Genomic DNA, 144,179 nt, shown 5'->3' on the forward strand with positions numbered 1-144,179 from the left:
TTATCCTCAGGTAATTTGGGGAACTATGGCTGTAGTGGACTGTGCTAGCCCAGGCAGATTCCTCACCATCTATTTTCTGGTAACTAGACTCCATCTGCTTTGATCTGAATGTGGAGACACGAGCAAGAATTGACCACTTCTGGCCCTCGGTTGCCCTTGAGTCTTGAGCCCTTGAGAAACGGAATTTCTCAAGGCCTTAAGCCCTTGAGAAATGGAATTCATAATTGAGTCTTAGACTGGTCCACAGGAGGACACATGGCCTACACTGGTCAATCACAATCCTTCTCTGGGAATTTATACATGGAAGCCATGTTCTTCGCGCTGAGATTACTAGGCTAAGATGCAGCATCTGTCTGCCCTTGCTGGCAACCATGTTCTCTGACTCCATAGAGGAAGGCCATCTGCAGAGCAATGAGGATAATTAACAGAGGGGAGCAGAGTTAAAAGGTAGGAGAGAGGGGAAAACCCTGATATCCTTTGAGCTCTGGATTCAGTTGCATCTGATGCTGGTACCATCCTTGTTCTTTTGACTTACAAGAAATCAATAAATTGTTATTGTTTAGGCTTATTCAATTCGGGTTTAGTCCTCTGAAATATAGACTCCTATCATACTGGCATGTTATGCGACGTGGATCCTTTACACGGGCTTTCTCTTGACCTGTTTCTACGCCCAACATCAAATGCTTCATACTTGCCTATGCCAGTACATACTTGTCAGGTCAGACTTTATATGTTAACTGCATAGAGATTTTAGTCATTCTGTCTCTGCCATTCAAGCCAACTCCTTTACAGTATAAATACTCTCAACCACACAGAGGCAGTCCCCATCAGCTGGATGTTCAGGCTACTTCTTTTTCTACTTCTAATCCTACTCCCTCTCCTTTATGCAATGATAAACAGTTCTGGCAGTTCTGGGAGGGGGGCTCCCTTTCAGAGAAAACAAACTGCAAAATGCCCAGGATTGCTTTTACTCGAAGTTCCGTCCATAAAATACCTTCTGCAGCCACGTTACATCGTGTTTTATAGGCATCGTTAGCCTGAGGTGAGGAGCAAGAGATTGAGTGGTGACTAGAAGATTCTCCCCTATTATTCAAATTATTTAATCGATGATTGTTTTTGATCTTTCAATTCCAAAGTTTCTCAGTTCTAACCTGCCGTTAAACACTGTTACCTGTAACATTTGCCTGGCGGAAATCCTCATTGCCAGGGGGATGAGGCTACAGCATTTTCAAAATGAGACTGATCAAGGCGGGCCAGGGCTTTACTGAAGACTCACACACAGACCGCTGCTGGCAAGTACTGCCTGGTCCTTGGTAGAATCGGGCTGTAAAATCTGATGGAAGAAAGTGGGAGTTCCTAACTTTTTCCTCTGCCAGCGGAATGGAAAGGGCACTGGCTAGCAGTTAGGAAACCTGAGCATAGTCTCAGCTCTGCCATTTATTACCATTTAGTAAATTCTGGCAAGTCAGTTATCACCTCTTAATTCTAATTTCTTCATCTATGAAATGGAATTCATCATATTCCCCTACCTGCCGGCCTCACCAAGTGCTTGTAAGCATTAAACAAGGTATACAGATTAAGGTATTATTATGCACAGACAAATGTAAAGTTTAATTATGATGCCCTAGTCTCAGCCATCCTTATTCAAATCTGGGATTGTAAGATTGTGACTATTCTAACTACCAAGATTGAAAAATTGCTTCTCATAAATCAATTTATTTACTATCCATCTGTTATGACTTAGGAATCACCATATATAAAGTAGCATCAAATTTGGAACACCAGTTAGGATATTACTATATCCAAATGGTTGAAGATTCAAAGTGCAGATGCACATAACATGTAAATAGATGCTACAGATTTCTGCAAAACATGCCTAAAATGGTCTTCGGCAGATGCTTCTAAATTCTCTCGGGATTACAGCTTTTGAACAAAACAAAAACCCAATGGATTTGGACCAGAGATCTCTAAAACCTCCCCAACCCCCTACCCAAGTGTCTTTATTTAGTCCTAAATTTAGAGCAGATGGAGAAACCAGCAAGCAAGACAATGCCTGCATCTGCTAATAAATTAATACTGCTGAGCCAAGCAAGTAGAGAAAGCTTGAGCAGGCTCTACACTTAGCTGTAATGAAGGCAGGGGCCCTGTTTTTAAGGCATTTATAATCGATATAATTTAGACATGATACTGTTTCAATAGCATTTATTGAAGACTTACTATGTGCTGGGCACTATTCTAAGGGTTATACTCTTATCAACTCATTTAAACCAGCCAATGACCCTGTGAGATGGATCCTATTCTATCACCCAATGTAATGAGAGGACAATGAATCAGAGATTAAGGGACTTTGTACGACTAGTGATACAGCTGGAATTTAAAAGATCACTCTCTTACCACTGTGCTAAACAACTGTTCTAGAAAGACACAGATAGGAAGGAATAGACTGTCCTAGAACCTCATTTAATATTTACCATATTTTTTTTATTATTTTATATTATATGATTGGTGGTTGTCAGGGGCTAGAGGGAGGGGGTTAGGAAGGAAGGAAGGAAAGAAGGGAGGAAAGAAGGGAGGAAGGAAGGAAGGAAGGAAAATCCTGCTCCATCAACTGATGAATAGCCAAACAAAATATGGTTTGTCCCTACAAGGGAATATTTACTATTCAGTCACAGAAAGAAATGAAGTTCTGATACATAGATATAACATGTATGAACCTTGAAACATGCTAAGTGAAAGAAACCAAACACAAAAGATCATACACTGTATGATTCTATTTATCTGAAATATCCAGAATAGACAAATCCATGGAGACAGAAAGTAACTTGGTGGTTTCCTAGGGCTAGGGGGATGGGAAGCTAGGGGGTGATAGCTAAAGACGGAGGGGTTTCTTTTTGAGGTGATGAAAATGTTCTAAAACTGAATGTGGTGGTGGTTGTAGAACTCTATGAATATAGTGAGAGTCACTGAATTGTACACTTGGAGTGAATTGTGGTATGTGAATTATATCTCAATAAAACAAAAATATTTTTAAAATTACATAGCGGTTGTATTAGTTTTCTATTGCTGCATAACAAAATACCACAAAATTAACAGCTTAAAACAATACCCATTTATTATCTCACTATTTTGTAGAAGAGAAGTCCATGGTGGGTAGAGAGAGAGCTAGTGACTGAATTTTCTGCTTGGGTCTCCCAAGTCCAAAATTAAGGTATTAGTAGGGTTGAGTTCTTATCTGGAGGCTCCGGGGAAGAAAATGCTTCATTCACATCATTGGCAGAATTGAGATCCTTGTAGTTGTAAAGGACCGAAGTTCTGTTTTCCAGCTGGCTACTGGCCAGGGACCGCTCTCCAGTCTCTGAATGAGGCCCTTCCTATTTTCAAAGCCAGCTATGGACTCCCAAATCCTTCTCATGCTGCAGATTTCTCTGCTTTCAGATAGCACCCCCGATTGGATCAAATCTACACAGATAATTTCCGTATCGTAAGGTCACCTGGATTGGGACTTTAATCATATTTGCAAATTTCATGTAATACCTAGATAGGTGCTTGTATAACCAGGAAATAAGAATCTCTAGAATTCTGTCTAGAATTTTTTCTTTAAGAACGTTCCCCCATTTTTTTCAGCTTTGAGATATAATTGATATACAACTAAAAAATGTTCTTAAGTCCTCATTGGTATGTAATGCACATATAGAAAAATGTCTAAATCACAACTGAGCACCTTATTTTCACACTGTGAAAATTATTTTCACATCCATATAACTTCCACGTACACCAAGAAATGACAGATAAATTTAGAGATAAATGACATCTTTCCAATACTAAATATCCCAAATTTATGAACATGGTATACAGTTCCATGTATCTGAGTCTTCTGTAATGTATCTCAATAATCTTTTATAGTTTTCAATTAAGTCTTGCCTATCTTTCATTAGATCTATTTCTAGTTTTTTTTTAAGATTTTATTTATTTATTTGACAGAGAGAGATCACAAGTAGAAGGAGAGGCAGGCAGAGAGAGAGAGAGAGAGAGAGAAGCGAAGCAGGCTCCCCGCTGAGCAGAGAGCCGGATGGGCAACTCGATCCCAGGACCTTGAGATCATGACCTGAGCCGAAGGCAGTGGTCCAACACACTGAGCCACCCAGGTACCCCTATTTCTAGTTTTTTGATGTTCCTTTAAATGGTTTTATTTTAAAAATTTAAATCTGTTTATTGTTGGAATATAGAAATAAAATTGATTTTCCCATTCTGATTGAGTATCCAGACATCCTGCTAAATTCACTTATAATCCTAGCAAGATATCTGCTTATTCTTTTGGATTTTCCTATGTACACAATCATACCATCTAACAATGACAGTTTTATTTCCTCCTTTCTAATCCTTATACCTTTAATTCATTTTCCTTGCCTTACTACACTAAGACCCTCAAAGCAATGTTGTATAGAAGGGGTATTAAATGAGCATCCTTGTCTGTTTCTCATCCCAGGAGAACTTTCAATATTCTATTATTAAATGTGTGTAATATTTATTCTATTATTTTGTAGCCATTCATCAGATTATTCCTTCCTGTTCTTAATATGCTAAGAATTCTTATCATAGAGGTATTAAATTTTATCAGAGGGGATCCTGGGTGGCTCAGTTGGGCTGAGTGTCTGATCTTGGTTTCAGCTCAGGTCATGATCTCATGGGTCATGAGATGGATTCCCACATTGGGCTCTGAGCTCAGCAGGGAGTCTGCTTGAGATTCTCTCCCTCTCCCTCTCTCTCTGCTCCTTCCCCCACTCACATGCTTTCTCCCTCAAATAAATCAGTATTTTTAAAAAATATTATCAGAAAATCTTTTGTATTTATGGAGATCATCTTACCCCCTTTTCTCCATTTATTGTGTTAAAGTTATTAATATTTTGATTTTGAAATGTTACATAAATCTTTCGTTCCTTGAATAAATTCCCTTTGTCAAGATGTCTTATTCTTTTTATATATTACTGGGTTCAGTTAACTAATTCTTTTCTTTAGGGTTTTTATGAGAGAAATTGGACTGCAATTTTCCTTGAGAGCGAGCAAGCAAGAGAGTAGGGGTGCAGGGGAGGAGCAGGAGGAGAAGAGAGGGAGAAGCAGACTCCCCACCCAGCAGGGAGCCTGATGCTGGGCTCCATCCTGGGACTCCAGAATTGTGATCTCAGCTGAACGCAGACGCTTAACTGACGGAGCCATCAAGGCGCTGCGTGTGATTATTCTTTCTTTTAATGTCCTTAAGTTTTGGCATCAATGTTATGTTGACCACATAAAATACATTAGGAAGTATTCCTTCTTTTTCCATTTTTGGGAAGTATTTGTGAAAGAAAGGTATATTTCTTCCTTGTTTAGAGTGAAATGTCCAGAATAGGCAAATATGGAGAGACAGAAAGCAGATTAGCAGAAAGTAGATGAGTGGTAGAAGGTAGTTCAGGGCGATGAAGTTTGGGAGGAAGGTGGGAGGAAATCAATCGTGTCCCAGTATCCACTAGCTGTATGAAGATGTGTTCTACAGCAAGGCCTTTTGTTGGCCAATTAGGAACAGCATTTGGGTTGCTGACCCAGACATGGGTACTTCTACAAGGTCAGCTTTGGTCCAGGATGTTTGACAGAGATACGGTCTCATTTAGACAAACCTATCATCTCTGGAAGCCACAACAATGTAGAGAACGACCTAGACAAAATAACCTTGGTTTCACTTGGTGACACCAAACTAAATGTTGCTTAGCTCCACCTGAGTTTGCCCGAACAGTTTCTGGCAGTGACAGGGGGATTCATACAGCTGGGGAACTCGATCCCTTGCCTTTCCCCTTTTACTTTTTCATGGGCGAATTTAATCTTTGTACCTGCCATGTCTGCTGAGTGTATAATTAGCATGCTGACATCTGAACAACAGTGTTTCTCAGCTTTATTTAGGGGTGGGAATATTTTTTACATTGGGTAAACTTAGGCACCCCTCCCTCAACTTCCTTATTATCCTGAATATGACAGCTTTTTAATCCTTAGAATGTCTGTCAAGGGCACAGAAATATCTGTACCCAGCTGTTAAAGTTGCCCTGCCCTTTAAGATACACATGAAATTGGCTCAATACCTCTCCTCCTTCCCCATCCCATGGGTTACATAAAGGTCAATGCCCTCCTTACATTTTCTGAAAATTCCTGAGAGACATTTAGGCTCTGTGTTCACCCGACTCCAGCTCCTGTGAACATACTAGTTCAGGGTCGTCTCCCTCTCTCTCTTCTGCTCTGTCCCTTTTCTTTTCTCCCCCTGCCCCCATTTTTTTTTTTAATATTTTACTTATTTGAGAGAGAGAGAGAGAGAGACAGACAGACAGAAAGCACGAATGAACTGGAAGGAGAGGGAAAGGGAATCTGAAGCCAACTCTGGAGTCCAACATGGGGCTGGATCCCACAACCACAAGATCATGACCTGAGCTGAAACCAAGGGTCGGTCGCTTCGTGGACTGAGTCACCCAGATTCCCATGGCCCTCCCTTTTCCACCCAGGTCAACCCGGTCAGGGAATTGAGAACTTGTTCTCATTTGGAGAACAAGTGCAGGGTTGGGGAGAGACTCCTTAAATCTTATGTGTCTATCAAACTTCAAAGACATTTGGGGGTAACTGGAGGGACTTACTCCAAGCAACACAGCTACCATCACACTGAATGTCAGACTACCTGTGTTTTTAAGGTTCTCCCAGTTTCCTGCGTGGAGCTCCAGATTCCTGCATGGTGCTTGGCCTTCTCTTCTCATTCTTTTTTACCTTTTTCTGACTTGTCCATGCATAGCAAAAACCAACATCCCAATTTCTTAGGCACAGAAACTTCTTTTCTCAGCCCTTTCTCCGACGCTAGGTATCTGTCCACAGATATAGTACACAAAGTTAAAAACTTCGTAATTATTATTTATAAGGATCTGCCTCATTAGGGTCACAGACCACCATTCTTTTCCTCTCCGGTTTTAGTTCAGAGAGTAAGGGTGGGGATTTTTCTTTGCTTTTAATACTGATCCGGAAAAATCTCTAGAATGAGGTATTGTATCTTAATAGAACAGGATGGCAAGGAAAACTGAGCCGGTCGCAACTATTTACTGAGTGCCTGGTATGCTCCAGGCAATGAGCTAGGAGCTAGCGCACAAAAGGCAACAAAATCAGACGCAGTTCTGCTCTTGGAAAGCTTGTGGTGCCAGCGGGAAAGAGGAACATTAATCAAACAAACAGAACAAAAATTTGAGTGTCACACCAGGAAGGTGTGGTGCAGGTGCTGTTAGAATAATAAGCTACCGAGTGGGAAGTCTGGGAAGGGCTCTCTGAGGATGTGCCTGCACAGCTGGGATCTGAAGGCCTAGTAAGAGTTAACTTGTGGGAAGGAGAAAGAACATTCCAAGCAGAGGGAGAAGTTCCCAAAGACTGCAACAACAGAAACCTCTGACAAAGGACTAAAAGAAGGCCCATGTGGCTGCAGCTGCAAAAATGAATGGCACTGTGGAAAGCGATTAGGTTGCAAACGGTGGGTAAGGCAGATTTCAAGTAGGGGGATGCTAGGCTCACATTTGCATTTTGAAGTCTCTTTGCAATATAGAGAAAGGATTGGGATGTTCTCTTAAAAAAAAAAAAAAAGATTTTATTTATTTATTTATGAGTGGGAGGGGCAGAGGGACAGAGAATCCTCAAGCGGACGTCCTGCTGAACGTGGGGCCTGATGCAGAGCTCAATCCCACGACCCTGAGACCACAACCTGAGCCAAAATCAAGAGTTGGCTGCTTCCCAGACTGAGCCACCCAGGCGCCCCAGCCTGGAATGTAAAAGAGGCTTGAGGGGAACTGTCAAGTACCTGAAGCACCCATGTGGAAACCAGCAACTGACATGATTATTCTAAATATTTATTTATTTAGAATAATCGTATTGAGTTATGTTTTAATATAATTTTTTTTTTATAGTTCAAAGGTTGGTATCTTTTTTGGTTTCCTTTTTTGCATGTTTTAATATAATTTTTAAACTAAATGAATATATATATAAACCGTTCAAAATAGCAACTAGAACTGTTACTGTTAGGCTTGTATAAAAACAGTAGTCCTCTGACCATCCCTCCTCACACCCCGTACACCTTCCCCTTCCACTAAGGACCCCTTCCTCCACTCGTAACTTGTCATCTGGTATTTACTACAATCCCTTTTTTCTTTTTAACATGATTTGCTCAAAGTACTATTTATTTTCTAGTTTTAAGCATTGTTTACTTTCTACTAGGGAAGACAAGAATTTCTTGAGCTTACCCCACGTCCCACCATGCCCAAACTCTATTCTTATCCTGCCAAGAGTGAGCATTTGAAGCATTACTAGCATTTCATTTTTATTCTTCCCATGTAAGAAAAGATACTCTGAGTCATTCATTACCTGACAAATCCATCAATCAATAAGGACAGAACCGCTACATTTCACTATAAATTGGTATCTTTGTGAGGACAGAAGTACCTACCCTATACATCAGTCATAAACATAATTTGAAGCAGCAAAGACGTGTACCCCGTTAAGTAAAAACTGTTCAAATTTTGAAGTTGGCATAAGAATATTCAAGAAAATTACTGTTGAATTACATGTGCTGGTTAAAAGACATAATAAAGCTTTTTGCACAAGGAGGCCAAAGTAACCTTTATAAGACAAATGTCTTAGAAGAGAAGTGTTCGAAAGGTCATTAATTGATAAACTGTATCCTCCACCTGTAGAGAAGCGAAATAGGCCTCTCTCTCGCTGCTGCAGAATGTGAGCTAGAAAACAAGTGGGTGATTCCCATGCAGAGTCTCAAAGGACAATTCAGGTGTTTTGAGCTTCCAATAAATCAACCCCAAGGAAATATACAGAGATACAAAGCCCAGGAATATTCACAATAGTATTATTTATATATAATGGAAAACAATCTCAATGCCCCCAAAGTAGGAAAATTATGTTACATCTATAGAATGGAATACTATAAAATCATTAAATTCATGCTTTCAAAGAACAATTACCATTGTGGAAGAGGCTAATAATGTCAAATGAGAAAAACAGTTGAGGTCAACCTACATATAAAAGCATACACACATATATAAACATAGTATATTTAAATATATATAAAATATCTATGCACAATTTTTAAATTTTTATTTATTTATTTATTTTTTTAGTGCATAGAAAAAGACAGCTTTTTTCTCCCAGTGTGGTTTGCTACCCATATATCTCAGAACCACCCAGACGGAGGGTTTGCTAAAAATGCAGATCCTTGGTTTCCACCCCTGACCAACTGAATTAGAGGTTTTGGAATCACAGCCCAAGTATTTTTGCCTACCTACACACCCTTGTCCACCCACGTACTACCTTGTCCGCCTACGTACTACCTTGACTGATACTGACTCACACCTTCATTTGAACACCACTGAGCAAGAAGTAGCTGCTCTCAGGGTGGTGGAATGATGAGTAATCATCTTCTTTCTGGAATCCTTAAAAAAGATTATTTACCAAGCATATGCTGCTTTTTATAGATAAAAGCTCATTAGAAGTATATTAATGAAGCGTGAGTATTAGAAAAATAGAGCAGATCTGGGGTCTACTTGGGCAAGTCTAAACACCTTGAGAATTGGAAATCTAGAGTAAGCAGGTACTTCTAGATTCCTGACAACTGAAGAGCCAGTTTATGATAAGGAAAACACTAAGCACAGATATGGAATTCATTATCTCAATAAATTGTACAGGTAAAAAATGTAAATATAATAATTTTGAGAAGTTATTAGGTAATAATATTTCTCCGTGTTCTAAGATGTTCCTTGGCGAAAGAGGATTTGGTGATCAAGTGAGTTTGGCGTACAATACATTTTCTAATCCCCTTAGAGTCATACAACCATAAGCAGATTACAGGCTCTGGCAAGTCCAGTATAAGCTTCATTAATAATTCTAGCTCCACAAATTCTTAGAATGTGGCCTACCATTAAGAAAAAAATTCTAGGCCAGAAGAGAGCCCAAGAAGCAATTCTCAGCATGGATCTATAGCCTATGCTTGATCGATTCACTGTATCAATTTGTTCCCACATTCCCATGGTCTCTGAAGGCTTAGCCCATATAGTAGTAGGGCCTGACTCTAAGGGCAGCTTAAGTCAGCTACCAAAGAATGCTCAAGAAGAGCAAAAGTGAGTGCCAGCCTACAAGATTAGAGTACTTGAAGGACCCGTATATCTACTTTTACTATCTGTATCTACCACCTAGACAGTGAGCCTCAAATTTTTGTCTTATATTCACTTACGTAGTCCCAACACAGTAAAACCTGGCACTGGCACTTAGCTGGTACTCAGTTGAACAGAGCACCACCAAACAGGTGGTCAAAGTTTTTTGGACAAATGCAGTAATGAAATGGGCTAGGCACAAGTCCTAAACTTTAGGTCCTAAAGTTTATGCAGTCATATATCAGGCCTCATTTCATTCAATAAACATTTCTGAGGGCTTATTATGAGTCGGTAATTCCAAGAACGCAGAGGAGACTAAGATAGTCTTTACCCTTAAGAGCTCCATACAGTAGGACTACCAGCCAGCCATTCCCAGATGTATAGGTCTGGGCACACAGTAGGCGTCTAATAAATACTTTTTAAAATTGAGTTCAGAAACCAAGATACATTTTAAGCTAGTCAAACTTTGGTGGCCCAAGAGCCTAGAGTAGGGTAGAATCAGACCATTCTGGAAACTGCTTCAGAATGACTGAGATCTTGAGTAATGAGACCCATCTTGATTATCACTACTCTAGAGACTCTAGAACCACCCAGGAGTCAAAAGTTTTTATGAGAGAAGCCCCAGAACCCAAAAGAATTTAACAGTATATACCATGATAGAATTTCTAAATGTGTCTGTTATAAAACTCTCAAGGTTCCTGAAAGGTTAACCGATAGCATGTGGTGGAACAGTACTGAGAAAGGGGTTCAAAACAGTTGACAGGCCCATCTACAGCAGGACTTCTCAGCACCTGTAAGCCATATGTGATGTTCCTTTTATGCACTGTCTTAATCTTCACAGCGATCCTACACAGTCAGTTTTATTAGTTTTTCCATTTTAGAAACGAGCAAGCTAAAGGTCACAAACACGATGCAATCTGCACCAGACCACAAGGTACAGAACGGGACTCTGAAATCAAGTCTTTGTGGCACCAAAGACAGGTTTGTGATCATTCAAGCAGTACTGTTCTTATGATACTGATGGGCACGAGAACGCCTCCAGAGGGACACACAACGTAAAGCGTTTCCCAAACTGTGATAAGGAAATCCTTTTGAATGAATCTGTGCTTGAGACTAGCTTTCCATTTTGAGAAATACTGTGGGTCAAATGAGTCAGAGATAACCCACGGCAGACAGAGGGAGGTAGAAGGCAGCTCAGAAGGAAAAGCTAGGTTATTAAAACTGAGCTCAAAGAATTATTCATAGGGACACATAAATTAAATCTCAGCTTAAAAGATACAATTTCTTTACCTCCAGATTCCTAAGTTATAGTTCATGGCTCATTTCTGTCAAATATCTGACATGGTATTACAACCCCAACATCTCCTTAGCTAATTCTCTAATGTTTGTTTCAAGAATTTGACTTAACCAGTTCAATTCATGTAATTAATTTTGATAAAGCATATTCACACTGGGAGTATAATTTTTAACTTGCTGTGTATTTCAATAGGCCTGCAATTTGCATCTTGGGGTGAGATCATTTTTCATTGTACAAGACTGACCCCACCATTGTAGGATCTAGCACCCCTGGCCCCTTTGACTAAATTTTAATGATACTCTTCTCCAGCCCCCACTCCATCATTTTGACAAGAAACACCCCCATAATTTCTAGGGGAATGGTATCACCCCCTGCTGAGACCCACAGGTTTAGAACAAACCAGAAAGTTCCAAAAAAAACCATTAACTGAAGGATAAACACCTACCTTGACCCTGCATTCAGTATTCCAGCAAACAAATTGTGATTTAATACGCTAGCTTCAATCCTGCATGTATAATGTCTCATTACATTTTTCTCTATTCTGTTAATAACATGGACAGATTCAACAAACTGCTAAAACACCATTTTTAGCCAAGAGGGCTGAGCTCTCTGTACTTTGCCAACATCACCAATAAAACTGGGCAGAAGCAAGCCCAGAACTGCATGCGGGTACTGGCTTATATCTGAGGCAGCAACCACAAAACAAAAAGTATACCTGAATTTTGTCAAATTTGGTCTTTAAGAAAGGTGCTGTTTTTTTCTTTCTTTTTAAAATGATTTATTATCAAAAAGCTTGGTCTTTCTCGCTGCTGAGTCAGTTCAGCAATGCAGCTCTATCCTTTTTAGGATTATTAGGACCCAAATAATCTTAGACCAAAACACCAACCACAACCACCACCACCACAACAACCAACTTGACTGCTGGTTCAGTAACATATTCACAGACATGTCAGGATGCATTCTGGAATACCGGGTTCATTTCTTGATTGGAATGCCAATCACCATAAAGTCTTCAGCTAGAGTCACTTCTTGGAGATCTAACACTGATTCAGCTTGCTTTTTTAGTTCTATAATCCCATCTGTTTCTCCTTCTCTGGCCAAGGCAACTGGTTTGTACCTCTGACTGAAGTGAGTCAGAACTAGCCTCTTCGCCTGGCACAACTTTGCAAACGTGGCTGCCATCTGTGGTGTGCTGTGGCCGTGCTCCTTCGCTTTGTCCATCTGCGTGTCATCTAGGGTTGCTTCATGGATCAACAGGTCTGCCTCGAAGCACAGCTTCACTCCTCCATCACCCACAACCCCAGAACAGTCACCCAAAATGCAGATTTTTCTTCCAACAATAGGCTTTTTTAAGACATCTTGGGGAGAAATTGTAACTCCATTTTCCAGAACAACAGAAATTCCATTTTTCAGCTTCCCATAGGCAGGACCTGGTGGCACACCTAATGATGGAGGGAGATAACATCACATCATGGGAATGGAATTTATGACTTGTTAAAAGAGTCTGTTTTAACAGCACAGCAAACGGAAGAGGCATCCAATTCTTTTCATGATTGTTATAAATATTTTACTACTCGTGGAAAGCTGGAATATTTATACATTTTTAAAAGTTCGGTGTTGGCTGTTGATATTAGTGATGCCTTAGTACTTAAAACATCTCTCAAGCACACGTGTCAGATGAGCTTTGAGCTTTAAGTCCCACTAAGACCTTCTTACAATCAAGCTACCAGCTTTGATTCTCTGCTGTGAATGGAGTAACAGTTTCTGAGACTGCTTTATTGAACAAGCTCATGTTTGAGTAAATTTAATGAGTCCATTTAAATAATGACAAAGTACCTACAAACTGACTAACTTAATAAAAAAATGGTTTGAGAGGACCATTTGGATCACAACATCAAGGAACATTTTCTGACAATCATACATAATCAATCTTCTTTGTGGAGAGAGGTAGTTCCTCTTGTATTAATTATCTTATAGTCATCTAGAACAACATGTGACCATCACTTTGAGCAACGCCTAACAAACAAACAGAAAGTGTTCACTAATTCCAGCATGCACCCTGTTTAAAGTTTCCCAATACAATAGTATTTCCACAGGCTTTTAGATAAGAAAAAATACCTTTGGCATTAAGTCACTTCTCTTCATTATTTAGTATTTTGTTTTAGTTGGGGAAGAAGGAAGAGATTCTATAAAGAGACAAATATACAAAAGACACCATCATGCTTTTTAGGGGCTCTGCTGCGGCCATGAAAAGGAAGGCAGAGATGCTGCAGGTAGAAGGGACCTGGGCGCTGCTTTGAGAGGACTGAAGACCTCCTCATGCAAGAGAGCCTGGCCTAGAGGAGGTACAAAGCCTCAGAGGGGACCCAAGTCTGTCTCTGTGCGCTAGCTCCCACCTATGAGGAACCCAGGCATGTGAAACAGTTGAGGCACGGTGTTCTGAACACCAGATTAACTTAATCAAGGTTGAATGAGTAGGCAAGGTTGACAAAGCAGGAAAATCCTAAAAGTAGCTGGTTGCAGTTGCACAGCTACCAACTACAGTAAAAATACTTGGGCCAAAGAGGTCACCGAAAACATACTTTAGAAAGAAGACATGAAAACATAAAAGCCTAGACCTAAGACAACCACCACCACCCTGCCAACCAAGCTAGCTAGCTGAAGCTAAGACAGACTAAAATGTGGATCCAGGGAGGTGAAGAGAAAAGGATTCACGTATATATGTGGGTTTTGGTCTGAATAGCATCTTTGGGCCCCACATATTTCCCTTAATAAACAAACTTTGGGCAAAAGACCTAAGTGGAGAAAATGTCAGTTTTAGGCCTGGGAGACAGGATACGAAGGTTATTATGATACTTCTAGCAACTTCAGCTAACAACAGCTTAATTGATGAGGAGGAGGGGGAAATAAAACAAGACAAAAAAAACCCATCACTTACCGAGGTCTTTGAGTTTCTGTGCATTGAGTTTACCTGGGCGTTTCTTCTCCACAACTGAAAACCCAAAGGAGGGAATTCGGTGAAAGAGGCGAAATGCTTTTACAACAAACTGTTCGTCATCAACCAAAAGGTATGAGTTTTCTTCTGAGTCTAAAAGGATAGTTCTTCCTTGTCCCTCTTTGGGATGGCTGTCTGTTTTATTCACGTGCATAAATTCTTTTAGTTCTTCGGGAGGACACTGATCTGCTGTAGGCACCAGCTCGTGGACCACATAGGGGAAGACCAACTCTGTGTGAGAGAGTTCCATGGTTCTCCAGATAAAGTCTCGAAGCCCAGCAGGGCCATAGATTTCAATAGGCTGTTTGGTGACCACAGAGCCACTCTGCAAGCTGATTGTGCAAAGGAGGCCAGGAAGGCCAAAGAAATGGTCTCCATGAAGATGTGTGATGAAGATCTTGGTAATTCTCCCTTTTGATTGAGGCAGAGAAATAAAATTTGGAATTTTTCCAGAAGTAAAAACCCATGCAATGCTACTTAAAACACCAAAAGCAGAAAAATGAATTTGGAGTTCTATTTATCACCATAAACTTATTTCTTTATATTTTGCTACATGAGTCTAGAAGCAAGAAAGACAGCCTTTATGGTCTTAATAACATATAACTTTTTTAATGAAACATCTTCAAATTACATAGTACTGTAGTTTTAAGAGTATTTTCCTACATTATCTTCTTGCTAAAAGAAAGGAAAGAAGGGAAGAAGGCAGGCAGGCAAGCAGGCTGAAAGAAAAAAAAAAAGGAAAGGAAAGGAAAAGAAGGAAGGGGAGAGGCGGGGAGGGGAAGGGAGGAGAGGGTAGAGGAGAGGAGAAAAGAAGAGAAGAGAAAAGAATAGGAAGTAATAGAGAAAAACAAGGAAGTGTACTAAAATAGTTCACTTAAACTAGACAGGCCTCAAATGTCAAAAGCATCTGACAGGTACAATGCCCTCTACTGCCTCCTCTGAGAATAACACACACATACTTCCAGCAAAACAAACGCTCCCCTGGCTCCAAACTGACCAATGCTTGAACCCCAAACTACCATTTAAGGACTCGCCACACTGGACGAGAGATTCACTAACCAAGAAAAAGCCTGCCTGTCTGAGTGAGTCTGAAGAGGGAGGAGAAAAAGGAAGAGGATGAGGCAGGAGGGAGAGAGGAGGAGGTGGGAGAGGATAGGGGTGAAGAACCCAGAGGGGAGGTGGGCAACAGAAGCCAGAATGTAGATCAGAGGGCGGATCCCCTATGGTGGTATATAAAGGTATGTGGGCCCACAGTGTGAGCTAACACAATGTCTTTTTCAGGGCATACTGGCTTGGGTTGTAACTTGACTTAGCCAATGGTAAACTGAATTTACATTTGGTATATACAGGATGCCACATTAGCATTTTTCTGAGATGCACCAAGGCATTTTAAAATTAACAATCACAATTAACACAATTTTGGTATAACAGAGGCTTCTAGTCCTAGCTTCATGGGGCACCTATTTCAAACATTTGATACCATAAGAGAACAGGACCAGTATACTGATACCATAAAAGAATAGGAATAGTTTATTGCAAAGTGATTTGTCCAGCAACATCAAGGCAAAAGTGTTCTCCAGGTAAGCCTTCCAGAGTTAATACACCAAACCCAGGCCCTGGAGGCAGCAACAATAGATTGGGCAGAGGCTGATTTGATATCTAGAGAATCCTGACGTACTCTAGAACTTTCCTCAGTATGCTCCCTTTAGTTTTCTCTTTTAAGGCCTTGCTTTTACTGTCTTTAGACTTCTTGTAACCCTTTCATTTCCCCCTTCCTGCCGTCCGGCCTGCTGAAGCACCCGTAAGTGTGACCTGAGTCCTCTGCAGACAGAATTATGATGGTTACTGAGTCATGACCTCATGCTGACCTTACAACTGCAGAGTCCTCTCCCTATATAGCGCACAGCAAAGCCAACACTGAACACCAAAACAATCTGTGAGCCCAAAGTAAGTGAGACAAATTAAGTCAAAAATTTCTTCCCACAGTTATCACAGTTTCAGGGAAGACAAACATTTCTTTTCTCAAGAAACTAGATTTCAGAGGGAGAAGGAATGGCAATCGTAACAAAGTTAGAAGATGCTATCAAATGAAGAAAGCAGAGTACATGAATTCCCTTGAGGACGAGGAAGTTACAGTGGTATATGTCATCCACAGAGAAGTGGAATACTAAACATCCCTTAAGTGAGGACACGGCTATATTTACCGCCGTAGGAAAACGCCTGCAATATAATTGTTCAGTTGAAAAAAAAGCAGGTTACGCCTGGTATGGTACCATTTATGCAAACTGTACACACACACAAACATTCCTATACCATTAACATATCTACGTCTATAAAAAAAAATTTACCTGTAAGGGGAATTCAGGCTTATTTTATGTTTCTGCTTTGTTTGAATTTTTACAATGAGCATGTATACCTTTCCTTTTTAAGTTATTTATTTATTTATTTATTTAACCTCTCCACCTAACGTGGGGCTCAAACTCACCACCCTAAGATCAAGACTTATATTCGCCTCTGAGTGAGCCAGCCAGGTGCCTTTTTATAATCATTTCATTACACTTTTGTAATACTTTTAATAATCATTTTTAAGGGGAGAAAAAGGAAGGCTTAAGCTCACTCTTTAAAATTATGGAAGAGGGCACCTGGGTGGCTAAGTTGGTTGAGCAACTGCCTTCGGCTCAGGTCATGATCCTGGAGTCCCAGGATAGAGTCCCACAACAGGCTTCCTGCTCGGCGGGGAGTCTGCTTCTCCCTCTGACCTCTCCCCTCTCATGGTCTCTCTCTCTCTCTCAAATAAATAAATAAAATCTTAAAAAAATTAAAAAATGAAATAAAATAAAATAATGAAAGAAATAGACATGATAAACCCACACTTGTTGATCAGAGGCTTGCACATGAGGACCAAGGAAGCTTAAAAGAAGTATGTTTAGATAAATAAAAAGTAATCCCTTATGAAACTCCTAAAATATTATTACCCCAGGAGGACTACAAGCTGAAAGGGTTTCAACGGATCAAATAACGGTAGGTCCGTATTGCGTGAGAGTACCAGATGAACTGAGAGTACTCCATTCCAGTCTGAGAATGGGGGCTTTTGGAATGCTATAGAGTCATAGTTAAGATTCTGTGATTACCGTCTTACCCTCTTCTTTGAGGCCAGGAATTTTTTTAGCCAGTAAGAATTTAGTAAACTAAAGGTTCCCTTAGGCTTTATTTTATTTATTCTTTGTGAGGCTTAGCTTTGCAAAAACGTTTACTTAAGACATATATAGAGGTGCCTGGGTAGGCTCAGTGGGTTAAGCCTCTGCCTTTGGCTCAGGTCATGATCTCAGGGTCCTGGGATCGAGTCCCGCATCGGGCTCTCTGCTCGGCAGGGAGCCTGCTTCCCGCTCTCTCTCTGCCTGCCTCTCTGCCTACTTGTGATCTCTCTGTCAGATAAAGAAATAAAATCTTAAAAAAAATTTTTTTAAAAACCATATATAAAATATAAAACATTGGAGAAAGGTATTGTAGCAAATAAATGTGAGGTGGAGGTCCATAGCCCCTACCTCTTGATGTTCATGTCTCTCTACAATTCCTTCTTCTTCGGTGTGGGTGGGACCTGTGACTTTTCTAACCAGGCAAATACGGCACAGGGATACGGTGTGATTACATTAGAAGACTCCATCCTGCTAGCAGGCTTGCTCTTGAGTTTCTTTCACCCTGGCTGGCAGTAAGGGACCAAACTACCATGAAGCAAAACGAACATGATCAAGAACCAGAGGCCTCTAGGAGCTGTGCAAGTCTTGGTCCTACAACTGTACAGATTCTGCCAACAACTCTAGTGAGCTCTGAAGCAGATTCTCCCCCAGTGGAGCCTCTGATGAGATCTCAACCCTGGCCAAACATGGACTGCAAGCAGTGGGACCCTGAAGCAGAGAACCCAGCCAACCCAGGCCCAAACTCCCTGACCCACAGAAACTATGGATAATAAATGCAAATAAGACACTAACTTTGTAATCTGATATGCAGCACTGATAAGCGGTACAGGTATTAAATAAAAAGACTATCCCCACACCCAAACCTCTGGCACCCACACTTAACAGTTTCTTGTTTCTGTTTTCATCACCCCACCCCCTCAATCCCTATTGTCTAAAATGTGAACGATTACAGCCTCACTCTTATAGGTAAATTTTTTTGTAGATGTAGAGATGTTAATGGTATAGGTATATTTGCGCACGCATGTGTGTGTGTGTGTGTGTGTGTGTGTGTGTGTGTGTGTGTGTGTGTGTACAATGTGCATCCCTACTTTTCTCACCAGAGGAGACTTCTAATCATCAGTTAGATCCTAGCTCTACTATTACAATTTCTGGGATGCTTTCTCTGAACACATAGCTGATGCCCTCCTCCTTTGTGCTCCAACAGTATTTAGAATATAGTTCCACTGTTCTCTTTATCACATTACACTATGTCTATTCACATACCAATTTCCACCACTAGACTATGAGATCCTTAGATGTTAGAACTAACTTTATTTCAGTCATCAATGCCACACATTGTAATGAATCACAGGAATAATTTCAATAACTATCATTTATCAAGATCTAGTAAGTGAGAAGCACATACTAAGTGCTGAATACCTTACTCATGCATCTCCTGAAGAGTTGTTTATTAGACATCTACTAGGTATACACACAATCTTTGAGCTTACTCTATCATACAGGGGAATATACAATAAACACAGAAACAACTATTTAAATAACAATCTTAGATACTGATGCTAATAAATCAATAAAAATAGCACAAAGAAGTAGAATACCTGGGATGAATAAGCAATAACTTAACCCCAGAGGTTCAGGAGATGGCCTTTGAACTAAGATTTACTGATGAGAGACAAGCACACAGAGAAGGGATTATTAGATATAACTCTTACAATATCCCTTCTAAGTTGAGTTTTTACCTTCATTTTCAAGGTTAAGAAAATAAAGCTTAAGTTTGTTGATCTGCTAAGGCTATAAGCCAAGACACAGCTGGGACTGCAACCCAGGATGGTCTGACTCTGAGCCAAGGCTTTGTACCACTGCATTCCCTGGCCTGGTGGAGTACTCTGGTGGGCCCCTGCTCACACCATTGCCTCTGGCTAGCAAGCTCATCTTCTCCCCAGCCCAGCGAATCCCTTCTCCTCTGATAACTCAAGGGTCACCTTCTTTGAGATACCTACCCTCATAACCACAAATGAAAAAGAACATCTCACTCTCCTGAGCATCTACAGCTCTTTATACCCTCTTGTGATACTTAAAACTATCTCCTGGTGGAAATAAGTGTGTACACTGCTCCTTTGCTTCTGGAGTACCTTTGTAATATGCCTCATGTATCCCACTCCATCCTCCACCCCCAAGCTTATATAAATCCTTGCTCTCAACATTTACAGGAAGAACAAAAACTAAATAAAGTTCAATGGATGTGGCTGGTTGCCTGAGGGCCTTGCAAATCTGGCCAGGGCTCTAGCACTGAGGTGGGAATGCAACTCTTGGGGCTGTTTCTGAGCAAAAGGCCCAAGGAGAGCCAAGACAATGAATAACAAATAGTCTTAATGAGACAGCTGAAAGCACACTAACCTGCTTTAAGTTGGCTTTTCATAAGCTGTGTCTGTGTCCCCTCCCCACAGTCAAAGAGCCAGCACTCGCCCTCACACCGAAGGACCAGAGCAGAGGCACCCCGGGTTGGGGAAGGGTATGCTGCACCCGTACCCAGAAATGTCACATCCATAGACATCTTCCACCCTGCAATGAAAAGATCATCCAGGGATTATTATACATCACTGCTCAAAATCACCAAAAACATGTTCTTTTGAGATTTACTGTTATTTATGTTATCTGTATTATTTATAAATTATTCAGAAAAGACTGGATTCTTGCTCTCTTATAGTTTCCCAAAGAAACACCAAGTAAGATTCTAATAACTCTAAGTGAGTTAAAACCACAAGTTACCAAGCCTTATATGACTGCTCACACACACACACACACACACACACACGTTAAAAAACTGCCAAATCCAGTCAATTAAAAACTATAGTTGAACCACAACTATATAATATTCTGGAAAAGGTAAAACAACGGAGATAATAAGAACACCAATGGTTGACATGTGGTTTGGGGAGGAGGGAAGAATGAGTAGGTGAAGCACAGGTGAAAAGGTATTCTCGTATTACTAGTGGTGGAGGTATACACTTCTTTTGTGTTTTGAGAGAGTAAGCTGGCAATATACATTACCAAAAATAATGATGCTGCTAATAACAACACGTTTTAACCCACAACCTCATTTTTATACCCTACAGAACCCTATACAACCCCTTTACAACCCTATAAAACCCCTTTATACCCTACAGAAATAAAGGACCTATGTACAGTGATGTTTCTGGTGGTACTTTTAAGGTGGCTAAAATTTGGAAGCCAGCTGAATATATTTCAACAGGGAAATGACTGAATATTTTATTGTACATTCAGAACTATTTGTTCTGCACTTTAAGTCAGGTCTATAACTCTTGTCTTGGAGGGATGACAATGATAAAAGGTATAGATGGCTATGGCATTATCTCATTTTTAAAATGCCCTGAACCGCTGCATTTACATAAGGCAGAGAAGGTCTGTGTGGAAGGATATACACCATACTGTTAATATTGGTTATCTCAGGGGTGATTAAAATGGTGATGGTGGGAAGTGGTTAAGTTTTCTTTTAAATCTTTGGATTGGTTTTGGTTGCAATGAAAAGCATTTGATGTCTTTATTTTCAATGTATTTTATATTTAATTTATTTAATATTGATTATTCAAAAGAAACGTCATAAGGCTGAACATACTTTTCTAGCTACACATCACCTAATCTTTCTTACCATTTGGAGATACAATCAGCCCTCCTACCCCCTCGCCCCACACACACCTCACACATCAGAAGGTATATCTCTCCAACCCATACACAGGTTTTAGGTAATTGCCAGTGTCCCTTCCATGTGTTACTCCACACTTTCACTTCCAAGATCAAGCCTTCCTCTGATAATTAGGTAATTTAATTTGCAGAGGCTTTCCTGTTGGATTGCAGTTTTCAACAGAGGTGAGAATAACAGAATGTAGAAAGTTAAACATTTTAAAAGCTAATAAATGTGGAAGGAATAATAAAATATAATCACTTGCAATCCTTAACAAATAATGGATCTAGGCCACTGGTACAGAACCCTTGAGCGTATTAGAATTACCTGGAGAGTTTTTAAACCATATCAATAATTGGGTTCCATCCCAGAACAATTAAAAAGGAATTCTGCAAGTAAGACATGTGTTGTAGTATTAAAAAAAAAAAATTCTTCCCCTGTGATTCTAACGTGCAGTCAGGTTTGAGAATCACTAAGTGAAAGGCTAATGGAGAACTACAAAGAAGAGATCAGGCTGACCTAAATTCACTAGTTAAGTAGTCAATCTTAAAAAAAATTTTTTTTATTATTAAAAATTTCAAACACAAAAGTAGAGAGATTAGCGTAATGCATTCCCATAAAACCATCACCACGGTTCAACAATGACCAACTCATGGGGCACCTGGGTGGCTCAGTGGGTTAAAGCCTCTGCCTTCAGCTCAGGTCATGATCTCAGGGTACTTGGATAGAGGCCCCCCCCCACCCCCCCCCCCCCCCGCACTGGGCTCTCTGCTCCACAGGGAGCCTGCTTCCTCCTCTCTCTGCCTGCCTCTCTGCCTACTTGTGATCTCTGTCTCTCAAATACATAAAATCTTTAAAAAAAAAAAAAATTATCAACTCATGAGCAATCTTGTTTGGTCTACATCCCCCAGCAATTATCCAAGAATACCTGATTAAGTGGTATTTGGTACTTCCATTAGGAAGTTCATGCTGTCTGACGTTAACAGCCACTAACATTCATGGTCAGGATTCACTATTTCATTAGAGGCTGCCAAAAGATGATATTCTCTCATTCACCTCATTCATCTGAAGTTATTAGGGGCATCCTTCTGTAAATCCTGGGTAAATTATTTAGTTACCCTGCGGTGCAATCTGTACAGAAAAGGTCCAGTGACCAATATTAACACCACAAAGAAAAACAAGATCTTATCTAACTCCTGGTGTGCTGCAGTATGAGTACACAATAACCCGATGAGGTTTTCTTGCCAAAGAGTAGAACCTGAACCCGAAAAAAACTGTAATCCAAACACCAGTTTATTAAAGGACACCACAGGGATGGAAGAAGCAAAAACCAGCATGTAGGAAACGTCACAGAACAATGAATAGGTTTTTCTAGCAAGTAAAATATGGGGGGGGGGGGTAGAAAAGCCATAAGATTAAATGAAATTGAAAAGATGTCACCCAAACGTGGCATGGGTAGCTTGCCTGGACCTGGATTTGGACAAACTTAAAAAGAGAAAAATGGGGTAAAAAGAGAATTGGCAGAAAAAGAGACAAGCGGGTTAACGTAAACACTGGCTGGATAAATGATAACATGATATGCTTATTAAATCGAGAATGGCTTTGTTTTAAAAAGGAGTTATTCTGTTTTACACACATAAGCAAGTATTTCGCGAATAAAACGGTACACTCAGATCTGCTTTCAAATAATCCAGCGAGGTGAGGGTAACAGATGAAACAAGACTGATCTTATCTTCCTATGTTTGAAATTTTCCACAATAAAAAGTTTAAAAATTGAGCCAAATAATCAAAACCCTTCCACCAGGTCGGGAAGGAATCAGAAGTTAATTTGCTTCATCAGTGGTCCATGTTTTGTGACATGCACCATTCGAGGCACCAGGAATTAAAAGCAACCAGACCAGACTGGGTCCCTGTCTTCTTGAACATAAAAGCAGCCGCTTGCTCTCAGGGCTATGATCCGCCTTGGATCAAGTGCACATTCCGGCCGGCCCAGAAGAGAGCACACGTCCACAGCACTGTCACCTGACACTCCCCGGGCCAGTGCTTCTCGTCCCCGCTGCACACCACAATCACCTGGTGATTCTGGGGACTCAGCATCTGGAAGGCATCCCAAATGACTCTAAAGGTTGCCAAGCTGAGAACCAGTTTCCACACAGGCGGCGCCAACCCTGCAATCACCCTGTGGTACCGGGAGGGCGGATACTGCCTTCCTCCATTTTAGAGATGAAAGAACCGGGGGCCGGGGAGAGACAAATGGAGAGGCCAAGGCCGAGTCCGGGCCAGAGGCTAGGTCTCCGACCACGTCCGAGCCCAGGCTCTCCCCCAAGTCAATGTCAGTCTCCCGAAGGAGGGGTGGGCGGCAGCAGGGGCGCGGGGCGACTGGGGGCTCCCGCCTCGGGGTCGGGGGTAGACGAGGCGCGTCCTCGCTCCCCGGCGCTCCCCGGGCCTGGGTGGTCCACGCCGGGCCCGGCCCGGGAGTCCGGTGGAAGCGCGCCTGCCCGCGCGTATCGGCCCACTAGGCGGGCGCCGGGCTGACGGCAGCTCAGACCCTGGCCCGCCCCTCTCCGGCTCGCCCTGTCCCACTCACCCACTCCCCGAGGCCCGCGGCAGGAGCCGAGGGAGGCGCAGGCCCGCGGCAAGGCCCAGCCGTCCACGGGGCGGCGCCGGCGCGGGCGGAAGTGCGCCGCGGGCTTGGACCGCGAGTGGCCGCTCTAGGACGAGGCGGAGGTCTGCGCTCGGTGGTGCCCGGCCAGGCCGGCCAGTGCGGTTGGGCTCGGCGCCGATTGCGGACACAGTGTTGGTGCCCTCTGGCCCCCCGTCCGCCTTCACTCGTCCGCACAATTCTCTGAGTAAGGTGGTAGTGGTCACCTGTGAGGACCAGAGCCCTCAAAGGGGAAACGTTTACTATTTACTACTTTTGTTTTCCGTGTTATGTTTTCCAGCGTGCTCCTCGAAGAGTGTTGCCCCCGATACTTTGTTCCCGCATAGGTTTGTGTAATTTCTATTCTTTGGCTGGGATGAGTCTTTCTGTTTTTTAATCACTAAATCTAAACGTTTAAGCCCGCGATGCCTAAGAAAAAGCAATGTGCTTTTGTTTTGTTTTGTTTTAATTTTTAATTAAATTTATTTATTTTCAGCATAACAGTATTCATTATTTTTTCACCACACCCAGTGCTCCATGCAATCCGTGCAATGTGCCTTTGAATCAGGGTCCATGGCAGCATTACTGTAGACCCCGAACCTCCCTTCTGTTCCACTTTATTTAGGGATTCGCCGCCAAGCCTTGCAGGTGTGTTCTCCTTGGGCACAGCATAGCCTGCTGGACGCTCGAGTGAAAAGCCCGGGCTTGCTCTGTGCAGAAACTGAACGTCTTGATTATCAGTAGGACAAAAAACTCGGTTTAAATTCCAACTTAAAAAAAAAAAAAAAAAAAAAAAAAAAAGCTATTTCAAGCTCCTATGCAGTGCCAAATGGCACAGATTTTTGCTGGACATACTTGAGGTGGTCAAAGCATCCAGCAGCTTCATAACAGGAATAGAGGTGCTGTGCCTATGGAGTCTTTGAAACCCCCTCAGCTTTGCCCAATAGACCATTATGTATTTTACATTTTGGCCTCTTCAAAGCCTTCACTCAATTATTAATTGAGCTCTAGCTTTGTGGATCGTGTTGTTTTTGAGGCTGAAAGAGTTTTTTAAGTATGTCATAGTCCCTGGTTTTAGGAGTATACACTGAGGCTGGAAAAGTATGTACTGGGAAGCCACCAGCTAACAATATGAGGGAACAAATGAGAAGACAAAATGAATGATAAGAATAAAGGCAAAGGGAGCTTAGTGGATATGCAGTTAGTTAAGAAAAGGTGGGGCTTGCGCTAGGTCTGGTAGGGTGGGTTGAGATTTGGACTGGTGTTGCCAAAATGGAACAGTAAATTGGATTTGGTCACATGGGGTCTCACTTAGCCAGTATTAAACACCAGAACTGGAACTTTATTTATCCTGACACTTGCTTAGCTCAGAAGCACCCGGGAAGACACACATCATTCCACAGCTAGGTCCTGGTCACAACTGAGCTAGTGTAAGGGCTACCCACAGCAGTACTCGCCACAGACTCCTCTACTCCAGGGCTTTCTGCCTACCCATCAAGGCTTCCTACAGCTCCTCTCCTCAGGGCTGTTATATATTTATCACAGAACTTTTTGTTTATTTTTAAAACTTTCCATTATATGAGAAATTTTAAACATACATGAAACTTGAGAAAATGTCTAATGCACCTTTATGTGTAACAATCACTCACCTTCAATAGTTAATAAGATCTGGTTCATCTTGTTTCACCTGCAACCAAACCCTTCCCCTTCAAAGGCAACAAAAATGTGGATTATTTTAAAGCAAATTCCAGACACAATATCATTTTATCCATAAATACTTCTATAAGCATTTAAGACTCCTTTTTCTGGTAGTCTCAACACTGCATAATGATGGTGGGCAGTTTAGTATATAAATATAAATGATAAGATTATTTATTTATTTATTTTTATTTAAGTAGGCTCCATGCCCAGTGTAGACCCCACTGTGGGGCTTGAACTCGTGGCCCTGAGATCAAGGCCTGAGCTGAGATTAAGAGTCATTGCCCAACCTACTGAGCCACCCAGGCACCTCAAGATAAGTTTTTTGTTTTTTATTCTATGCTTTAAAGATATTGCTTATTTATTTGAGAGAGAGACAGAGAGAGCATGAGTGGGAAGAGAGGCAGAGGGAGAAGGAACAGGAACAGGAGAAGACACCCTGTTGAGTGGGGAGACAACAGGGGTTGGATCCCAGAACCCTGAGATCACCACCTGAGCTGAAGTCAGACTTTTAACTGACTGAGCCACCCAGGTGCCCCAAGGTAAGTATTTTTTTAAATACAACCATAATATTATCATAAAATGACAATAATTCCTTAACATCAAATATTCATTCATTGTTTAAATTTTCCTGATCACATCTCATAACTTTTTTTTTTTAAGATTTTATTATTTATTTGACACAGAGAGAGGCAGAGAGGCAGGCAGAGAGAGAGAGAGAGAGAGAGAGGAAGCAGACTCCCTGCTGAGCAGAGAGCCCGATGCGGGGCTCTATCCCAGGATCCTGGGATCATGACCTGAGCCGAAGGCAGAGGCTTTAACCCACTGAGCCACCCAGGCACCCCCATGCTGATTTTTTTCAACTCAAGTGTAAGATTATAGAGTTTTTACTTTTCTTTAATTGTATACTGATGTCACTTATATAAAAAAAATCTTGGTTCCTAATAACATTAATGTAATTTGATTTAGCTCCAGTAAAGTAGTTCCAGCAAATCATGGATATATGACACTAGGTATGTATGGTCAAAAAACTATTTTTAGGTTACTTAAGAATTTTTTTTCCTCTGTTGTTATGCCACCATCCTGGTACACAGGTAGATTCTTTTATTTATTTTACATTTTTAGGTTTTTTAGGTATTTTTAAAAAATTTTATTTAAATTATGTAAATTACTTACATGGGTTCCAAAGTCAAGATTATATTCAGGAAAGTATTACTTCCTTCCCTGCATGAATTACACTTGATTAAAAGTCAGTGTTAGAGGAACTTCGAATATGACAGCATGAAGTGCTCTATGGGCCCTCTCCCCAGAAAAACTGGTTAAAGTGATAAAAACAAAACAGAACAAAACAAAACCCACCACCAAAAAAACCCAAAAAACAAAAAACAAAACCAAAAAAACCAATCCCAAACCCTATAATCATTTAAAATCCCTGGAAATGGTCCTAAGGAAATTTAGCAATGAAGAAACTTTTTTTTGTCCCAAAAACTCTACCAAAATTTGGTAGGAACAGTGAGAGATAATAGTATTTGAACCGAGGTCTGCTTCCTCCCATTTCCCCTCTTAATCAGTGAGACCGAACCTCCACTCTAGGCTGGTGCAACTGACAACACAGTTCTCCCTGTCCTCCCAGCTCTCAGAGAGCTATCTTCTCGCAAGGGCTGGCACAGCAGTGTTTCTCCTGCTGCCCCCAGCTGCTGGTTGGTGAGGCTAAATTCCAGACAAGTGTTGCTAAGAGGTGGGATGGAGGCTTTAGTTTAGGCATGGCCTAGTGAGAATATAAGAGCCCTGATTACCTTGCCCTGGCTCATAAAATGGTGGTTCCATGCAGGGAGAGGCCAGCCAAAAAGACCCGAAGTCTCTACCCCACTTCTCAAGTGCCCAGCTCCTAAATTGGTGGTGTCACTAAATCAGTAGCATGCCATTGTCTCCAGCTCCACAGCATTAGCTCAGAGATTTTGCGTGGAGGGAGAAATGGACCGAAAATGTACCTTCCAAATGTACCTTCTCTTCCAAGATGTTGGCTTCACTTACAATAGACTGTGGAGACCTCAGGCTTAAGGGCACTCTTAAAATGAATGGAGGTGATGGTGAAAGGAAGATTGGTAGAATCATTAGACATTCAGGCTAAATTTACATATTCAATGCAATCCCTATCAAAATACCATCAACTCTTTTCACAGAGCTGGAACAAACAATTCTAAAATTTGTATAGAGCCAGAAAGACCCCGAATAGCCGAAGTGATGTTGAAAAAGAAAACCAAAGCTGGAGACATCACAATTCCAGACTTCAAGCTCTATTACAAAGCTGTAATCATCAAGACAGTACAGTACTGGCACAGAAACAGATACATAGATCAATGGGACAGAATAGAGAGCCCAGAAATGGACCCTCAGTTCTATCATCAACTCATCTTCGACAAAGCAGGAAAGAACATCCAATAGAAAAAAGACAGTCTTTTCAACAAATGGTGTTGGAAAAATTGGACATGCAGAAGAATGAAACTGGACCACTTTCTTCCACCATACACAAAAATAAACTCAAAATAGATGAGAGACCTAAATGAGAGACAGGAATTTATCCAAATCCTAGAGAAGAACACAGGCGCAACCTCTTTGACTACAGCCACAGCAACTTCTTGCTAGACATGTCTCCAAAGGCAAGGGAAACAAGGGTAAACATGAACTATTGGGACTTCATCATGATAAAAGCTTTTGCACAGCAAAGGAAACAGTCAACAAAACCAAAAGGCAACCTATGGAATGGGAGAAGATATTTGCAAATGTCTTATCAGATGGGCTAGTATCCAAAATCTATGAGGAATTTATAAAATTCAACACCCAAAAAATCTAGGCAAGAAGCGGGCAGAAGACATGAACAGACATTTCTCCAAAGAAGACGTACAAATGGCTAACAGACAAATGAAAAGCTGCTCTACATCATTAACCATCAGGGAAATACAAATCAAGACCACCATGAGATACCACCTCACATCAGTCAGAATAGCTAAAATTAACAAGTCAGGAAACAACAGATGTTGGTGAGGATGCGGAGAAAGGGGAACCCTCTTACACTGTTGGTGGGAATGCAAGCTGGTGCAGCCTCTCTGGAAAACAGTATGGAGGTTCCTCAAAAAGTTGAAAATAGAGCTAGGATATGACCCAGCAATTGCACTACTGGGTATTTGCTTCAAAGATACAAATGTAGTGATCTGAAGGGGCACGTGCACCCAAATGTTTATAGCAACAATGTCCACAATAGCCAAACTAAAAAAGAAAGAGTCCAGATGTCCATTGACAGATGAATGGATAAAGAAGATGTGAGATAGATGTGTGTGTGTGTGTGTGTGTGTGTGTATACACAGACACATACATACATACATACATACATGCAATGGAATATTACTCAGCCATCAAAAAGAATGAAATTTTGCCATTTGCAAAGATGTGGATGAAACTAGAGGGTATTATGCTAAGCAAAATAAGTCAGACAGAGAATGACAAATACCATATGATTTCACTCATGTGGAATTTAAGACTCAAAGCAGATGAACATAGGAAGGGAAGGAAAAATAAAATAAGATGAAAATTGAGAGGGAGACACACCATAAGAGACACTAAACTCTGGGAAACAAACAAGGTTGCTGGAGGGGAGGTGGGGGAGAGAACTGGCTGATGGGCATTAGGGAGAGCACTTGATGTAATGAGCCCTGGATGTTATTTCCAACTGACGAATCACTAAATTCTACTTCTGAAAGTAATAATAAAAAAAAAATCTTGAAATGATTAAAAAAGAAAGAAACAGTGGAAGCCAGAAGGCAGTGGTATCATATACTTAAAGTGCTCAAAGGAAAAACCTGTCAACCAAGAATCTTATTTCCATCAAAGCTATTTTTCAGTAATTAAGGTGAAATAAAAACATCCTCAAACGAGCAAAACTGAGAGAGTCTGTTGCTTATAGACTTGCTTTATAAGAAATATTAAAGGAAGTTCTTTAAGCTGAAAGCAAGTCATCTTCAGATGGTGATTTAAAAACACAAAAAGCCGAAAAGCATCAGTAAAGGTGCATTCCTTGCAGCAGGTTATTTTGGGAAGGAAGTTTCAAGCAGCACATGGTCTTGGCTACCATGACATGTATCTGTGTACAAATTTCTTCCTCCTTACTTTTCACAACTGTCTCATGCTGAATGACTATACCACAGTTTGTTTATTCTGTCAGTTCTCTGGGTTGCTTACAGTCTTTTGCTATCATAGTATGGTAACAAGTAACCTTCTGCACAAGTTATTTTTTATTTCTGCAAGTATATCTTTGGCATAGATTCCTACAAGTGGGATTGATGACTCAACTGATAAGTAAATATATAATTTTGCTGGATAATGCTTAAAGTACTGTTCTGGGGGTTATGTTATTTTTGCCTTTCTTTCTTTCTTTTTCTTTTTTTAAAGATTTTATTTATTTATTTGACAGAGAGAGAGCACAAGCAGGGGGAGCAGAAGGCAAATGGAGAGGGAAAAGCAGGTTCCCAGCTGACGTGGGAGCACGTCCATGTCCTGCCTTGATCGCAGGATTCTGGGATCATGACCTGAGCCAAAGGCAGACGCTTAACTGTCTGAGCCACCCAGGTGCCCCTCATTCTGTCTTATGTTAGCAACTTACCAGAGGACATTTTTCTTCGGAGCCTCACTACCACTAATGTTGTCAAACTCTGGGATTTTTTTTTTCTTTTGCCAATCTACCATCTTAGTGGAGTTCAAAGTGCATTTATCTTTCATAACTGAAATATGTTGAGTATCTGTTCATAAGTTTAAGGATCATTTGACTTTCTTTCTGTGCACTTTTTGTGCATAACTTTTGCCTAATTTTTCATTGTAATGGTGGTCTTTTCTTATGAATTCTTAGCTGCTTTATATATATTAGGGATAATAACTCTTTAACTATGATGGAAGGTGCAAATATTTTCCAGATTTGTCATTTTTCTTTTTACATTGCTTAACAACATAAACTTTTGAGCCAAAAGACTGTTTGAGTCCTGATTTTGCTCCTTTGTATTTGGGTGACCTTGGCCAGGTTATTTAACTTTCCTGAGCCCCTGTTTTTCCTTTGGTGAAATGAGGATAATAATTGCTCTTCTTGCCTCCAACTTTTGTTATAAAGACTAAATGGTGTTTGTTGAAAATGGTTTGTAAAGTGTTATTCAAATATGAGTCATTCCAGAGTGATACTTAGCACATCTAATAATATAATTTATACAGGTCTGAGAAAGCTGGCCTCTCTTTTCTCTCCCATTCTCATTTTAGATGTGACCTAGATTTAATACACTGGTGGTCTTCTCAAATCAGTAAATGAACCAACCTATCATTACATCTATAATAGTAACCAACCTGGAATTAAGAGAGAAGGATAATGGCTCTAATCACAAATTAGTAAAACCGGTGGGTAAATTTCAGACCCCAAAAAGCAATAACAGGGCAGACTCCATGACTTTATTTTTCTCATTCAAATTATACTCAGAAACTTTTTTGTTAATCATTCAATTATTTGGAATCAATCACTGCTTAAACCTATATAGAGAAAGAGTGCTGAATGGGGTGAGGAAGAGATTTTGAAACTATACAAAATAAAGAAAAAACATGACCCAGTCCTTGATTTGCTCAAAGTATTGTTGGACAGGCTAATATTTACATACTTATAAGTAACTGACATCTTAATTCAATATCAATCAGAATTCTTAGTTATAGCATAGAAATCAATTTTAGCTAATTTAAGTTGCAGATTGAAAGGAGATTAGAGAGCCCACAGAACTGACAGAAAACATGAACTAATGGAGGTAGCACAGCCGAGGTCTTGCCTCTGTATCTTCTTAGGGCACCATCTTTTTCAAACTACCACTTGATACTTGCCGCTGTTTAGGGCAGCCATGAAGTAGGGAGATAGAAGCTTTCCCCTCACTAGCTTTGGCTTCCACAAAGGAAAGGAGAACATTCTATTCCCTGCAACGCTCTACATAGAGGGGAGGTGATAAGTTCAATGAAGAAAAATAGGGAGGAGAGAGAATGCTGGGGACTCTGGGTTGCAGACTTGAAAAGGGTGAGTTAGAGAAAACCTCGCTGAGAAGTGACATCTGTGCTAAGACCTTAAAAGGTGAAGCAAGCAGCAGAGATACTAGGAATGTCCCTGCAGAGGGTACCACAAATGCCAAGTCAAATGCCAAATGCCAAATGCCAAGTCCTGTCTGGAGTTGCCTGGTGTGCTCAGGACAAGTAGGGCTGAAATAGAGCAAGAGAGCAGGGACAGCAGCAGAGGAAGGCAGAGAAGTAAGTGGTGGCAGTGGTGGCGGAGCATGTCAGGGCTTTTGTTGCCCTCTAAGGACATTGGCTCAGCTAGTTAGGGTTTTGAACAGAGGGACTTGTTCCGTTTTAGATTGAGAAGGATCGCTCTGGCTCCTCTGCTGAAAATAACCTGTAGGTGGCAGGGAAGGGGGGTGGGGGGAGACCAGGTGACCATGATCGTGGCTAGGTCTAGGGAGTCAGCAGGGGAGACGTTAGAAATAGTCCTGTTCTCAATATACTTGAAGGTAGAACCCACAAGAGTTGCGGATGGATTTGATATGAGGTGTCAGAGAAGACGGAGTCAAGGATACCTCCCCGGCTTTTGACTGGAGGTATTTCTTTATGTACACTGGGATCCTAAAAGAGAAGGCTTGGGGAAGGAGCACTGACGTTCAGAATGGCCCTGGTGGATGCTGGTGCTCTGCGAGATGGTTTCCATTCCACAGGAGAACACCAAGGCCGAGTGGCGAGTTCCTAGTCCCCGCGAGGCTGGCCGATGGTGTCAGGCCAGCTGCTCTAGTCGCTGCATCTCACGGAACCTGGGGGATGGGGCGAGGGGAGCTTGAAGACATCCTTTTCTGACTGTTCTATTTTCCTATGAAACAGGAAGCAGGACTGTCTGCCCAAAGTGGGGATGCAGGAGGATGTCCGAGGTCTGATGCAGGGAAGGCGTCAGAGTCCTGGGGGCCCGCAATGCCGGCAGCGTTACAGGTTTCCTGCAAGTTAGTGATTATGGCGAGTGAGATGGGCCGCAGCCACGCTCTGCTGCACAGGCTGTGCTCACTGTAGGGAGAGGGTAGTTTAAACAGCACCAGAGGCAAGAGGTCTGAATCCTCACTTTGCTGGTTTGGGTAGCTTCATGACTTTAAGGGCTCTGCACCTCACAATCTGCAAAATGGGGGAAATCTTAGCACGTACACCTTAGAAAGTCCTTGTGAAGGTGAAATGAGAAATGAGCAAACACTCACGGCCTTAAAACAGAGCCTGGCTTGAAGCAAGCACTCAGTAGGTATTAGCTGTTGTACCATTTTGTCTGTTTACCACAAACTCAACATACAGTCTCTCCTGACTTAGTGTTCTAGCATTCGGGTGGAATGTGTATGTGGTGAGGAGAGGTGAGGAATAGCTCCTTTACTGCTAGGATTAAACTAAATGAGAAGAGAAAGTAGGAAGTTGAACAAAAGGAAAGGAAAAGATGGGGAGCATGAGTAGTGCTCCACGGTGTTTCTCGGTCTAACCACAGAGCACTTCCAAGGGAGCAGGTGCTCTGGGTGGGGGTTGGGGACCGGGCTGTTTTAAGGATTGAGATAATATTGAATTTTAAAAGTGCCCTTTATACAGCAGCCTCTAAAAACAAGGTCATAACACATTTTTATATGCATGGGAAATTTTACTAAGAAAATATACACATCTCATTACAATTTATATATCACAAGAGAAAAAAACAATTCACATTATTATGGAGCATTTAGACAGATTTCTGGAACTATCTATGGTAAGTTGATCTAGTATAATACACTCTATGCAAGGCACTTCCCCTTATACTGGCATTCCCATAAGCAATGATCACAAGTCTGTTTATTCCATCCTTTAATCTTAAATGCACAAGTGAGAAAGGCTAAGCAGTGATTTTGCAATGTGTGGTTTCCTCGAAGTTAATAATTACTGCTGGGATATTATCAAAAGGAACACAATATCCATTGCAAAAATATGGTTTTCATTTCAGTTAATTTTAAAGGTCATTAGGCAGGAGTGCCTGGGTGGCTCAGTTGGTCTGCCTTTGACTGGGGTCATGATCTCAGGGTCCTGGGATGGTGCACTGCATCAGGCTTCCTGCTCAGCGGGGAGCCTGCTTCCCCCTCTCCCTCTTCCTGATGCTCCCCCTGCTTGTGCTTGCTCTCTGTCAAATAAAATCTTTTTTTTTTTAAAAGGTCATTAGACAAAGTATAATAAAACATTAAGCAAAAATATTTGTCAAATAGCTAAAATGTGTCTCAGAAATTCCTTATTCCACATATACATTTTGTATTTTTTAACTGTTCTCACCATTTTTTTTTTTTTTAAATAAGCTCCAGACTCAACTTGGGACTTGAACTCACAATTTGAGATCAAGAATTGCATGCTCTACCACCAAGCCAGTCAGGCACCCCAGCTCTTCTACTTTTTAATGGAAGAAGTTATATGCATGCACACAATACAAAAGCTATCATTGAATCAGAATATCATTGTATCAAGATAGGGAAATACATCTTACAATTCACATTGACATTGGCAGAGTCACAAAGTATACAAGCATTATTGAAACTGGTTTGGATAGAAGTGATAGCAGTTGGTAGTTCTGGAAAGATTACCAAATCTAAAGATGTTAGGCAGCTGGCTATTAAGAATCTTTGGTGTAATTTACCAAATTCAAAACCAAGTCTTTTATGTTTATATCCAGCACTTAAAATGCTGAAGACTAATGAATAAAATACATTGATATTCTATTTGAATTACAAATGGGAACAAAGTAAAAAAAAAAAAATCAAATAAACTGCTAAAACACATAAAAAGACCCAAGCCTTATAAGAATAGATGAAGACTTTTCATCTGAAAAAACCATTTTTTATTTAAGATCCAAGTAAAATCACCTGTCACCGAGGCCCTTCTTCCTCGAGAGGGGCTAAGATTAAGAACACTGGCTTTGCTACTCACCAGCTAAGATCTTGGGCAAGGCACCTAACCTCCCTGTGCCTGTGGTCTTCTGTAAAACAGGTGCAGTGACAGGAGGGGATCTGAGAATTAATTATGATGATGCATAAGAGGTGCTTAGAACAAGGCCTCGTGCTTGTCTATAAAGTTTACTTCAGCCTCATTTGCTAACTGTACATACCTAGTATATTAGTGACCATTCAGTGACTCTCTGGGAATCCATTTGCTAGAATATACACTTAAAATTGGGAGAGGGAAAATAATTTTTCTAGGGCATAAAAGGACATACTGAAAACTGGGGAATAGATATCCACAAATTTTCCCTAGTCATAAAACTTTAAAAAGTGTTCTGAAGTAAGGATGACTTCCCACAGAAGTGGCAAATAAGCTTTTATTTGGGGAAAAAAAACCCCCAAGATTAAATAGTCATATGAAAAAGTGTTTATTGGTAAAAACCAGTTACATATACAAACCATCCAAAGTCATCTGACTTAATTTGTATATTGTACACAACTAAACTATGAACATATTTCTATATTATAGCATATGTTGCTTTTCTCTTTGAGAGACACAATTTTACTTTTCCAAGAAAAGGGGGAAATTATTATTTTAAAATCTAATCACCAGTTTACCAGAGAAGTTCCTGGCAATAATTATGCAATAAGTAAGTGTCTTGTCCTAATTAGGCCCTGTTGAATTTATTCAAATTTGAAACAAAGCATTGAGCTTTTTCTCTGCTAATATTAAAACATCCTCATTTCAGATTGGGGGGGAAGGTGTCTGTAGTTAAATTATCTTGAATATTTTAAATATTAAATGTTACTTCATTCAGCTTGGTGTAGAGAATTCATTTCATTTTAACATTTAGATGTACATTAAAGTGCAAATCACACATCAGTTGAGAACCAAAATAGATAATGAATCTGTGTTTTCTATAAAGTCAGCAATATGCCTGCACATGAACATGTGTGGTCTTATTTTGAGTGGACATATGACATTGGTACTATTTCATTTTTTACGGTACTTTCTGTAAAGGGAATCCCAGTAAAGAGCTTTGTTACTTACACTAATGTTCTCAAGTGTCATTTGGGCTCAGCAGAGCTGATTCCATTTTGGTGAATCCAATAGAACCCTGGAAATGTTCAAGAATATAAATTTCTCTTTGAGGGACACTGAATGGGCTTGGGAAAAAAGCTACAGAACATCTGAGGAAGGCAAAACGTTTCCACTCCCCTCACCCCCTGGGCTCTCAGTTATCTGAGAGCAAGCAGTAAATAATGCTCCACACCCCTTAATAATTATGCTTTCATCTTAACTCATTAGCAACTCCTTCGCAAAGGAGAATGTAGAGTCATCTTTCTCCAGAAGCTGGTAATTTTAGAGAAAGAAAAGACAAAAGATAGGGTAAGTCATATTAAAAGACAACCAATAGAGAAGAAACAAGTATCCATTTGATAGCTAACCTTTTCAAAAATGAAAACTGGTTGCTAGGTTTTACTAATATGTGAATTTAAAAACAATACTTAAGAATTGAACAGTATTCTAGTTACATATTTTCAGAGAAATCTGTTTAAAAGCTCTGTATTTTTGTGCCTATGACCATCCCATAAAAACCAGACATAAAGGCAGATGAAACCAGTTCCATGTAAGAAGATACTTTCAGTTATCTTTTTCATATTAAAGTACATACTATATGAGCACGAGACAAGCTGCACACCACACTCAGTCCTCGGTGCCTTCTGTGTGCAAGCAACCTGCGCAAAACCCAGGAACGGGTAAGAAATACAGCCTCTGCGGCCCTACCCCAGACCCACTGCTCTCCAGAGGAGTAATCAGCTCTCGATGATTCGGATATCCACTTTAGGGCAGCCAGTGAGAGGCAGGGGAAGTGTGCGTCAGAATCCCCTGGGAACCTGCTGAAAACCAGCTGCCAGCGCTCTGCCCTGCAGGTCCAGGGGGCCTGGAAGGAGGAGGCAGAGGCATATGCATGTTAAAGAAGCTTCGGGGGATTCTGAAGCAACTTCCTGGTTAAGAAACCATCCTTTAAAACGATTTTAACCCAAATCTTTAACATGGTTGCCAAGTTAAAGTCAATAAACCTTACCCCACAATTCACCCAGTTTCTTTCACACCATGGGTGCTGGTGCCAGATTAGAACATGTGTTCTCACTTCTCCCTACTAAGCAATTTCTGACAGACCAAACCTACAGATTTTCTTCCCTATTCAAAAGAATGAAAATGACTCTCCATTCTGTCTTTAAAAATAATTACCTTCTTGCTCAGTAAAATTTCCATAGAGGATCTGAATGTTTCTTTTCCAGTCTGATACGGTCATGCCACAAACCTCTTCCCACCATGCTGGTAGCTCCTGCCTGTATTCCTGTTTTGTTTTGTTTTGTTTTTTCAATTTATATCCAACAGTCATTTCTTGTTTGGTGAAATACTGGTTGGTAAATAGCACACGAGAGCAGGTGGATTTCAATAAATACACATTATATATATATATATATATATTCTAATATATTTGTTATATATCTCATATAGTATGTGTAAATATATCTTACTTCTCCAGATAAATATGTGCTCATTAAAACCACCTATTCTCATGTGTTATTTACCAACCAGTACATTACTGGTTATATAAATAAGCAGGCTAAATGCCAGTTGGCTTTGTTTCTTTCTTTAAAATATAATTTCTATGAAGACTGTACTAGGCATATTTACTAAGCAAACATCTTAGTAAAATTACATTAACTCAGCATGTGATCCTGCCTTCAGTAGGCACAACGCAAAAAACAGGATTTGTAATTATTATACTTGTAATGTTAAACTAAAATCAAGAGAGTATTTTGGGGGCTATTTTTGTTTTGACAAAGGTAACATGAAAAACATAAAACATGCATTTTTAATTAAAAGAAACAAATAGTGACCCGATTGCTTATATTATACAACAGGTTTATATAACAGACTTCTGACTTTACTCATCTGTTAAATGGATTAATCAATTGCATTTTAAAATACTCAAAATGGCAGTGCCATTTCAAGAATTCTTAAAATGTTAAATTATATCCCAAATTAGTATGAATCAATCTCTAACTATACATAGAAGGACATATGAACATACAAATGATGTCCTTTTCCCCCTATAGAATATCACATCTAACATATCAAGGACTGTGGAGAGAAATATCAAACAATGTTACACCCTTACATGTAGCTAAGAATAACTTTTTGTAGTTGATCTTCTAGAAGGAGCACTTAAAATAAGTTTTTGTTCCTTCGAAGCAATTATGTTAGGCACATACAAAGGAATACTACTAACTCTCCAAAGGCTTTTGTGTTTTCCTTTAGAACCCTCCAATCCACAAGCCACATAAGAAAACCGGTTTTATTTGCCAATTGTTACCCATTTTACTGGTATTAAAAATGGCATTTCCTGGTCTGTATACCTACCTCACTCATCCCCCTTAGCCCTAAATTAATTTTAGTGGTTTCAAAAAATTAAATCCATCTTCAGTGGGAAGAGTTATCACTAATGGTATTCAAAGGAATAAAGACATTCCAAAATTATCCGAACAATAAAGAGCACCACTATTGGAATAAGGGGTATAGCATCTCTAGTTAAATATGCTTCATTCAAATGTGCAACAGGACTAATTGGTTAAAAGTCACATGATGTCAGTTATAATTTATGCATTATATCCCCTCCTTCGAATTATCTACAAATAAGTAAAACGAAAATAGGTGTTTTTCATAATAAGCAAACCTAAATTTCTACTTGGGCAATAAAATCACATTAATTGAAGCAATTAAATTTAAGATAATACCTTTATTAAATAAAAAAGTTACACTATGATTTTTATACACTGTTGAAACAATGACTATTTTGTTTATCTCTCTAAAGACAGCAGTACTTCCCATTTCTCTCTCCTGATGTTATAGTTGGGCCTCAATTTAGGTCCAGAAAATAAATAACAGGGTAGATTTTTCACATTTCTCTAGATTTATCAGCTGGAAAGGAATTTCAGAGCATGAAGATAAAATAAGGCTGAAATAAAAGAACTTTTAGACACTGACAGTTTGTCCTTATAATCTGGTTAAATTTGGCTTCTTAAAACTCTATACTCATATCCACAGAAGTAAATTTCTTAGTAGCCCTAAAAGAGCTGGGGAGAGAAGATGATTACTGTTAATAGTAAATAGCAAATACTCTGGCAAGCATGAACAACAGCACAAGTGAAGACATTTACAAATACATCTGTGACATCTCTTTGATGTGCTATGAGCTAGAATCAGAAGAAAAGCATCATGGTTATTTTGACTGCAGGGTGCTGGTGGGCATTCACAATTGTAGCCAACATGTTGATCCTCTAAGGAAGTACAGATTCATGGAAAAAAATAAAAAGTCAAGCAAAGCAGTGGGGGAGAATAAAACACATGAAAAAACTCATACATTTGAGATTATCTCTTTTTCTCTGGAAAAAAAAAATAAGGGGTGTTCCCTGAAGCACTGAAAGTATTTTTCAGTGGGTGTGCTTCTCTTCCGTTATCAAGGGAGGGCTTAGTGGGGATTCTGGCCAGTCATAGACATCTGGCAGCAGGGAATCGTATTCACTTCGCCAGATTCTTTCTCTAATGTATTTGGCCTTGTCTTCAGGTTCTGGGTATCGGAAGGCCATTTTGTTAGCGTACAGGTATTCTGTGACCTGAAAAATAAATAAGATTGCTGTGTAGAGTCTGATAGTAACCGGAGAGAAAAAGTACTATTAAAACACAGTGGAATGAATGTATGACGTTTTTCTTTCTTCAAAATAAAAAAAAATAACATTACTTTGACTCATTTCAAAACATTTGGAAGCTATTAAAAACTTGAAAGATGAAATAAAAATAATCTGCCATCTCAATGTGTGTTTTAAAGTTACCCCCCACCCATTATTGACATTTCCTTAATACTTCAAGCTAACAAACAATTTTAAGCTCTGCTTTGTGTCAGTCAGGCAGTCCTATTTGGGTGACCCGCCTAGCCCCTGTCCTTCTCCCACTTTCTTTTCTTTTTTTTTTTTTAACATTTTATTTATTTATTTGACAGACAGAGATCACAAGTAGGCAGAGAGGCAGGCAGAGAGACAGAGGAAGCAGGCTCCCCGCAGAGCAGAGAGCCCGATGCAGGGCTCGATCCCAGGACCCTGGGATCATGACCTGAGCCGAAGGCAGAGGCTTTAACTCACTGAGCCACCAAGGCTTCCCTTCCCCCACTTTCAAACAGCATGTAAGAGAGTCTACGTCCTATCCATAGCTGACTGGACTGGGGTGAAAACCTAACCTAAATGCGAGCCAGGTGTTTGTGCTCTAGAATTCAGATTAAGAGACAGAGAGATTACTATAAATCAGGTGTTGGACACAAGAACTCTAAGGTCGAGTAAAGTGAGGGCCAGGACCTACACATGGCAACTCACCACCACCATCATGGAGTGCCAGGCATGTTCCATGTGATTTACATGTACAGCTCATTTAATCCTCACAACAATCCTATGAGGTTAAGTATTGGTAGTATTATCCTCATTTTACGTATGAGGACACTAAAGTATGAGGAGTAAGTAAGTAACAAGTTACAAGTAAGTAACTTGCACAAGGTAGTTAAGTGAGAGCTGTGTCTCAAACCTAAAGCATTCAGACTACAGATCCCAGGCCCTACACAGTGAAGCCAGATTACTTCCCATCTCATTTGGCTTGAATGGATTTCTGATATTTGTAACCAAGCCACACACCATGACTGGTGATGAGGATAAGCCCTCTCTGAGTTTTGATGTGAAATGAGGTAGTAGGAAAAGTTTCCTCACAGGATAGCACAGTGCTTATTATATAGTAAATTCTCAAGTTATGGTTTCATTTTAACTTAAAAAATTTCAATTTTGTCTTTCTCCTCCTACTCTAATTCCCATTTAAACGGTGACCACTATTCAAATTTATTTCAGCTTTCTAAGAAAAAAATTTAACAAAGAAATGAAGGTTATTAAAAATAACACTCCATTCCAGGGGCTCAACCTTACTGTATTTTGTGATGAACATGTAATTCAATTATTTTCTAGCCTATTATAAGAAACATATTTGTACCCACAGAAAAGGCTGAGGCAAAGCAAGAGAGATCGGAGATGCTCAGTGGCTATGGGATGGGGTGAGGGACAGAAACAAAGCACTGCTAGTCTCCTGATCCCTTGCTCTTAAAAAGGCAGGTCTTAAGACAATAAAGGAGCAAATTCTCTACCCTGGGGAAGGGAGAAGAGGCATCAACCTGGGGCTACTCTCCTGTACCAGCCCATAAGCACAGGTCTCTCTTTCACATGACCTCTCAGCTTGACACACCGGTAATGTGACTGATAAGTTCCAAAATACGTCCCAAATATAGTATCATTCTATAAATTCCAAAACCGAGCACTGTTCATCCTAGTTCTGGGCTCTAAAATCCTTGGCTGTTTTGCAACAGTAAGGTATTTAGACTCCTTAGCCTGGCATTTGTGTATCTGGATAAGCTGGCCTCAAGAAAACTTGCAAATCCTCTCTTGTGCCTTTTCCTATTCATACTTTAGTCCAGCTCAAGTGGACTGGCTGTTATTTATTTTTTAAGATGTTATTTTAATTTTTTTTCAACTTTACTGAGATAGGATTGACAAATAATCCTGTACTTATGGAATACAATGAGATGTTCTGATGTATGTGTACACTGTGAAATAATTCCCCCAACCAAGCCCATTGGCCTCTACATCACTGCACATACTTACTTCTTGTGTGTGTGGCAAGAATATTTAAGATCTACTCTGTTAGCAAATTTCATTAAACCATGCTGTACATTGAGATTTCTAGAACTTAATCAACTTATTATAGAAAGTTTGCACCCTTTGATCAGCATTTCCCCTTTTCCTCTAGTCCCGGCAACCACCATTCTACTCTTTTTTTGAGTTTCTTTTTTAGATTCCACTTATAAGTGAGATCAGACAGTATTTGTCTTTCTCTGACTGATTTATTTCATTTAGTCTTCCACGTTCATCCTTGTACAAGTGGCAGGATTTCCTTCTTTTTTAAGGCTGAATAATATTAGTGTGTGTGTGTATGTACATGTATTTGTGTATATATGCCACTTTGAGTGTTGATGGACTTTGATTTGTTTCTGTGTCTTGGCTATTGTGGATAATGCTGCAGTGAACATGGGAGTGCTCTTCAAGATTATGATTTAATTTCTTTTGGATATATACCCAGAAATGGGGTTACTGGATTATGTGGTATTTCTAATTTTTGGGTTTTGAGGAACAGCCATACAGCTTTCCATAATGGCTGCACTAATTTATATTCCCACCAACCATGCATAAGGAGGAATCCATTTACGTTTAATAGCTTAGTATAGCCTGTAATCGAAAAACCAACTTTGGGGCATCTGGGTGGCTCAGTCATTAAGTGCCTGCCTTCGGCTCCCAGGGTCCTGGAATCGAGCCCCTCATCAGGCTCCTTCCTCGGCAGGAAGCCTGCTTTCCCTCTTCCACTCCCCCTGCTCATGTTTCTGCTCTCGCTGTTTCTCTGTCAAATAAATAAATAAAATCTTTAAAAAAAACAAAAACAAAAACAAAACCAATTTTGAAGCCAAAACTTAAAACTGAAGTAATCTCTACACTCATCATGGGGCTTGAACTCGTTACTCCAAGAGTCGTCACATCCTCCATTGACTGAGCCAGGCAGGTGCCCCTGGATTGGCTGTTCTTTATTTTTTTTTTTAAAGAATATTTTTAAAGATTATTTATGTGAGTGAGAGGGAGAGCACGTGAGAGCATGCAGGCGTAGGGGGAGGGACAGAGGGAGAGATCTCAAGCAGACGCCTCACCAAGTGTGGATTCTGATGTGGAGCTTGATCTCATGACTTGAGCTGAAATTAAGAGTCTTGGATGCTCAAATGACTGAGCCACGTAGGCACCTCTGGCTGTTATTTCTTAAACACATCACCCTCTAATTTCCCATCTTTAGTTTATGAGTGTTAAAATAATCCAATAACATTTATAGTCAGAGGAGTAAAAATTTTACGATCATCAGTATACAGTCGAAAATATTATTAATAAATTCTAAATCTAATCCTGATGTTTACTAAGAAAATCTTAGTAAACTAGGGATGAAGATTATTTCTTTAAAAAGATAAAAGAATATTTATTTCAGCCAAAAGCTAGTATCACATTTAGTATTAAAATACAAGGATGCCCTTATCTACTAAGTTGCTTAAAACTGGTCTTAAGGGGGAAAAAAAGTAATACATAAAAAATGAAGAAAAAGGGACACCTGGGTGGCTCAATTAGTTAAGCAGCTGCCTTCACCTCAGGTCATGATCCCAGCGTCCTGGGATCGAGTCTCACATCGGGCTCCTTGCTCCGCAGGGAGCCTGCTTCTCCCTCTGACTCTGCCTGCCACTCTGTCTGCCTGTGCTTGCTCTCACTCTCTCTCTTTCTGACAAATAAAATCTTTAAAAAAAAAATGAAGAAAAAAATTACTTGCAAATGATTTAGAACTCAAAATTCTCAAAGAGGTAATTTAAAGAGTTAAGATTACTCAACAAATTAGTTACCAAGTAAATTCACAAAAATTAATACCTTCCCTATATGCCAGAAATGACAAGCGAGGATATGGAAAGAAAAATCTTCACTTATTTAAAAGAACAAAAATTTTAAAATCTAGGAAAATAAGTATAAGTAACATACCATGTTTAAAGAAGAAAACAAAAAAATTATATTGAAAGACTTAAGAAAAAACCAGACAGCTGATTGGGAAGAGGTAGCTAGGGAGGGAAGAGCAAGTACCAAAGACTCATTTTCACTAATTTAATTTATAAGTCTGATAGCTTCATTCATAGATGCAGGGTTTTCTTTGAATTCAAAAAATTGATAGAAAAATTCATCCAAAACAATACACAGTTTGAACAGATAAGAAAATACTGAAAAACCATAGTAATGGGAAACATAGTATCAAATAATATACATTATATACACCACAATAATTATTATGTAAGATTTTACTTTTGAGTAATCTTTACACCCAACTCATAACTCCCAGATCAAATTGCACTCTCTGACTGAGCCAGCCAGGTACCCCCATACCACAATAATTTTAAAGGTACATGGGTGTCCCCAGGGGCACCTGGGTGGCTCAGTGGGTTAAGCCCCTGCCTTTCGCTCAGGTCATGATCTCAGAGTCCTGGGATCTAGCCCTACCTCAGCCTCCCTGCTCAGCAGGGGAGTCTGGCTGAGATTCTCTCCCTCCCCCTGCTCTCTTTCTCTCTCAAATAAATAAATCTTTAAAAAAATACAACGTGGGTTATATTCTGGTAGTAAGAAAATGTGTGATTTAAAGTTTCTTCTTTGCACCCTTGAAATGTTTCAAACTTTTCTCTAATAAACTTGTGCTACTTAAGAAAACATCATTAAGGGGCACCTGGATGGCTCAGTGGGTTAAAGCCTCTGCTTTCAGTGTAGGTCGTGTTCCCAGGGTCCTGGGATCTAGCCCCACGTTGGGCTCTCTGCTCAGCAGGAAGCCTGCTTCCCTTCCTCTCTCTCTGCCTGCCTCTCTACCTACGTGTGATCTCTGTCAAATAAATAAATAAAATCTTAAACGAAAAAAAAAGAAAACATCATTAAAATCTATGTGAAGAGATATATATTAATACTTACTTTAATAGCAATGTTAATAGAAACTTCCTGAATGTTAGCAAGTGGTGGGTAAAGTCTCCCTTGAGCTAGCTCTTTATCTGTCAGCTGATTTGTCAGAGCCTGAAGAGAAAAACAGCATTTTATTTTTAAGTAACACAGAATAAGGACCTAATAAAATGGAAAAGGAGTTTGGGGAGCAGAAAATAATATAGGTAAGATAATTCTCCTTATTTTTAGCAGGAATATGCACTGCAGAGATTAAAACTCTTCACCACTAAATAAGAAATAACCAGACTGAAAGGTTTATTGACATATTCTACTTAACACATACAAAGTGTGGCATAATTACATTAGTTACTATGAAAATAAGCATGAAAATCTGTATTAATGTGACTTCTTCAAAACTCATATTACAGTTTGGCACTCTAACAGACCAGCGCACTCCAAATAAACCAGTATTGGTCCATTAAAAAATGAAGGTGTTACATTTTATCTATGCCGTCACAATATAGTACCTTCAGATACAGATACACAACAGGTACAGTATGTGTTATAAATATGAAAGGATTCATAGCTTAACATTCAAACATTTGAAAAATCATGATATAAAATTAATCTTATGCAAAAGTAGAGAGCCAAATCAAAAAAGCAACAGATGAATAACTTCCTTTCCATTCATAAGGCAAATTTAACCCATTTTCTTTCTCTGCTTTTAATTAAGATCCATTCATCTTTATAATTCATCCTAATAAAAGAGCCAAACAATATTTAAAACATTTACCTTTGCAGCTTCTAGGAAAACATGATCACTGATATGCCGGGTGTTACAGAGAATAACAGCTAAAGCCACTCCTAAAAAACATTTTAAATAGTTTATTTAGTAAGGTCACTTTTCAAATTATGAAAGGAACCAAACAAATTCCAGACTTGAAGCAAGTTAATGGTGACGGCTAGCCCCAGATGGCCGCCGCCCCCCCCAAATTAGCAGCCAAGAGAAACAGAAACCTGAGAGTTAAAATCAAATGATCTTTGTTAACTGTTAGACTTTTTACCTCCTAGAATAACTTGAGAAATATCAAATGGCTTTTCTCAATTTAGTTTTTTACAATTAGCAAAATAACAATGCATACAATTCATCAACACTTGCTATAAGAAACATCAATTCCCAGCCCGCCTCTAACCCTGCCACTTCTTGCCCTATAAAGGCAGCTACTTTCAATTCTTTTAGCTGATTATTTTTATATTTCTTTCTCTCAAACAGCTTGCTTGTATTTCTCCTGACTGACTTCTGAGTTTTAAATATCACCCACCCCTTCCTGTAGGAATTAAGTACTTGGCTTTCCTTCCCATTTCCAGCCTTGTCCCTTTTGCCGGTATGGTTAGGGCACCATTTTGGTTGAGTCAATCAGTAGTCAATGTTTATATTATTATGACTTCATGAGTGTTACTTCCAGCAGAGCCATTGTTAACACCGTGTCATGTCGTGATTATTTCTCCTCTTCTGCAAAACTTTTGGTTTTCCCTGAAGTTACTATCCTATTCTCCTTATTTTACTTTTTCAGTACTTAAAATTATTTCACATTGGAACAGTCATTCGTTTGCCTGAATCATCCAGTAACTCAGTCACCTCATGTACTCTCTTCCTTCATCCTCTAGAAGAATCCTCTGCCGCTGCGACCATCTGCTTTCCACCCAGATCCTGCTGTCCGTCCCGGATCTGGAGCAGTCATCCTGCAAAATCCCTTATCTTCATAGGGATTCCCTTTCTTTCTTTCTGAGTTCACTTCCTAAATCCCACTTCTTCCTAGTTTTTTGTTACTCCCTCTTTTTGGTCAGACATGTTTTCCAAAGATGCCCCTCCCCCCATTTTTTTTTTTTTTTTAAACTACTGTCCACTTATTTTTGATAGTTTGTTTGGGTTTAGAATTCTAGTTTGGAAATAATTTCCCTTCAGAATTGTGAGTCATGACTTCAATCAATACCTTTTAGCTGTCGGCACTGTTGGTGAGAAACCAGTGCCAATTTGATTCCAGATCCTTTTTGGTGATTATCTTTTTACTGCATTTCTAGAAATATTAGGAACTTTTCTCGTCCCGAATGTTCTGCAGTTTCCCAGGGATGGGGTTTGAGGTGCATGACTTTCACACATCATATCACATACAGCACTCAGTGGGAGCCCCTTCCTATGTAGAAACTTGGGTCTTTCAGTTTGGGGAAATGTTCATGAAATCTTCGATAATATTCTTCCTTCCACTTACCTGTACTCTCTCTCTTCAGTTCTTTTTTCTGATATTGTACTTTCTGGACTAGTCTTCTAATTTTCTTTCTTTCTTTCTTTCTTTTTTTTTTTTTAAAAGATTTTATTTATTTATTTGAGAGAGAGACAGTGAGAGAGACTATGAGCAAGCAGAAGGTCAGAGGGAGAAGCAGACTCCGCATGGAGCTGGGAGCCCAATGCGGGACCCGATCCCAGGACTCTGGGATCATGACCTGAGCCGAAGGCAGTCGTCCAACCAACTGAGCTACCCAGGCGTCCCTCTTCTAATTTTCTTCTTTTGTTTTCCTTCCCTTGTTCTCTGCTTGTTTTTTAGGTGATTTCCTCAGCTTTTTTTTTTTTTTAATCCTTCTGCTATCAAACTTTTCATTTTCAAGAGCTCATTTTTGTTTTCTAATAAAAAAAAAAATTCTGTCCTGTTTCTGGAACATATTATTTTCATCTCCATGTGGTTACTGATAATTTTTAATCTTTCCTTTTCCCCACCTAATCAATCCCTGCTTCTTCCTAAACAACTTTTTTATTTCCTGTCTATTTTAGTCTCTCATGAGATAAATTGTTTATATAAGAAATTTCCTTAGTTAACAAGTAACATTTGAGTGTTTTTCATATAAGGGTTAGGAACCAAAAGAATGATTCGTAGCCATGAGGACGAGGATGGGGCTTGCCCACCCTGAACATCACTGTGGTGACTGGCTTTCAATGACCCTACTTTCTGACACCTCCTTCCTCAACTCTGTCTGGTGTCTTCCAGTCTAGAAATTCTGTTTTACAGTATTCAAAGAGTATCCCAATCGTCCTTGGCCAGAGTGGGGCACTACAGTTATCCAATTAATCAAGGATGAGAAGAAAAACAGAGGATTAATAGATTCCTTATTTTAATCTAGCCTAGATAATAGATACATTTCAGAAAGTAGAGCATTTATTTGTTCCATCTATAGTTAGTATAGTCGCTTAAATGATTGGAACAAAATCTACTGTCCTCTTATATTTGTCTTGTCTATTCCATGTTCCTTCCTTTCCTCTTCATTCTTGACTGTCGAATTTTTTTTTTTTTAAATCATTTCATTTCCTCCCTTAACAGTCTCTAACCATAGTTGGGAAGTTCTTCTAGCCTTCTAATGATTATCCTAAAATTTATAACCTGCACCCTATGAAAACTCCATGGCAATCTCTAATGTACTCTCCTGCCAGACAATCCATGTCCCTTTAACAGTTTCAATCTGCTTAACTGATAAACTATTATAGTTGCTCCTTTCAAGGAAATCCTTTTGCTCTGCCTGCATTCATAGTCTTCTGTTATTGTTTGCTGAAGGCTCACAACAATGTTCCTAGATGTGGCCTTTTATTTATCCCACAGAGGTTTCACTGGTTTCGTGTCAATACTGAGTACTGACTTCATCCATCAGGTTCTAAGACATTCTCAGCCATCGAGACACAAATATTGCCTCTGCTTCATTCTCATGTTCATCTTCTGGGACCATATAATAAAGTATATCAATTAAAGGTATATATCTGTTTTTCTATATTTTTCTTTTTTTTTGGTCTCTTGATCATTTCTTCTGACTTTACAGCTTAATTCTCTTTAGTCTAATCTGCCATAAGCCTCATTCACTGAATTCTTAAATTTATTTTATTTTTCAATTCTACAATTTAGTGTTACTTGGCTGAATCTTTCAAGCTTGGCTTTTATCTCCATAAACACAACAAGCATATTTGTTTCAGAGCACCTGTTTGATAGCCAGAATTCCAGTTTTCCTGTTGTTTCTGATACTTTTGGCTTCTGCTGTCTTGTCTCTGTACGTGTGTCTTTATCTTTAATTTTTTAACTGGAGGTTTATTTCAAAATTTGTGGAAGTAACCTGAAGAAAAGGATAGTGTTTATCTTGTTCCGTAGAAGATTTCTGTTTGCTTCTGCCAGTCACTTGTGGATGCTGGTAAGCCAGAACAAAGGCTTGAGGTTTTCTAGATCATCCACACAACAGTGCAAACTAGACCCATATTCCACGGTACAGCCTTTAGGGCTACAGCACGAGAGGTTCACAAAGAATCCCACTCTTGGCAGATGCCAGACTCTGACGTTTGTCCTCCTAACACCAAAAGCACTGTTGTTGGACTGCTCAGCCCCCTCTTGCTGATGAGAAAACACATCATGGCGAAAAGCCTTCACATACTAGTTTTTGAAGCTCAAGTTCTCCCCCTACTCTTGATCCAGAATTCCCGAGTATTTTATTAGTCAGTATCTTATTAGCCTTGTGACCCTGTTAAGATTTTACTTTTGTTGTTACTTCATCCAGTTATAACTGCTGGACCAGGTAATTCAAACATTATCAGAGCCTTACCTTTTTTTATCAACAGACTTTGGTCACCTGCTTTATTTTTATTTTTATTTTTTTTAAAGATTTTATTTATTTATTTGACAGAGAGAAATTACAAGTAGTCGGAGAGGCAGGCAGAGAGAGAGAGAGGGAAGCAGGCTCCCTGCTGAGCAGAGAGCCCGATGCGGGACTCGATCCCAGGACCCTGAGATCATGACCTGAGCCGAAGGCAGCAGCTTAACCCACTGAGCCACCCAGGCGCCCTGGTCACCTGCTTTAAAGTCCATTTTTACCTCTAGTACCAAGTCATTTTTACATCTGTATTTATAGTGCTGGTAATGGTTAATAATAAAGTTAGGATTTTGTGGTGTTGTATAAAAATAATCGATTGCCAAATTCCTTGTTAGTCAAATAAGATACAGAAGATGACTTTGTTAAAATGAGCAGAAAAGTATTCTTTTCCATACTCTTATGCCTTTATGCCACAGGAATACTGCTGGATAGAATGGATGGATGGATTCTGAACATTATCAAGTTCTAGAAAGAGATCATTGGTGATGAGAGAGTTTCTATTACAGACACTAGGTCTCAAGAGCCAAGCATGGTACAATTCTAGACATGAAACAGCTACATAGGAGGAAAAGGAGGAAAATTCACACACAAAAGCACTGGGGTATTCACAGGCTAGAAGTCGTCTTTACTTTGACAACAGTTAAAATGTGCTTGTTTGATGCTAACCTATGTACTCTAAAAATCTACCTGTCATGAAATCGTAGCGCCTACTGTCAGCTCCTCAGGAAGAGGCCCACAAGAAGACAAAGGAAATTCAGGTCAAATCTGACAGTCTTTCATTAAAATGAATGAACAATTAAGGATCACCAGAAATTAATAGAAAATGAACAGCAAAAAGGAAGAAATATTTAAAAGAATCTAAGTTCTCAGAAGAAATTCAAAAAGATCCTGCAACCTTTAAAAAAAAAGTGGCTATTAAAAAAAGTAATTTTAGGATAAGATAAAGGTATTGGGAATAAAAAAAAATATTTGAGCCTACTGAACTGATGATATGTGATATCAAACAAATGTTCATTTTGTGTGGTATGATACGAGTTTTACATTTAATTTAAAAAATTACTGAAAAAATAAAATTAAAAAAAATTTCTATCAACAGTAAAAAAAATTACTTTTTAAGAGATACATACTGTAGTAGTTATGAATGAAATTATATGATCGCTCTGATTTGCTTTAAAATAACCCAGTGAGGAAGGAATGGGTAGGGTTACATGTTAGTAACTGCTGAAATGCGGGAGACAGGAACATGGGCCTTCATTCTTTTCTCTGCTTTTGTGTATGTTTGAAAATTTTTATAATTAAAAAAAAAAAAGACTTTTTTTGTTGTTGTTTTAGGTTTTATTTTAAGTAGGCTCTACACCCACACATGCGGCTTGAATTCACAGCCCTGAAATCAAGAGTTACATGAACAGAACTCCCCCACATTACAGAATTTAAAAAGGCAGAGTTGAAAATGTAAAATAAAAATTACAAGTCAAGGACAACAGAAGTATTTGACCATGGTCTAATATAAGTTCTGTAAGAGAAAAACAAATAATGGAAGGAAGGAAATAAGAAAGAAAAAAAAAGTTAAAAAAATCATTTGGAAAAAGAATATATAGTGACCTGGCCCCCACACAGATAGGCATAATAAATGGAAATAAGCCCAAACGTGGATGCATCCCAGTAACCCTCAGAAACCTAAAGATAAAGATAAAATTTTAAGTATTTTTAGAGAGAAAAAGCTAGTATGGATAAAGAAATGAGAATCTCAATGACATCAGATTTCTCACAGCAACACTAAAAGTGGAGAAATATTTTCAAAGATCTGAGGGAATGGGCTTTCAATCTATAAACCTCTACCCCACCAAACTATCAAGTGAGAAGACAAAATAAAGACATTTTTAAGATATGTAAAAACTCAGGAGGTTTTCATCCATGCTTAATGAAAACATTTTTTCAAAAGATGTACTGTTGAAAAATGAGATCAAGATAGAGAGGAATAGTAGCAAGACAGAAATAGCACATGCATGAGAGGGAGAACAACACGGGTTACAAGAAGTAGTCTGCTGTGCGGGGCACCTGGGGGCTCAGTCGGTTGAGCATCTGATTCTTGGTTTCAGCTCAGGTCATGATCTCAGGGTTGTAAGATTGAGCCCCCCATCAGGCTCCCTGCTCAGAGGGGAGTCTGCCTGGGATCCTCTCCCTCTGCCCCTCCCCTGATGCACATGTACACTCTCCCTTTCAAATAAATAAATCTTAAAAAAAGAAAAAGAGAAAGTAGTCTGCTGTGGAGCAGGATCCAGAAGAAATGAAGAAAGCTGGCAGGAAATGAAAGATTGATTCATGATACTTGATACTTGAAAGACTTTTACTTTGAGTTTCAAAAATTTTCTAATATAGAGTTACATATATATTGTACTATATTTATCATATCATTCCGCTTAGACATAGTCACGTAATTTCAGAATCAATCCACAAAGCACAGAAAATAACAGAGCACAACCTACATGTCCCAAAACCCTCTCTACAATGTAGAATTTTTTTTTTTAAGATTTTATTTATTTATGACAGAGATAGCATGAGGGAACACAAGCATGGTGGAGTTGGAGAGGGAGAAGCAGGCTCCGCACTGACCAGGGAGCCCAATGCGGGGCTCGATCCCAGGACCCTGGGATCACGACCTGAGCCAAAGGCAGATGCTTAACCGACTGAGCCGCACAGGAGCCCTACAATGTAGAAACACTAACTAACCAAAATTGAGAGATGGAATAAGAACAGATACAGCTAAATACCAGATTTTTCAACAGTGGCAAACTAATAAAAACTGTCATAAGTTGCTAACAAAAGTTTTTTAGATGCGTTATATAAAAATAAAGGTAACTACTAGGAAAACTAAAAATAGTAACACAAATTGAAAGGTAGAGAAGCAAAGTATTAGGAGGTATGTGTACACTATTATATTTAACAGTGGGAAATTCACACATACAGTCCATGGCTAGAATCAAGGTAAGGGAAGACAAGGGTATTAGTCGTGATGGTAACCATCAGAAAAACTCAAAGTAAACCACTGACAGTGGTTATAGCTGAGAAGTACAATAAGGAGGTACCAAGGGGACACTTGGGCTGCTTACACACTTTGGCTATTGTAGATAATGCTGCTATAAACATCGGGGTGCATATATCCCTTTGCATTAAAATTTCTGTATTCTTTGGGTAAATACCTAGCAGTGCAATTGCTAGATCATAGGGTAGTTCTATTTTTAACATTTTGAGGACCCTCCATACTGTTCTCCAGACTGGCTGCACCAGCTTGCATTCTCACCAGCAGTGCAAGATGGTTCCCCTTTCTCTGCTTCCTCACTGACACCTGCTGTTTCTTGTGTTGTTGATTTTAGCCATTCTGATGGGTGTGAGGTGATTATCTCATTGTAGTTTTGACTTGTTTGTCCCTGATGACCAGTGAGGATGAGCATCTTTCCATGTATCTATTGGCCATCTGTATATCCTCTTTGGAAAAATGTCTATGCATGTCTTTTGCTAATATTTTAGTTGGATTATTTGGGTTTTGGGTGTTGAGTTTCTTTATATATTTTGGATACTAACACTCTATCAGGTATGTAATTTGCAAATATCTTCTCCCATTACATAGGCTGCCTATCAACTGGTGAATGGATAAAGAAGGTATAGGCCAAGGGCGCCTGGGTGGCTCCATGGTTAAGAGTCTGCCTTCAGCTTGGGTCATGATCCCAGTACCCTGAGATTCAGCCCCACATTGGGCTTCCTGCTCAGTGGAGAGCCTGTTTCTCCCTCTCTAGGTCCCCCGTGCTTGTGTTCCCTCTCTATCTCTGTCAAATAAATAAATAAAATCTTAAAAAAAAAAAAAAAGATGTGGTATATATATATATATATATATATATATATATATATATATACAATGTACTATTACTCAGCCCTTAAGAAAAAAAAAAAAAAAGGAATGAAACCTTGCCCGTTACAATAACATGGATGGAGCTAGAAAGTATTACCCTAAGCAACATAAGTCAGTCAGAGAAAGACAAAGATTATTTGATTTCACTCATATGTGGAATTTATGAAATAAAGCAAATGAGCAATAGGAAAAAAGAGAGGCAAACAAAGAAACGGACTCTTTCTATAGAGAACAAACTGATGGCTCCCAGAGGAGGGCTGGGGTGGGGGGTTAAACAGGCGGTGGGATTAAGGAGCACTTGTCCTGATGAGCACTGGGTGATGGATGGAAGTCCTGAATCACTATATTGTACACCTGAAACTAATACTGCACTATATAACTAACTGGAAATTATTTTTTGGAATTATTTTACTAACTGGAATTTAAATAAAAACTTGGGGAAAAAAGAGGTACTGAAGGCAGAGACTAAATAATTTTATAACATTCTGTTCTGTTTGCATTTTTATATACCATGTACTACATTATTTCTATAATAAGAACAAGCTTAATGGAAAAGATGAATAAATACATTTACAGGGAAAATAAAGCAAGCTGGATTTGCTGAATTCCTTGAGTTTCCCTGTACATACGTAGCAAGATTCTATAAATACTATCATTCTTTTAATCTTAAATTTTATGTAATTTTGTTAAGTATTTTAATTTAACATATTGCTCTTTAATATAAATCATGGTGGCACTTACCTGGGAAAATATACACATTGTTGCCTTGGCCTGGTGTAAAGACTTGCCCATCATTGAGTTTCACTGGCTCAAAAGGACTGCCACTGGCAAACAAACACCTTCCCTGGTAAGAAATGAAGTAACCTCAATTTGTAACTTAATGTGGACCAACACTGAGGTGAGTCAAAACACAATTAAATCCCGTACTAAAACAGACCAACGTATTACTTGCAAACAGTCATAATTTACAATATAATATCATCTTTCATTAAAATTCTTATCAGAATGAGTTTTTATGCAGAGCACACATTCAAATAAAATTGAAAATTGTCCATCAGTAAACTAAAAAAACTCACACTTCTACTTCCTTTATTTTATTTTTTTTAAAGATTTTTATTTATTTATTTGACAGAGATCACAAGTAGGCAGAGAGGCAGGCAGAGAGAGAGGAGGAAGCAGGCTCCCTGAGGAGCAGAGAGCCCAATGTGGGGCTTGATGTGGGCTTAATCCCAGAACCCCGGGATCATGACCTGAGCTGAAAGCAGAGGCTTTAACCCACTGACCCACCCAGGCGCCCCTTCTACTTCCTTTAAAAAGTTTAAAATGTAGATGGGCCAACAAATACCATCCTGAATAATAAAGATTGCTATAAACATCTGTGAATGAAGGGGAACATACCAAAGGTTAAACTGTGGTCACTGACCATACATCTATTAATTTTGGCTCTGTACCAGGTGTTTTGTATGTGTTCTCTCAGTTTAGCCTGCATAAAAAGCCTTATGAGATTATCATTATCTCCACCTCACTGATATAAAAAAAAAATCTCAAAAAACTAGAGCTTAGATTTCCAAGTACTTTGTAAAAAGTCACATGTTACAATTGTAGTAGTTAAACTTGAATCCAGATTTTTTTTTTTTTTTTGTAACTCCAAAGCCCATGGTCTTTCTATTATGCTAACAAAGCTCCTGTTGGACAGTTTACAAAACAGATGTATGGTATAACCACAGTATTACCCCAGAAAAATATAGCATGTTGCCTTGTTAAAGAAAAAAAAGTCTCCAAATTTGTTGTACCAATTTTAGTACTGTGCTCAACAATGGAATATAATGTTACTAGCATATGCATTATTTCCTTTTTTTTTTTTTTTTTTTTAGATTTTATTTATTTAGTTGAGAGAGAGCAAGCGAGTGCACATGAGCAGTGGAGGGGCAGAGGGAGAAGCAGACTCCCCTGCTGAGCATGACAATGCAGGGCTCATCCCAGGACCCTGAGATCATGACCTGAGCCAAAGGCAGATGCTTAACTGATTAAGCCACCCAGGAGTCCCCATGTTCAATATTTCTAGGAGAATTAGATACCTGTGAAATTGAAAAGTACCTGAAAGTAAATATTTGAATCTCTTCTTTTCTTTAAAGACTTTATTTGAGAGAGAAATAAAGAGAGAGAGAGTGAGAAAGAGAGAGCATAGCCCTGGGAGGCAGCAGAGGGTGAGGAAGGAGGCAGCTCCCAGCTAAGGAGGAACCTAGGGCTCAATCCCAGGACCCTGGGATCATGACCTGAGCCCTGAGCCCAAGACAGACGCTTAACCAACTGAGCCACCCAGGTGCCCCCATAAATCCTTTAAATATCATTTCCCCACCACAAATCCCATCTGCTCCACTCCTCTTTGGCAAAAAACCACAAAGAGCAAGAAAACAGTAGTTCCTAAACAGGATAATCTATCTTGGAATGCTTGAGGTAAGTCATGTTTATTTTTTTTATTTTTTAATTTTTATTTATTTTTTAAAGATTTATGTATTTTAGCAAAAAAAAATTTTTTTTAAGAATTTTATTTATTTATTTGACAGACAGAGATCACAAGTATGCAGAGCGGCTGGCAGGTAGAGAGAGAGGAAGAAGTAGGCTCCCCACGGAGCAGAGAGCCCGATGTGGGGTTCCATCCCAGGACCCTGGGATCATGACCTAAGCCAAAGGCAGAGGTTTTAACCCACTGAGCCATCCAGGCGCCCCAGATTTATGTATTTTAGAGAGAGAAAGAGAGTGAGCGAGCGCACAGCGGGGAAGGGCAGAGGGAGAGGGAAAGCCAACCCTAAGCGGACTCCATACTAAGTACAGAGCCTGACACCGGGCTCGATCCCACAACCCCAAGATCATGAGCCAAACTGAAATCAAGCTTAACCGACTGAGGCAAAAGTCAGGCATGTTTGAACAGCTACCTGGATTAAGTAAGAGATGGTTTACAGAAAACTGAACTATCTCCACACAGAAGATGGACAAACTGACATGGTACCTGAACACTGGACAGAATAATAAGTGTTTAGACATTATTTTGTCTTCTTTTCTCTAGATCTAAAAATGTGTATTCTATAAAGGCTGATTATTCTCTGAAGTATAGAGAATCCTTGGCATTGGTGGATTTAACACTCAACAGTTTGAACCTTTGGACCACCTGAAGGTCTACGATATATATTAATTTTTACTTTTACAAGACATACTTTCAGTTTCAAAATGACACAAAGTATAGAAGCTATCTAACTATGCTAGTGTTGGCCCCAGGTGACTACCCTGATGCTACAATGTCAGGCGGCTGGATCATTTTCTACAGAGAGCTATGATCATTCTCTACCTGTTCTAAGCACAGAGACAGTGATGAAATTGTGTTTCTTTGAAGATTAAAGTCAGTTCATGGTTAATGTCATCTAACATTACAATGATAATGCATATAATAATTACTTTTGTAATACCACTAATTTTAATAGCTTTATAAAATGGCCTATATGATATAAGCTCTTTATAGGAAAAATGTTACATTCTCATCATATTAGTAAATTTTTAGATTTAGAAAGATCTTGGGTATTTTCTCTAGAATGGCAAGATTCTACAGCAGTTCTTCTTCAGGATATTTTTTGTCTTTCACGATCAATCAAATATGGCTGGATCTTAATGATAACCAAGTTGTTCTCATTCTGAAGTTCAAGAATTAAAAAGAAGTATTTTTCTCACTAAGCAGCAGAGGGTGTTAGAGTAACACTAAGACTTCTCTCTACTGAAAACAAAAGGACACAAAAAATTTAAGAGGTGACTGCAAATATGTAATTTATGCCATTATTTTATGTAAGACTAAGAAGGAATTTATGTAAAATTAAACTATGACACAATGCTTTTTTATCATTTTTAGGAGGTAATACAATATTGAGAAAAAATTTGCATCTCAGAACTGATAGACAATATATCAAACTATTTTTATTCATTCTAGTAATACACAGCACTCATGACAGTATTTATTCAAAAAATAAAATTCTTAAATGTATGGGCCATCTTCCGGTGATATGCTACCACTGCCCAAAACATTGACGTATTTTGTATTTCTAAAATGCCAAAACCTACTGACAAATTGAGTATATTCTTCAGTCATTGTATCAGACTAAGACTTAATCTTGGGGGCAATAACCATTAATTTTAAGTAGTAAAGACTGGTAAATAGGATACCATACTTTGGTAAAAAGATAAGGCAGTACACTAAAAGAGACTGATTTTCATTTATTTATTATTTTGGTATCTGGAGGCTGATTTTGTGGATGATTTCAAAGAAAAAGATTTCAGTAACTATTAGAAGTTTCAGTGATTACTATAACTTGGAAACCAGTAGCCAGAATTCATTTTGACTAAACTGAGCGGCAATATGAAGCAAAAGAAATTTAGAGGGGATGTATGTATCAAAATAAATACTTCGGCAATGAGAAAAAAAGAATGCTGAAGACTTAAGGAGCATGAATATTAAGTCTGGAAAGTTCTGAGAAGGTTCTGCTTTGGCAATGATCTAGGCTGTTTCACATCCAGTCTCCCTCTGATAACAATGAGAGAAACTGGATAAAATACATTAAAAATATCCATTAAGAAAGCAGCAGTGCAGGGTCCCTGGGTGGCTTATCGGGTTAAGCCTCCGCCTTCAGCTCAGGTCATGATCCCCGGAGTCCTGGAATGGAGCCCTGCATCGGGCTCTCTGCTCAGCAGGGAGCCTGCTTCCCTTCCTCTCTCTCTGCCTGCCTCTCTGCCTACTTGTGATAAAATCTTAAAAAAAAAAAAAAAGAAAGAAAGAAAGCAGCAGTGCTATCGAAATCATGAGAGCTTGGGTGTGGGAGATGCAGAAGAGGAGGAAAACAAGATACATGTGATTCCAGCACTTGAAGCTTTCCCCCTTCATGAGGATTACGGATTTCAAAAGAAGCGGTATCTGTGGCTGAGAACCCGAGCAACAAAGCTATCAGGAGCCTCAAGATGACAGAGGGAGAAAAGTTCAGGGCCTGCTGGGGATGATGGCTGCTAATAAATAGCCCAGGACTTGAGATTCATGTGTGAAGGGGTACATGCTGGGAGAAAGGGTAAACCGTGGAAAGAGAGCAGGCACCCCATGGACCGCATCCTGATTAGATTAAGGTGAGCTGCTCCAGACCAACCCCCACCACAGGAAAAGGGAAGACCCCCTCCTCTAGAGCCTCAAATTACTGCTATAATAGTTTACCCACACCATCTAGCACTCAAGAAGGACACAAAAAACAAAAATAAAACGAGGCTTACAAAAATACAAGACTGCATAACCAAGAAAAAGAAAGAGGATAGAAATGGATTCACAGAGAGTAAGGTATTTCCTGCTATCAGACATTAACTTTCATCATTATTCATATATTTCAGAAATTAAATAACAAGATAGACTATTTTAGCAGAGAATTATAAGCTACATAGAAAGATGAAATAAGTATTTGAAAAATACTGTTAAAAATTGTGAGGTGTGGTAATGATCCCATGATTATATCTTTAAAAGAACTCTTAACTTTTGAGAGATTTACAGTGAAGCGATGCGATGTCTTGAGATCTGTTTAGGGTGGGAAGGACGTAGAAGAAACAAGATTGAGAAGGAGGTGGTATTTCCACAGCGGCATACTGGCATATGGGAGTTGACTAGACTATTCTACCTCTGTATATGTTTGAAATTTTCCGTAATAAAAGACTTTTTAATAGAGTGCAGAAAAAAGCATTCGTCACAGACGGTTACCTATTCTGAAGTATATGACCTAATAATTTCCTGTTGGGTGTCACTGTAAACAAGCCTTTAAATACTACTTCCTGGGGCGCCTGGGTGGCTCAGTGGGTTAAAGCCTCTGCTTCCCAGGGTCCTGGGATCGAGCCCCACATCAGGCTCTCTGCTCAGCAGGGAGCCTGCTTCCTCCCCCCTCTCTCTCTCTGCCTGCCTTTCTGCCTACTTGTGATCTCTCTCTCTCTGTCAAATAAATAAAATCTTTAAAAAATAAACAAACAAATAAATAAATAAATACTACTTCCTGGGGTCACTTAAAGACCACTTACAAGAACAATACAGAACGTGATTACATTGTGGAGATTAAAAATATATCACTACAGAACAGTGGGGAAAACCTAACTGTCCTAATGGTATATGAGCAGACACCTGTAACTGGGATATAGTCCTGCGGCAGTGTCTAAGAATTTAGAAGTACTAAACCTTAAATGATTTGGATGAAAGTAAAAACTTCCTGACGGCTGTCAGATGACTGAAAACAATGGCTTTCATGAAGACAAATACCAACAGTGAAGCTATGCTGGAAGAGTAAAAAGAATTGTTTTATTAAATGTGACGGCAAGGAAGTAGAATTTATTTATCAATTGATTATTTCTACAATATGCCATTGTAAGTCTGTTTCACTAATTAGAAAAACAGTCAAACTGAAATTCTACAAATGAAAAATACAATAAAATTAAGAGCCTAGCAATAGATTAGCATAGCTAAAAAGAGTGCATGCAACTGGAAGATACACCCAAAGAAAATACTAAAATACAGCATGCAGGGGTGCTGGTGTGGCTCAGTGGGTTAAGCATCTACCTCTTGATTTCAGCTCTGGTCATGATCTTAGAGTCATGGGATCAAGCCCTGCATTGGGCTCTGCACTCAGCACGGAGTCTGCTTATCCCTTTCCCTCTGCCCTTTTAAAAGATAAAAATCTTAAAAAAAAAAAAAAAAAAAAGAAAGAAAGAAAGAAAGAAAGAAAGACTACACAGTATGTCAACAGGATGGAATATGCAGAAAGCTGTATAAGAGATACCTGAGATAGGAGAACAAGTCTGACACTCTCCAACCGGAGACCCACAAGAGCAGACAGAGAATGCAGCCAACCCAGATATTTCCAACATGGGCCACAAAAGAGGGCATCAAGATACAGAGTTCTACAGTCCCAGCTGGAATAAATACAAACTCAACTACGTCCATTATAGCAAAACCCAAGACAAAATAATGTATCAAAAGGAAAACAGACGTCAGGAAATAATAGCATACTATCTCCACTGACTTTTACTTCTATACATAGTAAAAACTATCCTTCAAAATGAAGGCAAAATAAAGAGATTATTAAGAGAAATTCATCAGACCCATACTCAAGGGAAGTCCTTCTGGTAGAAGGAAAACGACCCAAGATAAAAGCACAGACATACACGTCAGACAGAATGGCAAGAGAAGACATTAAAATGTATCAAAATGTATCAAAATCAATTATTTTGTGTTTAGAACAAGACTGTCTTTGGGGATTTAAAATAAAATTAAAATGTACAACAGCCCACAAGACAGAAAGGTGTTAAAATGGAGATGTATGGTAATTATGTTCCAGAATTCATACACACAATAGTTTATACAGAACTTGATTCAAGGGTGCATACTGTAATCTCTACAGTTAACTATGAAAAGAATTATGCAAGAATGTATAACTAAGGCCAATGGAAGGAAAATAATGGACATAACCAATTCAGACAATTATGAGTAGTACCTCTGTAAGTGTATATGCTTCTTCAGCCGTGCACTCAGCCATTGCTGTAGGATTGCTTAATGCAAATATTACAGGCCTTTCATTGATTTCAGCCATGGCTTTGATTACACTAGGAGTGAAAAGTCGGCCAGCTCCTGCAACTCCTATAATACATAAGGGGGGGGAAAGCAACTTCCTTACATGTAACATAAAACAATTCTTATCAACAGCATTTCTGCAATAGGTTTAATACAACAAAACACATATTTTGTATTGCTGAGATAATGCCATAGGAACACAGTCTCGAATCCGAAAACAATAAAATGCTGAAAGTTTTTACTAAAATATTGTTTACCCCAAACATAGTAAATTCTAGGAAATTAAAAAAAAAAGAGTATGACTATCTCCATCACTGTCTAATTAAGATAAAACTTGCTACAACATGAATGAACCTTAAGGATATTATGCTAGGTAAAATAAGCCAGTCACAAAAGGGCAAATACTATGTGATTCCACTTATATGAGATACCTAGAGTAGTCAAATCCATAAACACAAAAAGTAGAAAGGTGGCAACAGGGGGCTAGGGAAAGTATTTGTTTAAGTGGTATGGAGTTTCAGTTTTGCAAAATGAGTTTTGGAAACCAGCTGCACAACAATGTGAACGCACTTAACACTACCTAATCATACACTTAAAAAGGGTTATGATATATACAATTCATGAATTACTGAACTCTACATATGAAACTAATGATGTACTTACTATATGTTGGCTATATGTTGAATTTAAATTTAAAAAATGGTTATGATGGGCGCCTGGGTGGCTCAGTGGGTTAAGCCGCTGCCTTCGGCTCAGGTCATGATCTTAGGGTCCTGGGATCGAGTCCCACATCGGGCTCTCTGCTCGGCAGGGAGCCTGCTTCCTCCTCTCTCTCTCTGCCTGCCTCTCTGCCTACTTGTGCTTTCTCTCTGTCAAATAAATAAATAAAATCTTTAAAAAAAAAATGGTTATGATGCAGGGCGCCTGGGTGGCTCAGTGAGTTAAGCCACTGCCTTCGGCTCAGGTCATGATCTCAGGGTCCAGGGATTGAACCTCGCATCGGGCTCTCTGCCTGCCTCTCTGCCTACTTGTGATCTTTCTCTCGGTCAAATAAATAAATAAAATCTTAAAAAAAAATGGTTATGATGGCAAATTTTATGTTATGTGTATTTTACCACAATTAAAAATGAATTTTAAAAAGTTAAAAACTTGCATTTCAAATGTTAAACTGTTAAACTCGGGTTTAATTAAACAAATAATAGGAATTCAGAAGGGATAAAAAATCATCTGACTAAAGCAATCTACTTTCTTGATGCAATTTAATGACCTTTTCTTTAGTCCTTAGAATGTCTCAGACACTGCATTAGGCCACTGGGATATAAACATGAACACAATGCAACTTACAGTGGAGAGAAAAACAAAGTAGGCAGAAAATGAGAAAACCTGTAACAGGTGCCAAGTATGCAGTGTTACAGAAGCATGAAGAGTACTCAGCCTATGATAGGAATCTGGCGATTACCAAGCAAAACCTCAGCTGAGTCCTTTTCCAGTTCATCTAGTAAGATGACTTATATTTAACAATCAAAATAGTTAATTTTCAATTCTACTTTAAAAACTGATATGTAACAAAGAATACTAGTCTGGAGACTAGAGTTCTGGTGTTCTCTGTCAGTCCTGGCTATATGAAATATTCACAAATCTTGGGCAAGTTGTTTAACATCTCAGCTTGTTTTTCTTATGTAAAAAAGGAATTTATAATCAGTGTTTCTCTATAGGGAAGTGTATGGACATATTTTTAGGAGTCTATGAGTTCTAAAGGAATTAAACTTTTTCAATTTTTGTTTCCTTGACCCTCCAGAGAGAAAACTGGTGGACAGATTCTTAGGTTTTCATATTGAATTTTGAGAGAAATTGGGTTATCTTCAAGATGTCCTCTTGCTCTAAGAAATTGTGTGTTCTAATCAATGAAGAAGCTAACCACCACAGAAACTTACGTTTGTGACTGTTTTCTATTTAACATTCAATAGGGGTTCTACAAGAAAGTGATAAAACTACTAAAAACTTATGGATTCAAATCTCACAGCTATATAGGAAATGAAATAGCTCCTCTTTTAAAGACTTTTACATTTTCCGGGGCACCTGGGTGGCTTAGTTGGTTAAGCATCTGACTCTTGGTTTCAGCTCAGGTCATGATCTCAGGGTCCTGGGATTGAGCCCTGTGTCGGGCTCTGTCCTAGGCACAGAGTCTGCTTGTCCTTCTGCTCTTCCCACCCCTCCTCCCTGCCCTACACCCTGCTCTCAACCTCTCTCTGTCTCTAAAATAAATAAATAAAATCTTTAAAAAAAATAAAGACTTTTTGATGGACTTTGGGGAGGGTATAAGCTATGGTGAGTGCTGTGAATTGTATAAGACTAATGAATTACAGACCTGTACCCATGAAACAAATAATACATTATATGTCAATAAAAAAATAAAAAACAAAATAGACTTTTACATTTTCAGGGGTGAACCCAATACCATTTTGGCATACTCTGAAGTCAGCTATGCAATGCTTTACTCTCAAAACATAACAATGCTTTCTGCTTTGTTGCCACTGCAAAGATTTGACCCTGCACAGGACTTCTTGGTTTAGTCTATCATATGACCTTGGTCTTTTTCAGGTTTTGAGCACAGCAGTCACACCAAGTCTAAAAGCAAAGCATGATCAACTGTACAGCTTCCCATACTTAAGATCACAGGCAACATCTGTTAACTGAACTTTACACATAAAGGCTATCACAGAAAAACACATTAGATGCTGAAAGTTAGATAAAATAGGTCATTTCATTTTTAGTACTCCTGCATGGTACTGATGACCAGCAACATATTGTAAAGTGATATGATGACATGTCAACAATTCTACTTACCAATTATAGCTGAAGGCCTGAGAATATTTACTGCATCTTCAAAAGTATCAGGTATATTCCCTGGGGCTGAGTGAGCAAATGGTTCCTGATGACTGTCTATTTTAGCTTTCCGCCCCTGAATTTTTGGGAAAAAATACAGTATTTTTTAGTAAATGCTTACTGAGGATTAAGGAAAAGACATCATTATGAGTCATATATATTTTTTCTACAATAGAAATGCCTTTTCATTCTCATTTACTTTCCTCTTTAGCTACTATCTTCCAGTGTCCACAAAACCCAGATATAAAACATAAATCCCACCTTAACCAGAGACTTTCTAGTCCCTGTCAAAAACTCATTTACTTAGTGAAGTGCTTCTAAATCCAATATGGCACAAAGGCTTAAAATCCCTTATCTAGGCTAGATGTAAAATATTTTCATACTTTAGAAATGTATTGTGGTAATATATCAAATATTAAAATCCCCCAACATGGCACCCTAAACTGAAGAAAATTTAGTATACTAAGTACAAAAGGTCAAGACTACAAATACCTCTCTGGTTTTGCTATCAGATAAGTCCAAGTCAATCAGATTTGTTATCAATTTCAAAAAAACTTTGAGATTTCAGAGCTCTTAGGATTTTAGAATTGCAGAGAGACATCATGGACTTGTACTAGCAAGAGTTCTGAAACAAGAGGAACAGGGAATTCTGGTCCAGGATAGCTGAATGGAGAAACATGCTTTCCTCCCTAAATCCCAAGCCAAAAACTATAAAAATTAAATCCTTAGTGGTGTTATAAGGCCAGAAGACATACCACTGACAAACTAGAACAATGGAGAATTTTTCAACAATTTAAAGCAGTCAAAAATATATCAAATGCAAAATCCAAGCAGGCTGAGAAATCCGTATCCTTATTTTGGCAAAAGAAGAGAACCCACTGCAGAGGTGAATTTTTCTATCAGAACTCCAGAATACCCCCAGATAAGAACTAGCAGGGTCTGGGAAAAGCAGCATGCCATAATCAGTTAGATGGGAAGTTAATTAAAGAACTGACATATAGCCTCAACAGATTCAGGTTCTCAGAACAGTGGCTTCTTATACTTGCCCCCTGAAGGACCACAGCTCTCCAATATGTAGGTTCAACAGGAAACTCTCAGAGTCTCAAAAAGGAGGGCAGAGTTTGGGTCAGCAGGGGAGTCCAGACGCCTAAAACCCATAAGTCAAGCTATTCACACACCCTAAAAGAAAAATATTCCCTGAACTAGCAGATATTCAGGGATTCACATTTATGCTAACCAACAGCATATTCATTCTAGACTTGACTTGCCACAAATATAAAAAAGAAACACAAAACATATGTGAAAACCAACACCACAAAAAGAAGCACCAAACTGTGTATGTATGTATGTATGTGTATAAATATGTATTCTGCCAATGGCCTTCTAAAAGTACAAAGTTTCGGGACGCCTGGGTGGCTCAGTTGGTTAAGCGGCTGCCTTCAGCTCAGGTCATGATTCCAGCGTCCTGGGATCGAGTCCCACATTAGGCTCCTTGCTCCGCAGGGAGCCTGCTTCTCCCTCTTCTACTCTGTCTGCCTGTGCGCTTGCTCATTCTCTCTCTCTCTGTCTCTGACAAATAAATAAATAAAATCTTAAAATAAATAAATAAATAAATGAATGAAAGTACAAAGTTTCTAATCCTTGTATCTTAGATACAAGCAAATACAGTGGTGACAGCTCACTTGGAAGGCAACACAGCTTCATGGTTAAGAGCACAGGCTTCATAGTCGGCCTGGATGTGTCTCTCACATCCACTACTTACGCTAATGGCCTTGGAAAAGTCACCTGCCCTTTTAAATCCTAAATTTCCTTATTTGTAAAACTTCACAGAAGATTAAACAAGATAATACCTGCAGAATCTTATCATAAGGTCTGGTACATTTTAAACTACTATTTTAAATTATGTATAATTTAAGCACTCAAGATTTTTCATTCAAACACTTTTTCATTTTATTTTCTGTGTCAACAGTTGTGAGTACTAGTTAAGAAAAGATTTCAGAACTGAAACAAAGTATGTTCAAATAAGCTGTGTCTGAAGAGGTATATTTCAAGTAATTGCTGTATGTCATTATATAGAGCAAAAATACAACAGCACTGTGTACTGTAGGTTCAACTGCGAAATGGTTTACCTAATGTGTTTGTTACACAGTGTAAGATATAATGCATTTCTTAAGCTACTAAAAATGGTAATCAGTGCTAGGAAAGCAGGCAGGTGCAAAGGATACGAAATTAATCTGGGTTGGAAGCTCTTCCTTATCCATGAACTGGCCTCAGGAAAGGATGCATGGATTGCTCTCAGACTGTTACAATGGACTATGATCTCTAAATGGCTAAGGAATTTCTGCTCAAATGTCAGATGTCCTGCTAACAATTTAATTAGGAACTTCTGAGTTCCAATAAAAAACCTAGTTTTAGAAAGGCCAAGTACAATCTTATTTGTATGGTTACTTGATTTCTTAAGAATCAGAGAACAAAGCAAGAAATAATATGTCTGGTGCCAACATGGAGATTATGACTTGAATATGAAGCAAGAGTCTTTATAAAAGACAGAAAGGAGACTGGAGGATTTCTGTTGAAAAGATACTGGAAGGTCCCCAGTGGTACAATCTGGACAGTCCAGTGCGATACAGTATTTGAGGAACTGATAATATTTTTAAGAAGTCAAACTAAAAGTATCATTTTAACAACATTCTTTTGCTTCTCCAAGATTTAAATACCTTACCTTAAATAACAAACCAAACTTGTCAAACATCCAAATTTTCTTTTGCGCCTCTTCTTCTGAGAGGCCATTTTCAACCATAGCCATAACTATGAGATTTGCAATTCCAAGAGCAGCCTGTCCAACAAAACATAAATTTAAAAAATAAAGACCAGGGTATAATACAATGCTTGAATTACTTTATATATGAGGATTATGCATTATGAGGAATATTTGGTTTATTCTCTAACAAATTACGTAAAAACTCTTTTTTTTTTTTTTTAAGATTTTACTTATTTATTTGACAGAGAAAGACACAGCAAGAGAGGGAACACAAGCAGAGGGAGTGGGAGAGGGAGAAGCAGGCCTCCTGCCAAGCAGGGAGCCCGATGCAGGGCCGGATCCCAGGACCCTGGGATCATGATCTGAGCCAAAGGCAAACCCTTAATGACTGAGCCACCTGGGCACCCCGCAAAAGTTGATTCTTTGTGATATTCTCTCTAAACATAGTATTTCTAAACATATGTTAAATTACCTACTTTACAACAGAGATCTCCTATTCATACAAGATCACAACAAAATTCGAAGCTCATTATGTCCCATTTTTCCAATTTTAAAGGAGAGTTTTAGTTTTAAATGCTCAAAGCGCACAAAAACATACCTCTCCTGCTCCAAGGAATAGGACTCTGTGATCTGAGAGTGGTTTACCTATAACTTTCTGTGCGGCGAGAAGACCCGCTAGGGCTACTGCAGCCGTCCCTGTAAGATGAATAAGGATGTTTTGTAAATGATTTATTTATTTTGGGGAGAGAGCGCTAGCGAACAGGGTAGGGGGCAAGGGCCGAGGGAAAGAATCTCCAGAAGACTTCCCACCGAGTGCAGAGCCCACGTGGGGCTCCATCTCACAGCCCAGAGACCATGATCTGGAGTCAAGAACAAGAGTCAGACGCTCAATTGACTATGCCTCCCAGGCGCCCCCCCAAATAAAGATTTTCTAAGATAACAAACGGGAAGATTAAACAGGTTTAAAGAAGGTAGGGCTCAAAACCCGAGGTTTTCTTTTTGCTTTACCTTGAATATCATCATTGAAGGTACAATACTTTTCTCGATATTTTCTCAAGAACCTGAATGCATTATGATTTCCAAAGTCTTCAAACTGAATAAGTGTGTTCTGTCCGTATCTAAAACAGCAAAATCCATAACGGTGGTATTGAAAATATCATTATTAAAAAGCTTTCCTGTCTAATATTCCTTATGATTCCATTTTGAAATAATGTCTCAAGTCAGTCCATTTAAGGCCACCGGGATATTTTCAGAGCCTCTGAAAACTGGAGTTGAAATGCAGAAATCTATTACTCATTCAGAAAAATCTGAGGGGGAATCTATGTGATATTAATCAGTATAAACTATTTCCAAGTGCCTACAAGGTTGCCCAGCACATAAAAGCATGAAGTAACTTCCTAAAAAGAAAGAGATTTTTATCTGAGTCTCATAAAGTATATATCTGATATGTGTATTCTCACCATATTAGCAGTTAAACAGCAACACAGGAAAGTATATATTAAATAAGAGGTTAAAAAGTAATTTTGTAAGAGTTCACTGGCATTCAAAAAAAGACCCTAATCACCCTGGTGAGCTGAGGTAAGGGAAGGCTTGAAAAGGAGGTAAGACCTTATTTGGGCCCTCAAAGAACAAAAAGTAAAGAGACAGGAAGAAAAACAAGGTATATTTTGGTGACCCTGAATTTTCAACAGTCAGGCTATATATTTCAGGGTTTATGTGAGAAGATAAGAAGTTGGTTATGGTAGGTTGGGGCCAGATAAGGGAGACTCTTGAATGCAAAAGTAGGGAATGGGGCCTTTATTTTGATCAGATGCTGCAGAAGTGGAGAGAGAAGAGGATCTATGGTCAGTGAATCTGAAACATGAAAGCTGCCCAAGAGTCCCAGGAACGGTGGACGTGAGCCCGGCCGCCAAGGGCGGGGAGAGCTGAGCAGTGAGGCTCTGGCAGGAGCGGGGAGTACAGACTTCGCGCAGCAGGTCAGACAACTGAGGAGAGCAAGGCAGAATGCGAAGGGTCTCGCCAGTATCAGCACACCTAAGCAGGCAGGACAGAACCCAAGCTCTCAGAAATGTATCTCCTTCCATGCATCTTTATCAGAGATCAAGAAAAAACTGTGGTCCCTTTCTTTTATTAATTAAAGATGTTTTCATTTATTCCAACTTAACAAAAAAATACCTGTCAGTAATGGCTTTCATAAACTCATCAATCAGGTCATCATAACGTTGCGATCGATCTCTTTTCTGATACAAGCCCATGTAAAATGGATCTTTTAAGAGTGCCTATAACATAGACCAAACGCAAAAATAAAATCATTTTGTTACACAACCAGCTTAACCATATTCTATAAAACAAAAACTGCAAAACAAAAAAAATTTACTAAGGTAACTTTTAAAACCTTACTACATTTTTTCAAGAAACTCTTAATAGATTTAATTTACTGTTATTTGTATAAATATTAAAAGCACAGTTTAAGAAAAGATTAACTTTAATCATGAAATTTTCCCATCTTATATTATCTTCAAGAGAAGAATGTTGTAAAGCTTTTGTTTTTTAAATATGGGAGGAAGATCAAAGGCAGAAAATGGTTTTACTCACTGGGTTATCAGTTCCTACATCAATACACACAGGCAGGCATCTATCAGGCCGTATTCCTGCACACGCTGTATACAAACAAAGTTTTCCTACTGGAATTCCCATTCCATAGACACCCAGATCTCCAAGACCCAGAATTCTCTCTCCATCAGTCACCACAACAGCCTTAATTACAAAAAATATATATAAATTAAAAGTTGTCAAAAGTGGGGGTACTAAAAAGCATTTGAAAAAAGATTCTCTTTGTGTATTTTCACTCTCACTTTTAAAAATAAAATTATTTCTTGACTAACTTCCAAAGTAAACCAACCAAGCGTATTTAAAATTGTAGGATTTCTAGAATCTAGGTGTGAAACAAAGATGAACTAGATCTGATTTCCCTTTGTCTTTGGTTTAGAACCAGAATGTTTCTGACTGGAGGCTCAGTGATGTATCTTCCCAAAAACTAAACGGGAGAGGCAGGCAGACTTCTGATCGAGAGTCACCAGAAGAGAAAAACAAGGTTAGAATGGAACGATATGCTATTCCCACATAATGACCTAGGCCAAACAAGAAACACCTTAACAACAGTGGGGGGAAGAAGACCTAAAATAAAAAATATACCTATCTACAAGGTCTAAAGATCATATTAACGGTTTAATTATCTGGCCAAAATTTTTCTAGATTATTAGAGCTCATGATTATTCATCGAAGATTATTTTGGTGAGGAAGACATTTATAAAGGCAAGTAAGATTACTGCCTATAACAAGCACTAAAGCCTGCCAAAAGACCTTAAGTAAATCACTGGATTTTATTTTATGAAAGACAGCCACATGGACCAAGATTTATATTTATTAAATTTGAAACTCTACAGAGTTTTATATTTGCTTAAGGATCTAAATCCATCTGAGATTTAGAAGAAAAAAGTGTCATAGATCCTCTCACCACCCACAAAAATGAAAGTTTTTATGGCATTTTAATGTGTTTTCTCTACCTAGAATAATATTAAAAAGGAATACAGAGTAGGCAAGAAATACCATGGTATCAACAGTGACAGGTTCACCTTGTGAACTAACTGCCATTTCGTTCCCAGAGTTGAGCTCTGTACTGGGGACCCATTTTGCAATTATTACTGTCATGATCTCCTCAGAGCACTAAATCTGCATGTATGCAAGTGCAAAATAAATCAGAGCAACAATGAAAACTATTCTTGGAAATTCAGAGGCAACTTACAAAGAAGGAAAAAAAGATTATGAAGAGGAAGGTTGTGCTATTAGTAGTACCTTAACATGATTTTCTGGCCAGTTATCCACAATTGATCTAACATGACCTCTGTCTGAGATTGAAATAAATAATCCCCTGCAACAGAACAAAAACACCTTTGCATTTCACAACAGTTTTTTCTTTTCTCCTAAGTTTTGTTCATAACTGGAATATTTAGGTATTTTAATAAAACATCAAGAGACAGTTATCATTTCCAAGCAGATTTAGCTATAAATCACACTGGATTATTTTCAAACATTTTCAACTACTCCAAACTAAACTGCATTGTGCACACAGTAGCTGCAACAAAGATCATTATTAAATGACATGACTGTTTTCCCAAGAAGAAACTCGATACACGTGCGGTAAAAAGCAGTATAAAAATAAACCACCAATGCAGGACAGCATAATAAAGCTATATAAACTACTATTAAAATTCACCAAAACTGAAAATGTGAAATTTGAAGGAGCAGGAAGGGAAAGAAGAAAAGTACAGTAACTTCGCACAAAAGAGGATGTCTCTGAAGCATTAGGAAAAAGTGAAAAGTTATTTTAAACATACTGCATATTGTTATCCAACTGAGATAAACCTAGATTTTTAAAAAGGAAAAGAGGAAGAAAGAAGGGGATGGGGTAGGGGAGAAACACAGGTTGTAGACATGTGTGTAGAAACACAGGGTTAGGTAGGGATGAAGGCCAACAGGTCCCCAGTGCCTTCAAACTGGCTCTTACACTTGACTTTCTCACTAGCGTCTTAGCTTTGGCACTGCTATCCTAACTCAAATCAGTTTGAACAGTTCCTCAGCTGTAGCTGCATAATAGTATCATCTGATGGGCTAAAAAATATATATATATATATGCCAGGGGTCCCAACCCCAGAGATTCTGATTAAACTGACCTGGAGTTGAGATCAAGATTTACTGACCATCTCCTATGCAAAAAACACAGTATCTGTGTCGCCCCAAAGCCCTGCTCTTTTTGCTTCATGTCGGTTCTGAGAGCGGGGTACACATCAGAATGACACAGGAACTTTCCTGGAACACCTACACGGGGGCCCAGCTCCAGACTGACTGAATCAGAACTTCTACAGGTGGGGCCCAAGCATAAATATATTTTTAGGTTTTTCCTTGTTCTTTAATATGGATTGAGAACCACTATTCTGAATGAAAAAGAAACTATAAGAGAACTAAACAGTCGGGTTAACTTAAGGAATGTTTAACACACATTAACTGATGGTAGCACACAGGACAGAGACTGCTCTCAAAGTGTCTTCCAGGGAACACCTGCCATACCGCGTTCATTACAATCCAGACCTCCAGATCTTTCTCTTCTTCATTAGAATCTTAGGAATGGGAAGGACAGGAAGGTTGGCTCGGATCAGCATTTTAAGTCCCATGGGTGTTTTGTACACACATTAACATCGGAAAGCCACGAGGCTGGATGAGGGGAGACTGGAGACCGATGCTATCATGCATTGCCTGAATGTCTCCACCATTTGCATCAGTACGTAAGCAGGACATGGGAAAGGGGTGAGGACTGTTGAAAATGCTAATAGGTTAGAGGAACACGACAAGAAAACACAAACTAATCGTAAAATTTACAAAGAACAATTCCCATCAGTTCTTCATCTGACCTTCTCTGCTGCTCTTTAACAGGCACTAGCATCCCTATTTTACGAGAAAACAGATTCAGAGGGAGAAAGTAACTTATGGAAAGACTTAAGTAGATGCCCATTCCCCTACTCTTTCTGTTTAAAATATTGAGGCACTAGAACTATTTGATATTAAAATTTGGAGAAGCTCATAAAAAAGAACAAACAATAGAAATTAAAGCCAACAAAAAAATGAGAATCTTTAAATTTGGGCAGATTGTCAAACTGTTATTAATGATAATTCTGGAGAACCTGCCACCAAAATCAAGAGTAACCCCCCCTTTTTTGTACAAAAATGCATGGCTTTTCTACTAATCATAATAACTTGCAGAAAGTTAGGAATGAACGTTGCCATTTCTACTACAACAAGATATGAACATGCTGGGTTTTTATTAACCCCTTCTTGTCCAAATTAAGCTTTGATGAGGAAGGAACAGTGATTGACATAAGACGGCAATATATAAAAGAGAAATGTAAGAGCTGTTAGGGAGTGCCATTCTTCCCATACGATAATCATTTACAAATTTATGTCTTTAAAATAAGCCTTACTTAGGTCTCCTAAAGATGTGTCCATATTGGGAGCAAGCAAGACCCACTGTTGGTGTGTATACAATTGGCATCAGACTTTCAATATCATCTTGCAGAATTCTATAAAACAACTTCTCATTTCTTTCTTGTATTCCCATTATATAGATGTATCTGAAATTAAGCACAGTAAATAATGTCTACATCAGTCAGCATTTACACTCAAAGTTTTGGCTTTTAGAATAAGAAGTTATATGTAAACATCTAAAACAGGACTCCCCTCCCTACCAGAAAACAAAACTCTAAATTATCATTATTTGACACCAAGGACAAAAATTAACAAAAATAAAAATGTACTTAAACGGTCGATGATGATAATGAAGAAGAGGGGAAGAGGAAAAAGAGCAGAAACAGCAGCTAACATTCACCGAGCCCTCACTGTGAGGCAGGCTCTATACCAGGCACCAGAAATGCAAAGACCACCATGACACCACCCTACTCTTAAGAAAATAACCTTTGGGTGCCTGGATGGCTCAGTGGGTTAAGCGACTGCCTTCGGCTCAGGTCATGATCCCGGGGTCCTGGGATCGAGCCCCACATCGGGCTGTCCCTGCTGCAGGGAGCCTGCTTTTCCTCTCCCTCTGCCTGCTTGTGCACGCTCTCTCTCTCCCTTCCTGTCAAATAAGTAAATAAAATCTTAAAAAAAAAAAAAAGAAAAGAACCTTCAAGGTTATTGACATGGAAATATGGAAGCAAAATAAAGTGGCATTCATTCAAATATTTACTAAATACTATATGCCAGGCACTATTTTGGGCTCCCAGGTTGTAAGAAGTGATCCCTGTCCTTGTGGAGTCAGAATCCAGTAGGTTTGAGGCATTAGAGGGTCTATACAGAGTGCAGAGGTACCACAAAGGCAATGGTCAATTAACACACATATATAAATAACGCCTTTTTAAGAATAAAGTTTAGAAAACTGGGAAATGTTCACTCGAAAAAAACAGTGACTGGGTACCTGGCTGGCTCAGTCAGAAAAGTGTGTGACTCTTGATCTGGGGGGTTTAAGTATGATGTTGGGTAGAGAGATAACTAAAATAAATAAATAAATAAAATAAATCAACTTAAAAAAATAAAAAGTTGTAAGGGGCACCTGGGTGGCTCAGTCTGCTAAGTGCCTGCCTTCAGCTCAGGTCACGATCCCAGGGTCCTGGGATCGAGTTCCACATCAGGCTCCCTGCTCAGTGGGAAGCCTGCTTCTCCCACTGCCTGCCACTCCCCCTGCTTCTGCTCATGCAATCTCTCTCTGACAAATAAATAAAGTCTTTTAAAAAATAAATAAAAATCCGTAGATGATTCTCCTATTAGAAAACAAAGAAAAAGAAAAAAAGCCACCAATCATCTTGAATTAAATATGTGTAAAACAGACTTACAACTTTTTACTCAAACTTGTCTGTCCTCCTGTTATCATCTGACCGAATTCGAATCTGAGATCCCATTCCTGATTTCTTGCTCGCCCACTCGTCTTACCCTAGTCTAATAAATCAACAAGACCTACAGTGTCCATCAGCTAAATAGTTTTCAAATATATCTATATCCCCCTTCTGCCCTCACCCTGTCCAAGCCAGCATCATTTCTCACCTGGGCTACCTCAAGAACTTTCTTTTTTTTTCTTTAGAGGTGGGGGCAGAGGGAGGAGAGAGGATCTTAAGCAGGCTCCACGCCAGCACGGAGTCCAACTCAGGGCTCAATTTCACAACCCTGAGATCATGATCTGAGGTGAAATCAAGAGTCGGACACTTTACTGACTGAGCCATGTAGGTGCCCCACCTCAAGAACTTTCTAACTAGTTTTTATACACACAATTTTGCACCCCCCTGCTCAAATTTATTCTTCTCTTAAAAAATTAATGCTAACCATTTCTATTCTCCTTGAATGTCTTCCAAACATCCATTAAATAGGCTTCTGCTTCTAAAATAGTTACCAAGATCTCTGCCTACTTCCTAGCTTCATCCTCCTACTGAACTTAACATCAGTTTCTCAAACGCCCCACATCTCTTACCTTGGTGTCACTGTACACAAGACACCCTTTGCCTGGCTCACCCTCGACCCATGCACAGTCCCATACTTACATCCCCTGAGTGCAACACAGGTGGCATGCTCTCCCTCTCTGCCCGTTTCGGTCCCCCACCACACATACATACACAGATTTTCCTGTTTTCAGGTCCCTCAACACCCTAGTCCTATTTCTGCAATTCTCAGTCCACTTTCTGACTTTGTCTTCCCCTCAGCCTGGATGAGATTATGAGCTAGGGACTATTGCCTTATATAAATCTATTATTTCCAGTAACTACCAAAGTAAGTGCAATGTAAGTGGTGTGCAAATATTGGCGAATAAATAGGGAGAAGTGATTCCATTCATAAAAGGAATAATATTTTCTATGTAGCTAGTGCAGGCAGAACTAACAGCAGTAGGTAGCAGACGGAAGGAGACGGCTCCGCAGACTAGGGAAGAAAACAATGACGACGGACTAGCTTTATGACACAGCAGAGACGTCAAGAACAGATGACTTATCAGGCACATGTGATTCACTTTCACCTTCCTTTCACTTTGGTCACTCCTCTGCATGCTTCCCACTGGATCTTGTCCTCACTGAGGACTGTTACAGCTCAGCAATCCTGAACGCCGCGGACGCAGTCCTCTGATCGCAACCCTCCCCTCTTCAGCTAGCTCTACGATGCCGTGCCTCACAGTTCTGACGGAGAGCCCTGGCTCCTGGATCGCTTCATTTTCTCCCGTTCTATTAGGCTCCCTGCTGGCATCTCTTCTTTCCCCACTCTGGATCCTGATCAAGCCTCTCCCCCCCAAAAAACCCTGACCGTCGTGGAACACCCCCGCACCTTTATCACGGCACCACCCTGCCACGAACTTTTCCAGCCATGAACTCTCTGAAGGCAAGGGCTGGAATTTCTCATTTCTGTAGTTCTAGAGCTTAAAACAATGCCTGGCACATAGGAGCCCTGAATGAATATGAGCTGAATGAGTTAATGTAGCATTGTTGCCAGCCCAGCAAACCCCAGACCTGAACTACCATTACATTTCATCTTTTCTGAGGAAAAAATAACATTGCTGGGCAGGGTAGCATCAATAAAAATAAGATTATGCTATTAGGCCTTCTGGGCCTACCCAGGCCTTTACTCTGTCCTTGTTCAGCTTCACTTTTGGCTAAATGGCTATTCTAAACATTTATCACGGTCCTCACCAATTCTGTTGAACCTTGACCCTTACAACTCTTAGCCAAGACCTTCATATTCTACATCATCGAAAATCCAGGTCCTCAGGAGGGATGGAATCTCACAGGCTCTGCCGCACCACCTGCAGGGTTTACCCCTCCCTCTGCCTGTATTTTATCTCTGCTCTTGCCTCAGAGAATGAGCTTTTCTTTTTTCTTGTTCAAGGCCACCCTCTACCTCTGCACTTGACCCTACGCCCTCTATCTTTGCCTTTGACCCTATGAGCTCTACTTTGCATTGTCCCTCTGTCCCTTTCCATTCTCTCGGATCTTGTTCTATCAGTTACCCTTTCTTCTGGGCTCATTCCTCACAGCGTGAGCACTTTAAACCTCCTTCTGGCCCGAAATATACACCCCCAAATATAGTCCCCAAGCAGGACTAGAAACCCAAGTCTTTCTTGCTTTACTTAGTGCTCAGTGTCCTTCCTATCCCCTTATCTAACTTCTTGAAACAGTCTGGATTTCCTTTCGTCTCAATCATTTCTCAGTCTACTGTTCTCTTCCTTTTGCCCCATCAGATCAAAGAAACTACTCTTACTTTTCATCAAAAAATAATCTCCTGTATTTAACAAACCCAAAAGATATATTTTTCAAAGACTTTATTTATTTATCTAACAGAGAGAGAGAGAGAGGGAAAATAAGCAGGGATGATGGGAAAGGGAGAAGCAGGCTCCCCACTGAGCAGGGAGCCATTGCAGGGGGCTCAATCCCAGGACCCTGGGGTCATGACCCGAGCGGAAGGCAGACACCTAACAACTGAGCCACCCAGGTGCTGACCTGGATTTTTTTTTAGGATTTTATTTATTTATTTATTTATTTGACAGAGAGAGAGAGATCACAAGTAGGCAGAGAGGCAGGCAGAGAGAGAGGGGGAAGCAAGCTTCCCACTGAGCAGAGAGCCCAATGTGGGACTTGATCCCAGGACCCTGAGATCATGACCTGAGCTGAAGGCAGAGGCTTAACCCACTGAGGCACCCAGGCATTCCCCAAAAGATATTATAAACTCTGCCTTCAGCTGGTCTCTCTACACAGAATACCCTGCCCTTCTTTCTCATGTTACCTATCTCTTGTAACGTACTGTTTAAAACTCAGCTCAGGCATCACTTCTCTAGGAAGCTTTAATGTACTCTTTAAACTCGGTTAGTTACTCTTTAAGTTCAGAATATCCTCTGCATGTACCTTTTCTCTGCTGCACACTGCAGTATAGGGTATGATGATGATCACAGTATAACTACTGATGAGCTCCTAGAATGCAGGGCTGTGTGCTATGGGGTGGCATACACTCTGTTTCACCTGGGGCAGTTTCAGTTACTTCTCTTTTTTACTCCCCTGGATTGGATGACATATTAACTGATCACCTATCTTTTAACTTACTTTACAACCTCAGTGACTAGTATAGTGACACACACAAAGTAGAGGATTAATAAAAGTTGTTGAAGAGAAAGGGTACAAACCAGATGACAGCTTTTGCTTCTAATATTCCAATCAAGGCTGAAATGTCCTGTGATTTTAGGCTTAAAAAAATAGATTTCTGGGGCGCCTGGGTGGCTCGGTGAGTTAAGCCTCTGTCTTTGGCTCAGGTCATGATTTCAGGGTCCTGGGATTGAGCCCTTGCATGGAATAGGCCGGGGGGGGGGGGTTCTCTGCTCAGCGGGGAGCCTGCTCCCTGCCCCCCCACCCCCAGCCGGCTGCCTCTCTGCCTACTTGTGATTTCTGTCAAATAAATAAATAAATAAATAGATTTCTGCTAGATTTTACAATAGTGAACACAAATATTCAGTGAAATAAAGAAAACATAATCATTGTAAAAATAACAGTTAACTGCCTAAAACACAAACTTCATTATAAGACTGCATGTTTCTTATACACAATAACCATAATGTTCCCAATTTTACTGATCAGAGCATCAATAGAGAACTAAACATTTAATTGATTCTTACTTTTCCAAAGGGCCATTCAATTTTTTTAAGTTTCTATGAAATCGTAAAGCTTGAATATCTTGTGTCTCTATTTTGGGAGGTAGAAGTCCTTGAAGACCAAGCATTTGTCGTTCTTGTAATGTAAATGCCATTCCCTAAAAAGGAGAAAAGGATGAAAAATTATTGCTTACTGAGACTGCAAGGGTGCTATCCTACAAAATGTAATTTAAATGTAAAAAAATCAGTATGATATCATTTTGCCCACACTGTCAAAAATCTGTAAGACTGGTCATGTCTAACAATGGTAAGGGTGTGGTAAAAGAGTTACTCTTACATATCATTGCTGGAAATGTAAACAGATTTAAGTTTTTAAAAAGACAACTTAAAAATATTTTTAAAATCTAATGCACATACAGTATACCTAGACAGCCTTCTTAGAGAAATATTCATACATAAAATAAAGACAAGTATACAAAAAGATTATAGTACTGTTTCTAGTTTTCTTGACTATTACAAACTACCTAAAAACCGTTATGGAACGGTTAAGGAACCTATGGTATTTCCATACCATGAAATACCATACACTTAAACACAGATCTCCAGTTATGTACAATTACCTCCCAGACATATAGTTAAGGAGAAAAAGCAAGTTGCAAATCAAACACACTCACTGTTGACTGTGATGTTCAGAAAACCCACATAAAGTACATATACACAGATATGTCCATATGTTAGAAATGAAATTAACAGAATACAGCTTGAAAGAACATAGTCCAAACTGATGATAGAGTTACCCTCACTAGAAAGAGAGGCTGAGTTAAAGAGGGCAAAGGAAGCAATGGTACTTAGGAAGAAATTCATAAGAAAATTCATAAGAAAATCTATGTCATAAGAAAATCTTTTCCAATTTCTGATATTCAATTGTATGTTAAATTCTTTTCATCAAAGTGATGTCAGTGAAAATGCCAGAGTAAGGATTTCCCAAATCTTTTACTCTATAAAAACGGTAAGAACATTGGCCAAGTGATCAGAATAAACTTCTTTGGAATTCTGTAAACTAATCAAAGGCTTCAGCAATCAGGGAACATTTTACTCAAGAAAAATAGCTGAATTCTCATAAGAACAGCAAGCTTCTTGACATTTTTATTTGTCTTATTCCTATGCTTCCCTCCCCAGCTCCACAGTAGCCTAGAAAACAGCAATCATTATGAAACAATAAGCTTTGAAAAACAGAGCCTGGCAGCTACTAAAGAGAGGTTGGAGATAATTCTACAGTCCCATACTCAGGAAATTTGTCATTATTTGGCCTGTCTGGTGATTTAGTGGACGACCCCACTTGCAAGGCTTTATTAAATATGATCTAGAGTTCACCCAGTGTGAACAGGTTTTTCTCCAGAAGAGCTTGTTGAAAACAATCAGAAGTAATTATATAACATGACAGCTGTGGCAGTGGATAACAGCTGAGGCAAACAATAGGCTAACCAAAAAGCTGAAAAGGAAAAGCCGAGGAACAAAATGTCCACAGGGTGGGTGGGAATTTGAAAAGCTTCAAATATTCCCAAGAATCTAGATGATCACTGGGTGTCGGTGCCCGAGCGGCTTGTAGCGCATGCGCGGTGATGCTTTTGGGCTCCGCCATGCCCGCTTGTTGCCTCGGCCGCCGCTGCCTCAAGCCGTCGCCGCCGCCAGGTGGCGACGGTGCGGAGCTGCTCCGGCTGGGCCCGTGGGGGGCCCCCGGGCGCCGCATGACTTTTTCGGTGCCCGAAAGTAAACACGCCATTAAGATGGCGGCTGGATGCAAGCCAGTAGGCGGAACTTAAGATTTTGTATCTATGTGGCTGCGAGTGATTGGTTGTGCAACCTTGGTATACATAGACATGCACGGACGGGGGAGAGGGGGATCCCAACAGCTACCCAGAAATAAAGCTTGCTTCGCTGAGGTCTCCTGGTCGTTCTTGCTGGCGAGAGCGACAAGTGGTGCCGAAACCCGGGAAACCTGAAACCTACACCGAGGAGTGCTCAGTGAACGCAACGATCCGGTAAGTGTGCACAAAATTTCAGATAAGAAAGTTCCTAAGTATAGGACGAGAAGTGAGAAAGTTCCTAAGTATAGGACGAGAAGTGAGAAAGTTCCTAAGTATAGGACGAGAAGTAAAAGGGTTCCTAGGCATAGGACAAGAAATAATGGGATCAAAGTTTACTAAGATGGGAGGATTACTGACGGAGGTGCTTAAGGCTGACGGCACTCCGCTAGACTCTAACCATAAAACAGTTAAAAATGTTATCGAGGAGCAGGTCAGAGAAGCCTCTAAGGCAGGATCTAGCAGAGGGGGAGAAAATTCAGAGGAGAGCTCCTCTGAAGATGAGCTTGGCGAAGCCATGACACACTTAAAATTAAAAGAGGAAGTCCCTAATGAACCTTTAAAGGGAAAGACATACAAAGAAGCCAGGAAAAAATATGACTCCCTAGCGCCCTCTGTCAGAAGGTCAAGAATTCCTACCCCTGAATGTAGGCCTATAGCGCCACCTGCAGAATGGCCACCACCATATAACACTTCATGCTCCCGAGGGGCATGCGGTTGTCCAGAATGTAGAAATGCAGGATGGAGGGACATTACGGACTTTACTAAACCCTCCCCTCTTGCATACCCAGTGTTAGAAGATCAAAATCAACAGAGGTTTCATCAACCACTAGACTTCAAACTTATTAAACAGTTTAAGGAAGCAGTCACTACTTATGGGCCACAGGCTGCTTATACACTTTCACTTTTGGAAGCAGTCGGTAGCATGAACCTTACCCCAGACGATTGGACTAACATGGCAAAAGCAACTCTGTCTGGTGGACAATACTTGATATGGAAAACTGCTTGGCAAGAGTGTAGCTCAGAAACTGCCCGGCGTAACGCCGCGTCAGGGAATCCCCACTGGAATATTGACATGCTCATGGGAGGAGGTCAATTTGTGGGACAAAACAATCAGATTGGGTACCCCCCAGGGGTGTATGTACAGATAGCAGCTGCAGCCACTAGGGCTTGGAAGACCATACAGGGTTCTGGCGATTTGCAGGGACAACTTTCCAAGGTGTTGCAGGGGCCTAATGAACCCTATGCTGACTTTGTAGATCGTCTGCTCCAAGTAGCAAGGCGCATATTTGGGGATGTGGACCAAGCAATGCCCCTTGTTAAACAATTAGCCTATGAACAAGCAAATAAATGGTGTAAAGAGGCTATCCGCCCTTGGAAGTCTAAGGACCTGATTACATATATCAAAGTGTGTCGAGACATCACTGATACAGTTGTTCAGGGCCAAGTTGTGGCAGCAGCAGTAGCCCAAGGGATAAGAAGTTTCAATGGAGGAACCAGGAGTTCTTCCAAGGCTTGTTTCCTTTGTGGAAGGGACGGTCATCTTAAGAGGGATTGTCCAAAGGGTAAAGGACCTCCTAGACCAGTCAAGCCCGCACCTGGGTTGTGCCCTCATTGCCGTAAAGGGAATCATTGGGCTAATGAATGTAGGTCCCAGAGAGATATTCAAGGAAATCCCCTGCCACCGAATAACTGGATTCAATCCAATTACTCAAAAAACGGGAAACAGGGCCCTGCGCCCCGGAGCCCAACACAAATTTATGGGGCACTAACGCAAATGCCCAGGACATGGTATCCTCCCTCGGAGAAAGGCGCGCAACCTCTGGATCAGCAAGTCTCGATATCAGAGCAGCCGCCCGAATGGTCCTAACTCCGGAGATGGGCATTCAAGCATTGGCCTCCGATCTAAGAGGGGGCCCCCCTCATGGTACTGTAGGTTTATTACTTGGCCGAAGCTCCACTTATCTCAAAGGTCTGATAGTTCACCCTGGGGTAATAGATTCAGATTATGAGGGAGAGATCAAGATACTGGTGTCTTCACCAAGGGGAGTTACTGCAATTAGCCCAGGAGATCAGATAGCTCAACTTCTCATACTCCCTAGCCATCATGAAGCCTTTCCCAGTAAAGGAAAAGAAAAAGGTACGAGAGGTTTGGGGTCTACGGGAGTTGACCTAACATGCCTGACCCTGGATATGACTGATAGGCCCATAATTACCCTCAAAGTGCAAGGAAGGAAATTTTTAGGGTTACTGGATACGGGCGCCGATAAGAGCATCATCAGCCAACAAGAGTGGCCTCCGAGATGGCCCCTAACACAAGCAAAACAAACACTCAGGGGTTTAGGAATCTCTCAAAGTCCTCATCAAAGCGCAGCTACCCTTGAGTGGGAGGATGACGAAGGCCATAGGGGAACTTTTCAGCCCTATGTCTGCAATATTCCTATTTCCCTCTGGGGACGAGACGTTTTGGAACAGATGAGCGTCCGCCTGACAACTGAAACAGCCCCCGATCAACAGCTATAATGCAAAAAATGGGATACATACCAGGAAAAGGGTTAGGGAAACAGGAGCAAGGTAAAATAGACACCATCCCTTTCACCTCAGAATATAAGGGGCAAGGCCTGGGTTTTCGGTAAGGGCCACTGAGGCAATGAAAATAATGTGGAAGACAGATACGCCCTGCTGGGTGCCTCAGTGGCCCCTTACTAATGAAAAACTATCAGCTGCTAAAGCCCTGGTACAGGAACAGTTAGAGGCGGGCCATATGAAACCTTCTACCTCACCTTGGAATACACCTATCTTTGTTATTAAAAAGAAATCTGGTAAATGGAGACTTTTACATGATCTTAGAGAAATTAATAGGCAAATGCAGAACATGGGACCAATACAGCTGGGATTACCCATGATAACCGCCTTACCGAGAAACTGGCCATCAATAGTGGTTGACATAAAAGATTGCTTTTTCTCTATCCCTCTGCATCCTGAGGATACAATTAAATTTGCCTTTACCCTACCTTCTATTAATCATGCAGAGCCTAACCAAAGATATGACTGGACTGTCCTCCCTCAGGGCATGGCTAATAGCCCCACTATGTGTCAATTATATGTTTCTAAAGCCATACAGCCTATTAGAGAGACTTACCCTGATTTAATGTGTTACCATTACATGGATGACATATTGTTGTGTGGATCTGACTCTACTACAGTTTCGGAAGCCTTAGTAATGTTACAAAAGGAGCTAAATTCATGGGGGTTAATTATAGCCCCCGAAAAGATACAGGCTTCCAACATCAAAGACTATTTAGGCATGAAACTATACAATACCATGGTAAAACCTTCAAAAGCCTCCATTAGAACTGACAAATTACAAACACTCAATGATTTCCAAAAGTTATTGGGGGACATAAATTGGATCCGACCCTACCTGAAAATAACTACAGGAGAATTACAACCATTGTTTGATATTCTGAAGGGTGATGCCCGTCTAGACTCTCCTAGGAGCCTTACTCTGGAGGCGAAACAGGCTTTGAAAATTGTGGAGGACAGGCTTGCCTTGACTTCAGCAGATAGATGTGATCCTAACCAGATAGTCCAAGCCATAGTGATTCCATCCCCTTCTTCACCTACTGGAGTGCTATGGCAAGGTGGGCCCTTACAATGGCTGTACCTCCCAAACACTCTTCCTCGGATAATCACAACATATCCAGTTGCAGTAGCCATGCTAGCTATCAAATTGATCACTGTTTGTATTTCTACTCTTGGAATCATACCTGACAATTGCATCGTGCCGTATACTAAGGAACAGATTCGCCTACTATGTGCTACCCTAGATGATTGGGCGATACTGACCACCTCTTACTCAATAGAATTTGATAATCATTATCCTTCACACCCACTTATAGAATTCACAAAGGGTATTGAATTCATACTACCAAAAATTAGTAGATCGACACCACTAAAAGAAGCCTCTACTGTCTTTACAGATGGAAGTAAAGAGGGCACAGGAGCTTATATCATAAATGGAATCGTGAACCCAGTCATAGTTCCTGCCAGGTCGGCTCAACAAGTAGAGCTACTAGTAGTGCTCCCAGTGCTCCAAAGATTTTCAGACACTCCCCTAAACATTATTTCTGATAGTCAATATGTGGTAAATGCAACAAAAAATATTGAAACAGCCATCCTCTCCTTAAGTGATTCACCTATTCCATGGATCTTAAGGCAACTACAAGAGGTTGTGCAACTGCACACTGCACCATTTTTTATAGATCACATCAGAGCCCATATGAGCCTACCAGGACCATTATCCGAGGGCAATGCTCTAGCAGACCACAATAGTCGTTTCCAACTCATTTGCCCTACCTTAGAACAGGCGAAGCTGTTCCATAGCAAATGGCATGTGAATTCTAATACCTTAAGATATAGATTCCATATCACCAAAGAACAGGCAAGAGATATAGTAAGGACCTGTGGGAATTGTGCCACATTACTCCCTCAGCCTTCCTTAGGGGTAAATCCCAAAGGCCTTCAAGCTAATCACCTATGGCAAATGGATGTCACACATGTACCTGAATTCGGGCAACAAAAGTATGTACATATATCAGTGGACACTTATTCGGGTATCATAATGGCTACTCCCCTCACAGGAGAGAATTCAAAACAAGTCATCACACACTGCCTACGATGCTTCGCAGATTGGGGTATCCCAAAACAAATAAAGACAGATAATGGACCTGCATATACATCAAAATCTATCCATCAATTCCTAAGTCAATTTGGTATAGTCCATACTACAGGTATACCTTACAATCCACAAGGTCAAGGAATAATTGAATGCGCCAATGGCACCTTCAAGCGATGCTTACAAAAAATAAGAAAAGGGGGAATAGGGGATGACTACAAGTCACCCCGTGATCTTACATCTCTCACCCTTTACATTTTAAATTTTTTGTCCTTGGACCATAATGGTACATCTGCAGCGGACAGGCATGCAGCGGTTACTGAACGCACTCTAGCCCAGGCAAAGTGGAAGGATATACTCACGGGCCAATGGAGAGGCCCTGACCCAGTCCTAAGATGGCACCGAGGTTCTGTTTGTCTTTTTCCACAGGATGCCCAAGTGCCTATCTGGGTCCCGGAGCGACTGATTAGAAGAATCGATCAACAAGGCCCGCCCCGTCCTGATGCTTGGCCTGCTAGCGATCCTGGCGCCACCAGCATCCCTTCAACAGATGCACCAATGGGCAATAGTGAAAGCCTGGCCGTTCCCCATGCCACTGACGAATGAGTCCGCCATCCTCCCTCCTGTATACCTACTTTCATTACCATGCCCGTTTCTGTAAATCCTAACAATTCGCCTGTATTGCTCTCAAGACATAAAAGAGACTTTGGGATCATTGCAGCCATTATTGCGGCTGTAGCAGCCTCCGCAGCTGCAGCAACTGCAGCGGCTGTAGCTCTCACCACATCTGTAACAAGTGGACATTCTCCAGAAACTATTGACGACCGGATGCATCCAATCACTTTCTGGACTTTGCATAACCTCCGTGGCCTATAATGACCTTTCTATTGCTGCTAATCTGTGGAAAGAGTTAAGCAAATAAGATTGACATAGCTCCATTACGGGATTGGGTATCTGTTGTAAATCCTTATGTTCCGCCGTTTTGCATCATTACGTAAACAACAATGTAGGCAACAGTTGGCACTAGTACAAGCTTGCATGGCACTGGAAGCTGGTACATTTCCCCAAATCTGGCTGGCAGCGCTAGATCGGTAGTCAATGACGGGTAAGATTGGCTACATGCACATAGCAACCTAAGCCAGGAGTTCTCCAACCAGGGGGAATTATCCGATGACGGGTAAGCATGTTCATGGCAGCTGACAACCTAAGACAGGCACGATCTCCTGCCTTGCATGCCTAATATAAAAGAAAAGGGGGAGATGTCGGTGCCCGAGCGGCTTGTAGCGCATGCGCGGTGATGCTTTTGGGCTCTGCCGTGCCTGCTCGTTGCCTAGGCCGCCGCTGCCTCAAGCCGTCACCGCCGCCAGGTGGCGACGGTGCGGAGCTGCTCCGGCTGGGCCCGTGGGGGGCCCCGGGCGCCGCATGACTTTTTCAGTGCCCGAAAGTAAACACGCCATTAAGATGGCGGCTGGATGAGAGCCAGTAGGTGGAACTTAAGATTTTGTATCTATGTGGCTGCGAGTGATTGGTTGTGCAACCTTGGTATATATAGACATGCACGGGGGGGGGGGGGAGAGGGGGATCCCAACAGCTACCCAGAAATAAAGCTTGCTTCGCTGAGGTCTCCTGGTCATTCTTGCTGGCGAGAGGGACAACTGGGAGCTATAGGCAATCCAGGAAAGACTTGGGAAGGCCCTTCGCTCCCATCTCTGGCTAATCTTGAGGCTCTGTGTAAGCAGGAGGTGAAGGCTGATGTGTAGTTGTAAACTGCTTAAGTACAAAAGGCATGCCCCAAAATGTACACATTGCCCTTAGGTATTTAAGTCTCTGTCTAATTACTAGTTGATGACTAAGCCAACAAAGCAGACTTTAGTGGGCATATCAAAACAAGATGAAGATTTTAAATAGTTCAAGTATACTTTACACAATTTAAAAGCATTAGTTCAGAAATGTCACTAAATAGACAACAGCAATACAAGAAACCCTGGGAGGAATATCTGGTTTCCAGAGAAGTCACATTATTGAGTATGTCCAGTTTTCAACAAAAAATTGTAAAACATGCAAAAAGACAAAGTCTGGCTCATACTCAGGAAAAAGAGTAGTTAGTTAATGAAACTATCTCTAAGGAAGCTCAAACATTATACTAACTAAAGACTTCAGTGATTTTGAATATATTCAAAGACTTAGAGGATACCACATCTAAAGAACTAAAGGAAAGTACAAGAATGATATCCCATTAACTACAGAATATCAATGAAGAGATACAAAAAAAGAACCAAATATAGAAATTCTGGAATTCAAAAGTACAATAACTGAAATAAAAAGATTCAGAGGGATTAAACAGCAGATTTGAGCAGGTGGAAGAAAGGATCGGCAAACATAAAGAAAAACCAACTGAGATAATCCAGTCTGAGAAGAGAGAAAAAGCAATGAGTAAATATGAACAGAACCTCAGAGACCTGTGGGACACAATCAAGTGTGCCAACGTGTGTGTAATAGAAGTCCCAGAAGGCAAGAAGAGAAAAAGACAAAAGAGTATTTGAAGAACTAATGCCCAAAAGCTTCTCAAATTTGGTGAGAAACATCACCCCTAGAAGAAACACACATCCTAGAAACTCAACAGCTCCAATCAGGGAAAAAACTCAAAGAGATCTACATCTAGAAATATCATGTTCAAACTGTTAAAAGCGAAAAGAACAAACTTGAAAGCAGGGAGAAGTCACTCAACATGCACAGGTGACCTTCAAAAAGAGGAGCAGCTAAATTATTTCTTTTTTTTTTAAATTAATTTATTTTTTTTCAGCATAACTATTCATTGTTTTTGCACCACACCCAGTGCTCCATGCAATCCATGCCCTCTCTAATACCCACCACCTGGTACCCCAACCTCCCACCCCCGTCCCTTCAAAACCCTCAGATTGTTTTTCAGAGTCCCTAGTCTCTCATGGTTCACCTCCCCTCCCAATTTCCCTCAACTCCCTTCTCCTCTCCATCTCCCCTTGTCCTCCATGCTATTTGTTATGCTCCACAAATTTCTTAACATAAACCACAGAGGCCATAACACAGTAAGATGACATATTAAAAGTGCTGAAAGGGGAAAAAAAAAAAGCTGTCAACCAAGAATTTCTAAATCCTTACAAAATTATCTAAAAACAAAGAAGAAAATTAGATGTTTTCAAATAAAGATAGAGTACTCATTGTTGGCAGGCCTGTTTCACAAGGAATATCAAAGGGAGTCCTTTAGGGTGAAAGAAAGACACTGGAGAGTAACTCAAATCTACACAAAGAAATAAAGAACACAGGTAAGATCAACATATAGGTAAATATAAAAGTCAGTATGAATGTATTTTGTTTGTTTGTTTGTAGCTCTTTGTCTCTCCTACCTGACTTAAAAGACAACTGCATAAAAAAATAATTATAAATCTGTACTGATGATCAAACAATGTACAAACATGTAATTTTTATGACAAAGCAGACAAAAGGAAAGGATGGAACTATACAAGAACGGTTTTTATGTACTATTAAAATTAATTTGGAATCAGTCTGAATTAAATTGTTATGAAAATGGTAATTATCATCCCCCGAGCAAACCACTAAGACAATAATTCAGAAAACGGCAGTAGAAGAAATGACAAGGGAATTAAAATGGTATACTAGAAAATATGGTTTAACAGAAAGGAAGGGAACAATGGAGAAATAGAGGAACAAAAAAAGACAAGACATTTAGAAAACCAACAGCAAAATGACAGACATAACTTATATCTTATCAACCACTATATAATGTAAATGGATAAAAATCTACAATAATAAGGCATGGATTGGGGCACCTGGGTGGCTCAGAGGGTTAAGTCTCTACCTTTGGCTCAGGTCATGGTCTCGGGGTCCTGAGATCAAGCCCCGCATTGGGCTCTCTGCTCAGCAGGGAGCCTGCTTCCCTCTCTCTGCCTCTCTGCCTACTTGTGATCTCTCTCTCTGTGTCAAATAAATAAATAAAATCTTTCAAAAAAAATAAAAAGGTATGGATTGGCAAGATGGAGAACACAATCCAATTTTATGCTGTCTACAGGAGACACAGTTTGATTCAAAACACAATTAGGTAGAAAGTAAAAGGATGGGAAAAGATACACCATGTAAATAGTAACCCAAAGAGAGCTGGAATGGCTAAATTAATAACAAACAAAATGATTGTGAAATACACAATATTCATAGAGAAGGACATTCTATAATGATAAAAAGGTCAATCTATTAAAAAGATGTAACAATTATAAATGTATATGCATCTGTGAAAAAAGCCCAGAATACATGAAACAAAAACTGACAGAATCCGAGGAAGAAAGACAAGTTGGAGACTTCTTAAAGATTTTTATTCTTATTGAGGGAGAATGAGTGAGAGAGAACATGAGAGAGGAGAAGGTCAGAGGGAGAAGCAGACTCCCCAAGGAGCTGGGAGCCTGATGCGGGACTCGATCCCGGAAATCCGGGATCATGACCTGAGCTGAAGGCAGTCACTCAACCAACTGAGCCACCCAGGTGCCCCAAGTTGGAGACTTCTATACCTCATTTCCAATACTGGAGAAAACAATTACACAGAAAATCAAAAGGAAACAGAAGACCTGAGCAACACTATAAAGCAACTAAACCTGACAGACTCGTATGGCACATTTCACTCAAGAGCAGCAGGAAACGCCTCCTTCAAACCGAGTGTCCATGGAATTAAACAGAAAACAAAATCTTAAACCATAAAACAAGTCTCAATAAATTTAAAAGGATTTAAATCCAAATATGATCTCCTACCATAATGCAATGAGATTAAAAATCAGTAATAGAAGGAAATTTGGGGAATTCACAAATATGTGGATTTCAAACAACACACTCCAAAATGACCAACTGACCAAAGAAGAAATCACAAAGGAAATTAAAGATACTTGGAGATGAATTAAAACACACATACCAAAACTTATGGGGATGCAGTGAAAGCAACGCCTACAGGGAAATTCATAGGTATAAATGCCCACACTAAAAAGGCTGAAAGATCTCGAATCAATAATCTAAACTTATACCTTAAGAAACTACCAGGGGAGGGCACCTGGTTGGCTCAGTCAGTTAAGTATCTGCCTTGAGCTCAGGTCATTATCCTGGAGTCCCAGGAACGAGTCCGACATTGAGCCCCTTGCTCAGCAGGGAGTCTGCTTCTCCCTCTGCCCTTCACCTTGCTCATGCTCTCTCTTTCTCTCTCTCTCAAAATAAATAAATAAAAATCTTAAAAAAAAAAAAAATGGAAGAAAGAAAAGAAACTAGCAGGAGAGAGAAAGAGCAAACTAAACCTGAAGTAAAAAGGAAGGAAATACAAAAGATCGGAGTGAAAATAAATGAAATAGATAACAGAAAAAAACAACTGGAAAAATAAATCAGTGAACCCAAAAGTTGGTTCTTTGAAAGGATGTACAAAATTGACAAACCTTTAGCTATACTGGAAAAAGGAGAAAGGGAGAAGACTGAAATCTCTAAATCTTTGCAACTCATGTTTCTTGTTCTAAGATTTCCTCTAAGGCTGGGATATATAAAAGAAGTAAAACCCAGGGGCGCCTGGGTGGCTCAGTGGGTTAAGCCACAGCCTTCGGCTCAGGTCATGATCTCAGGGTCCTGGGATCGAGTCCCGCATCAGGCTCTCTGCTCAGCAGGAAGCCTGCTTCCCTCTATCTCTCTCTCTCTCTGCCTGCCTCTCCGTCTACTTGTGATCTCTCTCTGTCAAATAAATAAATAAAATCTATAAAAAAAGAAGTAAAACCCAAACTTTCACCCTTACTTCCTTTTCCCACTCTAGTACAAGACTAAAGTGGAAAAGCTAAACTTTATTTATTTTTTTAATTAAATTACCCATTTATTTAAGTAAGCTCAGCACCTAATGCAGGGCATGAACTCATGACCCTGAGATCAAGAGTCACTTGGTAAGCCAGCCAGGTGCCCATAAAATTTAGATTTAAATGAACTAATTATTTCACTTAAAGGTACCTTACCTACCCTACCACCAAAGGTAAATGACTTGGCTACACAAGGTGTCACTGCCTATCTCCTATTGAGGTTCAAGGGACACTCAAAAGTTAGGTTGAAGGGACACTCAAAAGTGTATATTTGGGGTACCTGGGTATCTCAGTCAGTCAGGTGTGCAACTCTTTAGATTTTATTTATTTCTCTACTGAGAGAGAGTGAATGAGCAGTGGGAGAGACAGGAGAGAGAGAATCTCAAGCAGACTCCAAGCTGAGTACAGAACCCGACGTGCGGCTTCACCACATGACCTTGAGGATCATGACCTGAGCCGAAATCCAGAGTCAGATGCTTAACAAACTGAGCCTCTCAGGAGCCCCAAGTGTCCAACTCTTGATCTCAGCTTGGGTCTTGATCTCAGAGTCATGAGTTCAAGCCCCACGTTGGGTAAGGAGCCTACCTTAAAAAAAAAAAAAAAAAAGTTAAAAAAGAAAGCATTTTATTTATAATGCAGGGTAGAAATTAAAATGATTTTAAAAACACTTTTGTATAGTAAGTATTTAAGTTAGTAATTGATCAAATGCTTACATTTGCTAGCCTGGTATTAACAAGTGAAGCAACCCCACAAAGATATTAGCTTCAAATGAACGCCTCGATCAGTTCTTTAATGGTTCATTTTTCCTCCTCCTCCATCTCCCCAGGTCACCTATCTCACCATGTCTGCCCTTTTCTCATCTATGCCACAGCAATGCCCTCCCATTTAGCAGCATGGAAGTGTGTCTTCTTTGGCTAATCCTGAAAGATCCCCTAAGCTATTTTCCTCCAGAAACACTCGATTTCTTCACATAAGCCAATATTGATAAAAGCCCATTAACTAGATTTGAACATACAGGTGAACATACTGTGAAGAAAGAAAAAGCCCCTTCTATTTGCTTCCCTTGAAGTGTAGTTAGAATAAACCGTCAGGAATTAAGAAGTCACCAAATACCTACTTATAAAACTGCTAACTAGTAACTAACGATGCATAATGTCAAGACTGAAAACATTATTTGACAATAGCATCATGACTAACCAAATTCTAAAACATCCCCCGAAAGGAGTAACTCACACTTACATAGAATTTACAGTGCCTAAAGTAGCTTTAAAATATTCCTTTTTCTCCACAACAGTTCAGATGAAGAAACTGGAATCCGGGAGGTTGTATCTACACTGCAGATCACACAGCCTGTCAGGGTCAAGCAGGGTCTCTCTTCAGTCTCTGTGAGTCCAGATCTACCTACTGGACTGTGATGCAGCCATTTATAGAAGGCTTATGACGCATCATAGAGATTATTTGTAAAATACTCTTCCCAGTAGGAAAATGGCATGTAAAATTGTATCCTATGATCTTCAAAGTAAATATACTTTTAAGGGGCTTTGGCAAAATAAAAACAGATGATCTACTCGGACGGTAGGAATGTGATCTTTCTTTCTTTTATTAGTTGTAATGTAATTGTTACTTACGCAAATAAAAAAGAATATTTTGAATTACTTTATTAGAGGTGTAGCCAGGGGAGTTAAAATAAAAACAAACAAAAACCCTCACAGAATCAAGAACCATTAAACCAGAGCTCTAGGCTCCTGCATACTTCCTACAGGACAGGATGCAGAGATGAGGTTCAAAAAATTATCTAAAAAGTTTACCAAGTGAGCATGAGGAGAGAAGGGAAAATCCAACCTTCCACATGCACAGCCTTTTGAACATTTCAAAATGTATCACCTATATGATTTAAGTGAGTAAACTGAGATCTGGAGAAGTTAAATAAAGACCCAAAGTTTCATGGCTAGTGAAATCAAATGCACACCAGAACACCTGCTTATAACCTAGCACAATGATGTCCACTCCTTTAACGAATAAGGACTTGTAAAAAATGTCATAAAGAATTTCATATTCATACTAAAATTGGCAAATCCATGGAAGAGAAAACAGATTTGTGGTTGCCAAGGGCTGAGAAGTTAGCGGCGGTGGGGGGGGGGGCAGGGGGCTGTGACTGTGGAATGGCTTCTGGGTTTCCATTTCAGGGGATGGAGGCACCACACTGAATGTTCTTAATGTCATCGACCTGTACACTATTACCACACTGAAAAAGCCTTAAAGACATAGTAACAGGTCTGCCTTTAGTAGACAGTGATTACAAACATCTTAAAAGATCACAATCTTAAAAGAATTCGATACTGTCTAAAATTACTATTCTAGGGCGCCTGGGTGGCTCAGTGGGTTAAGCCGCTGCCTTCGGCTCAGGTCATGATCTCAGGGTCCTGGGATCGAGTCCCGCATCGGGCTCTCTGCTCAGCAGGGAGCCTGCTTCCTCCTCTCTCTCTCTGCCTGCCTCTCTGCCTACTTGTGATCTCTCTCTGTCAAATAAATAAATAAATAAAATAAAAATAAAAATAAATAAAATTACTATACTATTAATCATAGCAGCAACATATTCTTTTTTTTTTTTTAAGATTTTATTTGTTTATTTGACAGACAGAAATCACAAGTAGGCAGAGAGGCAGGCAGAGAGAGAGGAGGAAGCAGGCTCCCCACAAAGCAGAGAGCCTGATGCAGGACTCCATCCCAGGACACTGGGATCAAGACCTGAGCTGAAGGCAGAGGCTTTTATCCACTGAGTCACCCAGGCGCCCCCTACAGCAACATATTCTTAAAACATTTAGCCTACAAAATTTGAAGCACAAACCTGATGTCTTTAAGTCCCCAAGGATTTCATGATCCTCAAATCAGGAATTATGTCCCCTCTTAAACACGCACAACAAAAAACTCTTCCTGATGTTAAAGGGGTTTCCAAAAATTATCCTTCAGTGAGGTAACCTTAGAGATGCTATCCAACCACCGAGATCTGAGGCCCAGAGCATTAGATTTACTATCTTTGCAGAAGTACTATGATGCATTTTAGACTACCCTCCTCCTTAAAATTAATTTGCCACTTAAACTACTTTATACATTTCTCATAATTCCCTCATAGTACATTTTAAGTAGTTTCTTTAAGGATAAAAAATAAATAAGACCAACATAATTAGCAAATATTTACTATACCCATGGCATTGTAAAAAACATAAAATTTTGAATGGTCGGTCCCTGACCCAAAGGAACCTGAAATATAGATAAGAAATATAAATTCATGAAAACGTAAATACCAACAATTACTTCAATGACAACTTAAGGCATGAAAGGAAGCACACAGCAAGATGTTGATTACTTGCTACACAAACAGGAAGACAAAACTGCTATAGGGCTTCAGAGAAGGGAGCCATTATTCCAGTCTATGGTGTACGAAAAGTTGCTACAGGAGAACTGGACTTTGAATGAGTTGCGTCTTGAAGATCAAGCAAGATTTAGGGAAGTGAGGCAAAAACAAGAGAGCATTAGAATATCCCTCATTAAGCTTCATTCAATTCACTACTACCTGCTGAATTCTCATTCTGTCTAAGGTACAAAAATGCAAAAATAAGGCAGTCTGGGTGGCCCCTAGTCAATTTCCCTTTGTAGGCCTGAAATCCTTCAAAACATATCATACTGTACAATTAGTTATCCTCAACCCCCACCATGGGAAATAAATAGCATTGGTAAATTTCTGATGACCGTTGTTTTAAAATAAGTCACACCTTAACCTGTATGCATTATTCCCAAGAGGTAAATTTCACCCATTACAATGAACTCAGTGTATCCTCTTACAGGCTTTCAATGAGAAATCTCTTTCTAGAAATACATATACTTACTAATTACTATCTCCACTAGAAAATAAAGAGGGACTTGCCCACTGAACACAGCTTGGCCATAGAGTAAAGGCAAGACTGGGTATCAATAATGCCCATCACTTCTACCCTAAGAGTATAAAGAGGGGGCTGGAAGTCTCTCCACTAGGAAGCAGTACTGTGAGATTAATGGGCAAAAGCACTTGTGTGCAATGGTCTGTGTCCAAGAAGCTGGGGCGGAGGTGCAGACATTAGACAATAGTTCATTTTACAATTTTAACCCCATCTTTCAAGGGCTCCGTTGGATTTGAGCTGGGTAAATCTCAGTATCCCCCACTGCCTGAAAGTTCTGGGCAGACTGCTATTCTAGGGATGTTTTTGAGCTGAAAGCAGGAAACAAAGTCAATCTTTTTCTGGTAGTAGAATTTGAGTGGTCAAACAGACCCATCAAGTAGCTGTGATTCTTGCCATGTGGAGAAAAGTGGAAAGTCATACCAAAAGAGCAAATACCTCTGAACAGTTTTAGTATAAAGCTACAAAATTTAAAAAGTTCATACTTTATCAGCCTAAAATATATCAAACCTTTACCAGGAAGAGAAAAAATGTTATGCTAGTATTAATGTTACTAACCTTGTTTGTTCTTGGGTTCAACATGAGTGTCTTGCCTTTTTCTTTTATGTGCATATGACGACATGCTAGAGTATAGGGAGTAGCGACTATTCTTAACCGGGACAACATCTTTCCTTGCACCTGGGGAAAAGGCAGCAGATAACGGATGAGAAACATATTACAGAATGCATGCACATCAGGTATCAGTTTTCAAAAGCAGATACAGAAAGCTTAATTTTCCACACTTGAAAAAGCTTTATCAAAGTACATTTATGTTTCTACAGGTTGTAACCGTTGTAAAAAAGTAACTGGGTGAAGACAACCACTGACTTTTCCTGACAATACTCTAAGCCCCTGGTTAGTCATCATTGTTATTTTGTATGTACTGTATACTACAGTGTGCTAAACTCTTATTCTTTTTCTAAGCCACAAGTGTGGCAAGGTATGTATCTCTTGATTGTGAGAGAAAGAAAGAAATCTAGCAATTAAGAAACAAGGTAACATCTAGTAAACAAAGACATACGGTATGGTCCATGTAAATGCATATGGGAGTTTAGGTTGAAGGTGGAAAAGTAAGTTACCAGGAAAGCCTGGAACATAAACATCCAGAGGAAGAGAAACCATTCAAACTTTTAATCTAGCTTATAATTTTAATGTATTAACATAGTCAGTGTTTAAAGGTAATATACTAAATATTTTTCTTTTCAAAAAACCTGTTACTTAATATAAAAAATACACAAATTGGCTAGAAAACATGTTTTTGCCTTTTCACGACCATCACAGACACATGGAAATTTTTCAAAATGGAAAACTCCACATAATACATTGCACATTAAATATTTAAAATAAGAATACAATAGATTCTTCTGCATATCAATTCTCCCACCCAAAATGAACTTGCAAAGCCCATTTATCTTAGTCATTACAAATCATTGCAATTATCCCACAATAAGTTTTTTACTGGAATTTTTACTTGCTTAGAAATCAAGGTTTGTATACGGAGTGCAGCAAACCATTACAGTGAGATTATTTTTTAAGTTAATTTTTATGGAAGTAAATTCACACAACAAAACTTGCCATTTCAAAGTGAACAACTGAGAGGGATTAGAAAACCCATAATGTTGTGCAACCCACCTCTGCCTAGTTCCAAAACATCTTCACCATCCCAGAAGGAAACACGACCCATTTAAGCAGTTCTTTCCCTCCTCCAGTGCCCGCAACCAGCAACCTGTTTTCTGTCGTTATGGATTTACCTATTCTGGATATTTCCTATAAATGTGGTGCATAAATGTGTCCACAAAAACAAAAAATTTATATGATTACAAGGACATCAAGAATCACGAGAGGGGCGCCTGGGTGGCTCAGTGGGTTAAAGACTGCTTTCAGCTCAGGTCATGATCCCAGGGTCCTGGGATCGAGCCCCGCATCGGGCTCTCTGCTCCGCAGAGACCGTGCTTCCTCCTCTCTCTCCATGCCTGTCTCTCTGCCTAATTGTGATCTCTGTCAAATAAATAAACAAAATTAAAAAAAAAAAAAAAGAATCACAAGAGATGTGGACTGGGGGTGGGAGGACAGGACAGATGTTTAAAGATACAAACTTGCAATGAGAGTCCTAAGAAATAATAAGTCCTAAAGATCTAATGCGTAGTATAGTGAATATAGATAGCATTGTATTATAACCATCAAACTTTTTAAGAGACTAGGTCTTAATTGTTCCAACCATTAAAAAAAAATGGTAATTATATAACATGAGAGGTGACAATTATCACTACAATGGCAATCATATTATAATACATAAATATATCTAATTAATGTTATATGCCTTAAATTTACACAATGTCATATGCCAAATATACTTCAGTAATAATAAAAAAGAATTATGAGAGATATACAACAAAATAATTGGGTCACTTTAAAATGTTAGTGAAAGACAGGGGCGCCTGGGTGGCTCAGTGGGTTAAGCCGCTGCCTTCGGCTCAGGTCATGATCTCAGGGTCCTGGGATCGAGTCCCGCATCGGGCTCTCTGCTCGGCAGGGAGCCTGCTTCCCTCTCTCTCTGCCTGCCTCTCCATCTACTTGTGATTTCTCTCTGTCAAATAAATAAATAAAATCTTTAAAAAAAAATGTTAGTGAAAGACAAACACTAAGGAACTATTGCAATTTAAAGAAGACTGAGCATATGACAACTAAATGCAAAGCCTGAATACAAAAAAAAATGCTATCAAGGACACTTATTGGGACAACTGGAAAAACTAGAAGATATACTGTAGCTTAAATAAAAGTACTGTAAAATTTTAAATTTTCTGTATTTGATAACCATATGGAAGAGATATACTTGTCCTGAAAACACAGTGAAGCATTAAGGGGCCAAGAAGTATGACATATGCAACCAAAGCCATTCAGATCATTTCAAAATAAATTTCAAAGACTGAAATGGTAGCACTGATTATGTGTTTGTGTGGTTCTTCCAGGACAGACAGCATTATCTGTCAACACTAAAACTTTGTTACCAAAAAACTGGATTAGTATTCTAGTATATTGGTGAGGTAGGCAAATCTACGGTATAGTATAGAATACTTTTTACTTTAAATCAAAGACAATCTGAAAAAAAATTATTTTGTCATCAGTACTTGTGGTATGATGAGAAATATATCTTGGGGGCTCAGTCAGTTACATGTCTGACTCTTGATTTCTGCTCAGGTCATGATCTCACGATCCTGAGGTCGGGCCCCAAGATAGGCTCCAGGGTGGAGTCTGCTTCAGATTCACTGCCTCTCACTCTCCCTCTGCACCCCCTCTATGAATGAATAAATAAAATATTTTTTAAAAAAAGAAATATATTTGGTTTTTGTCCCCAGTTCCTGCAACAGAGCTCCTAAAAAATCTTTGGAATTTCCTGAATGATAGAGGAGTATTTTTTGTTACTCATAAGAAGACACTTTTGATCACATTTGAGTTTATGCTTATGAGGTGACCTAGGGTGGACCACTGCAAAGCCTCAGATAGAGCTGGTCACCAAAAACACCAAGTCATTAGAGAGTAGAAATTTACTGCCCTGCCTCCAGAACCTCCAGAAAGGGAAGTGGGCAGGGGTTCTTTTTAACAAGATCTATTGAGCTTTCATGCTGGTGAACACATCTAGGTGCTGGGGGATGGCACACTCAGGTAGCACAAGTAAGCTCTATGCCTCTCCACCCCTACCCCCATCAATACCTAGTTCTATGTATCCCTTCCATCTGTTCCTGAGTTGTATCCTTTTATAATAAACCAGCAAATATAAGTAAGTCTGTGTGCCATTATAGCAAATCATCAAAACAGAGGGGGTTGTGCGAAGCCTCAATTTATAGAGAGTTGGTCAGAAGTATGGGTCACAACCTGGGACTTAGGATTGGCATCTCAAGTAGGGGCTGTCTTTTGGGACCTAATCCTTAACCTATGGGATCTGAAGCTATCTCCATATGGACAGTGTCAGAATTAAGTTACATCAAAGCAAGCCCAATCAGCATCTGCTGAGAACTGGAGAATTGCGGAAGGGGACGGGGGAGAAGTCCCACATTTAGTGGCCAGAAGAATTGACACTGCAAGTAACGAAGATTAAAATTTTTCCTCTTAGTACTTAAGAGCAGCATTCTAATACATGAAATCTATTTTCAGTTCCTGGTTAAAGTTTTGCTTCTACCTAATACTGAATTTAGTCTGTATAATAAAGATAACACCACTTGTCAAATCCACCTTATAGATAATCATGATGATCAAATGAGACTATATGCAAAAAAGTATTATAATTAAAGAATGTTTAATCACTAAAATTACTTTGTTAGTGAGTGATAGAGAATAAAATAAATGTAAAGGTAACTTTAATAGTGTCTTGAAAACAGTGGTCATAAGTTAAAAAAAGAATTAAGGAAAAAAAAAATCTGCCAAAACTAAAACCAAGGAATAAGAGATAGACAGGGAGGCTTAAATACCAGTAATAAGAACAATGAGAGGCAACAAGATAAAACGCTGTTATGCAGGTGGGTTGGAAGGAGAACTCTCAGAATGAGTGAAGTAAAAATACGAACCAAAAGGCAGAGTTTAATTTTTAATTGACATGTAAAATCAAGCCGCTTGCTTCCTTGACAGCTTCTGGAATACTGAGATCTGCCTCTGGTTTCTCCCCCACGGTGTGTCTTTCACATGGCCTTGCCCTGGAACTTACTCTCTGGTGTTTACAAGCTGGACCAGGACAGAAACTGCTAGGCCACTGGCTGCTGGAGACAACTCTCCCTGGCCCCCTACTTGGGGTTAAAGGAGGTCACTGCAAGGGAGACAGAAATTAGAGGTCGTGACTGAGTGCAATGAGCACGAGCTCTGCAGTCCAACTGGGATAGGAATCTGGACTCGGCTCATCACCACTTTGGATGCGGCTGTGTCACCCAGGCATTCCCAACGACTTCTGAATTGGTGTTAGCCTGGGACACATTTCTCACTGCTGTGTGGCCAATTGAGAAAAACTGAACAATGCAACATAGTCCTTCATAAAACAAAATTCTCTTTGTTTTCCTATTCTAATTTTGATCTTCTTAGCTGTTTGGTGATAAAAACGTCTTTTCTTTTATGAAAAGATGGTGATAGTAGATTGCAATAGTTCTTAAAAGAGTCCTTAACCTTAATAGAATTAAAAGTTGGCAGTGTATGTCTGGTCCCAATTGTCCCCCTACACACACTTGCCCATCAAGTCCAAAAGTCTCAGGACTGCCTCAGAAGTCTCATTTCTCTCATCAGTGGAACAAGGGAGAGGGAACTCTGGTTTGCAGAGCTGTGTAGTAAGGATGATATTTACAAAGTATCAAGCAATTAAGAGCTTTATCATCATCATAAAGAGCCTGACTACTTGACATGAAAGTTTATTCAATAAAATCCATATCCAGGCAGTTTAGCAGAGTAGTAAAGGCAAGCTCTGGAATCAAACTACTGGGTTTAAATCCTGGTTTGGCCAATTCTTACTCTGATTTTGAATAAGTCTGTTGCAGTTTTCTCATCACTCAAATGCAGATAATAACAGGACCTACTAAACAGTGCCATTTTAAGATTTTAATTAGATCATCTGTGTAAGATGCTTATCACAGTGCCCTCTAAGTGCTCTATAAATGTTAGTTCTTTAAGCACTATTAGTAGTAGTGACAGACTGTGGTGCTCAGATGTGTTCTGAATGCCTGTTAGTTTCTGCATCAATATCTTCTACTGTGAAATCCTTGAAGCTATAAGGATACTCATGGTTAGCACTTATTTAAACTATTTCGAATTAAATCTCTAGGTCAAGTAATTAGAATTTGGATGGTATACAGAGCCAGGCAACATCAAATGTCATTCTGAACAACATCTACAGAATCAATATAGTATTTTTCATTACTTTTGCAATTTGTACACATTAAGCAAAGGAAATATAATATATAGCCATATAACTAAAACGATGACTTTAAAATAAAAGTTAACTTTTTATAAAATAGATTTTTAGGAAATCAAATGTAGAATGATTTTGACAGTATGAATTTTGTCCTCCTTCTAAAAATGATCCTCAGTAAACAACTATAGGTTTCAATTATTATTTATGTTTTAAAATATGACTAAATTTGGGGTGCCTGAGTGGCTTTGTCGGTTAAGTATCTGTCTTGATTTTAGCTCAGGTTTCAATCTTAGGGTCGTGAATTCAAGCCCCAAGTTGGGTGTGGATCCTACTTAAAAAATAAATAAATGAATGAAGTATGACTAAGTTTGTCGAAAATTCACCAACATAAATTAGAATTTATTTTAGTTTAACTTAATATAAAATTTAATATAGTTAAGAATAGCTTATTTTTATAGGAAACTTGATACAAGTTATACATGAGCAGCTTTATAGGAGTTAATTTGCAAGAGAAATTCTTAAACGATAAATTAGGTTTTCTTTTATGAATTTTTGACATATTTCCATAACAAGTGTATTTTAAAAGACAAAAACACCCTGTAAGACAAACCTGTGAGTAGTTCTTTTTCAGAAGTAAGTACTGAGCAAGAGTATATTTAATTCTCAAGAGAATGAAGAACTTCTACAAATGCATAGCCCAACATTTCCTTAATATATGATAAAAGTTCTATCAGCATATCTGGGCTCTATGCTTAACTTTTAATTAAGTCTTTATAACTACCACAAGATAGCCAAACACTGATTGTAAATCAAAGTTCAAAGCTAATTAAAGGTCCAACATTAGAAGACAAGAGTTAAGTTGTTTTTTCTGTATTTCTGCAAACCATGTAACATAGTATCATATAACTTGGTTTTAGTAGTTACACAAGAGATTTTACATACACATACAAATACACACACAGGGGGAAGGTGGGGAGAGGAAAGTGCAGGCAAATGTTTCTTCTCTAACTTCCAGGATGCCTGGAAACTAAAGAATAAATTCATGAGTAAAGATTAAGAGTAAAATTAATGAGTACAACATTGCAATTACTTGAACAACAGGAACAATGCTTAAGGAGAGACTAAGCTGGAGCTGTTTTGTTAAATTGCCTGAGTTCAAATCCAGACTTGGCCACCTATAAAATCTGTGATCTTGCGCAAGTTACTTAACCTTCTTAAGCCTTAGTCTCTTCATTTGTTAAGTAGAAATAACAGTACCAACCTCAAAGAGTTATTTTGAGATGATTCATGTACAGAACAATGTCAGGCCCAGAACTGACAATTAAAACGTGCTTCTATTGTTAGCAATTGCAACACTAAAAGAAACAACAATGCTATTAACTATTCTGCTTAGAAGCAGCTGCCACAAGCATTAGGAAAATAAATCAGATAAGGAGATAACGCATTTTGCAAGGAAGCACTACTGCTAAGATGTATCATTTTGATCATGCTTCTCATCAAAAGGCAACATGTTTTCTAAACTTGTTTTTGTAACCACGAAAGAAGTCAATTCCTGGACCGCAAATCTAACACCACCACACAAGTAGAGGTGGTCATCACAGTGTCAAAGAAACACCTGCCAGTTCTGGTCTATTTATGCCATTTCACACGAATAGGCAGAACTGTCCAAACGTAGAACTTTCTAGCTTGTAGCAAACTTCCTTTAAAGAGAGGAACGAACAAACGCGCGCGCGCACACACACATACATACACACATGCACACACACAGAGCCTAATTCCTGTCATTAATTCATCCTTGCAGAAGGAGATTTAATAAAAGGTATCAAGCCACAAAATCGTTCTTTAAAGGGCGCAGGGGAGAGCGACTCTCGCGGTCTGGAAGCCACAGGACCTCATCCCAGGGCAGCAAGGGCGCCGCCCTGGGACCGGCGGGTCGAGAAACGGGAAAGTCGCGCCCCGAAACCGTGCCCGGGAAAAAGCCGCGGGCGCTCGTATTGGGGACCGCCGCGACCTGACCGCTCCCCCGCCCTCCCCCGGGCTCCGGGAGCCGCTTCCCTTCGCCTCGCCCCGCCCATCCGCCAAGCGGGTCCTTGCCCGCCGCCCGCGCGAAAGCCGGCGGCGGGTCCGCAATCGGGTGGGCAGGCCGGGCGGGAGGAGGCCGCCCCCGCTGCGCTCCCGGAGCCCCCGCCCCGGCCCCGCCACGCCAGGCCGCCTGCAACCGCGTGCTGCGCGGAGCCTTACCCGAAGTCTCGGTCCGCGACAGGTGGTGCTGCCGGCGGAGAGGCCGCGGCCCTGCCGCCCACTCAGGCGATGCTCAGCGGCGGCCGAGTCCGCCCCCCTCTTCCCTGAGCTTCGCGGAGCTGGCGCTAGCTCAGGTCCCGACAGGCAGGGGCGGCAGACAGCCGGCGAGGTAGCCAGGCAGGCGGCGTAGTGAGCCAGGGAGGCGGGCCGGCGCGGCCCGGCGGAGACTGACAGGCACGCGGACCAATGCGGAGGCGGAAAGTCGTCCCGGGGGCGGGGCTCCGGCCGCCACTTCGCGGCCGGCGCGCCCGCGTCCCCCCCCCCCGCCCCCCTCCCCGCCCCAGGACCTTCCTGGATCTGGTTCTTTGAGGTTACTGTTTAGAGGCCGGCGCGCGCCCGTGGGGACGCGATCTCGAGAAATGCGAGAGGGGACGTATAGAGTTGAAGGAGTCCGCAGCAGACCCAAGTGACGCCCGTTGTTCCACGAAAGGAGCGGGGCTAGTTTACGGCGGACCGCGCATCCCCCGAGGTGTCGGGGTACTCGAGGGGGGATGGCTACACGTTCGCGCGAGAAGAGGCTCTGCGCAGGCGCGGGCGGGCCCGGGAAATCCGCGGGTACCAGTCTCCGAGCCCCAGGGGACGAGAGGAAGTCTGGGAGTTTAGGTCCATCAGGGACAGCGAGCGGAGGCAGGAGAAGATGAAGGAGAGATTAGGAGCTGGATACAGGTCAGGTGGCTGGAGAAGCGGAATAGGTGGGATCGGGAAATGTGAGGCCTCTGCACTTAAGGAACGCTTTCTATTTCTGAGCTATTTTTGTTTCTGTGCCGAGGCCTCCATCTTCTGCAGAATTCTTTGCCACTCTCCACGCCTGCTGGCACAGTTACCGGCCCGCAGGGGATTTACTAATCTCTATCATCACAGTCACCATAAATAGATGTTCAATGTCCTCTCTCAGAAAAGCACTGGAACACTAAATTGTCATCTTTGAAAGCAGCGAGGACTGTACCTTAGTACGTCTTGACCCACTCACGGTTATGACATTGAAGGATTTTTCTTCACTCTTGTTTCAGAAAAATCTTATCACCAAAAATTTTTTGCTATAAATGAGTTTGTGCACTTTTAAAGTATGATAATGATAATTTTATTATTTTTAAAAGATTTTATTTTTAAGTAATCTCTACATCCAAAGTGGGGCTCAAACTCACAAACCCTAGATCCTGAGTTGCATGCGCCCTGGGCTGAGTCAGCCGGGCGCCGCTGGGAATGATAATCTTAAGGTGAAGATGTAAAGGATGCAAAAAGAGTCAAGGAACATGGAATAAGAAAACTGAAAGTGATGGGAACGTAAAATAGAGAAAATTGAGTGGAAGTAGAGAACAGTGCATTGTCCCTTCCTAAACACTGGCAATTACATAAAATCTGGAGCAACCAGGCCACTGGGAACATCAAAGGGCGGGCATGTTTGGGAACACTGTAGTTAGATGATAAATGATAGGTATGGCTGCTATAGTCAGCACCACAGTAAAAATGACTGTATATAAGCATCACCTCAGATAACCCTGCTCGCCAGACATTGTCAAGAACATCAAACTGAATGAGGGAAATTTCAAAAAGTACAAGCATCATAAATACTTCATTAGGAGTGGTAAAATTGTTTTGTCTTTGAAAGCCAGTTTGTCCTACATTTGAATAACCCTGGTCTGAAGCATTGTAGTGAGCTATCATGGATGGGACTGATTTTGGTTAAATTCAGGTCATTCCATTCCTTAAATGAAGTATTTGCTACTGTCAAGAAGGCAGATACTGCTATTTGGATGGCCCACCCCAATTCATATATCCTCCTGAGACACTTCGGTGATTGGCTTCCTACCCAAGACAGTAACATATGGCTATTGGGAACTTGAAAGGTAGCTTGTCTAAACTGAGATACAGACTGACTATGAAAACAATACAAAAAAAGAATGTAAAATGTGGATCTTGATTTGATTTTTAAAGTATTAGTCACACATGAGAAAAATTGGGGGGTATTTTTGGTTAAATATGTTATTGAAATTAATTTCCTCTCTTTTTGACTTTTTAAAAACATAGCTACTAGAAAATGTAAGATTTTATATGTGGCTCCCATTTGTGGCTTGCATTATATATCAGCTGGACAGTGCTAGTCCAAGAGGAGCCTGTTCAAGTCCCATACATGGAAGCTGCTGGGTGGGACTTACAGAAACGCTTTAAAAAATAGGCTCAGCTGGTGTATACTTTGGCTTTTTGCTTCATTCCACTTCTTGCCTGAAAAGTTTGAAGGCATGGCACCCATCATTGGACCATAAGATGACGAGCAAATGGACGAAGGTATATACTCTAAAGATATTGGCAGAATTAACGACCTTGGATCCCTGGTAGTATTGTCGAGGCACATTCAGCCTTGGCTCCTAGCCTTATATTTCTTATTTTGTGAAATAAGCCTCTGTGTAAACCAACTCAAATAGGGTTTTCTGTTGTTTGGGGCTAAAAATAATTTCTAACAAATACCGTTAAAATGCACAGAGATCTTGTTTCCTGCCATAATATCTTAGTTCATACTTTTTTCTTTAGAATAGCTCATAACTCAAATGGAGGATAGCAAATCTAAAGTAGTAGTAGCAGCAGTAGGAGTAATGATAATAATAGGTTTTCTACACATCTGTTTTCAGTTGTGTGGAAAATTTGCCACCAGTTACAGAGTAACAGCCACGTCATGTAACCTAGGAGCTGTATCCTTCACAGTAGTTCTCACCTGTAGAAACCAGTAGAGGAAACCTTGGGAGGTTTTAGACTTTATGTCTCTATTAATGATTACTCATGTTTTCCAATTACATTTGTTTTCCTACTCTTGTATTGTCCAGACCAAGAATATAATACACATAAGAGGTCACCAAGTACGTGTTACATGAAAGAACATGTTAATTGCTATATTAACTTTTCCATTTTGTATGTGTGTGTTGAAGAAGAGAACTTTCTTGTTCCAACTTGCCTAGTTTTAGGTTTTCCATTTTCTGGATGTTTCTTAAGAGAATGAAAGAACTTCTCCTAAAGGCAGGGTTCTCTCCAGTAAATGGAGTTATCTGACAATCCTTTACTAGAAATATAGCTGAATAAGAAATGTAGCTCCTGGGGTGCCTGGACAGCTCAGTCAGTTAAGCATCTACCTGCCTTAGGCTCAGGTCATGATTCCAGGGTCCTGGGATCCAGACGCACATTGTTGGGCTCCCTGTTCAGCAGGGAGTCTGCTTTTCCCTCTCCCTGTGCCCCTCCTCCCAGATTGTGCTGTCTTCCTTTCTTTGTGCTCTCTCTCAAATAAATAAATCTCTAAAAAAGAAAGAAAGAAAAGAAAAGAAATGTAATTCCAAGCAGAGTACAGATTATCCGCCAATTAAATGTCCCCCTTATGGATAACCTGGGAATGACAGAAGGAAGATTGTTGAGATTCTTAGGGACCTCTGTCTAGGTAAAGTGAAGTATGTGTACAAATTAGCTGAACAAATGTCTCAGTTCTTCAACATTTTTTTGCTTTTGTTTTTGGTTTTTGTTTGTTTGCTTCCTTATTTTATTGAAGAGTTCGGGACACTTTGGGAGTTTGAAATACTGGAGTTCACGTACTATTGCACTCTTTTAGAAAGTCACTCCACAGCTTTCTCCTGTCATGTAGGTGCTATTAAACTTTCTCTCCCTATTGCAAAGGTCACTGGAAGGAGGAAGTGTGATAAAAAATATACAGCAGCTTTGGGGTGCCTGGGTGCTAGGGTGGCTCAGTTGTTAAAGTCTATCTTCGGCTCAGGTCATGATCTCAGCGTCCTGGGATCGAGTCCTCTATGGGATCCCTAGGCAGTGGGGAGCCTGCTTCTCTCTCCTCCCTGTTCCTGCCCTCTCTTGCAATCTATATCTCTCTCAAATAAATAAATAAAGACTTTTAAAATATACAACAGCATTGTAAAGTCAAAAGAATACAAATGCAAAGTATTCTCATTCTGGTTCCCTGCCTGGCATACGGATGATGTTCAATAAATAATGATTAGCATTCATTGAGCACTTATTTGCTAAACATTATTCTAAACAATGTTCCTTATTTATACTAAGATCATTTAATTGTCTTGACAATACTATGATGTAGGTATAATTATTATTCCCATTTTACATATGGGAAATCTGAGGATTTAGAGGTTGATTCGTCTAAGAAAAAAAGGATGCAAACTGTATTGTACAAACTCTGAATATTTTTGAATATTTTTATGTACAGGTCAATGTCCTGGAAAGACCAGAAAAAGCATTTGGAGCTTTATGCCACCGCAGCCTCCCCCACCTAGGAAGTGGGAAGGCCCTTCCCACTTAAGCTATTAAAAGCTTCTTCATAAGTCAAGGACAAATTCTAATCTCACCTCTTCAGTAAAGCCTGGTGTGATGGTATGTAAATACACATTGGGATTACCTGGGAACAAAAAAAAAAAAAAAAAAAAAGTCTATTCTATATTAATTAAATAAAAATCTTCTGATATGGGACTCCAGCACCCGTGTTTCTTAATAATTCTCCTATATTTCTTTTTTAATTACTCATATAGTAAAATTTCCATGAGAGTAGGGGCTTATAAAAACTATAAAAATTATTTCTCCCTCTATTCCTTTCAAGCCCTCACATATGATTAATGTTTGATTAATTAATAGGCAGGTTTGGAAATGTCAACATCTTCCTTGTTCCAAGGAAGGAGTTCTCAGAGTATGAATCTAGATCACCATCATCATAACCGTCACCACCACTACCACCATCATTTGGGAACTGGGGAACTTGTTAGAAAGGTGACTACTTGGGCCCCACCCCAGGCCTACCAAATCAGGAATTCTGGGGTGGGGGTCCAGCACTATGTGTTTTGACAAACCTTCCAGTTGCTCTGGATACACACTCAAGTTTAAGAACCATTGTCTGCTGCCATGCATTAATCAAGAATCTAATTTATGTTTTTGTGTAGCATTTCCTACTGAGAAGAGCTCGTTGGGAAACAAGAATGAAAAAGATACAATGCTTGCCCTGGCAGAGTCTACATTATAATACGGAGACAAAACATTTACTCATGTAAATGTAATTTAATAAACAATGTGTTGTTAAGTATTTACAGGTGAGGTGACAGGATCATGATGTTGGGTTTGTTTTAAATGATTCTAGGGAAGGTTGGCTGGGTGGCTTAGTCAGTTAAGTGCCAACTTTTGGTTTCGACTCAAGTTGGGATCTAAGGATCCTGGGGTATAACCCTGCGTTGGGTTTCAGGTTCAGCACAGGGTCTGCTAAAGTTTCTCTCTTCCTCTCCCTCTGCCCCCACCCTGTCACTCACTGCCTCTCTCTCTCTCTCTCTCTCTCTCTGTCTCTCTCCCTCTCTCTCTCTCTCTAAAATAAATGAATAGGTCTTTAAAAAAATTATTCTAGGGGTAAAAATGGGAATTGATGAAACAAGACTGGCAAAATGATATTATTGAGGTTTGGTGATATCTTTAAGGGAGTTTATTATACTATATTCTCCACTTTTTGTATAATTGAATATTTCAGTATAAAAAAAATTTTAAGGCGGGGCTCCTGGGTGGCTCAGTGGGTTAAGCCTCTGCCTTTGGCTCAGGTCATGGTCTCAGAGTCCTGGAATTGAGCCCTGCATCAGGCTCTCTGCTCAGCAGGGAGCCTGCTTCCCCCTCTCTCTCTGCCTGCTACTCTGCCTACTTGTGATCTCTCTCTGTCAAATAAATAAATAAAAATCTTTTAAAAAATTTAAAGCAATATGTGAAAAATAAGCTCAAAATGCTGTAGTATTCAAAAGAAGCAACCGTTTCTTATACCTGGATTACCTAGAAAGCTCTGTGGATGATATAATATGAGAACAAAGCTTGACTTAGGTAGAAAAATATCCTTAAGTAATGTATTACCTACAACTCCGGAAACTCTTATCAATAATTTTTGTGGTGCCAGAATTTATTTTTTGGCAAATAAGAGTTGTCACAAAGCTATTTATGGTCTATATTTCCCCAATATAATGTAAATATTTGTATTTATGCTACTGTTCTTACCTATTTGTATAGTACATATTCTGTAATAATGACTAATGTTTTTATGAGGCACGCTGCCCTAGACCCCACTGCAGGTAGAATTTAACATACAGTATATGCTCCTTTAATGTATTTTAGAATCCAGAATTTTCCAAGTTCTCAAGTCCAACTGGCTCCAAGGGCTTCATCCATTTATATGATCCAAAAATGCAATCCTTACAGTACAATGAATTAGTGGAAGGCTATGTATAGTTCTTAACTTCAGTTTTGTTGAAATTAATCAGATAATTTATTACTTAAATATTATTATAATACTCAAGCTAAATTTATTGTGCATTCACAAAGAATGTCATAACATTTTACTTAGTGCCATGAGCACAAGAACAACTGGGTGAGTTATAAGAACTTAGTTTTTAAGGAGAAATTGTTGACAATGGAGGTCAATAAAGTGGTTAGCTTTAAAAATTTGTTTATTTTAGGGATGCCTGGGTGGCTTAGTGGGTTAAGCCTCTGCCTTTAGCTCAGGTCATGATCTCAGGGTCCTGGGATCGAGCCCTGCATTGCGCTCTCTGCTCAGCGGGGAGCCTCCTTCTTTCTCTGCCTGCTTGTGATCTCTGTCTGTCAAATAAATAAATAAAAATCTTAAAAAGAAAAATATTTGTTTATTTTAGAGAGAAAGAGAGCATGAACGGGAGAAGGAGAGAGAGAAAGAATCTCAGGCAAACTCTGCACTGAGACTAGAGCCCATCTCGGGCCTCAGTCTCATGACCCTGAGATCATGACCTGAGCCAAAACCAGGAGTCGGACATTCATATGACTGTGCCACCTAGGTGCCCCAAGAGGTTAGCTTTAATGGGGGAGTTGGGGTTGGCTGAAAAGAAACAAGGGAGCATTCTATATCTCAACCTGCATGATGACTACACAGGTATACATGTAGGTTAAAGTTTACCACACTTGAATGAGGTGCTTTACACACCTCACTGCATGAATTTTAGATCAACCCCAACCCACATATAAAATAAACCATTTTCTTTGTGCATTGCTTTTCATTTTGATGTCAATGCCTCTGAACTTGGTTGTGAATCTTATACCCTCATTTTGAGCTTCTTCCTTGGTGTCCTCCACTGGACCCTCTCAGAAAAAGCAAGGGACCATTGCTGGCTGTCCGGAGTGTAGCTCACCAGGTCTTGCAGCGTTGTCAAATGACAGACAACATGCAAGCCTGGAAAGAAGGCACAAGCTCTTCTAAGAAAGGTAGGTTACAAGGCAGGGGATCAGGGAAAACAAGGTGCTAAGACCCAAATTATTGGAAAAGTAGGAGGAGGAAATAGGAATAGGGCTTGGTCACTAAACAAATAGAGAAGGACATGGGTGTGGCTAAGTTTGTGTGAGTCCTGTGGTTTTGGAAGCTGAGGCTGCCATCTCAGGCTTTGTCACCGGTTTGGCCAGTTCACCTATGAAGTGGGAGGAGCCTTAAAGGGACAGACTTCCAGGGCACAGCTGGTCAGGTAACTTCCTTATAAAGCTCTTCAGTAGGCAGCTTAAAGTGTTATATATGCCAGTTATCTCAAGATGGACACACGTTTGCCCACCTTTCTCAAAATTAAAGGAAGATGCTTGGAAAAACATCAGGACCAATTACCATGAAAATAGAGCAACTTTAACTCATCTAAGCACAAGTGTCTTTTCTTAAGGAAAATCCATATGATTGAGTTTTCAGAGAATTACAGAAGGTCATTCTCCTTATAAAGAGAATATATGTGGTAGACGCGTTGGTTTTAGGTTGGCACATCTTCTAGAGCAAAAGCGGATAGATTGTGCTAATCACATGTTTAGGTTTACACAACTCCATCTGCCTTAGACTAGAAAACATTAATAATGAATGCTGACTGCATCACTGGGAATTATCTTACAATAAATTAGGGTCATTAAAAATGCAAACTCTAAAAATATAAGAGAAAATAAAGAGTGTATCTGAAGGCATTTATGCCAGACACTGCAGAAACAAGCTTCCAGTCAGCCTAGTTTGGAAGCGACACAAGAATTTGATGCTTAAAAAAAAAAAAAAAAAAAAGGCATTTGGTATAGGTAAGTACTATCATTAAAAAACAATGATGTTTTAAAATACAATGAAGTACCAATGATAGTAATTACTGCTAAAAAGCAGTACTATTTTAAAAATAATTAATATAATGTAACTTATCAGGCTGTCTGTTAAAAGAGTAAACTAACACCATAATAAGCAGTAATTAATACCATAATAAGCAGTCCCTTCATTACCAAAATATCTTAAGGAAATTTCTAGAAACGTTTGTGAAAAACAAAGAAGTTACCATCATAGGCTTATTAACAATAGAAGAATCTTTACTCCTTAAAGAAAATAACATTTTGGTGTTTATAGATAATATTTTACCTCTTGATTTTCCTCTAGGACTTAGATAATCTGGAGAGAGTAAAATTTGCTAGTGTCATGTCATTGTGGAAGTACCTTCTTTCTTTTATGAAGGTGATTCAGTCTTCCTACTGTCACCTCTAAAATTTTCTAAAGCCAATGGTAGCTCGGTGTTACTCATTCTAAATCCTGGTCTGGCTCATCATTAGCTATAAGCTCTTAAAAGAGGACTGGAAGAGCAGCAACATTGGCATCAGCAGACTGTTAGAAAAATGAAATCTGGGTCCTACCCAGACCTACTACACCAGAATCCATCCAACACAGCCAGGTGGTTCCATGCACATTAACATTTGAGAAGCACAAAGAACCTCTGAAGTTCTAGATTCTGTTAATTCATGTTGCTGTGAATGAATTTTTATTTCTAGAAATCTATGAAACTTTATCCTCAAGAAGTTCCTGTGCCAAGGCAAATGTAGTTGTTCTTTCCTTCCCGTACTGAGAATATGTTATGTGTAAATCACGGGCAACACAATTTTATTCTTCATTCACCAGATATGTAATTATGGTCTAGATACCAGGTAGAAATGTGTACCAAATAGAATGTAGGCAAGGTCTCTGTCTGATGTCAGGAGGGGGAAAAAATCCCAGAAATGTTTGCCTTGGTCACCCAAATAGCATCCCTGTTATCTTGAGCATTACTGTACATACAGTAATAGACCCTGCACACTTCATAGTTCTTAGACCACTTGGGATAAAAATGTACCTCTGAGATTCTATCTCTTGGGAGCAGTACTGGGACATTTTTCTACAAAGTTTTCAAAATTTCTGTGGCCAAGAGAGTAGCTACGGGGCACCTGGGTCCTTAAGCATCTGCTTCCGCTCAGGTCATGATCTCAGGGTCCCAGGATTGAGCTCCGCATCGCGCTCCCTGCTCTGTGGGAAGCTGCTTCTCTGTCTCCCATTCTCCCGGCTGTGCTCCCTCTCTCGCTGTGTCTCTCTCTGTCAAATAAATAAATTTAAAAAGAGAGAGAGAGAGAGTAGCTACAATAGATACAGTAATTTAAGAAAGCCATGAATTAATAAATTGGGTTTGATTATCCTGTATATTTTCCTACTGGGCAGTAAATGGTGGATTCTTTGGCACAAGGGATATTAGGATCTTAAAAACAGCTTTAATATTGTTTAGTTGAAGATTTCATATCTTTTAGGTCAACAAGGTGTGGTCTAACCATAGAAGAAATCTGCCAGGCATGCCTTCCCACCCTTTACTATTTGACTTTAGACCTGCTAGTTTTCTGAAATGTTTCTCAGAGTGAATCATCTCCCCCACCAGCTGCACTCCTCGGCTGGGAATTCTTTCAAATGTCCTTTCCATGGCCACTGGTTACCTCATGAATGTCTGGGGACCCCAGGGCCTCCCTGGACACTTGACGCAGTGCTGATGTTTCACATGAGAACTTGGCCATCTTGGGGTCTGTACCAATTCCAGCAATTAACTGGAGAATTCTGTGTTAATAGGCATCCAAAGGGAAGTCAAAAATCTTTTCTTCTTTGCACTTGAACCAAAAGTATATTGCAGAGAAGAATAGAGAATAAGGGACACCTGGGTGGCTCAGTCAGTTGAGTGTCTGCCTTCTACTCAGGTCATGGTCCCAGAGTCTTGGGATTACCCCCAAGTTGGGCTTCCTGCTCAGCGGGGAGCCTACTTCTCCCTCCACCTGCCACTCCCCCTGTTAGTGCTCTTTCTCATACAAATAAATAAACAAAATCTTAAAAAATATATATAGAGAGAATAAAAGATTAGTCCTAAACAACACAACTTTGGAAAATTATATCTAGATTCCAGCTTATTAAGGGCACCAAATGGTGCAAACATAATCTCTTGTTCATATTTTTGTGCCTGCAGCTTTATTCATAAAACACCAGATCAGAGTGTCTTCATCTTCTTTTATTCAATGGACATTACCTACAGTCTGGTGAAGCCTTGAGACTCTTCAGAATTTTTTTTTTAAATTTATGAAATAAAGCATGTAGAATAACCAAAGAATCTAATTATAATAAAATAAGATCAAAATATTTTTTAACAATTGTATTTATTTGAGATAGGGAATAAGAGAGAGAGAGCACGATTTGGGGGCAGAGACAGAGGGAAAAGCAGGTTCCCTGCTAAACAGGGAGTCCGTCTTGGGGCTCCATCCCAGGACCCTGGGATCATGACCTGAGCTGAAAACAGATGGTTAACCTATTGAGCCACCCAGGCACCTCCAAAATATTTTTAAATTCTAAATTCCTGATACAATAATGCACATACTACTTTATAATATATTAAATAAAAATCTAGCAACTAGTAATATAACTAGTCTAGTTATAGACTAGTAATATAACTAATCTAGTTATAGACTAGCTATATAGACTAGTCTAATAACTAATAATGATGAATATAAATGATATTTGAAATTATCTGCAACAATTGTAATGTGGTATGAAAAATCTGGGGCTTCTGTTAATCCTAGCTGTTTGTTGCTTTCATCTATAATTGAACAAAATGCTAAGTTCCAGTTAGAGATAGTGAAAATAAACATTTTTTTCTCTTTTTAAAAAATTTTATTTTTCCTTTATTTGAGAAAGAGAAAGAGAGTGAGAAAGCACAAGTTGTGGGGGGAGGTTAGAGGGAGAACCAGACTCCCTGCTGAGTAGGGAGCCCGATGTGGGGCTCAGCCCAGGACCCTGGGCCATGACTTGAGCTTAACTGATGCTTAACTGACTGAGTCACTGAAGTGCCCCAACATATTTTTCTCAATCCAAATTCACCTACCACCTGTGGTTAGGAGCCCCTGGAGGGGTGCCTGGATGGCTCAGTAGTTAAGTGCCTGCCTTCAGCTGAGGTCATGATCTCAGGGTCCTGGAACCAAGCCCCACATAGGACTCCCTGCTCAGGGGGGAGCCTGCTTCTCCCTCTCCCGCTCCCCCTGCTTGTTCTCTCTCTCTCTTTCTGTCAAATAAATAAATAAATAAATAAATAAATAAAATCCTTAAAAATTAAACAACAACAACAACAACAACAAAAGAACCCCCCCCTTTCCCCCATACAGGACAGTTTTTACTCAAGTTCAGCTAAGAACCTCCTTCTACCTGTCAGCAATTTAGGAGTTCAACTTCTGATACTGGAAAATAATTTCCTGTAGCAGTTTCTTTTGTCAGAGCTCCAGTTTCAGGGATATGCGGAGACATTCCCTGTCAACAGGTCTTTTGTGACAGTGAATTATACAGTAAGTTCTACTCCATTTCAATTTATTGAGCTATACCTGGGACAGTGGCACCTGGGCTTTCCTATGGCTCAATGACTCACCATTATGACACAAACTTGGATGTACCTGGTTCGCATTGCAGAGGTTGCTTTCAACTTGAAAATTGGCCAAATTTCCCAGCCTCCCAGGTTGATAATTTAGGAAACTTCCCTTAGTCATCTTCTGCTCCTCGTTAAGAGGAATTTGTTCATGTCTCTCCTTGTGCCAGAGGCACATACTGCTAGACCTGTTAAGAAAGTAATTTACTACTGACATTCTCACTCTTGGAGTAATTGTTCTAGAACACGTTTTTGGAAACCTGCCATGAGGATTTTTTTTTTAAGCATTTTACAATTTTTTTCTTGACAGAAAAATGTATCTTAGCTCCTTTTGTGAAGAAAAATGACTTGTTCATATTTTTTATTTCATCCACATTTTCAGAGTAGACATGAAAAGCAACGATCATCCTTCTGTAAGTTTGGAAAGGGATAGAATTTTATTTCACACCAGCTGTGAAAATAACATTCAAAAAACATCATGCCAACAATGAGAAAAGGGAAACTGAACTATTTGGTCATGAATTCAGCCCATTCTGTTCTTATTAGGGTGGAAAGGAGAAGTGAGAAGAAAATAAGAGAAGGAACGTTCTGGTACACATTTTACTCCACCCAAATGGGGGAGCTTGACTGGTCTCCACAGTATTCAGCCATTTCAACGAAGAGTCTACAGCTTTGTTTGCTCCTATGAAACCAGTCCCTTCCCTTTTTTAAAAAAAATTTAAATTCAATTAACATATAATATAGTATTAGCTTCAGAGGTCAAGTTTAGTGATTCATCAGTCTTATATAATACCTCTTATGGTTTCTCTCCCTCCCCAAGATATGGTTTCATCTTGTTTTATTTTCCCCTCCCTTCCCCTACGATCCTCTGTCTTGTTTCTTAAATTCCACATATGAGTGAGACCACATGATAATTGTCTTTCTCTGATTTACTTATTTTGCCCAATATAGTGCCTTCTAGTTCCATCCATATCATTGCAGTTGACAAGATTTCATCTTTTTGATGGCTGAGTGATATTCCATTGTATATATATATGCCTCATCTCTTTTACCCATTCATCTGCCAAGGGACATCTAGGCTCTTTCCATAGTTTGGCTATTGTGGACACTGCTGCTATGAACATTGGGGTGCACCTGCTCCTTCAGATGACTACATTTGTATTTTGGGGATAAATACCCAGTAGTGTAATTACTGGGTCATAGGGTAGCTCTATTTTCAACTTTTTGAGGAGCCTCCATACTGTTTTCCAGAGTGGCTACACCAGCTTGCATTCCCACCAGCAGTGTAGAAGGGTTCCCCTTTCTCTGCATCCTGGCCAACATCTGTCATTTCTTGACTTCTTAATTTTAGCCATTCTGACTGGTGTGAGGTGGTATCTCATTGTGGAAACCTTCCTTATTGTGTATAGTCTGGCTTCCTTCTCCACAGCTTTATTAAAACTGCAAAACTTGCTCTTTTTTACCACTAAAAAACCTTTTAAAAATATTTTATTTATTTGTTTCTTTAGAGAGACAGAGAGCGGAGTGGGGGAGGTTCAGGACAAAGCATGGGGCCAACACGGGCCTCAATCCCGTGACCCCAAGATCATGACCTGAGCCAAAACTAAGAGTCAGATGCTCTACCCACTGGGTCACCCAGACACCCAAAACCTTTTTAAAATCCTCAACTTTCTTATTCTTCAACCAAAATTTGCCTCAGCTGGCCTTCACCCCCTTCTTGAAACCCTTCCTTTGGCACCTGTGGCACAATACTCTCCATCATTGGCCTCACATTTGCCATCTCTTCCTCCTATTGCCCCATAATGAAGGGTGATCTCTGAGGTTCAATACTAAACTAATCCATCATGAAGGCTTACGAGTCTGGGTCATTTGCTGCAAATTTTCACCTTTGATCCTGGCCTTTCCTCCCCAAGTTTCTGTTCATTCAGAAAGCATTTTTAGAGTGCCTACTTGCTTTCACACAAAAACTGCCATCTAGGCAGCTGTGTGAGTTCCAGGCAGGCAAGAGGAAAGTCTGACTGGACACTGAGGAGGCTGTGAGGTGGACAGGGGAACCGAATGAAGGCCTGAGCTGAGACAGTGGTACGGACAAGGCAGAGGGGACAGAGGGCACTTCAGAGGTATTTGGGGGGTGAAGGAGCCAGTGAAGTGAGGAGGACCCCCCAAGCCTTCTGGAATAGCTCCCTTGCAGAAACGAAGCCACCAGCTGAGAAAGGGAACAGAGGAATAGAAGCAGGCTGAGGGGAGAGATAACAAGGCCCATCTGTAGCCTGTTTCCTTCAAGAACTACCAGGGTGGAGCTTTCTAGTCCCCAACTGAAGGGACAGTGCATCTGAAGCTCGGTCAGAGGTCGGCACTGGGTGGGCAGATCGGGGTGTCAGCACGCACAGGTGGTGTCGGAGCTGTGAGAGCTCAATCCTAGGAAACTGAGACCACTCCCGGGAAGTAGACTGAGGGAGAAGAGTGGACCCAGGGAGGAGCCCCGGCGGGTCCTTTGTGCCCTGTCACTCAGCCTCCAGTCACCCTCTATGGTGCTCTTAGAGGCCATGGCCAGAGTGGCAAGTGGCTTGCTCCCTAGTCTCCCTTGCCAGGTGGATGCCCTCTGGCTTCTGCCCACAGAGCCATGAAGGGAAAACAGGAAGGTATGAGGAGGACAGAATGGACTCTCTTCCTGCTTCTAATTGTTGTCATTGTCACTCAAGTCACAGAAGATGACCACAGTGCCAGCCTCAGACTTCTTCACTGACTCTCAGCCCTGGCCGATCAGAACTACCAGCATCTACAGGCTGAGGGCCATGCGTGAGGGTCCAAGGACCGTGCAGCAGAGCAGGGCTTCCTGAGAGCCTCTCGTCACCGGTGTCGGTGGTGAGGGTCATCCTCACCTCTTCCTCTGTTGCCCAGCCCTGTGGGAGCAGCGGCAGTGACTGACCGCGCAGTCACTGATTTGGGCTCCCTCAACATTCCCCTTCTAACTCTGTCAGCTTCCCAACATCTGTGGAGCCAACAGCCCACTGAACACCCTCTCTTTGGAAGGTGGTTTCTGTTTTTCTAATTGGATGCTGATGGACACAGACCACTAGGGCAGGCGGAGGGAGACCTTGGAAGGAAGGAAATGGAGAAGGTGGGAGAAGGAAGGCCCCAGCAGGAACCGGAGTGAGAATGAGTACAGTACCTCTTGGCAACAGTGTAGCAGAGAGCCTCAGGAAGGAGGAAGCGATAAACTTTAAAAAAACGAAGGAGATGATATGATCCAGCAATACTGCTCCTGGGTATGCCTCTGAAAGAACTGAAAACAGGGTCCCAAGGAGGGGTTTGTATATGTGTGTTCATAGCACACAAGTGTCCATGAACAGATGAGTGGAAACACAGAACGCGGCCCATCCCTACGGCAGGATATGATTCAGCTTTAGCGAGGAAGGACCTTCTGACACATGACAGGATGGATGAACCTTAAGGACATTATGCTTATGAAAGACAAAAAGGTACGTAGAGCAGTCAAATTCATAGAAACCAGAAAGTAGAAGGTGGTTGCCAGGGCTGGGGAGAATGTGGTACAGAGTTAGTTTTGGAAGGTGGTTATGTAACAGTGTGAAGGTACTTAACCTTCTTAAACTGACACTTAAAGATGGTTAAGACTGGAAATTTTATGTGACATGCATTTTACTGCAAAAAAAAAAAAAAAAAAGTAGAGCAGTGAGCTCCAGGAAAATAAAAATTAGACATATCAATTTGTAGGAGAGAGGCTCTATGAGTTAGTGGAGGAGAAAGTCCGACGGCTGTGGGTTGAGGAGCAAGTGTGAGATGAGGCAGTAGACTGACTCTTCTGGGAAGTTTGGACAAGCAGGGGAAGAGAGGTTGGACAAAGGCTAAGAGGACTGTGAGGCCAAGGGAGGTCAAAGAAGAAAAGGTGGAGAATGTTTAGAAACTGAAAGAAGGGGGCCTGTAAAGGAGGAGAGGTGTCCTGTGGTGCTATGAGGGAGCAGAGGAAGATGGGGCCTGGCCTTGGGGCCTTGGGCAGAAGGGATGGCTGATTCTCTGTTGTGGGAGGACAAGCAGGGAGGAGGGGGACATACTGATACATGTATAGATGGCAGGGACATGGGGAGAGCATGTGTGATGGTCTGGAGGTTTTCTCTACAACATAGGAGGCAACAGAGAGGGACCCTGGGCAGGTGAGTTTGGGATCACAGGTCTGTAAGTACTCTCTGCAAGGCTGAGAAATTTTTCTCTGGAAACTAGCTAAGCATGAAGGTGGATCATAATATTGAGCCAAAGTTGGGGTGTTGTCTGAGAGAGGTTACAGAGAGAGAGAATACAGGGGAATCAGAAGTGCTGGTAAGAGCAGGATTTAGATGATCAGCCACGGAGTCTAGGGTGACTTGGGAGATGGAGAAACCTGGGAGAACTAATAAAAGGTTTAAAGAAAAGAAAAAGATCAAGGGACTGATGTTTCCAAAAGGCCAAAATCATTTGTAATGGGAGTAAGAGAACTGGAAGCTGGGGAGGCTGGGGAATCACAAGCAGAAAGTGGGCTGGGGAGGGCAGAGCATTTGTCTGAGATGGTACGATTGGTGCCATTCAGGGGGACAAATGCACTGGGGGTCACAGGCCCTATTGAGGGGCTGCGTTAAAGTGTTGGGATGGAAGGCAAGACGGAGCCAAGTCAGCAGAGAACATCTCCAACTGGATGGATGTCTCACTGTGGCTCATATTTGTGGGTCCAACATCAAGCCCAGCATACTTCTCCTCCATGGGCCACTCCTCTCAACTGTGCCACTTCTGTAAATGCCTCATCTCTCTAGAGCCATCATGTCATGAAGGAAACACGGGTCTAGGAGTTAGGACAGCTGGATTCAAATTCCACACTTATTAGCCTGAGACCATAAATGATTCTCTCAACATCTCTTATAGAACTTAGCTCTGCCTGGTTGCTCTGAAGACCAAACTAAATGGGCATGTGAGAGCACCCAAGTGTGTAATTAGAAATCTGATAAATGCTCAGTAGATAACAAAGGAACCTGAATATGATTTTACCTTCACCCCCTACACTGAATGCATCACCAAGGAAGACCCAATCCCCGCTCTTTACGACGCCTTCCCTGGCCCTTACGAATTCCCTCCCCTACCTTCTCCACTGCCCTCCCCCTCAGCTAACTGGTCACGTTTTTGTCTCCCTCCTCTTCCAAAGCTCATCATTCTTACAAATGGCTGCCTAACTTATCTTTCAAAAACAGCACTGATGTCATATCATGCCCTCATGTCAGGGCAGTGGAAGGAAGCAGTCACCTTCAAATCAAGAGTCTAGCAAACGTTATTTCTCTCATTTAGATTCTTCATCTGCTGGGATCTGGGGAGGTGCCGTAAGAAACCAGCGCTAGTGAAAAGCCAGCATGAATTTCAGGAGCTTTTAGTCCAGAAGGGGCCTAGAATCTATCCCCTATCCAGATCTATAGTTGGAACATTATTGTTGGGGGCCCTGAAATATTTTATTTAACTCTAGTGAACCTGCTCACTGTCTCTATATGTCACCCAACTCCTAGAGTCCTCACTGGGGGGCTCAGATGAGGTAAGGGAGGTTCTGCCCTCTTATCCCTTTCCTCTGTCAAGGTGAGATTTCACAGCCTGACTCCCCAGACTCTCCACGAGGTCGCCTCATTTTATTCCTTCCCTATTTTATTCCCCAACCTAGATATTAATTTTCTTTTTCAGGTGTGGTAATTTTTCCCTCCCTATTTGGGCTCCAAGCTCTTCCCCCCCACCCTCTTCCCAGGGAGGCAACAAAGGCACTCACTCAGTGTGTCCACTCACTGAGTGAATGAATTCCTACAAATCACAGCCTTAGAGCCAGAAAGAGCCTGTGGTTCCCTAAGTCTGACATCCTTACCATTCTCTGGAGGTGCAGTAAGACTCGGACAAGTGAGTGAATGAGTCCCCTGAGAACCCGCAGTGGGCAAGACCAGCTAAAACCCAGCTGTCCTGACTGCTGGGCCAGAACTCTCCCTTCCACTGCCCACAATGACAGGCCGGCCATCTGCCCACGAGCTAGCTGACTTTGGCCTTGTGTGTACAATGCTGGCTGAATCTTACTGTGTTTTTTTTTTTTTTTTAAGATTTTATTCATTTATTTGACAGACAGAGATAACAAGTAGGCAGAGAGGCAGGCAGACAGAGAGGAAGGGAAGCAGGCTCCCTGCCAAGGAGAGAGCCCAACTCGGGGCCGATCCCACTGAGATCATGACCTGAGCCAAAGGCAAAGGCCTCAACCCACTGAGCCACTGAGGCGCCCCCTTACTGTGTATTAATCAGCACCTTCATGGCCTACTCACCAGCTGCTCAGAGAACCCTACCCCAGGGACTCACCCGAACCTTCCCCCCAGCCTTGCAGTGTTCTCTATCTAATCTCTGCCCTCATTTACTGGGGACCTTGACTGTGTTCCTCACCCATCTGGTCTCCTTCCCTCCCCTGACGCACGAGGAATACCAAGGAGTTGGTTCTTATGTAGAGGGTTAAGTAGGCGTGACACAGTTATCTGGACTAGAACTCGCTTGGATTTGTAATTAAAGTCCATCCCCATATGGACTAACCTCTGGACTGAGAGCAATGATTACATAAGAAATGATTAACATAATTTCCTGATAAAATATACATAAATTCAAAAAGGTGGTAGGTGGAAATTGAAGCTACCTACCTATGAACAAAAGTTGTTAAGTAAATTTTATGAGGAAATGTGTGAGGCATTGAAAGGGATATAAAAATCAATACACTTCCCTTGACCTTATGGAGTTTGTATTTTACAGAGGAGATAGCATGCGTACGCCGATTACTGTAACACGAAGTGTGAGGTGACAAGTACTGGGGAGGAGGTGTGTGGGAGTGCCGTGGGCCCCCGGAGTTCAGGGAGAGCATTCCAGACAGGGAAAAGCTAAGAAGGTTTGTGTAGCAGGCTTCATTTTATCGGAGCCTTCAAAGATAGCTAAAGGTTTTTGTTTGTTTTTAATGGACTATTTTTTTAAGAGCAATTTTTGGGGGGGTCTGTTGGTTAAGCGTCTGCCTTCAGCTCAGGTCATGGGTCCTGAGATCGAGCTTCACATCCGGCTCCCTGCTTGGCAGGGAAACTGCTTCTCCCTCTTCCCACTTATGCTCTCTCTCACATAATGAAATCTTAAAAAAAAAAAAAAAAAAAAGAGCAGTTTTAGGTTCACAGCAAAATTGAGAGGAAGGTACAAAAAATTCCCGTATAAGTCAATCCCTTTACCGGCACAGTCTCCACCATTATCCGCCATTATAAATAACACGTGGCACATTTGTTATGGTCAGTGAGCCTACCTCTGTATCGACACATGACCAGCACCTGAGGTCAAACACCATGGAGGAAGTTCAAAAGATTGGTGTGGACTTCCTATGGACTCAGACAATAAGTAACATGCACCCCCCATCGTAGTACCATATAGAGTTACTTTTGCTGCTCTTAAAATTCTCTGTACTCTTGCCTAATCATCTGCTCACCCTGCCCCACCCCATCTTGGCAACCACTGATTTTTTTACAGTTTCCAAAGTTTTGCCTTTTCCAGGTTGCCATATAGTCCGAATCAAACAGAGAGTAGCCTTTTCAGATTGGCTTCTTTCACTGGGGGACATGAGTTTAAGTTTCTTCCATGCCTTTCATGGCTTGATAGCTCATTTCTTTTTAGTGCTGGATAGTGTTCCATTGTCTGCAGGTACCGGCTGATCTACCCAGTCGCCTACTGAAGAACGTCTTGGTTGCTTCCAGGTTTGGGCAATTATGAATAAAGCTGCTGCCAACATCCGTGTGCAGGTTTTTGTGTGGATGATTGCTAGGGTGTTACTAGGTAGACGTGCATTCCACACAGAGGCGCGTTTAAAATCTCAGAGCTTGTTCCATTGGCAGGAATTTAGAGTATGAGAACGTAAGAGTAGACTGGCAGTTTGGGAGCAAATGTGGAAGTTTGACTACCGTGCTAAATAATTTTGACTCTGCTTTGTGAGTAATGGGCAGTTACTGGAAGTTTGGGGAGGGAGTAAGAGTAGTGACATGACCAAAGTGTGCTTTAGAATTCTAGAGTGGTATCAGAAATCAGGTGACCAGTTAAGAGGGTAGAGCAAGAGCCTGGACGAGTTAAACCACGAAGAGGGCCAAACCCAGGACAATGGGATGGGAACAGAAAGAAAGGGGTAGAGGAGAGAGCATTACAATTTTGAGAGGAAGAGGGAAGAGTTATTCTAAAGTTTTAAGACTGGTTGGTTTAAAAAAAAAAAAAAAGGAGTGTTAAGAAAATGTAAAGTGATCTTTACTGGTCAAGCAGAGTCCCAGAAAGATAAGAGTCTTAGAAATACAAACCACCTGCTTGAGAGAGGGCAATTCTTCTATTCTGTGAGCCTTGCACACTCTGGGCTGAACGTCAGGCCAGAAGAAAGGGGAATGGTGAGGTCTGGGGAGCTTTACCTTTGGAAACAGAGATTGGAAGCCCCTTTAGACTATGACCTTTTGAATTCTATAAACTATGTGTTTGTTTTCTTACAATGAACTCTTTCCTGTGCCATGGGAGTAGCTATAAAACTCTTCCGAGGAACAGTCATTCACTTTTCTTTGACTTAATTTTGGCTTTGGCGACAAGCCTGGCATGAGGAGGGGAGCCCTGCCTTCATGCCTGGAGTTTGCAGCAAAGATGGGAGAAGATTGTCGTCTCTGAGTAAGCCCAGGAAAGAGGGAGCCCTGGGGGCTGGGCAGTAGAAAGATCTGATACTGCCTGACCTGGGAAATCGGTATGTTTAGCAAAGACTGAGAAACCAGGAAGAAAAGCATACCTGGTTTGTGAGGAGGTGAAGGTTCCATTATGGACAACTTGGGTTTGAGGTGCTGGCTCTAGGAGGACAGTCTAGTCATGGGGAGCCAGATCTGGACTAATGGGCTCAGTGGTTGAAACCAAGCTAGGGATAAAGGAAAATAAGCTCTGGATTGGGAGGGGTGGCCAGAGAGGCATTGTGTGAGCGATGTGACTTCTCACCCAATCAGAGAAAGAGGGTTTGCCTACCGCCCCTGCTGACTCAGGCTAAGTTGATTTGACAAGACAGTGTCCCGGGTTGGGGAGGAACAGCCTGGCATAGGTTTCCTTGATGAAAAAGGAATTTGACTGAACAAGATGTTCCAGTGATTTCGTTGCAGGAACAAATCTGTGCATTTGCAGTGGAGAAAAGTTTCTGCTTCTGTCAGTTGATTGCTCTCAGAGAGATGACGCTTACATTCTAGGGAAGGAATTAATCTGTCTTGTTGGAGTTTAAGCCTGCCTGGGGTTATAGCATCTCGCTACCTCTCACCCCCTTAAGGGCAGCAAGTACTCATTCAGCCAGTGGACTTGAGAGCAAAGGTTAGGGAAGAAGGAAAATCAGATTATAAAATATCCCCCATAACGATAACACATTCCCAGACAGCCCCTCACCCCAACCTCTGCCCCTTTGCTTAGGCATAATCCCTTTCATTCATGGGTTGGCTTTTAACTCAGATCACTTTCATTTTCAGTTTCCCTTTGTCTTGAATGTTCCCTTAAAGGTCTTTTCCAGGTAGGAAGGCCTCTCCTATAGATCACAGACTTTTTTTTCCTTCTTCCTTTGCTTCCTTTCCTTTTTTTTTTTCATTCTTCCCTCAATATACAGGCAATCTGATTCCTGCAGGATACTCTGCTAAATGTGTTTGGCCTTACATGAACAGTCTAAGACAGCTCTGGACACCAAGGACTTTGCAATCAAATAGAGGAAATAAGATTTTCACATATTTTACCATTACACAAAGGTAGAAGAAACCAGAAAGTAGTACCATAAGACATGGTCAAACACCATGGAGGAAGTTCAAAAGATTGTTTCTGGCAGGAGCGATGGGGAAGACTTCCTGGAGGAGAGGACATTGCGTTGAACCTTAAAAAAACAGAGGCAATTTCAACGTGCAAAAATGGGGCATTTTATCTGTATTACGTCAAATGTATACACTTAACCACTTTCATGTTTCTCAGTCTCATTTTAGAAGGAGTAAATCACTGATAAGGGATTTGTAAAAGGGAAGCTGTTGGTAAATAAGCATTTGAAAGCATAGCACAGAGAGAGAACTGCCCAGTTGTCAGCCGTCAGTTTGGATAACTGTCTATAGTGATATAGTAGAAAGAACATAAATATCTTTCTGATGGATGGCTGGACCCAATTACCCTTACTTCTGTTTAATATACATTCCAGTGCTGAAATTTGAGACTTTATCATCCTTGTAAATGATAAAATGGTGGATTTACTCATATCCCTATGTTGCAGTTGGGGAAGCTGGGTTTATTACAACCTAGGTCACACAGAGGAATCAAAATGATAAGTCTGGATGACAACAGATATCAGTCTGTGACAAGGCTGTCACCAGTCTGTGGTTGAATGAGAAAAATAAGGAGGCTGCAATGAATTTGGTATGAAACACAAGGATTATCTTTTATCCAGAGATTAAATTGCTGGTCTTAAAATGGCTTGATAAAATGAGATGATGGTAATAGTTGGTAGGATGGAGGTATTAAAACTAAAAACCTTCTTCCTTGTCAAAATAAAAGGCTCTTCATTTTATGAAGAGTCCACAGAAAATCAGGGGAGACAACAGCATTTTACTGGCCCATGAAATCTTAAGACTAAATGCTCCAAGTAATAAACTTGCTGCTTTAAGGAGCAGAGGGGTTTTTGTTGTCATTGTCGTTTGCTTGTTTGTTTTGTATGTAGAATAAAATAAGAATTGAAGGGAACATGGAAATCATCTGCTTTGTGTAACCTCCTCATTTTACACACGAGGAATCTGCAGCTCAAAAACATCCAGTGGCTTGCCCAAAGTCACCTGTCCTGGTATTTTTATGTTTTCAAGTAGCCCTATTTATAGTGTTTCTGATCTCTGCATAAGTGTTCATGATAAAAAAAAAGAAAAAAGTCCATGGGCTCTTATCAGACAGGATGTTTATAATAACCACAAATTATGTATAGTAAAGTTTAAGACATTTTTGACATTGATTCCTCTGAGTCTAGCTGCTATTTATACATACTCATGAAATAATTGTGCTTTCTTGTTCTCACTCAAGAAAGATCTCAAGAGCTTACAAGATGAGGCAAAGCATTGACCTGTCAAAATGCCCTTCCCATGCCTTCTCACCTGTACAAAAGCAAAACATTCATACCACTCATTAACTACTCTGCCCTAATAGTTATTTTGAAATGGGTGATATAACCGGCTCCATGGGCTTCAAAGTTGTTGGCTCATTTGGCTGGAATTTACTTCCTGCCTCCTCTGTGTTCCATACTGTGCCAGTTCACCATGGGGATCAGCCTTGTCATCTAGAAAGTGGAAGGCTAATGGAGAAATCTCAGCGGTGGATTATAGATGATGTTGGGGATTCTTTGTGTTTGGCCTGTGGAATGACCCAGTGAAGATGGCATTTCAGGGATGCCTGTCTGTGATGTACGAAGCAGATGGGACAGAGAGGACCCAAGGGTAGGGGTTGTCATAATCAGCACGCGATTACTGAGCACCTGCCCTGGCTGAGGACAGAAGGGAGGATGTGAGAATTTTCAAGGAAATAGTGCCTAGAAATTGACAACTTCGGCGATAAGGGACATAAGAACAGTGAGTCAAAGATCCCCCCAAGTTTTGGAATTTTAGGTGATTGAGAACTGGTGATAGCATTAGACAAGACAGAGGAGTTGGGAAGCAAGCCTCCACCTTGCTGTACCCGTTTGGGTCCTAGTACAGCTTGCTTCTTGGTGTAAATCTGTCTGTACTTTCAGGATATATGTCAGTGAATTCTTCTGAGAGCTGATACCAGCTCTTTTTTTTTTTTAAGATTTTATTTATTTATTTGATAGAGATTACAAGTAGTCAGAGAAGCAGGTAGAGAGAGAGGAGGAAGCAGGTTCCCTGCTAAGCAGAGAGCCCGATGTGGGGCTCGATCCCAGGACCCTGAGACCATGACAGAGGCTTTAACCCACTGAGCCACCCAGGTGCCCACCGATACCAGCTCTTATATGGTAGCTTCTTTTTTTATTTTATTAATTATAGACAATTGCATCATAGAGAAGCAAAAATGATCTGTTGTCAATTTCTGCATTATCCTTTTTGACTGTCTCGGTCAGGAGTCGACAAGGTTTACATTTGTTTTGGCCGGCAGGAGAGGCCTAGAGCCTGGGTGGAGGCAGGGAAATTTGCAGCATCCAAGTCTCTTTCCAGAATGAGGGTGGCTCGCATCGCTAGTTCTATTCTTGGACATAAGAGCTGGAAATTTGGGTGTGCACTGCCTTGTCAAGCCAGAAGCCGCATGTACTGGAACGGGGCTATAACAACAACTTTGACCGTGCTCTGACTTATGACTGAAGAGATGTTGGGCCTGTTTCCAGATTTTAGGCCTGGAAAATCTTCACACTGCAAAGCAAAGCCAGAGTGTGATAATCGTTCTTTCTCACGGCAGATATTTGACTCTGATAATTGGGCTTCATTCGGTCTTCGTTCTATAACCCTTTGATGTGTCTTAAACGTTCTAATATAGTTAAAGAAGGACTAACAAAGCATAGTTGCATTTACGATAATGCAGAATATATTATTCCTAATTTTTTTGAGGCCCTTATATCTAGTAAACTAGGTTCCACAGAAAAGACATTAGCTTGGTTGAAAGGCACTCACTTTCACTTTTATCAACATTTACCCCACACTGAGCTGTGAACAGCGTTTCCCATATCTTGTAATTTTTGTCTCCTATAATGCTTTCTTTTATGGGAAACCCTACCACCCCAGAATTAACCTTACTCATTTGTTTCATTTGTTTATTTTATAGAACAGTCGTATACTGAATACGCGTCTTCAAATTTATAGGACTGGAAGTCTGAAGGTAGCCACTGACCCCTCTGCTTGAAGTCACTTTAGTGAAAGTGAAAGTAAGAGTAACTAATCGTCAAAAGTAACCAGCAACTTAGGGACTCACATAACTGGAAGGGAAATCCCACCTCTCCTTGTGTTTTGCTTTTTCAACCCAGGAACCATATACCCGTCACATACTTTGTCTTGACATTTCCCACTGTCTTTTCTAAATAACATAAACAAAGCAAGTTGATTTGTCTCTTCCATGTGGGGATATTGTAGAGGCATTTCTGAGCAATTGATATCGTAGTTATTTGCTGGCATTCGTGTTAGGAGCTAAACCTTAGGTATATGGGTGAAAAGCGAAAACTTCTGGCTTGGATAACTTCACTCTCTGAGAAGGGCGTTCTGCGTCTATTTCTCAGGGGTAATAAACATTATGCCAGAATATCAGGTAACATGCTGATGAACTAGAATAGAAGAAGCACATATCTAGCAGCACAATCATCGAGTTGGTTCAGCCGTGAGATTTATTCACAGACGGGAGCATTCTTGGGGATATTCTTATTTTGGCACTTAAAAAAAAAAAAAAAAGCTGTCCACTCTGTGGTACCTTGATATGTATGGCAGCCTACGCTGGTTACTTTTACGTGTCCATTTTGGCTGGACCAGAATGCTCTTGTATTTGGTCAAACGTTATCTCGAACATTTCTGGGAAGGTGTTTTGGGGATGAATTAACGTTTGAATCCTCGGACTTTGAGTAACCTCCTAGTGTGGGTGGGCCTGGTCCAGCGAAGCCCTGCGGAGAACAAAGACTGACCTCCCCTGTGGGAGAAGGAGTTCTGCCAGTAGACTGTCTTTGGGTTATAATTCTTCCCCAGGTTTCCAGCCTGCTTATCAACTCTGCAGATTTTGAACTTGCGCCTCCACAGTCATGGAAGCCAATTCCTGAAAATTGATGTATAATCAATCAGAGAGACACACACATGTCTGTTGTTTCTGTTTCTCTGTGGAGAACCCTAATATACTGTCCTAACAAGCTAATACTGTATGTTTATTATATCTCAAGAAAGCTGTTTAAAAAAAAATCAGAAGATTACCTTCAAAATGTTAACAAGAATTACTGATTTGGAATGTTTTAGGTTTATTATGAGGTCAAGCTCATTCGGACTTGTGATTTTTTTTTTTTTTTGGTGACTGTGTTGTAGAGGCTGCTTTTAGGCAATGGGCTTGACTTATGGAAACTTGAGCAAGGGACATGGGCCCCCAGCAACCCCCCAGACACAAATAGTCTCATTAAGTGCCCTACCTGGAACTAGCCAGAGGCCCTGACTAACCAATGGGCTACTTACAACCAGGCAGTGACCACAGAAGGGAAGATTCCATAGGTTCCTGTATTTCCACACTCCACCCTCTAGCTGTGGCCCCTCACCCCTGCGCTGTCACGGACAGTCCCTCCTTAGTTGTCCTACCTGCTGCTCCCTTGGGGTGTACACAGTAAACCTGGATCTTCTTTGTTCTGCCTTGGGTGAGTTCTTCCAGCCCGCAGCCCCGGCAGCCACCCTATCAGCGGGCCCCCGCACACATGTATTATCTGTATAATGATTTAAGAAAAGATTTCCATTCAGAAGAATGTTTAGAAGCAAGGTTAGATAACACAGAACCCAGAGGATCTAGGGATCTGGTGGACTGCCTCAAAATACCACTTACTACAAAGACTTGGGTAAACAGAAACCAAATTACGTCTCCTACAGTGAGAAAACCTCAGCGTACAACAGAGAGCGCACAGTACAATGACTAGGGTTGCCCCCTGGAACATGAGCAATGGAAGAATTTCACTTTTCCTACCAACTCTATTTCTGCCATTTTCAGTTATTCTTTCTTTCATTCCATCATCTAACAAGCCTTTACTGAAGACCAATTGTGTCCAAGGGGTACAGGAAATACCCGAGACTGAAAACGAACAAAATAGACTCATTCTACCCTCCTGTGGAGGAGACAACGTGATACAAGGTAATAAGGACGCCCACGGGGTAAGAGAATTGTTGGTGCCCAAGGGAGGGGCTGCCAGCCCCGGAGAGTTGGGAACAAGATGGGGCCTCTTAGAGTTAATTAGAATTACCTGTTCTGTAGTTGAGTGGATGCAGGCTCAACGAGGTTAAGTAATTTGCCCATAATTCTCAGGAATAAGAAAGGAGTGTGAATTGCATGTTCTTTCCATCAGGAATGTTCTATGGCTCTAATGCATTGTCATGTGGACAAGCAAACACGTAGAATACGCAGGAATATCTGAAGTTAGGACCCAACTCTATATACTCTGTATCACTTGTCTCAGTCTTAATTACCTTGTCCCACTCATCCCTCGGTTCGCTTCTCGCACGTGCTACTAATAGTAACAGCAATAGTTAGCATGTATTATTTCCTAAGTGCTCCCTGCTATAGTCAGCGCTTAGCATAGGTCCTCTCAGTCAGTCCTCATTACAGCCCAGAGAGGCAGGCTGTGGTCATGTCCCTATTTTATAGAGAGGGAAACTGAGGCTCCAAGAGTTACGGAATGTTAAGTGGCAAAGCTGAGATTTGACCCCAGATCAAATTCCAAGGACAAGTTGTTGTTGTTGTTGTTGTTTTTAAAAAATTTTATTTATTTATTTGACAGAGAAAGACACAGCAAGAGAGGGAACACAAGCAGGGGGAGCTGCAGAGGGAGAGGGAGAAGCAGGCTCCCCGCTGAGCAGGGAGCCCCATGCAGGGCTCCATCCCAGGACCCTGGGATCATGACCTGAGCCAAAGGCAGATGCTAAACTGGACTGAGCCGCCCAGGTGCCCCCACCAAAGACAAGTTTTTAACCATTTTGCTGCATGCCCCAAACCAGACAGTTGACAGCTTAAAAACTCCTTGCCAGTTGCTGAATTTTTTTAATTAGAAGAAAATTCTCCAGTGATCAAAACTATCCTCTTCAGGTTCTGAAGAAGAGCTCCTTAGGGGAGTTTCAGCAACTCTATTTCATCTAGAATATTTGTGTCTTGCTGCATCCACGAGTGGGCCACACGGAGGTTCTAGAACTCAGGGTTGCCCTGAGAGACAGACGCCGGCCTGCTGCAATGTTTGGATTTGGAACCAAAGGGACCCAGATGGAGCCTCTGCAGATTCTTTCCTGGTAGCAGGCTCGGGCATTCCATTCCACAGAAGCCACCCCTGCTGCTGTTCTCTGCTCTCCTCCCTTGAAGGCCTGGACTCTCCACAGAACAAACCAGGCAACATCCACAGTGACGAGCCCCCAGGGGGGAATTGTAAGGGACGGAAGAAAGGGCAAGCTGTGTTTCCTTGGACAGTTCTGCCCCAGCTGCCTGTGGACTGGGATGCTCTTTTCCTGACCCAAGGTGGGAGTGAGCTCACACGAGAGGCAAGCACGGAGGTCCCTGGGACTCCGGGGGTCTGGGGCAGTCAAGGCAGAGGGGAGGAAGGAGAACCAGCCCTCTGCCAAGGGTTTGATTGGGGACGAGGTGGACGAGGCTGAGATATACCCGTATGGATCCACTAACCTTCGTGTAAGGTGGATCTGGTTTAGGGCGTAGGAAAAGATGACTTTCAGAGTGTTGATTGTTTACTGTGAAAGCATTCACCCCTTGCCTGTGCGCCAGGGGGCCAGAGAGTTCAGGAATGGAACAGTCTAGAGCTAGCTGACCTAAGCTTCAGGGCTTATGGTGATATGACCTTCAAAGGCAGAGTGGGGATGTGATAAGCCCCTGCTCCAGCCAGCGCTCGCACAGGCTGTGGCAGAAGCTGTGAAGCCTGAGAGCCCTGGTCTCTTCTGGTGGGCACAGGTGTATACATCTTTTAGAGGGGGGAGGATGGGGTGGGGAGCCCTGAAAGTCTTGCCCACCCCCCAGGTTGCTCACATAACTACGGATCATCACGATGCCATGCCCTCTGCCAGGTGCAGTCGGGTCAGAAACTATGTTGTAGTGGTCACTGCATTCTTAACACTCGATGCCTCTGCCACCACTGGGCCTGCTTGTCTGCGGCAGGCGGAGGCCTCGGGCACCTGCCGGAGGATTTACCACGTGCAGGCAGGGAGACGGAAGAGCAGATGGTGCTGGGCCAGATCTGACAAGCTCTAGCCTCCTGGGCACATACAGCACGGGACCCTCGGGGGCTCATCTTGAGCACCAAGAACTTCGATGGCTCTGGACAGTGGGGGCTCTGCCTACAGAGGGACAGCAAGGATGTGGTTTCCAGGAAGAGCAAAGCCTCTGCTGGCCATGCTGGTGGGCTGGGGAGTCATTATAGCCAGAAAAGGTAAGCACTCAGCACCCAAGACCTGAAAAAGAGCCCTGGGGACAGGAATCTGTGAGGTCATCTCGGCCTGGGGCAAGGACACTGTGCAGACCGGCCCCAATTGACCTTGATGGAAGGGTTTGGACAGATGAGGCTCTGAAGGCCGTGTTTGCTAAGGCCATTTGCACCTTCTGTTTTCATAACATCTTTTTTGACTATCATTTAGAGACTTCGGGGTCTATTTTGTACAGTAGGTGGGGGTTAAACCGGGTTAAAGATTATGAGGCAGTCCTAGTAAAAAGAATAGCCAGCCCATTGCAGGGCTTGAACTCAAGACCTGAGATTAAGAATCTGACCCTTAACTGACTGAGCCACCCAGGTGTCCCCAGTAAAAGGAATAATTTATCCCTGAAAAAAGAGCATTTATGGAATTTTAATGAGATGCTAGTCAGGGAATGTGGGACTTATAAAAGTAATTCATTTACGCCCAGAAAAAAAATATATTGTCCCCAGATCAATGAAAAAAATACATTCAGGTCATCCTTTAAGAATCACTGAAATGTACAATAAAATGACAAACGACTCACAGAAAAAGGAACTGATGTTTACTGTGTTTTGCCACTGGCCTGGCTCTACACCACAAGTCTTTCTTTACACGTACTCCACGCAAATCTCACAAGAGGTATTCTCTTCTCTATGTTGTGGATCATAGGCCTGACCTTTACAGCTGCTAAAATAACTGTGGCCCAAGGTGACACACAGAAAATTTTAGAGCTAGGAATTAGGCATAGAGAATTATTTTAATGATCTCCAAATGAATAAAATTTTGTTTATTTTGTACTAAATTGAAGGGGATCTGAATGAGAGGGAAAAGTTCACTTAAAAGATACGTAAAGGAAATGGATTTTGATTACTTAGAAGTATGTATGGGATATCTCAGTGAAGGTAATAGAAGTCTTAGCAGATTACCTTATGAATCTTGCTTTGATAAATAGGTAAGATTTGTTTCTTAATAGTACACCAGTTAGGGATGCCTGGGTGGCTCAGTTGGTTAAGCAGCTGCCTTCGGCTCTGGTCATGATCCCAGCGTCCTGGGATAGAGTCCCACATCGGGCTCCTTGCTCGGCGGGGAGCCTGCTTCTCCCTCTGCCTCTGCCTACCACTCTGTCTGTGCTCACACTCTCTCTCTCCCTCTATCTCTCTCTAACAAATAAATAAATAAAATCTTAAAAAAAAATAGTACATCAGTTATTTTTTGGTAAAGGGTATCCCAGGCATATTTGAAGGTGCTCAAAAAACATTTGAGTTTTAAGATATTTAAACCTCTCCCCATTCAATCTGCTTGTCTATTAATTGCTGCTATTTGTCAATAGCAAAAGTCAAACTTCAGATTCACCCTTGTCTCCTTAAGTTCCAAATTATGAGCATCAATTAAGTTTTACTACACACAAAAATATACTGTCTAGATAAAAAGGAGCATATCTAAAGTGAAGAGACAGAAGCTAATTAGCTCAGGACAGCACAGGACATCTTTAAAATAGGCTTTCATTCTCTAGAGCCATCTCTTGAAAGTAAAGCCTTGTGGACGGGTGCCATTGTGATGATGATCTTTAATGAATGAACAATGACAGGGAGGCTGAACCAAACAAATGCCATTAGAGTGATGTGGAGACCCCTGGGCTGCCCAGAGTAGGATTGGGTCTGGGGGGAGATGGAATGTGTACAGAAAATGGACCATGGAGATAAGGTTGGAGAAAGAAAATGGGGCAGAGCCTGGAAAGTTTTGGTCCTCAGTATGAGGATCCTGAACTTGATGTTGAAAAGTTCTGGAAGGTTCTGGAGGATTAGTTAGAGTCACACTGCGGGATTATGTGAAGTGCACAGAGAATAAAGTCAGAGAAATTCGTTTTGATTTTTGAATCTGTAAACTTCTCAAAAGCAGAGGCTTCATCTTTATGTTATCTATATGTTATGTACTTTATGTACATCTATATGTTATACATACATGTATAAATCACATTGTGTCCAAGATATGCACTCAAAAACTGTTCCTCAAAATTGTTTATTCAGCCCAAACCAATGAAATGACAAAGAAACACATGCTCAATGCAAATTGCAAGGTGATTTTGGAATTTTTTGCAAACCTTTGTAGGAGATCTCTAAGAACACATGACCAACTGTTGGGATGGGTTACTTGGTGGCAGTTGACCTGTATCCGGCAGTTACTCTCAATCTAGTAATTTTGTGATAATCCTAACTTTGGGTTGTGAGCCCACTGAGGCAAAGAATAATGGAATGTGTGGTGGCAGAGACAACGTCCAAGACAGGGGGCGAGCTCATCTTCTTTCCGTCATTACCAGTTCAAATGAGGGACATCTGTATAGATTCCCCTTTATCACCTTCTCTATGGCTCAGGTCTGTATTTAGGAAATCTGAGGCTTAAAGAACTAACTGGCTGGTTGGCTGGCTGGCTTGCTTGATTATTTGGTGTTCCAATCCAACTTTACTAGTGGACACTGAAATTTAAGTTTTTTAGAATTTTCTTGAGTCAATAATCCTTTTTTTCACCACCTTCATCAATTCCTCTCTCTGATTTCTTTTACTCAGCAAAATGGCCCTAAGGTCCATCCACATTGTTGCAAATGGCAAGGTTTCCTTCTTCCTTCGGATAAATACCAAGATGTGAAATGGATCATGTAGTGGTTCTCTTTTTAATTTTTTGAGGAACCGCCATACTTTTAGAAAGCCCTAAAGTCAAAACTTGGAAGGCAGATAAAATCAATGATTCTTCATTTATATTTCCTTTAACACAGTCAACTCCCCCATTAACTAATTTTTTAAAATCTCATTGATCTGACAGAATTTCAGTGTTTGCCCAGCTAGCTGTCCAGAAGCCTAGACACGGAGTAGTGTGAGTTTCTCTTCATTTATCCTCTAGCTACAACACAGCTGCATTTCAAGTCACATCTCCTCAGTGTATGCCCGGACTTCCAAGGTTGAAACGTTCCTGGTTGACAGTGTCTGCTTGGATTACAGTAAAGTCACCACAGACCAGAAAATCCTGCCACATTCCACATTTAGCACGTGGAGCTCATTCTAACTTTTACACATCTGACGTGGAGGGGGTTGACGCCTGCATGTGCAGGGAGGAAGTAGAAGAAACATATTACAAAGGGCTTTGGTAAGACCTTCCAAGAAAGATAAGGGTTCATTCAGTATGTTGAATTTACTTGAAATGTTTTACTGGAGTTGCTATAACTCCAAGCTGCTTTGTGAAATCACACCATGAAGGCAAGTCTCATACAACAGGTCCTTTCAGGCAAACAGTAAGAAGAGGGAATGGCTACTCCCTAGTTCCAGTGATTGGACAAATTCAAGCTTTGGCCATTAAATCAGTTCCAAGGTGGATTTCACAAATGCTTAGGGTGAGGTTGATCCTGGGACAGTTTTGATAGATAATCTCTTCCATGGCCTTGTATAAAGCAAATGGAAGTAAAATTATGCTAAGTGTCCCAGGCCACGGACTCCTCTGGGAGACTCTTGGCTGTCATTAAGACTTGCCTGACTTGAACAGGGTCCACAGTGTCAGCCACTATCAGAAGTCATTCGCCACTATCAGAAGTCATTCAGAAGCACTGTTGCCTGAGGAGTGGCTGTGTAGTTCTTTAGGCAGTGACTATCTTGTATGCAGAGAAGAGAAAGCCTATTATCATTACAATCGAACCACAACCTCCTGCCCTCCTCCCCCTGCCTCCCCTGCCTCTTGCCCCTGCCTCCTGCCCCTGCCTCCCTACACACAAACAAAATTAGTGCTAAACGAAATGTCCATTTACTTGGGCTACTACTGCACTTAATTAGCTGCTGGAAAATACCAAAAAATAACCCCCCCTTTTTTTTAAAGCAAACTAACTCATTGTAATTCCCATTTTGCTTCCGAGTATCGTGAATTTGAGTATCATGAATGTCTCCAACCAATGTTTGCTTTTGTTAAACACTAAAAAAATGTGCTGAAGGCTATAAAGATTCAGGTAAATGGGGGAATCATTTGCTAAAAGCCCACTCAATGGACCGAGTGTGTGTGTTCCCCCCAGAATTCCTATGTTGAAACCCTATGGCTAAATGCCTTTGGGAGGTAATGAAGTCCTGGGCGGGGGTGGGGGGGCGTGGGGGGGTGAGGGGGGGTGAGGGGGGCTCGGGAACAGGGTTAGTGCCTTTACAAGAAGACACCGGTGAGAGCGCCCTTCCTCTCTGCCTTCTGCCCTGGGAGCAACCAGCCAGAAGACAGCCATCTGCAAACGAGGAAGTAGACCCTACCAGACCCTGCATGCCCAGCAGAGGAGCAGACGCCATGCTTTCCCACCAGCAAGGGGGGAGGGGTTAGGCAGTCCAAGTCGGCCAGAGAACACAGGGAAACTTCCCCGAAACAAAGAGAGTTTCGGCAGCTGCTTGGGAATATTCCCTATAGTCTCTGTCTCGAGTTAGACTAACCCCAGTTGGCTCCAGTTATAGCCATTAACACGGGAAGTGAGTGAGGGAGAAGCCCCCACATCTATTAGGAGAAACAGAGAGAAATAAAGCCAGAGCCCCCTTTGCTAGGGATGGCCCAGCAACCTGGGTTTACTAGAAGAAGGCTTATTTACGTAATTACCATCCAATATGTCAGGAGAAAGTTTACTAGCTGACTCATTTGGGCAAACACATTCCGCAAAAGCCCCTTAATTGGGGTCCTGGTGCAGAGCAATGAAGGCCTAGGTATGAGCAGTGAAGGTATCCTAGGTCCATTTGCCCTGCTTCCTGCAGAGGAGATCTAACTGATAGATCCCACTGAGGCCATGAAGTGTTACAGGAGCTCAGTCCTTTCCTAAGTTTTGCAATCCAAATTATTTCCAGTGGGTTAAAAGGCACCCCAAGGTAGAGTCCTTGGGAACTGAGGAAGCCTACTGAGGCCATGCTTCCAGAAAAGTAAAGAAGGTCCATTACCAAATCCCCCCTGACTCCTGGGTAGCATCCCACTCAGGATATGTCAGAGGTTCCTGTGTGTCAAAAGCGACCAGAGGCGTCCCTCAAGATATCGCTATTGATCACCATCCTGCCTTCCCTGGGAAGACATTCCTGCCATAAAAGGCCCTGGAGGGGTGCCGGCGTCCCTCCGCTTCCCCATCGCATCCTAGGCTGCTGATGGGTGCCTGGTGAATGGACCAAAACACTGTGCCATGCCATGCTCATTGTCTGTCCTGAAGACTGCATACTGTTTTGCCATTTTAACCCGCGGAAATACTAGAAAAGTTTGGCAAGGGAAAATTACCCAATTTCATAGCTTTAAGCGGTTTGCAGATGACACTGACGAGAAACAGTAAAGACTGAAATCCATCATGGTCTATGCAACATTCCAACACATGTGGTCCTTACAGCCAACTTCCCTAGGAAACGGTCCCCGGTTGCGTTTTAATTCAATCAGGTACTGGTTTCGGCCGGCTCCCAGTGGAGGTCCCGCGGCCAGAAGTGGCTAGACCAGGGATGTGGAGGGGATAACATTAGATCAATCAGGAGGAAACCTCACACGGGAGTCTTAAGATTGGCAGCCGTCCTGGTGACTTAGGTGGCTGTCCCGTGCCCAAGAGAGACAACTTTATACAAGAACAGGAATAAAGAGAGGCCATCAAGTTTCTGGGTCTTATTGCCATTCCGGCCAGGGTACTAACTTACAGCCAAAAGGCAGACGCTCTCCTCCCCGTAGAGTAGCCACGGGCTAGAGGATTGCAGCCTGAGCAATTGACATGCAAGTGTTCCAATAAGACCATACTCCTTGAAAAAGCCCTGGAATGAGAGTAAAGGAAAAGGGATCATGGTATCTCCCCTGCCAGGTAAGTAAGTACTCACCAATTTTGCACCGAAGCTCAGAGTCCAAATGTAAAGACTCATAAATCTCCTGGCTGGCTCGCCAAAAATGATGAAGTTCCTGAACCTAAGTCAGGTTCAGTGGGGTGAGGTTCGGAGCTGACGACTAAAGAAAGAATTCTTAAGACATCTTTGGTGCAAAATGGTGGTTTATTAAAGCACGGGGACAGGACCCGTGGGCAGGAAGAGCTGCTGCGCCGGGCATGTGAGGAGTGGCTGGTTATATACACAGGAGTTGGGTAGGTGAGGACAAAGGGTTGTTCAGAAGGGCTATTGGGGTAAAGAAGACTGTCAGGATATTGAAGGCCTGGTTACTATCAAGCCAAGGCCACTTTCCCTCTAATGAGGCAATTGACAATTGAGAGACAATTGAGAGTCTCCTGGTGGAATGTTACTTTCCTGCTATCAAACGTCCTTGTTAGTGAGATTTAGGTTTAGAAGAAATTTAACTTTATTTACTTTTTCTTTCTACCTCCGCCTCCTTCGGTTTTTTTATGGAGCGGAGGGTGACGTCAGGGCTTGAGGAACTGAGTTATGTGTCTTTGGAAATTGGGCTATTGATAAGGTAACTTCTTTGTTGTAAATCTCAAGGACATTTGTAAACCAAGAGAGACTCCTGCCTTGCAGGACTGTGATCTCTGCAAGATAACCATGTGTTCTTCTTTGAGGGCAGTCAGGGGTGCCTGTGGAATGTCACACATATTACCAAGGAGAGTGGGTGGAGAGGGGGTGCAAGGCGCCAGCCCCTGCTCCGTTCTCAGCCAGCCTCCTACTCCCTCATCACTCTCTGCCTTCTGCCCTGGGAGCACCCAGCCAGAAGACAGCCATCTGCAAACGAGGAAGTAGACCCTACCAGACCCTGCATCCCCTAGCGCCTTGACCTTGGACTTCCAGCCTCCAGAACTCTGAGAAATACATGTCTGTTGTTAAGCCCCCCAGTCTGTGTTTGTTTGTTCTAGCGGCTGCAGGGACTAGGACACCCACGCTGTGCAAACACTGTGCTGGGTTTGGAGTGACATTCCACAAACACTCACAACTGGGGGTGGGGGGGCAGGTGGGTCCCTATATAATATTTTGAATACTAACAGGCCAGTGAAAAAGGTCGTAGCAGGAGTGCACGAACGTGGGAAGAAATGGATCGGGCGCTTAGGTCTGGGGCAGACTTTCGGAGCTGGGCTGGGGGGTTGGGGGGTGGGGGGGTTTTGAACACTGACCAGGATGACTTAGAGGGAGAGTTGCATAGCTCTAGGCATTAAAAAAAGACCCCGAGGGCAGACATTTTCAGGGAAGTGCAAGGAGCTGAGTTGAGGGCGACCATGTCAGTAAGTTGGAGGAAGGGCAGCGGAAGAGAAGAGGAGGCCATGTGCGAGGCCAGGCGGCCAGGCTAGGGGACTGGCAGGCCAGGAGGAGCGTGCAACCAGGAGCCCTAGAACTCATCATTTGCCGAGGCCCTCCCTCTCAGGCACCCACCTGCACTGACATACTCCCGAGAGGGAAAGTCTCCTAAAATTTTGCCCCACATTTCTCTCCCCTTCCTTTAGCCCAGGCCTGGATTGTACTGAACAAACCTCGTGATGGACATTGGACGAAAGAGCCCATGGCCTGGCAGCTTGTGAGCTCTCTGAGCGCAGGGGTCATATCTTTTTATCCGTATAGTTATCTTTATATTCCCTCATGCCCTAGTGTTGGGCTGAGAGCCTGGCATTGAGGAGACTCAATAAATGTTTACTGAATGCATAAATACTTGCTGAGTGACACAGTCAGGGCAACCAAGGCAAACAAGGTAAGCAAACAAATACTGGGGCTCTAAATAATCAGTCTCCAGACAGAAACTCAGCGAGGTATAGAAGGGTATTTATTACATCAGTAATAAGAGAAGACCTTGCCCAGGAATCAGCTCAGTATTTAAAACCCATTTCCCGACGTGTGGAGGAACAAGAAGGCACGTAACTTATCATCAAAATATGTATAACTTGGAGTCAGAATCAAGGTTTAGTACCCTTGACACTGGAACAAATGCACGATTCAAAATACAAAGCCCCAAAGTAAAAAAAATACTCTGTAAAATTTATAACATTCAGAGGGCTCTCCTCCTACATCCGTTCCGGAAAGGAATTTTTTTCTTAAGAAAGACAAATAGTTCTTTTTTCTTTTCTTTTTTTTTTTTTTTTTTTAAGATATCAAAGTCACTGTACTGTTAGATTTGGGATTGCTATGTAACTTAATTAAATTAAATGTTGTTTCTGCTCATCAAAGATGAAATCTTTCTTTTCAGACTCTTGTTTTCAGAATAATGTACGTGCAGCCTAAATATTCATTTGCGGGAATAGATTCTTCTTTTTTTTTTTTTTTTTAAGAAGAATAGATTCTTTTTTTAAAGATTTTATTTATTTATTTGACAGAGAGAGAGATCACAAGTAGGCAGAGAGGCAGGCAGAGAGAGAGGGGAAGCAGGCTCCCCACTGAGCAGAGAGTCCAGTGTGGGGCTCGATCCCAGGACCCTGAGACCATGACCTCAGGAGAAGGCAGAGGCCCAACCCACGGAGATACCCAGGCGCCCCAGGGAATAGATTCTTAACATAAAATTTGTCACAACAAATTAAGCTTTACTTTTATTTTAACATGTTTAAAATTTTAGGAACAAATAGAAAGCTAGAATTTGCTTTTCTCTAGGGATCAAAACCAAAGAGAAAGACAGCTAATCTCATTCTTCTACCCCCTTTAAGTACCATACGGTGAAGGAAGCACACAATGAGTAGCTTTCTAACAGATCTCTGGCAAGTCCGGAGGGCCTGAGTTTATACTCAACGAGACCTGAATCAATAAAAGAAGATGAGATTCAAGATACTCTTGTTCTGTGATTAGATATATTGGTTGTCTAATGGAAACAAATTCCAAACAAGAACTGAAAGTTGGAAGCGCACGGAGAGGGCTCTGCTCTGCTGCTTCTCCGCCAGCGCTCTTCCTTCTCCTCAGCCCCTTTGCTAGAAACAAACAAAACCAAACAACAACGACAACAACAAAACCAAAGAAGAAAAAAAAGGAAAAGAGAAGAAAAAAATCACCACCGCCACCACCGACAAAACAACCAAAAACCCCAAACAACCAAAAGCCAAGAAAACTGCGGTTTATTTTAAAATATATTCTGTTGGGAGATGTGCACAGCAATTAAAAAACATTTTTTTAAATAAAATAAGATAAAAACAGAAAGGGAGGCAAACCACAAGACTCTTAAATATAGAAAACAAACTGAGGTTACTGGAAGGTTAAGGAGGGCACTTTGGGGTTGTACTGGGTGTTATATGTAAGGGATGAATAACTAAATTCTACTCCAATACTGCACTATATGTGAACTAACTTGAATTTTTAAAAGATGTAAAAAAAATTTCTTGGATTTTTTTCATGCTTAAAAGTGCAAGGGAAAAAAAAAAGATTATTCTGTTTATCTCTATTCTTTTTTTTTTTTTAAGATTTTATTTATTTATTGACAGACAGATCACAAGTAGGCAGAGAGGCAGGCAGAGAGAGAGAGTGGGGGAAACAGGCTCCCTGCTGAGCAGAGAGCTCCATGTGAGGCTCGATGCAGCGTTCGATCCCAGGACCTTGGGATCATGACCTGAGCAGAAAGCAGAGGCTTTAACCCACTGAGCCACCCAGGTGCCCCTGTTTATCTCTATTCTGATTGTCCCTGTGGATTGTTTAAACTGGAAGTAATAAATGCTTTTGGTAAGAAAATTCAAACAATGCAGAAAAGTATACATTTGAACTAAAAGCTCTCCTTCTTGCCAGTTACTCTCCTCCTAGAAGATTCCTATTAATGATTTCTTGAACGTCTTTTGAGAAAAAATGTCTTTTGAGAAAAAAATTGCTGATAGAGCCAAATTTTCCTCAAAAGACATTCACATACATTGAATTATTAATATATTCTCCTCTGCATCTTACTTTTTTCATTTAATAATATACCTCAAATATCTTCTTGTATCAGCATATATAGGCCTACTCTGTTTTTCTAATACCGCTCCCTAGTATTCCATTGTATAAAGGTACCCTACTATATTTATTTAACCTGTCCCCTGAGGATGGACATTTGCAACAATTTTTTGGTATTACAAATAATGGTTCTATGAATACTTTTTACACATATTTTGATGTCATCCTTCATATGTATTCATAAGGAACTGGAGCGAACATAGACAGTTGCATGGGTTGTACATTGAACAAAGCACTTCATCTATGTGGGCAACAGTATCTTTGTAGATATCATAATTTTAAATACTTATTATGATAATTTTTTGGCAGGTAGTATAAAATGTCTTAAGGAAGGGTTTCTTTTCCTGATTTGCACAAAATCACCACAGCACCTGGGGCTAGATGACTATCAACAGAACTACTATGTCAAAGGGCATATCCACAAGGACTTTTGATAGATATTGTCAACTTTCCCTCTAAAATGTTTGTACTAATAGGCATCAGTTTTGACAGAGAGAGCAGTGGATCCTTTTTTTTTTTTCTTCTTAAGACTTTATTTATTTGACAGACAGAGATCGCAAGTAGGCAGAGAGGCAGGCAGAGAGAGAGGAGGAAGCAGGCTCTCTGAGTAGGGAACCCGATTCGGGACTAGATCCCACTCCCAGGACCCTGGGATCATGACCGGAACTGAAGGCAGAGGCTTTAACCCACTAAGCCACCCAGGCGCCCCTGAAAGCAGTGGATTCTAAGGTCAAAAACTTGCTGTGTTGTTTTAAGCCATGATCAATGTTCATTTACCTGAAATTATAAGAAAGAATGAGAACAGGAACACTTAAAAGCTACCCAAAAGGAGTGCCTGGGTGGCTCAGGCACTGAGTCTGTTAAGGGTCTTCGGCTCAGGTCATGATCCCAGGGTCCTGGGATTGAATCCCACATCAGGCTCCCTGCTCAGCGGGAAGTCTGCTTCTCCATCTACCCGTCCCTCCTTCTCACTCTCTCTCAAATAAATAAAATCTCTTAAAAAAAAAACAAACTACTAAAAAAAATCCCAGTGGGTATTAGGTGATTTGCTTATTACCTACTTTCCTTTCTTCTCTGGGGACAATCTAACGTCTAGTCTCTGAAAGGCACGGAGAGATCGGTGGGAGAGAGAAGCAGCTGCTGGAGACCTAAGGCCCACAGAGTGGATTCCTGTCTGTTGACAAAACTGTCTTCTCGTGTTCTTTTCTGGAGGAGTTAAATGAGCCATGCTGGGAAGACACAATCAGCTGTGATGGACTCGCGGTGAGAGGCGGGGATCGCAAGATCAAAGACGGGATTGGGAAGCGGGCTGTGTCCGAGACGTCCTAGGACCACAGCCTCCTCCCATCGCTCCAGGAAGCGCCAACCACAGACTGCGTTTCTCATGACAGAAACACACATTGTCAAGCCCTTCTGGACATGGGCGCATTGTTCTGTTGGCAAGAGTGTGCCTGAAATCGTGTCATAAAATGCTGACACATTTGTCACTCAGTGGGATTCTACTGTAAGTGTAAATGCAATCCCGAGACTGCCCAGTTTAAGAAGAAGGACTATACTAAGCCGTGTCCACAACGAACCGAAAATGGACACCAGAAAGGGATGGCAGGAAAGGATGGAAGATGTCCAGGAAGGAAGGCCACGGAGAATAAGAGTGGCCTCTAGAGGTGAGTGGCCAGACCCGCGGAGCTGCTAGCTGGTCAACGCAGGAGAGGAAGCCAAGCATGGAGTCTCCAGTCCCAGCAACTGGCTTTGAGACTTCGGGCAAGACCCACTCACTCTGCCTGCCTCTCAGTTTCTCTGCTGGTCAAGGAGGCATGAGAATGACCCCCCTTTCCCCCAGGACTGTGAGGACAACACGACAAATAGCTTAACAATGCCTCGGGCCGTTAAGAGCAGGGACAAAGTGACACCCAGTCTTACGAGTGGAACGGATTTGGCCTCTCACGGTGATGTCTGCTGTTCCGGTTCCCTTCACCAATAGGTAGGCACACGTAGCTTTCTCAGGGGGGCCCTTGAAAAATAGGAAACTAACGTAAGAATCCTCAAAGTTTGCAAAACAGCATGGCCCGAAACGTATCTCTAGCAATTATCGGGGAGTAGATAGCCTAAAAAGGTCTTATTATGTATTTCCCTCTCGTGATAAAACTCCAACTCATTCTATGTTTCATGTTCAAGGACAAAACGCAGCTTGGCCCGCCCCACGCTTGGTTCGAGGACTGGGATGTTCCTGGGATTAGTTACATTCACCTCTGGTCAGGATGAGGTCTGAGGCAGAAGCCAGTCCCGCGGCGCTGCTCACCGCCTAGCTCAGGTAAGACCGCACAGAATGTCTCCTGTATTCAACCGATTCCAAACTCTACAGTTCTACGATTGCTGTAGATTTAACCAGTTAGCTTGAAAGATGTTTATGTACATTTATGATTATTTTTTGGAAGTCGGGGCATTGGTGATGATGTGGGCATAATTCATGAGTCAGGGAGGAAAAATGTTTACGCTTGAACCTTTTTTTTTAAACCTTTAGTGGCATTTATCTTATGCTGAATTTACTCCTGGGCCATCAATTTTTGTTTCTCTAGTTAATTCTGGGGTTGTCTTTTTCTTCGGTGCAATAATCTGCTCTGTTTCAGGAAGGGTCATCTCGGCGGGCAGACGAGCTTATGGGGGGGTTCATCTGACTGGGACTTCTGAAATCCCGAGATGCAGCTCTGGGGACTTGTTCATTTAGATGAGCCCAGTGACTGATGAATCAAGGTCTAAATTCTATTTTTTTAAAGATTTTATTTCTTTATTTGAGAGAGAGAGAAAAAAATGAGTGGGGAGAAGGAAAGAGGGAAAGAGGGAGAAGCAGCCTCCCCACTTAGCAGGGAGCCTGATGCAGGGCTCGATCCCAGGACCCTGAGATCATGACCCGAACTGAAGGCTTAACCAACTGAGCCACCCAGGTGCCCCTCAACATTTAAATTCTTAAGTTCAGCATTACTCTCTCCATTTTTAAGCATGTGCAGCCAAAACTCAGCCCTCTTTTGGGGCCACTGACCCTGTGCCTAACCCCATTGTTTGTCCTGAGTCCCACACCATTGTAATGATGCAGGGCGCATGCATGGCTTCTGTAATGTGACATCTTTCAGAGACTTGGTGGCTTTTCAGAGACGCATACCTTTGATCTTCTGGGCTGTTTCGTGGATGTTCTTAAAGTAAACACAGAGAGTTGAACCTCTTGATTTGCATGATTGGTCAGGGTTTTTTGGGTCGAGTAGAGAACAATTTTCAGAGATCATCTCAGGCTACGTAGGGAAGAGCTGGAACTTTTCTCACATTCCGGTACTAATAATGCCTGTCAAGTAAT

The 144,179-nt window shown here is 40.9% G+C and overlaps 3 protein-coding genes across 7 annotated transcripts in view; 1 reads left to right on the forward strand and 2 right to left on the reverse strand.

The window, feature by feature from the left end:
• Positions 1-10,219: 10,219 nt before the first annotated feature.
• Positions 10,220-24,092, reverse strand: ELAC1 (elaC ribonuclease Z 1). Its single transcript, XM_032310409.1, has 4 exons — positions 23,982-24,092; positions 20,089-20,253; positions 14,438-14,905; positions 10,220-12,941 (listed from the first exon to the last, which is right to left on the reverse strand). Exons 2-4 carry the CDS (start codon positions 20,243-20,245, stop codon positions 12,475-12,477), a joined length of 1,092 nt encoding a protein of 363 aa, XP_032166300.1. The 5' UTR covers positions 20,246-20,253; positions 23,982-24,092; the 3' UTR covers positions 10,220-12,474.
• Positions 24,093-38,563: 14,471 nt separating this feature from the next.
• On the reverse strand, positions 38,564-102,555 carry ME2 (malic enzyme 2). 2 transcript variants are annotated; one of them, XM_032310236.1, is made up of 16 exons: positions 101,999-102,552; positions 94,390-94,509; positions 77,517-77,650; positions 72,313-72,462; positions 70,133-70,208; positions 68,873-69,034; positions 68,453-68,556; positions 67,286-67,395; positions 66,876-66,973; positions 66,239-66,352; positions 63,478-63,592; positions 60,554-60,696; positions 53,745-53,847; positions 45,213-45,283; positions 44,453-44,551; positions 38,564-39,460 (listed from the first exon to the last, which is right to left on the reverse strand). In XM_032310236.1, the coding sequence occupies exons 2-16, from the start codon at positions 94,495-94,497 to the stop codon at positions 39,278-39,280; spliced, it is 1,770 nt and encodes a 589-aa protein (XP_032166127.1). In that variant the 5' UTR covers positions 94,498-94,509; positions 101,999-102,552; the 3' UTR covers positions 38,564-39,277. The 2 variants fall into 2 exon arrangements, 1 of the variants encoding a protein (XP_032166127.1); XR_004278005.1 differs by lacking the exon at positions 45,213-45,283 and having other exon boundaries at positions 39,260-39,460; positions 101,999-102,555.
• Positions 102,556-142,200: 39,645 nt separating this feature from the next.
• The window catches only part of MRO (maestro), a 22,480-nt gene continuing 20,501 nt past the window's right edge, over positions 142,201-144,179 (forward strand). For 2 of the 4 annotated variants that reach the window (XM_032311062.1, XM_032311061.1), the window contains exons 1-2: positions 142,204-142,497; positions 143,009-143,144. The gene's annotated coding sequence lies outside the window, so the exon portion shown is untranslated. Of the gene's footprint in view, positions 142,498-143,008; positions 143,145-144,179 lie in introns of all 4 variants that reach the window. The other 2 variants (XM_032311063.1, XM_032311064.1) reach the window with 2 other exon arrangements.

The sequence above is a fragment of the Mustela erminea genome, chromosome 13 (assembly GCF_009829155.1).
Source record: "Mustela erminea isolate mMusErm1 chromosome 13, mMusErm1.Pri, whole genome shotgun sequence".
Classification (NCBI taxonomy): domain Eukaryota; kingdom Metazoa; phylum Chordata; class Mammalia; order Carnivora; family Mustelidae; genus Mustela; species Mustela erminea.

What these genes read in the sequence shown, in the direction of transcription:
- ELAC1 (XM_032310409.1), bottom strand. Translation starts at nt 20,245, where the DNA reads ATGTCTATGGATGTGACATTTCTGGGTACGGGTGCAGCATACCCTTCC. An exon ending in GAAAAGCCAACTTAAAGCAG is followed by an intron (nt 14,906 to 20,088) that starts GTTAGTGTGCTT and finishes CTCAATCAAAAG; the next exon opens with GGAGAATTACCAAGATCTTC. An exon ending in ACAGAAACTCAAAGACCTCG is followed by an intron (nt 12,942 to 14,437) that starts GTAAGTGATGGG and finishes CTCCATCATTAG; the next exon opens with GTGTGCCACCAGGTCCTGCC.
- ME2 (XM_032310236.1), bottom strand. Translation starts at nt 94,497, where the DNA reads ATGTTGTCCCGGTTAAGAATAGTCGCTACTCCCTATACTCTAGCATGT. An exon ending in TATTCCTTGGAGCAGGAGAG is followed by an intron (nt 66,353 to 66,875) that starts GTATGTTTTTGT and finishes TTTGTTGGACAG; the next exon opens with GCTGCTCTTGGAATTGCAAA. An exon ending in CTATTAACATTGCTATTAAA is followed by an intron (nt 39,461 to 44,452) that starts GTAAGTATTAAT and finishes TTTATTTTTCAG; the next exon opens with GTCACAGAATACCTGTACGC.